The following is a 144,179-nucleotide window of genomic DNA, read 5'->3' as shown; positions in this document are numbered from 1 at the left end:
AAACGTGGTTACAGCTCTCTGCTATCCAGCCTGTTCTTACAGCTCTCCCAAGTGACTCGTTTTGATGGGTTCACTCATTTGTAAAACAGTCATTCTTTACATGGCTGTTTCTAAAGTCCTGACCTTCAAAAGCAAGGCCCAGGGTTTTGAATAATCACCCAGCAAATGTACTTCTGAAAAGACAGTGTGGAGGAGAAGTATCTGCAGTTCTTTGCTTGGGAAAAATAGGATGCTCCATATTTTTTTTTTCCTTTTGATAATAGTAACCACACACAACTTTTATGGGTACAATGCAAGACTATCAGCCCTTTCTGCTGCTCTTAGAAACCAAGACAAAGTTACCACCCAGTTCTGTTATTACTAGTCATTAAACAGTCTGAGGTAGGTCTACCAGAAGGAGAGCAGGTGCTACAGGGGCTATAGTTCCCACTAGCACTGCCCGCATGGCATTAGGTACTCCTCAGCCATGCTTGCAGCTGCTCAGATGTACAAACTTGCATCCTGAATCCAGCTCTCCTTGTAGAGGCATTGCCCAGATCTCACAAGGCCAGGTTCCATGGGACTGTGAACCAAACTCAAACAATAATCAGGAATAACCTTTTTCCCAGTGGAAGAACAAAAAGCATAATACATGTAAAGAGAACGTGCTGATTTCTTCACCACCCTGTCCTATGTCTGTGTTGCCTCTGGGACCACATTCTTACTCTTGGGAAATAACTAAACAAGAAATTACTCCACACAACTTGTTTGCATCTTTACTCTGCCTGACACTGTGGTTCCATCCAACCTATTTTTTGCAAAGGGAATTCAACAGAGTCCTAATTCTTTCAAGTGATATGCTCTCAGCTTTCTTCATGACTCCCATGAGAGATCAGTACCTGACTTGAGTATGTCAGAATATCAGACCAGGCTTTCTACCTTGTTTTGCCTTTCTCTGCCTTGGTTGCCATCAGTGAAAAATAGGATGATGACTACTTCCTTTACTTCTCTCTCCCTTCCCTGCATTCCAAAAAAGAGGGTAAATTTCATTTATTAATGCTGATAGAGTACACTGAGACTTGTAGATAAAAGACTCAGTTTGCAGCAGAATATAATGTTCTATCTTGCAGGAAGCTTATGCTTTACTATTTATTTTCAAAGCACCTACTGACATTGCTAGGCAACTGGGACATTGTCCAAAATAAAAACAGCTATAATAAGGAAAGAAACGAACAAATTCTGACTCTAACAGTCTATACAATGCAGCTGAGGTCTGTCAGGAAAATAGACAATGGATGGAATTAATTCCTAAAGTTGGAAGAAAGTGAAGGTCAAAATGATCAGTTGTGGGTTGCCCAAAGAGTAAAGTTATAGATGCATTCTAAGAGGGACACAACCACCATCCAGAAGGTCCTGCCACAGAGGACACCAGGTCCTTTTACCATGGTAAAATTTTGGAACTGCTGAGCAGCAGCAAGATCAACTTACTGGATTTTCAAAGAGATTTTATACTGTGGCAGTACAAGGAATGGTCACTGTTGCACAAAGAATAAGGTAGTGTTATGTCTACACAGAACTCTTCATTTCTTCATTTGCAAAGTACAGTGGGTAAAAAAACTGAGGCACAGACCACAGCCTTACCTACAGTTTATGCTCTGTTCTCCAGAACCCTGTTCTCCATATCTAAAGTTCATATTCTGTTCTCCAGAAAATGAATTTTGCTGGTGATACACAGCCAAGAAAGGCAACTTGCAGGCAAGGATAATATATCTTAATCTGCTTATTCCTGTTCATGTACCTGCTTTCAGGCAGATGTCCATGTAGGTATGCCTGGCTGTGCACTGTGCCACCCCCCTCCTTATCAAGCTATCACGTTTGCTCAGGCAAGCAGGGTCTGACATGTTTCATATAACGCCTTTGGCTAGCTGTGCTCACAGCAGACCTGGACCTGACAGCCTCAGGGGCTCTCAAAGGTTGATGTAGGGACAACCCCTCGAGACCAGCATTTTAGAAACATCTCATGCCCTTGAGAACTTAGACTTCCATGAATACGTTTCTGTAACTTACAGAAGCATATCTATTTGGAAAAATGAGAGAAAAAGCACACAGAGGATGAAACGAAGCGTGCTCCCATTTCAAGGCTTCATAGCATTTGATCAACCTTAGTTCAAAAAAACTTGCTAGAGCACAGTGTGTACCTGAGACATCTGTGCTTGTTCTACAAAATTAATAAGCATTGTCACTGAATTGCAACTATTTACTAATTTTAATACTATCATAAATAACAGGCATGAGAGCTCTAATGTCTAATGCAGAAGCCTGATACTAGCAGGCAACCCGAAACGAAAATGTAGAAACAAAACTTCAACCGGTGTTAACTGGTGACACCAGCTGTTCAGCAACATGAGATGTACACTTTCCTACATAGCATTTTAGCCTTTTGTTTTCCTGGCATCTTGAAAAAAGATTTCAGACAACCCTGAGTCAGATCCCAAAGTCACTGTTCAGAGCCACCACTAGATTGCTAAAACTGTGCACTCATATTTTCATCTCAAACTGTCCTGTTTAAGAGTGCAGAAGAGAAGGGGAAAGCCGACAAGGACACAGCTGCCAGTATAAGAATATGGTGCTCCCTATCAATAAAAGTCTGGTTTTCTCCTCTGTATGCTTAGTTTAACTTTTTAAATGAAGCATTCAGTGACTAGAAGGTAGAAGCAACACATAACTGCTAACATCTGTCACTATTCTGCATGGCTATTACAAACCCTTACCCAGCTGAGGCTGAGGTGCTGATCCAGATGCACTGCTGGGTGCTGAGCTGCTGAACTGCTGGGTGCTGAACTGCTGGGTGTTCAGCTGCTGTCCTGGCAGGCTGTCCAGCAGCTGAACAGCTTCTGCTGAACACCCAGCTTAGCATGAGCAGGAAGGAAAGAAGTGCCTTTGTTGCAGTCCACCCATGGCCTACATTTTCAGGGGAAGTAAGGACCTCTCTGGCACTAACCTCTGCCAAGAAGCTGAATTACAAGTAAATGCAGGTAATGAGCTTTAGTACTTCCAGCGAGAAGCTGGCATAATTTCCTCTATGAACCATGTTGCATAAAAACTGCTTTCCCCATGCAACCTTATCAGCAGAGGTGTTCTACCTTGCAGGCTTGACAGGGGTCTGGGGGGGATTTTAGGCCGCATTGTTCCACAAAATCTTTCTTGCAGCTATGTTCTTCTAGCATAACAGCTTAAAGAGAGTGCTAAATTCTTTTCAGAAAGCACAGAGAAATTGTGACAAGTCACAGAAAAATTAAGTATGTGAGCGTGTCTCTAACATGCACAAAACAATTCAGTGGGCAGCCAAGTCTCTCTCTCAGCCTACGAATTCATGACTACTTTTTTCCCCTCTCCCAAGCTCCCCTGCACTGCTCTGTAATGAACAGGGCAGGTAACACCTTCCCACAAATGAGGCCTCTGTTGCTGTGCGACTCTAATGACTTGAAGGAGTTAAATAACACAGGTCTCCGCCTTTCTGGATTTCCATGTGCACTGGCACAGCCAGCACTGCAGCTAGCTTTGTTCTTGAAGTTAAAGAGCCTATGCATTTATATTCTGTCGTTACAGTTAGCAAAGCAGGCCAAGGGCTTCAGCTACCTGCTGTCTAAGAATAAGGAAGGCTGAAGTGATTATGAACCTTTTCCTTTCATTAGTAGCAATGCCAGAAGCAGCTGGAAGGGACGATGGGTACAATCATTTTCAGCCGTTATACCATTCTTCCATTTCAGACACTTGCCCTCCTAGAGATTTACACTTTCTTCAAGCTTATCTGTGTGCTGGCATGCATGGCTATTTATTTAAGGAAGGGTGTCAGTGACACACACCCTGCTAAGAGAAACAAAAAGCCAGTTCTCATATTTCTCTCAGTGTATGATGGTGCTGGTTCACAGAAAAGAAAGTTTTAGGAATGAATCACAACAGTACATACATCAGAATGAACATTCAGTCTCTTGTTATTTCTATATGTGCTGCTACACTACTATCTAGAATATGCTCAGCATTTTACAGATAGAAAATGAGACGTAATTGGAAGGATGGAATCACCTCTCCAGGGACCCAGAATGAAACTGTAATGGATTTCAAATCCCTCCCCATGGTAAGCACAAAGTAAACCAGTACTGGGAGGCTGCCAGCCTAGTTACACTGAGGTTAATGAATAAACATCTGCCTGCAGTACTGACTTCCCCACCACACTTAAAATATGCATCTTTGATTACATCTTAGGGAGACTGCTTCTTCCATAAATAATCATTTCTGAAGATAAAGGCATTAAATCTGTGTGTTTTTCATTGACAAAACACATAGAGATTATCAATATTTATATAGAAAAACTGCTACTAGGTGAGCTGACTTTTCGCAGAATACTTGCTTTTAACAGAAAATTTTGACTTACTGTGAAAAACAGAATGCTAGAAAACAAACAAAAAATGACTTGCAAATATAGCAGGGGACATTCTGAGAACATTAGCTCAGTCACACCTTGTTTCCTATTTATTCTTTATAGGACAGTCTCCATGAGAATACATTTTGGATAAAACAATAAAGCAAGCTCAGAAAAGGGGAGATGGTTATGAATGAGGAGAGCTCTTGGCTACTGGCATACCAAGGTCACTTCTGAAAATGTGATTTAATTCCTTGGTTATGGACACATCTTTGGAAGTGCTATCCTAGGAAAATAAATCAGCTGAACACACATAATATCCTAAATTTCCAAGAGTGTCTTGGATAAGTTCGAAGGTCCAACATGAGAAACAATACAGAGGAATCATTTTGGAGTTTAAGTTCTCAGCACTTCATGGGGATTACTGCCATTTAGGGGATCTCATTTGTCACTTGTGAAAATCTAGGTCCTTTACTCCCCTCCTGCTCTGCCTTTTTCATGCCAAATATAGGAATAATTTTCTGGCCTCAGACTGAATAAAGTTGTTAATTACACTCTTTCCTAAAAACCTGCAATTGAAATTCATTCCATGAGCTTCTGAAAGCTAGGGAAAGCTATTCTTTTTTATAATACTCTTTTGACATGTCTTAGTGGAAGAAAGAAGAAAGCCCATTCACTTTTAATTTCTCAGTTTTGAGGATAATATTTAACAGAAGTAAAACCCTTGAAGGGCTCAACGTGCTCTTTGAAGCTAGTGGGGTAAAAAAAAAAACACACCATTGAATTTCATTGCAGAAGAATTAGCTTCTTTCTTCAAAAAAAAATGTGTTAAACAATCTGTAATATGTTATTTGAGGCAAGAAATTTAATTTGTGCCGTTATGAGCTGCCAATAAAGTGACCAGGACAGGATTCCTGCAGGTACTGGTATAGTATAATAATAACCAGATTTATTATTTCTGAGTATACCACATCAATTACTTAAAATGTAAAGTTATCTGCAGCAATTCCATCATCAGTGTTTCTGGTGCTATAATAGCCTGTATATGTTAGTATTACTAACAGCATACCTGCCTCACAGGAGTGTTAAGAGATAGATGGATTAAAATACTTGGGAGATGAAAAGTGCTGTTTAATTAAAATTAAATTAAAATTAAATTATCAATTTTATTATTAATGACTGAGCTATTGAAACAATGCAATGGCTAATAACCAAACTCAACTCCTTGTATCAGTGCTTTTTGTCTTCAGAACACTCTGGGGCAAATGCTCTGTCACTGAGTCACAAAGCTCCTGTTTTTTAATTGTTTGAACAACTCTGTGTCTGCCCGAGTGTTAAATAACTTTTTAATGTACAAATCCTATTTCCAGCCTCTTCTAAGCCTCTGAGAAACTGAGGAGGTCCTGCCTACAGGATGTCCTCCACCCACCTTTGGTGGGTAGCTGGAAGCACTGGGTTCCTATTGCTGTATAAACCAGGGAAGACCAACCTCCTATCTGAGGTTTTTAATGTTGAGGGTAGAACTCAATTATTTATGGCAGGCATGAAAAGATATAAACTGCTTTATCCACCTAAGTTCTCTCTCTATTGATGGAGAAGAATGTGCACCTCTAGAAGAAAAGACATTCTTAGACACCTGTATTAGATTGAGAAGAAATGCCTTTCTAACTTGAGGGAACCAGAAGAATTAACTTAGATATGCCATTTTTTATGTGCATATAGGTAAGTTGGATGATTCTGGGCTTAAATCACTTAATCCCTTAACAATAAGATATAAAGGCTCTACCAAAGGACTGAGAAATACTAGAGATACACATTTTTTCAAGCTCCTAGATCACAGCAATGCAGAGAGAGTAGCAGCATCTTTACTGCAAATAGTTAACTCCTGCAGTCCCTCTGCAAAGATTTCAGATGGACTCCTGGTTCCAGCTCAGATCTAGGAAGGAAACCCTAAACAAGGGTACATACATCTAATACAATTCAGACCAAATAAATCAAATTGCAAAGGGTTCTGCAGAATAAAGAAGGTATGAAAGACCTCCTCCAGTGTGGTTCCAAGACCACAAAGCCCATATAAAACAAAGGCATGATCCTCAAGTAGTCAAGGCACTTCTGTTGGCCTTATACTGCTGGGATGGGGCAAGAGACTGGGAGATGTTGCTGATAGTAACATCAGCTTCTTTGGGTAATATTACACTGCTTTCCCTAAATTCAGCAGCTTAACCCTTCTGCTGTATTTTTTGAATCCCCCTAGCAGCCACTCCTCTGCCTTTCACACAGAATACATAAACTGAGCCACAATGTTAATGAGCCATTGCATATAGATGAGCTGGCAACCAGTCTGAGCTGACACGGCCGCACATAAAAGCCAAGGAGGGCCTTGGGCTGGCTTCCGTTGGTACAGAAGCTGTTGGACCAAAGTCCTGTGGGAATTACATGGTCTAGGGGATACAGGAAGCTGGGCAGCTTTTTCTCCCACCTCCCTTCTGCAGTCACCTTTACTGCCTAACACCCAAGGTAAGAGGCTCAGTGCCACAGTATTTTCTTGGAGGCTGCCAGTGACACCAGGCTGGAAGGGCCTTGAAATATGGCTATGCAACAGAATACAGTGGGATAAGCTGATACGAGTTAGCAGCAAATTAGCTATTGTGGTTATTGCCAGTATTGTTGTTTTAACCCTGTATTAGTACCAGACAGTCTGTCTTGACCTCATAGTTACTGAAAGGCTAAGTATGTGCACCAGAACAGTTAACAAGAAATAGCTAACGATCTTTACAGCTAGACCGTAACTTCACTGTGTTTCAGTTTCAAGCAGTAACTTACGCATACCAGAAGTGCATTCAGATGCACTGTGAGATGCTCAGATGCTACAGTAATGAGTTTCTCAAAAGTACTGTTAAAAAAAAAGTAACCACCCTTAAATTCTCTCCCATTTGGTGCATGACAACATGTAGTGCATGGTTGACTTCCCCAGCCTCTTAGTCTATTACTTTTCTCAACTCATATAAACATCAACAGGGAAAAAGAAAAATCTGCATATGTGTTACTAATAAATTTAAAAATCAGGACATACCACTTAAGGGTTGACTTGTCAGAAAATGGTAATTAAAGTGTTCCAGCTGACAGTGCCCCTTTAATGAATTATTAGTTATGTTCTCTGAGAACATTTGATGAAAGACACCAAAGTTCTTACTTAGACAAACCAATTTTCTGCATGATGCAATTTTACTGCACAAGAGGGGAAAAATCTCCATTACAGAATCAAACTAGAAAATAACCCAGTAATGGTTTGAATGATCAGGAAGTAACAGGTGCCCCTTCTGTTCTGATCGCCACTATGTCCTCCACCACAAACTTTTTCGATAGGTGCTTATCTAATATTTACCACTGTTTCCTTAAATTCTGTTAAAAAACTTATTAAAGTGCAGCAGAAGTTTAGGTCATCAGCTGCTAACTGTTAATAAGCACTATACATAGGTACCATAGTGACTAACCAGCTCAGTTTTAACACAAATACAGCAATGCCCAGGGACTGGTCCTTTTCATCTAATACCCAGGCACAGCAGAGGCTTCCAAACAGCGATACGTGCATTACACAAATGTCAAAATAGCCCACTTGTGCTGGACAGTGGCAGCAAGTTCTCTCTCCTTGCATACAGAGTCTTATAGGTGATTTTGCATAAGAGCCTCAGCGCATGCCAATATGTCTGATTAACCATAATTTGCTGTTGTGCATACCAGCAGAGTTCAAGCTGCTGGATCCTGACCCTGCTTTGCAGTACTCCTGATTGAGGACAGGGGAGCTGAACAAGGCACAGAACATACGGGTGAGGAGGGGTGCGCTTGAAATGGACCAACAGCGGGCATCTCTTCCCCTCTTGGGTTGGTCTCAAGATGAAAAGCAAGTAGTTGGGAGTGAGTCTGTGAGAACTTGGAAGCACAGCCTTTGTTAGTGGAAGCAATCTGTGGAGTGGGGAAAGAGGAGGGCAAAAGGGCACTAAGTCTTTAATCATGGATTTTATTTGGGTGTGAAGGAGAAGGAGGGCTGGGGGTGGTACATAGGCTTGGGAATGTGGTAAAGAAAGGGGAAGGTATGGGTTATACTGCATATAAATGCCAAAGAAAAAGGAACTGGGTAACTAACATAGAAGAGTTTGTTTGGTTAGGTCAGAGATCTGCAAGACTCTCTGGCCTTAATTACTTTTGTTATCTTAAGCATTTCTTTTAATACTCTATTCACCTTCAAAATATGTATTCTCACCTTCCCTGTTTTTCCCAGGAATCTTTCAGAGTATCTGGGACAGAGAAGACAGGCTCCAGTACCTGACTTGTCATGTGAGATTAGGTTCTTCAAAGCTTTTCCTAAACACTTACCCACTAGGCTAGCTAAATATGAACAAAAGGGACAATTACTAAAAGTGAATACAGGTATAATTCATCTAATTTCAACAGAATCAGTCCAGTGTAAAATTGGCTCAAAGCTGTGAATCAGGACCAATGAAGCACTTAATTCTTTCCCTTCTCATTTTTTAGGCCTTTCTTTTTGTTCTGGTGATGTCGTGCCAGTGTTCTTTGTGCCACTAATCTTTTAGCCTGCTTCAAAACACCTACAATTCAGTTTCTTTTGGTTCAGATCACTAATGTGACTTTTAAAGTAGTGCTTACCTTAAACCAATTCAGCAGCCTAAAATTCCCACTGGTGTCAAATCCAGATCCCCTCAAGGGACACTAAAGCTTCCTGCTTATTACTTTCCTCTTCAAAGGGGAAGCAACCAGCCAGATTTTGTTTTTGATCTCCCCAAGCTCTCCAAGCTCTCTACCAGTATGGTAGAAGCAATGGGTGGGATTTCCTGTATTGACTCCTACTCTCTTGCCTCTCAGACCTGTCTACCCCAAGACCTTCTGTGTCAATATACTATTTTCAGAAACCAGAAGCTTCCACCCCATGCTCACCCTGCAGACAGTGCACCATAAATGCAGGAGGTGGCTTGCAATAAAAGTTCCTAAGAACCTTCTTTGACCTTTCCTGAAAAGCACTTGTTGATGCTACAGGTTTCTCTAGATTGCTTTCCATTATCACACTCACGCTTGATGTCTTACGCCCCAGTGACGTTTATGTTGGCATCCGTTCATCTGGCTTAACCACCAGCCCTAGTAACAACAGGCAAATTGCATTGCTACCAACCACAGGCTACTTTTGATTTCAGAACTTCCAAGGCATTTAAGTGAGTTTTAACATGTGCAGGAGCAGCAGGGACACCCCCCCCCTCAACCTTCAGCCACCCTTTGGCAGGGGGGAAGGAGACAGGTAGTAGAAAGAGGCTCACATGCCTCATTTCCTTTCACCAAGTTTCTTGCTGGTTTCCAGCTCCATCCAGATCTGTCTGCCCTTGACTGTTCCAGGAGAAATGTAACAGAGAACAGCTCTGGGAATTCACATTTCTTGGCAGAAGTTCTGTGGACACCTCCCCCTCCCCCCCTCGATGGCTGGTAAGCAGTGATATTCTGGGGTAAATGGGTGGTCCTTGAAGGAGCGTGATAGTGGGAAGCACTTTCCAGCCATGCAGTTTGAGCATCCTGTACCTGAAAGCTACTAATGTCCTCTTGTGCTTCAAATGTAATCAGCAGCTCACCGTAACACTAAGGTACATCCTTACATCTCTGGACTACAGTGGGAATGAGGGAGTTTGGCAGAAGGATGCAGCTTTACCCTCCTTTACATACAATCACAAGACAAAGCAAAGGTGCTACAGAAGTGCCAGGCATCTCTTCCTTCAGCAGCACAGCCCAACAAAAGATGCACTAACACTGTGTAGTCTGAGGCTCTATTTCTTGTCTGCAAAACAGACTTGTGGTTTGGTGGGCATATTGGAGAAGGAGCTTAGCAGCTGAGATTCACACTCTTTTGTTAGCTCACCCTGAATATCTTCACAAGCCTTTTCTACAGAACAGGTAACTTGGACCACATTCAGCCTGTGGGTGGCTGATAAGTTTGCACATGCCATACTGAGTGCTCACAGAGATAAGATTTTATTTGTTTCTTGATTTCACAACACAGAGTTTTGATATGCAAACGTGCCTTCTCTGCAGTATCCCACAATAAATACAAGATAACTTAAATTGGCTCATACTTTAATAAACTCTCTCAACTGCCTTCTGTGCTTCTGTGTAGGGAGAAGTGTTCACAGAGTAACCATGAAGCAGATAACAAACAGCAAAATATTTCCTGTTTGAAGCCCTAGAGCTTTCTGTCCCAAAGAGAAAAACAGGGAATTATAGAAGCAACGTTCACAACATAGATACAGCTACTACAATCTGAACAGCTACTGTGTGTGTAAGGTCAAGAGATAAGGGAGTTGATTTGACTTCATTCACCTGAAATTTGGATATTATATCTAAACTTGTCACTCAGGATGTCCACACAACCTGGTGGTGGGCAGGTGAGATGAGATGCTGTATAGAACAGCTCTTCCAGTCCTCTTACACTCTAGCTCTGGTATCCCAGATCAGCTGCCTGGGCTTTCCTAAAACTCTGAGGGGTAAAGTGAGGAGAAATGAATCCTTCATCAGATTTACACCACTTTGCTAGGACTATGGAAATCTCAAATCACATCCCAAAGTCTGCTTTGAATTCTGTATGAACTAGGACAACTGACACAAGATTTCTTAATGATTGTTAGTAACTGAAATAAGAGCCTTGCTTTTGGAAGTAACTTAGACTTGTGTTCAAATTAGGCACTTAACAGAAATACTTAAAATAGGAATCTTGGTACCTAAAGCTTGTGTAGCTGGAGAGTCAGCTATCTAAGTTTGACAGGAGTGATCAGATGAAAGAAATTTACCTTGAGGTGCCAGTTTTTGATGACTGGAGAGGAACTCTGAAGAACCTGAGCTACTAATGTAGGCTCTTCGATGAATTCCCTCAGGTTGGTGGAATGAATCCACACTGTAGAAAAGATTTTCAGTGAGATTTAAGCTCCTAAACGCAAGCAGGACTGATGCAAGATGTCTATGCAAATTAAGCTATGCTTTTCACTGGAAAAGAGGCAGTGGGTTATTTTTAAAGGGTATCTAAGAATGCAACAGTAATCTCATGTCTGTATGGCTTTGTCTGGAATACAGTGACCTTCTGCTGGAAATGCAATAGGTGTTGAACATTATGAGGCACAAAGAGCCACCGGGCACTTTGTTGATAGGATAATTTAAATACAAGACTTGCCCAGTGTGAGCACTCAAACTAAAGACTTTGATCTGCTTAGTACCTACTAATCAGCTTAATATTTGTCCATCTCAGAAAAACATTGTATATGCCCCTCTTTTCACTCCTTACTGAGAATATTAAGATATTAGGCACACAGAAGCTTTTCTTCTTCTTAGATGATAATAAATAAATTTCTACCAATATGGCAGTTGGGCATCTTCTATCTATGTATTCTCCTAAAACCAGAGCTCCATTAAAATACTGTCTACGGTAAACTGATGCTCTTTGCAGTCACTGAATTCATCCACATGACATCCTAGTTTTACTTCCATATTATGAGTAGATGGGGAAACAGACACTAAGAGGAGAGAGCACTTGTCCCATAGTACACAAAAAGAAGGGAAAAACTGGGAACTAGGTTCAAATATTTGGACTCTCTAGGGAATATTTTAACACTTGATTATGCTTCCTAGGTGCTGCAGCCAGAAGCCTTCTTATTAGGACAGATCAGCTTGCTTTATGGGTTGAGACACAATATATTCGCTAAGTTTACTCTTTACTGTGAAATAACAAAGAATAGAATGTGCTGAATACTAGTCTCTGACCTTGGTAATAAGTTGATTTAATTGGATTTGATTTTTCAAATGTAGCATCTTAAGTCAGCCATAAACTCTGGAATTAGCATATCACATCTCAACACAGGAGAGATTTTAAAGTAGCATAAGGAGATAAAGTCCATGCCCAATGAATTTCAAATTACATTGAGGATGAACTCAGCCATATGCATGTTAAACTAAAATTGTGCAGACTCTGAGTGCATCAAGCAAAGTTATTAATGGCTTACATTTGCTATAAAGAATGCGAAGTAGCTATTTTGTATCCAGTTTGTTCATATGTCTCTTCACATCAATGACCCATGTGATGGGTCAATAATTCACTCAGTGTGCACTGAAAGCCAGAAATGTCTTGCAAGTCAATTACACTTATATAAATAATTAGGAACACAAAAGTAACTGAAGGATTGGAACAGAAAAAGCTGTACTGGTGAAACACTGCATACCGCAGGGACAGAAGACTGTCTTTAGATTTGCAGCTGGTGTACCCAAATACCTACAAAAGGCACTGTGCATACCCCTGAAAGCAGAAATTACCTTGAAAGGGGCAGTTCGGGGTTTTAGTATTTCAGAGAATAATCAGGTTTCTTTCTGCAGGAGACGTGGGAAAGAAAAAAAAAAAAGAAAAAGGAGAATATTAGACAAATAGCTGACATCTGAGATTTGATTCTCAAAACTTGCTCCTGAAATGTTTAGCTTTAATGGCATTCAATTGTAGTAAGTCACAAGAACATTTTAACCAATCTGTTAGGCACAGGTGGGCTCTGTCTCTCTAATTCAGACAGACAAAAGTTGCTTCAGCAAACCTCATATTAAAGAGCACAAAATGTCTTTGATACCTTTGACTTCAGCTGAAAACCTCATAAGTCAGACTTTTTCACAGTCCAGAACTTGTGACCACAAACTCATTTTAAAAGCCGTGGCATTGGCTGCAGGACATGCTATACGTCCCTTCAAAAGGCACTGGAATAACTGCTGACACCCACCTCAAGATGCAGCAGCCAAGCAGAGATGAGGGAAAAACTATTGAGATGAGACTGTAAGGGGACAAGATGCATCTAGACAGCTTGGTTGAACATCATAGAAATCAGACATCAGGAACCAGAGGTAGGACATAATCTGTCATTCAAAGTTTGCAGTGCTGTCAGCGCTTGTGATCAGAGCACTGAATGACAGAAAGAAATCTTTCAAACTACTGATGTCTGATACTCTTACTGTTGAACCTCAACTGATTAAGCATGCAGCATCAGCCAGCAAATGCCAATCTACCTTGCAGCTGCTGTGTGACAGACTTGCGGGCGCAGTGAGCAGAAAAAGCAGAAAAAGGAGTATGGCAGATCAGCAGGTAGGTGATCATGTGTTTCAGTAAGCGCAGAATGTCAGATGGGCAGATTACTTTATGACTTTGCCATGAACTTCAGTACCCTATGCCTTTTTTTTTTTTTTTTTTTTTTTTTTACTGCTTAAGGGACACATTCTGGTAGATAAGGGAAAACAAAAAAACCAAAAAACCAACAACAACAAAAAAAACAACAGGTGTCCCACAGAATATTTGAGGGTTGTAGTCAAATGCATGACTGATTACCTCCTTTATGAGAGAGTCTAAACTATCCAAACAGGTACAACTGAATGTGCATCTCTTCAGAAATGCAATGAGCCATTTCAATTTTTAACAATTTTATGATCTCACTGTTTGCTTCTTTGCTTTTTAGACACACGGTAAGAAATGAGATGCTACATTGTCCCTCCTAGATGCTCCCATTCCCTTTTACCAGCTGTAGCCCACCTCACTGATTACAGGAATCAGGGTCTCTCTTTATCCTTCTGGAGTAAAACAGGAAGTTCAAGGAAATAAGGCCAGAATTCCTATTAATGGAGAGCAAATCTGGAATGATACTCCTTTGATAAATCTACTGGAAAACTTCTGAACATCACTTCTGAATGTCAGACAGGCCACAGTCCTTCAGAGGATCCTAACACATGCTCATGAAGGAAGTAGTCTGCTAATATTTCTTACAAAGAGAAACTATAATCTTTGGTACAGAGACTCAAGAAACCAGGAGAACTGGATTACAAAACAAAGCCAAATAAAAGCAATTAGCAGAGAAAAGCAACAAATAGATGGAAAAGTAGTAAAAGAACTAATAGTAGAAAAAAACTCTCATAAAATATACATGGGTTTCACTTATGAGAGTACTAGTTACCAAAGGAAGGGAAATGAGAGGTTCTAAGTATTAAGCCTTATAGAATTTGTGCTGCAATGTAGCAAGTCTTTAATGTCTGGCAACTGATTTGTGCAGACTGGAAACTACTATACACACGGTTCAGTGATATAAATTTTCCAAGGAGAAAGATACACATGAACACACACTTTCATCTTGAGAAAAGACCTTCCTCACTTTGTTCTTTATCTTAAGAAAGCAATAGAAATAAATATGAAAGAGCTGCCCTCTCTATGGAAAAAATAGCAATAATTTGTATTCATAGTGCACCATTGCTCCTGAAAGATCCAAAAAAACTTTATAAATGACAGCTGTGTTCAGGGATCATTTCAGTTACTACTAAAGCAACATGCTACTCAGTGCAAGAAATCCGAAAGTTGCTTTGTAATAACATAACATTCTACAGCATGAAAAAAAAAAAAAAAAAAAAAAAAAAAAAACCCACAACAGTATCGGTACTAAAATAGCCTTGCAGTTGCATATAAAGTAGTGGAATTACTGTTATTTCCTTTGCAGCCAAGGAAAATGAGTTAGAAAGCAATGGAAACAGTCTGAGACCACACATTCAGGACTACAGATTAAAAACTGCTTATTTCCAGACCAGTGAATCCAACTTTATTCTCTTCACATCCTTAACCGTTTAGGTGGAACTGCAGGCTACTGCTGCAGAATGCAGCTACCATATATCAGATCATCTGGTACATCTCCAATTTCTTTTTTTCCTCACAATCTCGCTATCTGAGAAATGCCTGAGGCTGAGGCTCCCAATGGCAACCTTGCAAAGCAGGGATTTGAATTTGGTTTATCAAGATCAAGGTTCCAGCTTTTCTGATGTGGTTGACTTGATGGTTTAGCAATGTTAAAGTCACCTTGCTAACCACAAACGATTGGGAAGCTAAGTTTACAGCCTAGCTAAGGTAAGGACTGCAGTAGGACAGCATTCTTAACGCTACATGAAACTATTCCCAGTTGCTGACTGGGACAGCCACCCACTGCACTGTTTACCCCGTTTCTATAAGCAGCTGAAAGATTGCAGCAGAGCAATAACACTGCAGCATGCAGTTCATACCATGAGTTGCAAACATTTGTTTGAAGTACTGCTAAGCTGTGTGCAGTCTTTGTCATCAAAATACAGTGGCAGAATTCAACTCTTCCTACTGCAGTATAATCCAGGTTAGGTGCTCATTTGCCTTTCTCTTATGTTCCTCAGTTTCACACAGAAGGAGTGTTACAGGTCTGTCAAATAGTAAATCCAATCCTGTCTTTAAGGCTGACTGAGCATGCCATGTGTGACCACACAGCAGGGCATGCAAGGCTGTTGCAGCCTGTTCTGAGTATTCTCTTACTGCAGCTCTACTCAAATTAGCTATACCCTGTGATGTGAACTACTGTGAGAAAACTTGGTATCATGGCAACATTTAATTTCTTCCTTTTCTTTAGTGCTGTGCAGAGTGCAAAGAGAGCAACTTCATGCTTTTCTTGTGCATTGAGCCTTCTTCCAACCATGCTGGGAGCTGTTGTAACCATGCCAAATATTTTCTGTTGGTTCTAGGTCCTTCTGTCATTATTTTCTGTCATACCCATTGCTAGGTATTTTTTTTGGGGTGGTACAGAGCCACTATCAATTTAAACTCACCAACAGGTTGGACAGAAAGAGCGTACGTGAATGGAAGCTCTGAAATGACAGGGTAAAGCTGAGACACCTTGAGATTAGATGCCAAATCGGTGTCAGAACTGTCACAGTGTTCAAAGGTGGTCTCGCCTTGGGTAGCGGCTGTCTTCTAGCTTTGTGGCTGATGCCTGAGTCAGCTGCCTCTCAGCCTTCAGGGCGTTTGCAGAAAGCCCTTTCAGTGCACCGAGCTGATGACTGAGACTTGACATTGCCAATCTGCAGAAACAAATTGTAAGTTAATGATTCATCCCCTTTAATAATTCAGCAAAGAATAACAAAATGAGAGTGTGTGCAGAATTGGCTCACATGACTGTGTCCATTTTCACCGTGACTTTTATAGGTGGTGTTTATGCTGTACAGCCTTCCCAGCACACACATTACTGCAATAAACTCTGTGGTTACAGATTGCTTCTGCTCAGTCACACAGGTGAGACTTATTACAGCCTCCATCCCCACAGTTTTGGAGTGTAATGCCTTTTTCTGGCAACCAAAAAGAAAAGTGACTTGACAAAACTTGCCTTTCTCCTTTGAAAAATTTAACAGAAAGCAGAATATTTTATTTTCAAGATTTCTCAGTAAATCAGTAAGTGGAATACTCAACTAGCATAACACTTTGGGTATATTAAAGCTCCAGTTTTTTCTTTTGCAACTGCAATGACACATCACACACAAAAACACTGCAAGGAGAATCTTTTTCTTTTGACCAAAGAGAAATCCCAAAAGATATAATTTGCTTGAGAAATAATTTCTCCCAGAGAGCCACTTCCTACTGAAAAATTAATGTTTTCAGTGAAAACCTAATTGTCTGAAAATAGAAATAGTTCTGCTGGGAAATCCCGCTACATGGTAAAGACAGCTTAGCTCCCAGTTCTCTCTTCTCCAGAGGCAAGATACCCAGCATGAGTGCATATCTCATGACATATCCTGAGGGTGAAGTGGATCATCTGCAACATGGGAATTCTCTATCATAGTAGAAGGTGCTATGGGAGATGCAGTCTAGCTGAGAAATTAGTCTGGCACTGCAAAAATATATAATCAAATAATGAAGTTTCCTTTAGTCCCTATGAAGTGATCATTGCTAGAGAGTGCTGGCAAATGTTTTTGTCTAGACAGCTGTTTTACAAGTGCCACGTTTCCAGTAAGTGGCAGAAAGGGAGTATCTGGGCTGGCCTCTTGCCTCCGTGGCTCCTAAGGCAGGAAGAAATGCTGCTTTTGTATGTTTACCAAAGCCTTGATCGTGTTTGCATATGAGACATATGCTCTCTACGCAGCTGACCTCTTCTCCCTCAGTAAATGCAGCCATGGATTAACTTTGTGTGCAGCACTAAGTGCCATAATATTAATTGCTAACAATGACAGCACTGGCTTTACTGCTGTAAACCTTTGTACACCTGAAGTGTTTTAACCTTTGAGGACCCCAAAGAGTCCCAGCCTCCAAGGAAATATGATTTCTCAAGTGCCCGTTGTTGTGGTGCACGTTCTTTCATTTACTCATTTGCCTGTGTTCTCATCTGTGAATTATTCTTTCAAGTCAGCTTTGTGAGAGGAAACTGCAGCCTATCTTTTCAAGCTATGTGCAGCAGGCATAGTGTGAGCAACATTTCTGGATGCAAGCAGCTACTGTGAGTTATCAGACACCTCTGTGAAAGGTATGGCTCCAAGGCACATTCAAGTGAGTGGCACTAGGGGTGCTCAGCAGAACAAAGCAGAGAGCAAACTCCATAAAGCACGCACAAAGTACAATGAGAAGGAAGATCCAATTAAGGTAGTGGGTTAGAAACCCCTACACTAACTGGATGACAAGGCATTACAGACATCTTCCTGAAGTCTTAGTCTCTTACATAATGATGGTTCCTGGAGAGTCCATACACCCCATACATCAGACCATACGGGTTTCCTTCCTTTAAAAACCAGGGCATGGGGCAAGCAAGGCAGGAGACGTTACATGTACTTGTGCTATCACTGCCAGGGGTGGCTGGAACACTCCTGATTCACACAGTTTGAATGACAGAAGGATGAAACCTTCTTCCCCTCTTACTACAGAGGATAAGTTGGGCACTCACGTAAATTGGACTCACATAAAGCTGGATAGATCATACCTATGTGTTTACAGCAATCTGAGACAAAAGGTCATGTTCTAAAGATATTTCATATTCACAATGATTACAGAAAATGCAAAGCCCACAGGTAGGAAGAGGAAGGTACCACCTTGCCTCTCTTGCTTGAAAACAGCCATCACTGGAATGGGAATGGGAATGTTGTAGTAATTCTACTTTGCAGGAGAGGGGACAAAGCAGTGGATAAAATCCTTTGGTGTACCCACTAGAAATTCCAGTTGGACTTTAGGTTAGCAAAATATAGTCACTTGGAATGAGGCTGTTCCAAGACTCCCAGCTAGCATGCCGCACCAGACTGAAGGATCACATCTCCCAGGTGTAACTGGGATTTCAGTCAATGCTTTGGAAGTACAGCCACAGTGTTCAGCGTTCAGATCTGATATCAGGAATAAATACCTAACAATGACATTGCCAAGTCCAAGAAGAAAGCTTGCCTGTGTCATTTTGACAGTACCAGCATTTCTGTTCCCTATGTTAACATGTCTGTCATAGATCAAGTGGGCATAGAGGATGGTGTAAATCAGATTCTTTTTAGAAAAATCCCTAGGGCTAACTGTAACTGGCTGCTGTAGGCAAGGTTATATTCTTGTTATACTTACAATCGATTTAATTCAAGGCCAGCTGTCTTTGGCAGTCCTTGATTCTGATATAATTTTGATAAAAGCAGTGAGACAGGGAGTTGGGATACTGCTACTGCCTTCCCATCCCAGCAGGCAAATTCCTGCTCTGGCCAGGGCATCTACTGAAAAGCAAATGAGCTGTAATCTCTAAAATTCTCAGTAGTAAAGCAGCCAGCAGAACATACACAATGAGACTAAGTGTTGTAGTTGGCTTTTCTAGTAAAAGAAAGGGATTTTATGATGTATTAGGAATTGGATATTTCACATACTTTGTTCAGAGAAAGTTCAACATAAAGAAACTATGGAAAGGACTGAAAGAAGACCTGATTTTTGAAAAGACTAAAATGGGACTGAAAAAACAACCCTTTAACTCTGTATCCCCCTTTCTTCTGCTGAAGCTCAATAGAACTTCATCTGAATCCCTAATAAAAATGTATTTCTGTCAAAAGTTGCAAGTTCTGTGGGCTGCTTTTCATTTATGCTGTCTCCCGCTAATGATTAGTCTCTGTCAACTTTGCTCATACATCCATTGCTGAGGGAAGAAATATGTTTGAAGCTATGGGTATCAAAACTTCAGTGAAATAATAAGTGACAAAGCATTGTTCTTGTCCGACCTCCATCAAGCCTCAAAAACCTTCCCTTTCCTTCACTCACTGATCTCCACCAGTGCTGCACGTGACTGAGATTAAAGCCATTTCCCCGGATTTCCAGCATTGCACTCAGGACTTACCCAAAGATCAGTTAAAGCTCCTGGTCATTATCCCCAGCATTCAAAATTTTTCAAAACAAAACAATTGAAAACAAGTAGGATTGAAGAGGACCATTCAGTTACATTTCTGGGTGAGCGGAGGAACTCCAGTTGGTATGTAACGATCAGGAACTCTATGGTTCTGGTTACCTACTTGCAGGAATATAGAGGGAGGAAAAATAGAAATGCATCTCTAAAGAACTACCTTTCTTAGCATTTATAAATTATTCTGGGTAGAGGGAATAGGTTAATTAGGAAAGATCAGGAATTTGAGCATGGAAATCTAAAAGTTTCTGCTTATACCAGTGATCGCTGTGAAATATGAGACTGGAACAGGAAAGTAGAGACTCCTTGTTTTTGTAGCTAACCTTGACCTGTAATCTGTAGTCAGAGTGGTTCTACTGGTAAAAGTCCTATCACTTAATAGAAGCGGTGCAGTGCACCTTCTATGAACATAATATGCCGGGGGACAGCAGCAATGTTGCTGACTCCTGCAGCAAGACATTTCACATGCAGACAGACTGCAATACCACATTTATTTGGGCCCAGCAGGAAACATATTCTGGTAAATATTAGCTAAGACATAGTTGGGTTACCTTTGCTGATTTTAACTGAAAGGACCAAGTGCTATATTATATAACGTGCTTTATATAATCTCCTCTAGACAGTCTGTGATACACTTGCAGCATGCTTATACAGGGGGGAATTTTTGTCTTGCTGAAGAGAATCAACACACTTCAGTTGTGTGGGGGAGCAAGAAAGATCTGATGAAGGGACAATCCCTTTGTCATCCTGCCTGAAGAAGTGTGTAATTCTTCAGACTTTGATCTTCTTGAGGATAGCTAAATCAGGGCTTGTAGAACAGTCTGAGGACAGTGTAAGATTTAAAGAGGCAGGAAAAGAATGGTATAGTTGGGGATCTGTTTTCAAGGTTGCAGTCTGGACCATGCTGATTAGCTTGCTGTCATCATCTCTTCTGTGATTATTATCTGTTGATTTGTATGTCCAGATCCTTGTCAAATTTTGAAAGATTTCTAGTGACGGATGAATCAGACCTACCAGAATTGTGGTAACGATTTGTCACAACCCTACATGGAAAGATGGCTAGATTAGAAACCCATTTTTTCCCTCAGATTTCTCTCCTCCACACTTGTTCAGTAGGATTAGGAGCTGACCTATGCCAAAAGCACACACATGCAGTGTAAGATGCACAGGGTGTGGCATCTGGGCATTTTGCACCGCCTCTGTTCAGATACTGACAGTGTCCACATTGCTGCCAAAAAGGATGAAATTAATAGCAATGACAGCTGAAGCTGCACATTTCCATACACAGGGGAGTTAAACACTGGAACGTTTCTGGGAATGGTGTGTTGCACATTAATGGTGTTTCCCCCCCCCCCCCTCCCCAAAGTATGCATTAACATGAACACATTAATAGTGCGTCAAGAAAATAAAACTTGAGGATTGTTTAGAAACTGACCTCATTCTCCCCCTTCCTCAGGTACCTGCTTAAAGTTTAACCTTTGTCAGCTACAGTCACAACCAATAAATTAACAGCAAAAGTTTTAAACAGTGAAAAGCTACATTACAAATGACCTTCATTTTTGTCATCCTAAGTTTAATAAGCAGAGAAAGGTGGTTTCACTGTAAGTGCAGAAAAAGGTAGCTATATAGGAGAGAAACAAATACAAGCAAGGACATCAAATCACAGAATTTACTTCTGGCTTTACAAAATGTAATTAATTTTTACTTACTGATATTTTCCCTTTGCTACTGATTACTGTATCAAAAGGTAATCTGTGGTCCCCATAAGCATAACGTCGAATGGAAAGACTTGTTTTAGCCAGCTAAAACAATAGGCAGCTTCTCCAAGTCAATCTAGATGCCTCCAGAGTAAATGAAAGAAAGATTTGCCAAAGAACAGCTTATTACTTCGTAAGTGTGGAGACAAGACAAGTGGCTCCTCAGAGGGTTCATACTCTTCCTTTACTGGCAATTAGGAGTCAGCTGTACAACTGGCATAGGCAATTACCTAACATTTAAATTGCTTAATCTAAATAAGACAAATTTCACAGTAAACAACTCATGTCAATATATGTAATCAACTGCATATTTCTATGGATTACTCCCATTCTGGATAGAGGATATCAAGGCTTGAGGCAGCTCAGCAGCTCTTCCCGCAGGTATTTAAGCACATATTTCCCACTGAAACCAAGTGAAAATTGGGCAATCGGTTTTACTACGGTTTGTGTTCAAGTATTTTGCACCTAGCAAAAATGGAAGCCAGGGTAGGACAGGGTTAGTAATGTAGCATCTTTAGCTTGCATCTCAAAAATTATTGGTAAGTGTTCAATGCCACCTTTTATTGGGAAGGGTAAAATGGCAGCAAAACAACAACAAAACAATAGCAAACAGTTACAAAGTCCCCAGCACCACCTTATCTGAGATGCACTACTAATTGCCACCTCATTCTGAAGCAAGCAGTAGCTGCAGGTCCCTGAAACGTTCAAGTCTCTGCATGGCTGGGGACTTTATGCCCTTAGAGATGCGGTAAACTCAAGGCATCCTTTGTGTGAGTCACCAAGAAGAATAGTTTCCCCTCACGTTTTTAATTTGATTTTTGTTTAAGCTGAAGCATTTTGCCCCCAAGAAATGTGATTACTGTACATAGTGAAATTCAGCTACACAAGAAGAATTTTGTTTAACAAAAGGCTAAATAAATAGGCATACAGGGCACATTTCCAGGGTGGCTTAGCTAATCTAACACATCTTCTCTGGCAAAGGAACACATTTTATGCTTGAAGGGTGATCAACTCTGAAATGAATTATTTCTTCTAAGAACATTCCTAAGATATGGGTCAAAATCTGACCCTAGATCAGCCTCTGAACACAGCAATCGCTAACTCTACAGTGGATCAACCTCACCCCACACCTGCATGTCTGAATAACTCCAAATCTGGGAACTTCCCAAATGTAGGCTGATCCAAATTCCAGTCTGAACACATCTGTATTATTTTCCCCATCAATGACTCATATTGTCTGGGTCTCTTGTTAACATGGTCAGTCAAAGGACAAAATTAAGAGGGACACAGAGCTACATTTTCCTTTAAGGGTGGATTTCAGAATCTGACCCTTTTAGTCTTAGCATTACCTTTGTGGTGAGGAAACATCCAACACTTCTGTTGCTGGAATATAATTATTTACTTTATTCTGACCTAATAGTCCCAGCTTTTGTGTTTCCAGAATTTGAAATTCATGCCCTCAAACCCAGTCTGTAAATATGCTAAAAATAACTGCATCTGCCTGTCTTGATTACACCTTCTGCACCCTCTATTATTTCTTCCTAAATTCACTGTCTGTGTCACATTCAGGGTCTCCTAATGCCGATGTATGCACACAAGTACTTCTTAGTCCCCACTTCATCTTCTAGAAGGCAGAAAAACCTCAAAACTCAGCCACTTCCCACCTGCTCTCCCAATTCATGTCCACAATGAAGTCAGCTGCTTCTCTATGCCTCCGCTTATTCAGCTGAGCAGTGGAGTATGTTAACAGTTGACTGATTCAAAGTTTTGCGAGTTTACTGAGCAAGCCAAAATGATTCTTATTTTTTTTTTTTTTTTCTGGAATGCTCCTTAGGCAAGAATCTGTTAGTTTCCTCATATACTTACTGGAACTTTTCCCCAGTAGCAAAGGGAAAATATGCAAATGATGTAACTTTTTCCTAAGCAAGTGTCTTGAGACTTCGGCAGGCTTTACTTCTTGCCCGCAGGTAAATGAGACCTGCATTACCCATAATGTTTATTACTTCTTATTCTCCAGAGCCCTATCAGCAGAGGGAATGTTCAACTACCTCCGGAAACGCTTTACCAGTCACATCACAGAGCGAAGCCGGCGAAGAGCAAGGCTTGTTTCTAAAGATGGAAGGTGCAACATAGAGTTTGGCAATGTAGAGCAGTCAAGGTTTGTCTTTTTGGTTGATATATGGACAACTATTCTGGATCTGAGGTGGAGATACAAAATGACTATCTTCATTTCAGCATTCTTAGGCAGCTGGTTTCTTTTTGGTCTCCTCTGGTATGTTGTGGCCTACATACACAAAGATCTTCCAGAATTCAACCCTTCCATAAATCACACCCCCTGTGTTGAGAATATCAATGGTCTGACTTCAGCCTTCCTGTTTTCCTTGGAGACCCAGGTAACCATTGGCTATGGCTTCAGATGTGTCACAGAACAATGTGTCACCGCCATTTTCCTGCTCATCTTCCAGTCTATCCTGGGGGTAATCATCAATTCCTTTATGTGTGGTGCCATCTTGGCCAAGATATCAAGGTCCAAAAACCGGGCTAAGACCATCACCTTCAGTAAGAATGCTGTAATCAGCAAACGTGGTGGGAAGCTCTGCCTGCTAATAAGGGTAGCAAACCTCAGGAAGAGTCTGCTAATTGGGAGCCACATCTATGGAAAACTCCTGAAGACCACCATCACCCCAGAAGGTGAGACAATCATTTTGGACCAGGTCAACATAGAATTTATAGTTGATGCCGGCAATGAGAATCTCTTCTTCATTTCCCCATTAACTATTTATCATATCATAGACAAGAACAGTCCATTCTTCCACACGGCAGCAGAAACCATTCTGCAGCAAGATTTTGAATTGGTGGTGTTTTTAGATGGCACTGTTGAAGCCACCAGTGCTACCTGTCAAGTAAGGACGTCTTACATCCCAGAAGAGGTGCTCTGGGGTTATCGCTTTGCTCCCATTGTGTCCAAGACCAAAGAAGGGAAATACAGAGTAGACTTCCAGAACTTCAGCAAGACTGTGGCTGTGGAGACTCCACACTGTGCCTTCTGTCTCTACAATGAGAAAGAAGCTAAAGCCAAAGAGAAGAAAGGTTATGACAATCCTGGTTTTGTCTTGTCAGAAAGCAGTGAAACCAGTGACACAAAAATGTAGCTCCAAATATTTACCAGATTGCACCTCTTTTCATAATGAATTCAATCTTGAGAAGATTAATAACTTAGTAAAACAAAAAAGAAACACAGATTTGTTTTAACTCTAAAACAGCATTTATCTTCTCATAAGCCTCAAATCAAAGAGGACCAGCACACAGTGATCTCCAGAACACTATTTAACTATGCTATATATTTAATAGAATTTTTAATTTTATTTTTATACCTATGGGACATTTTATGAAGCTGCTAAGTTGGAGTGTCTAACTCACCTAAGTTCTCAGAGGCATGCAAGTCTTAAAAAGCCTGAAAAGATGGAGAGAAACTTTAAATAATGCTAAAGATGCACAGAAGTCAGAATGAGAACATGAAAAGGAGAGACAGAAGGTAAATACGAAAAAAATACAAAGGGACTTAGGAGCCAAAATCTCCAAAAAAAAAGTATGTTTCTGGTTGCCAAAGTCCTCTGTAAAAGCAGACTCTTTGGCTCCAAACTACTTGAGCACTTTCAAATATTTTCAAACAATCCCTTCTTTCTTTGAGGCTGGTACATCTACAGAAATGGAGCACTAAGGGATGGGGCATGCTTGGGAAGGTAGTTGAAACAACAAAGCTTGGCTTGGACCATCCTGTTGCATCTACAACTTAGTTAAAAAAAAAAAAAGCTTCTCTTCTGTGAAAGCCTCTGATTCCTTTCAGGGAAATAACTAAATGTAGAAGAAGTAAAAGGTGAAAAACAAGCAGAAGCAGAGACAACCACAACGAGAGAAGAGGAATCTTGAAGCTTATTCATGCATCATCCTTCAGATACTCTTCTCTCCATTTCCCCCAGGAGGTGACTACTTGTGATATATTGGAAATGTCTGAAGACAACTGTCCAGAAAGAAGGTGAGCCACAGTGGGGAGATGAATACATTGATTACTTCATATCTGGCAGAAAAGCAATTCTCTGGGAAAAGACAGGAAACTCCCAGCAATAGATGTATCCTTCAAAACAAACAAACAAACAAAAAACACAAACAAACAACAACAAACAAACAAACAACAACAACAATAACAACAACATAAAACAAATACCAATGATCTCTTTCTTTGAAGAATGAGTCTTCTTAAAACAAGAACACAGGAAAGATTCACAGGTCCCATCCCATCCCCGTCCCCCACCTTCAGGTTCAGTTCCACATGGTTCATCTCACTGCAGAAAAATGTGCACCTCTGTAGCAAATGAGTCCTGCTCAGTGGTAGCTAAGTTGTGGTGAACATTTTCCTGGTACAATTTTTGACATTTAAGTTTCATATACAAGAAGATGCTTCAATAGCTTTTTGGTGAATTTCCACATCCTCACAGCTTTTGTTTTCCCAACTAATTCTTTTGCTGAGAGTCCAAGTGGCAGACCAAAGAGGGAGTTTTTATGGGAACTCTTCCAGTGATGTAATTCATCTCATCTGTTTTCACCACTGTGGTAAAATAGAAAGGCCTTTTTAAATGCTGTTGGACTGAGTGTTTTTTAAAGAAAGGGAGAATTAAGCAGTCAAATGATAAGACAATTCTGTAAATAAATGGACTGTGAGAGTAGAAATATAAACATCTGGAAACCAAGACTGTTCAGGTCTCAGCCCCCGTGTAGCATCAACCCCTTTGTTGGTTCAGAACAAATCACTGTGTTTCCTATTTGCCATCTGTAACGTGGGACAAAGTACTTTGGCTGTACAAAGAACAATGTTAAGAACAAGTATGTCACTAAAGCACTTTAAAAGCCAATTCTCAACTGTCTCAGTCTTTCCTCTCTTCAAAGCACGGCTGTTACACCCATATTCACTTCTAGGTGGAAAGGCCAGCACAAAGCTCTGTTACCAGCATGGGTCACAACCACTAAATACGGCTGCCTGACGGCTGGCTGCAGGGCATGCTGCGACTGCCAGCAGAAATCTTTGAGGTAATTCACAGACATTGCCCAATATCTCAAGTGTACTGATTTTGCAGTCTTTCAAGCACTGCCAACTGTAAAACTACTTTTACAGCCCCAATCACCACAGCATCTGAGCCCCCCGACCAGTAGTGCCTCGCAGACCGTCTGTTTGGAAGGCCAGTAATTATCCCCCACATGGAGTGGCACGACAAAGCACAAGCAGGGAGTGATTAGTGGCTATCCACAGAAATCTAGGAGGGAACAGGGAAGTGGAATGAAGTCTCAGGAGTGCCAGGCTTGTCTGAACCAAAAGGCTACTTCAGTGCTTCTCAGCCCTTCCATAACTGCTGCTACATTTCCTTTGCAGACTTCCTGCATAGTTGCCTGTGTGTAACTTCCCTGGAAAGCAGTACTGTCAGCACTCAAGGCTTACAAGTCACACCCCTCACCCCTGGGGGAAGAGACACACCAACATGCCCCTAACTGAAGGAGCTAGTCTTTACTGCACAGAAAAAGCAAGTCTATCATAAATCCATTTAAATGGTCCAATCCACTTTGACAGTGAGGTGACAGGGATGAATCCTGTTTTCTTTAATGAAAGACGGTCTGCAATGCTAGTGCTAGGGAAAAAAAAGTAATCATAGACTACTCTAGTGCCTGTCCAAGGGCAGTGCACATCCTCTAAATCTTAAAGGATCTCTAAGCAATGCACTTGGGCACCTCCCTTGGAAAGCTATCTCACAATCCTAAGTCTCTAAGTTCTTCTTGAGACAGCTTTCCTAGCCTTTTCCCCTAGGCCTCTATACGATGCGTGTGAGATGTTATTCTGTGCCTAGAAATATGTAGAGCTACCACAACTTAAACAGAAGACAGTTGATCTCACTGCAAGGATTGTTCAGTCTGAATCGCAGCTGATTGCTGTTAGCAATTGATTAGTCTTAATGCCATCTGATGTTCTGATGTTCACACCTTCTGACGGTTTGGTTGTGCCTTGCTCAACAACTGCCTTGCTGCCTACAGTATCCAAAAGGCGATTGTGTTCTTTCACTTTTTAGCACCACAAAGGTGGAACTGGCTGCTGCATGAACAGGGACAGCACCATGGGGACAGACTCCAGGTTGACAGGACCATGGCTGAGCTATCAAGCTTACTTGGAGAGGAATCATACTGGGACTGAACTGGGAATCTAGGAGTGAAACCCTCTTGCTGTCACCTCAGGAAACGCCTGCCACTGCCTCCTGCCCACAGTAGGAGATAGAGCCCTGCAGCCAGAGCCCAGCAGCAAGCGAACAATGAGTGGAATTTCCTCTTTCTGTCCAGAGAGGGCTGTTTGTCACCAGAGAGATAACGTCCCAGGGCAGGGAAAAAAGGTTATCGGGAGACATACCGCACACAGTGCCACTCAGGACAGACTCCATAGGAAATCTATTTTGGGGGCTGTCACCCGTACTGCCATTAAAAGAAAGTTCAGTTAAGAGGATGAAAATAAATTTAATCTTGCTAAGCAGAAGTGGCTGGAGGGAACCACAGATCCGATACTGGAAAACAAAGACTGGTTTCTTTACCCATGACAGCGTTTCATTTTGCCTCTCCACAGCACTCTTTTCTAAAGCCTTATGGTTCTCTTCTCCCTCCTTGCCTGTCCATCCAGTCTGCAATCTGTCCATACTGTAGCAGAAACAATTAGCCCTTTCCACAACTAGTCCTTTCCACACAGTGGAGTATGATGCAGGGGCTAACAGCTGGGTTGGTATAAAGCAAAGAAAGTCTCTTTCTCTTCAGGAGAGGAAACCAGACCATGTACTTACTGCTGGATTAAGGCCTAAAGGGTTTAGCTGTGAAAGTGCTAGCCAAGCAGCTAAGCTTGGGAATAATGTGTCTACACTAAACTTAATTTATCTTCTCATTTCACAAACAACATGTTTCTTCTACTGTATTTATTTTAAACATTCATTCAAGCTGTGCATAATATTTCAATCATTTTGAAATAGATTTACCCTCCTGCTGGCAAATGAATATGGCATCCCGCTGACTGCTGGAGAAAGGGCCATGAATTAAAATAACTGCTTTTAGTAAACTGACATGTGCTAGTTAGCTGTCTCCACACACCCTTTGGTAGTAATGGGTGAAGAGACCCCCTAAATAATAATAATAAAACAAACCCTGACAAACTGTTTAGATACTCATACTGACTTGCATCGTGGGAATGTGGCACACCAGTGCTAACCAGCTCACAGCAACTGCCTAGATGACTTCTGCATGTATGTGCTTCTTGTAAACTCAACTACTCACCCATAAACGAGTCAGCAGTGTGCAAAGCCCCAACACAAATGAGAGCAGCTGAGGTGTCACAGCCTCCTTCCTCTCCCCAGGCACCAAACTGATGTGGTTAGACACAAGTGAATTCAGCTGGGGAGAGCCTTTATTTCCCTCTCCCTTTTATTTTGCCCCCTTCAATTCACCCCTGCCTTGAACTGTCATGGTGTAGGCCCAATGCTTGTTCCCCACACAAGCAGAGGGAAACCACAGCACAATGGAAGGAATGTGAGCAGAGCCCCTGCTGTAGCAGGGATGTGGGAAACAGAGAAAGATCCTAAACCCTCCAGTGAATCTGTGCCCACAGCTTGCTGCTGCAGCCTGGGGAACCTCTCAGTGACAGCACTGTCACTGGTCCTAAATCAAGTATAACCCTGTGACGATTTCACTGCGACAAGAATGAGGAAGGCTAAAGCCCTCTCTCTGCAGCTGTGAGAATACACAACATGTTTCCCGAGGCCAAGCTGACATTCCTGTGGTGGAAACATCTGCCTGGTAAAGCTCATGACTTGAATAAACTCTCTGCTGCACGAGAAAGACAAATTCTCCCCATTCCAGGGAGCTGGACAGGCAAGGGAAGGCTACAAATGAGACAACCTTTTTCCACTTCCCATCTGCAAACTGCTAGCCAGCTTTAAGCACAGAAAGCATTAAAGCCCTCGCTCTCCCGGGTGGCCACATCCCACGTAAGGTCTGCAGCTCAGAGACGAAGTTACTGCAGAAAAGTTACTGGTAAGAAAACCCGCCCCCGGGCCAGGCTAGGATGCTAAAGCCCACGCAGGGGAGCTGTCAGACCGAGCTGAGCGATCCACGAGGATCTGTCTTCTGTCCTTCGGCCGCTGGATGGCACCCCTTCCCTCCGGATCAGCTCCGCAGCCGACCGGGAGACTGAGCAGGAGGCAGTCCTGAGCTTCACGTTGGCAGCGCAGCTAAGTTAACAGTGTTAACCGTGGCAATCTTGAAAGAGCAAAGCAAGAATTTATTGGAACTGTTCCTTATTTTATTACACAAAGTTTAATGCATTTAGTGACTTATTTTTGGCATGAGCTCTGCTCGCTGGATATATTTAGCCACTTCACAGAAGTGTTGGGAGACTTAATTCACTGCAATGAATTCAGAGGTGATGTGTAAGTGGAGGGCTGGGGGCTGTAAACATCACGTCCGCAGTGGCACCTAAAGCACCCTTAGCAGATCTTACGGTAGGTGAGGCAGGTTAGTAATGGCGAGGCTGGGTCTGGGGAGACTTATATTCCTTTTGTGACTGTTCTGCAACTCCAAGCAAGTTGCATTCCCTGCTTAGAGCCTCAGTTTCCCCAGCTGGAGAGAAAAAAGAGAAGAAGAAGAAGAAGAAAAAAAAAAGGCAGCAAAACAGGCCACCTTGGGAAAGCCTTGAGTTCTAGGTCTGTGTTAGTTTTGCAACAGTGCCCACAAGTGCCTGCTCAGCTGCAGCCACCCTCTGATTTGGGAGTGTTTCTGGTGCACTGCAGAGCCTACAGAAACTTGCACAGAGGACTTGCTGCCACCATAGCAATGTTCATAAACCATTACGTTACTGGATGGTGTCTCCAGAAGTCCGAATTATGAACTTTCGTGCTCCTGTGCTGGGAGCTTTACCAACACAACCAAAAACTCCTCACCAGCACCCAGAGGGGAGGTCACTGCCCAGTGCCCCCTGCTGACCACCACATGCCCCTTGCCCAGAGGGGAGCAGGCACAAGCAGCTGGGGCTGTGGGACAGGCAAGGAGAGGCTCATTGGAATGGGGTAGCTACCAACCACCACACTGGGTAGTTTGGGGCTCATCTCCCCTTCACTTGGAAGATGAGCATCCATTGACTGGTCCCTCAGTGCCCCCTACACTCCGCCAGGGTTTGGGGTGGCTTAAGGCAGGTCCCAGCACCCCAGATTATCCTCACCAGGGTCATGGTGCTGATACCCCAGTGTTTGGGGTACCCCCAGCCTGTGGGTTTTGTGGTGGCCCCAGACTTGAGGCACAAGAGCTTTAAGGTTCAACCCCTCCACGAGGAACAGCTGCCTGAAACAGAAACACCCTCCAGTCTGTTTTAGCTCATGGCTGTGGTATTTTGGCCCCCAGAACCCAAGCAGGGGCTGGGTTATTTCCAGCACCAGCTGCTACCTCTGTGTGGGGGCACCAGGACCCCAGAGCTGGCACTCCAGGGCTGGGCAGCACCGCCCTCCCCGTGGGGCTCAGCACCCAGGGCTGCTGGGTGGGCTCCTTGGCTCTGGCGCACAGGGCTTTGCAGCAGCAGGGAGGGTGGTAAAGTAGGTCCAGCTCCAGGAGACAGAAAGCTAACAAAAAGCCAAAGCAAATAACAAGTTTGCAGCAGTTCCTGGAAAGGAAGAAGAAACCTCTTGTGTTGAAGTAGCTGTGCATCGAACTGCCAGAGTCCCTGTGCTCCTTCTCCTTTAGCAGTTACAACCGAATGTAAGAAACACAGCTCCTTTTTGGCCTGCTCCCTAGCTATGGGGATAAGGAGCAGGTAAGTCCCCTCACCAAGAACACTTGCCCTGCCCAGCAGACCTTTCGGTGTGTTTGCTGTGGCCATTCATACTGGTTGAAGTGGCTGCTCAGCTGCAAGCACACCTGGCCCTCACTGACACACCTGCTCACCCGAGGCCTTGGTGGGGGCAGCTCCTTCCCTGCTGCTGATGAATGTGAGGTGAAGAGCTGATGAGGGATGTTACGGTGGCCTCAGAAAGTTGCCTTTCCTTCTTACCTGAGATTCTTTATAGTAGGTTTAATATTGGGGTCTGTTTGCTAATCTAGGAGCCTGAAGAGTAGAATTTTGTCAAAGATCTCTGAGATGTTCCTTATCTGACAGAAAAGTGTGAATTTTATGTGCATGGATTTCTACTTCTACAGATGAAAATATTAATATGTAGGTTAAATTAGTTCTTTGTGTGACCTTAGTCTCATTTCTTTTCTAATATGTTAGAAAAGCGTGAGCTTTATTTGCAAGTTCTGCTTTTACAGATGAAAATCATAATATATGTTATGCTAGGTATTGTGCAAAAGTATACAAATAAGGTCTTTGAAGTGAATTTATAAACCACAGTCTCAGATGTGCCTCTAGACTACAGCTCTAATTAGCACCAAATGCAGCAACACTCAGTTTGATGTGGGAGAACCTACATTGTTAGGAAGCGGGCTGAAGTCTAACAAACTAATTTCACAGATGTCATTAAAAATACTATATCAGCATAACAAGGCAGCTTGTAAAAATCTGTTATTGTAATAGTATAATAAAGTGAAGCTGGCTCATTTAACCCAGAATCTGCAGACCAATGGCCCTTTGCTTGGGATAGTAGGGGTGGAAAACAGCAGCTGGGTTCATCAGTGCTTTTAATACAAAGCTTCAGGCATAGTCATTTACTGTCACTGTGAACATTAAGAACGTGTATGAAATATTATCAGATAAATCCAGCTTCCTATTAAATATTTGCACCAACAGAAGTTATAGCAGATTTCCCATGTAGTTAATGTCTCATTAAGACTGGAAATCAGAGACGCTTGCTGGGCAGAAGAATGACAAATCCTTCCTTTCCTAATGACAACAATTTTCATACTGTAATATATATATGAATAATACATACATATAAATAATTTATATAAACACTTCCTCTTTACTAAAGGGAACGTCTTAGAATGGGGAAATCCCTCTCCATTGCAAAGATGCCTGTTAGAAACCATGGTTGTTTAGAAATTGACCTTCAGGGTTCAAATATAATTCTTAGGTGTAGGAAATCAGTAAGCAGTTTCAGATAATGCCAGGTGCTTTCAAGGAAAGTCTGCCACGTATGTGTATAGACGATGGCTTCTGTGGGCCTTTATTCTCATTCACAGCTGGCCTATGAGCATTGTAGATAGCATCTCAGATGCTTGACACAGGAAGAATTTGGCGTCTCCTAACTTAAAGCATCTAACAAGTGCTTAAGGAAGGGCCTTCATCCTCTGGACTAAGGAGTGATTGAGTGGGAATAAAAAGGCTTCTCCAAAATATAACTGAAAGCAGGTTCTAAACCTGATATCTGTAATTAAGCAGTAAGAATAACTTTTTGTTCTCCCATTCCAGGTTCCTCTGATATGCAGACACTGAGGCAGGTACATCTCAAATATAAAAATCTGTGGGATAGAACCCAGCCAAAGGAGCTCTGAGACTGTGAGGCCATCACAGCTTCTACTTACTCTATAAGCTGCAACACTTAGAGACGGTGACATATAAAGCTGATTCTAGTTTTGCATATTTAAGCTAGATCCCATTAAATGTTTGAACTTGGGGAGCAGAACAGAAGTACTGGGTGAACACTACACCGCTAGAAAATAATAGCTAAATTACCACTCATTTCAATGGGAGCAGGGCTTCCTGGTGAGGTCTGAGTTCTGAACTTCAATGCAGAGATGATTTTCTGCTATTCCAGTTGCCTCATGGCTCACAATCACATGATTCCAACCATCTGTTTTGTAAACTTTCTGATTTAAGCTTGAAATACTTGAATTCCATCTGCCTTGTCCTCCTGGGAAAAGCAAAAAGTAGCTTTAGTACCATCACATTCCTTGTTTATTTTCTCTCGGTTTGTCCCAGAAACTTGTGTTGGGAGGGGACATCCCCCATTATCATCCCTAGGGCTTCCAGCATTGCAAAGTTAGCCTGCTTCTGGGGATACCGATGGGCTGCTCCACTTTATGCGTTATCTATCACTTGTTCTTCACCTGAGGAATGCAAACTATTAAGATCTTATGAAAATGCTAAAACGTGCCTGGGAAGTGCCCCACCAGTCTGAGGTTGTCTAGCACTCTGGTGTGAGATCTCTCTATGATCTCTTTATCTTTCTCTCTCTCTTTTTTTTTTTTTTTTTTTTTTTTTTTTTAATGAGAATGCAGCCTGAAGTGGGCTGCAAACTCTGTCTAATGCTAAATATTAGCAAATACTAGAAAAGATTAGTATCAGCATGTACCCTGAAAAGAGACTCAAGGGACCTGAGCTGTGGTGGATGCTGTTGATCACCTTCCATCTTAAGCCAAGCTCCTCTGAGATGCTGCCAGATGGACAGCCAGAAACAGATGCTTCTCAAATTGTTGGTTGTTTTCAAAAGAGGTGTTTTGTTGTTGTTTTTATTTTGCTTTGTTTTGTTCTGTTTTGTTTTTCCACCAAGGATGCTCCTGGCCAGATTTTGCTGTCAAAGACATCTTCTTGCTCTGATAACCTTCAGATTCTGCCTCTAGGCATTTTTGAGCAATCTCAGTCTTCAAATTTTCCTATAGCAGACAATAAGGCAGGTGTATTGTGTGAGAAGAAAATAACTTGATACTTCTATTGATGATGCATAGCCAGAATGAATCCAGATCACACTGAAGCGAAAAACAATAGAGACATGCAAAAAAACACTCACTTTTATGGCTAAATTGAGCAACTGTGGCTGAATACACAAAAGGAACAGCTCTGTGGTGGCTGAACACAGTATTTAACATAACTCTTTTTCATAGCCCAGGCTTGCTAATTAAGCCGGTGAAAGCTATTGTACTAGAAACTTAGCAACAAAAGGTTGTGTGTGGAGGAAGGAAATGGTGTACTTGTGCAGTTATGTATTTCTAAGGGTTTATCAAATCTGCAGAAAGATCAAGCTATCTCTCAGGACCACCGTGTGTCTGAAAAAATACAGGAAGTGCCTTTGCCTGACCTTTATACACAATCAGAAGATTCCTTGGCGGTGCTTGTTTTTGCAGACTCTTACTCCACCTCAGGAATGCTTTGGAGCACTGTGTTTCCCTGGGGTTTGGGGATAGGTGAGAAACATGAGCAGACAGACAGGCTGGTAATACACACAGCATTGGACATATACATTCTGCCAACTGCTGGTTGAATACCCTAAAAGAGTGAACAGTTGGAGATGTCTATTAGGTCAGTTGTGGCGCTTGCAGGGAGGCTGCATGTTCCAGCACTCGGCACAGGGCTGTGACCCAGTTGCTGGGGCATGGGGCAAGGGCTTGCTCACAGCTCTGCCACTGTCCTCACGCAGGACACTTGGCCTCCTTGAGCTCCAGCTACTCTATCATGCTCTCATTCTCTCTCTCTCTCTCTCTCCCCACATGGACAAAAGATGGAGCCTAGGTTTCTGATTGAGACCCTTCAATACCTAAATTAGGTCTAATAAACGCTGGCTCCAGAGGCACAAATTTTCTGGAATAAGAATTTGATATTATTTTACAGTGATAAGGATGACGATTGCTACTACTATGGAGATTTGTTGTTTTCCTTTTAGTTGAATTTAATTTAGATGCAAGTTCATGCTCTTTCAGCAGGCATGAGAGGGGAGGGAGAGAGTGGGACAATATGATGTCTTAGAGAAGAAAAACCACCATTTATTTTGTCACATTTTTTTACATCATCTTCTTCATACAACAGTTTCATTGTAACACTTAATACAGTTTTAAAAAACACCAAGATTACTTGCAAAATTATATATATTTTAATATCCAAAAAGTACATTGCATATATATAGTAGCAAAAGCCCCATTTTCATGGGTAATTTCTTCATACTTAAATTTTGTGATTATTGCAGTAATGTTACTTATAAACAACCCAAAAGCACTAAGACCTAAACTGATTAGCTTGATCTTATTTTTCTTTTTTTGTTAAATAATGGCATCAGTGCTTCTGTTTAAAGTTATGAGCAGACTATAATGTTCTGGTTTCAGGCTCTCATCCTGCAATCGGATGCACATGGACCAAATCTTGCACCCACACAGAGTCCCAGAGGTTATGTCTAGATTAGATATTTGTGATCCTGTTAATTGGCTCCCAGTTAATACAAGTTAGCTAATAGGTTGTAGATGTAAGTCTAACCCATGATAGACATCTGTTCTAAAACACGAATGATTGTGGTTTACCCTTCTGTTTATGGCACCAAACCACCATTTGTGGATCATCAAATTAGCACGTGCAAACTTAGAGATGGCTGAGAATTTTCAAATGTTTAGCATTTAAACGAAAACCCATAGCAAAAGTCTTCAAAAGATGTTGTGAGAAGTATTTGATAATTTTCCCTGTGAAGTGGTTAAAATGTTTCCAAAGTTCCAGATTTTGGTGAAAAATAATCACAATATTGAAATAGGTCACTTTAAAATGTCAATGTATGTTTTCAATCAGCTTCAATAGAAACATGTTAGCTAAATTGAGTTAATTTGCAAACAACTATGACGGGCTAATACAAGAAAAAAAATCTACTCTAGACAAACCCAGGAAATCTGGAAGGTTCTGGCTAATTTGGGAGTCAATTATGGATCCAATTGCAGGACCAAGACTATCTCCAACAGATACATTACTCATGTCTTATTTTTTTATTTTTTTAGCAAAAAAGTACAAAGCTACAGCCCAAATGTACAGATTGAAAAGATGTACAAATTACATTAAAAACACAAACAAAAACAACCCACAAACAACTGAGCTGATAGTAAAAAACAAACCTGCATTTGTGACCGAGGTCAACTCGTTTTATTTAATCTCTCTTTTAAAACTGTGAGATATAGGGAAAAATAACTCTGCATAATTTATACAGTAATTTGCCTTCTGATTTGTTGACCCTTTGAATGACGGTCTGACAAACGCACAGCGTTCGCGAATCGGTAGCATTTAGCGATCCCTAAGACTCTGGCAGAGCTCAAGGGCCTGCTGTCATTTATTTTACTTCACTTTTGCTTTCAAAGAATGTCTGTGCTTGATATTAGGTTACTTTTTGTTCTGGTTTCTGATGTTTCTGGAGTTAATACACAGTCTACTGAAGTTGTACAGCCTAGAAAAGTTCCTTCAATGCCCTTTACTTCTTAAAATATACATGTACATATATATATATGAATATATATATTTTCTAAATTTCCAGTTGGGTGAAAATCCTCATCTGCCTTAAAGCTAAGATTCCAGTTGTGGTCCCCTGCAGCCCAAGGTCCTCGTGACTTTATGGTCAAATTGCCTACCTTCTTCAAAGTGAGAAAAAAAAAATGTAGTCATCTTTTCCTAAGACCCACAGTTGGGTCTATGTCTTGTCAACCTCCTTTGAATTCTTAAAAATTTCTCTCACCGAAAAGCTAATAATCATTCCAGGTAAGGTGAACAATCTTCATAGTCAATTCCTACAGAGGACATAAGCATTAAAAAATAAAAATAAAAAAGAAAATGCAGAGTACTGGCCCAAAGAAGCATCCATCTCTCAGTTCAAGACACAAGAGGCAAAGTTACAAAAGTAAAAGGGTTGATCCAGGAATAACCAATATCCAGTTTTAATTCTTGCCCAAGAAACGCCACAATTATCCATTAAGGGTCCCCCCAAAAAACATAAAAATACCAGAAGTAAAGAAAAAGTCCAATGAGACTGATTAAGGCCACTCGAAGATAAAAGCATCTAGTAATAGCTGCCCAAATGTGGTGATACATGGGCGTTGGGATGGCGAGGGACATTGGGGTTTGGATAAATGCTTCCAGTAGGGGAGGTCCAATAAGGTGAGGCAGCTCCAAAGAAACTGGATGATGTGACAGGCATAGAAGAAGGGTGTGGGGGTACAAAGTTCACCTTCTGCTGATGGGCATGGTAAGAAGGCATGTAGGAGATATCTGATGGATACTTGTACATTGACGATTCAGTGGGGTGAGGCTGGAGAGCCTGGGCAATGCCATGAAAGTCAAATTTGTAGGCATACCTTTTGCCATGCACTTTGGTCATAATGTTCTTATCATAGTAGTATCGGAGGGCTCGGCTCAGCTTGTCATAATTCATATTGGGCTTGCTTTTGCGTTCTCCCCAGCGCCGTGCCACTTCATCAGGGTCCGTCATCTTGAATTCCCCATTGGTCCCTTCCCATGTGATACAGCTGGCGTTGGAACTGTCCGACAGCAACTCGAGGAGGAACTGCCACAGTTGGATCTGCCCGCTCCCTGCAAAAAGCAAGCCAAATGAAAGGAAATGACATTGTGCTTCCTGCTTAAAAGCAAAGACAAAGGCAGGAAACAGAAGGACTATCTCGATCTTTACTGGGAACTGCTCCTTCAAGCCTTAGAAAATCTTATGCAGGAATGGATAAACTATTCCCAGCAAACAAGTTAGTCAACCCTTTGTTCTGTTTATGAGTTTGAGGTCAGATTAGATTTCATAATGGTCGCCTTTGGCCTTAAAATCTTTGAGCTATTCATAAACAGGCCTTTTCCCGAGCATAGCGTTCTGCAAAATTTTTCTCTGAATGGTTGACAGTGTATTTCAAGTCTGAATTGCTTACTCTTTACCATGAATATTAGTTTGGATACTTACAGTTTATTTGCCAGTTGGTAATCTGAGATACATAAGATTATTTCTTCCCCAGATGAGATGACTTCTAGTTTTATTTGGTGTAGTTATACTAACAGTGAAGGTAAAGAACCTTATGAGGGTGTTTCTTTCACTATTGCCTTCAGACTACATCGGTAAGCAATAGTGTCAATGCAAAGTGCCTATAGTTGGCCCTCTCTTATGATTAAACCCATTTTTTTGAATTTCCATTACTACTCCTAGCAGTATAGGAGTTTGTTTAGTTCAAGCAAGATTTAGGCAACATCTTAGTCCCCAAAGGCAGGAATTGTTTCCTTCATATGACCTGCTGGGGTCAGTCACTATGTTGTGACTTTCAGAGATGTTTTGTGCCTTCCTTGCTCTTAATCCGCAGCAGACACTGGAGAACAAACCTGTGCTGCAAATCTGAGAGAGTGTGAATTAAGTCCCCTAAAAGGCTCTTCTTTGGGAATACTAGTGTGGGGTAAGCACATTCAGGATGGTGATTTTATCCTGATAAAGGTGATATTGCACCAGTTTCCTTACATTACTGTGGTGATTTTTGCAAAAGCAGTTTTGAGGCCACAACTACTAAGACCCATGGCCCTCACAGCCTACCCCAAAAGCAGACAGCTACTCATTCAGTACAGACTGGAACAATAGATCACATGTAAGTGACAATGGTGGTCTGGAATTTAAGAGGAATTTACCTGGATTGGCAAGACGGCTACTGGTAGGCCCCAGGATTTGATACGGATCTAAAAAAAAAAAAAAACAAAAACACAAAAGCTATTTAAAAACATGTCTCATCAAAAAGAAACAACAATTCATTATTATTTATTCTAGAAATGAGATCAAATGTTCACTTTCTTGCTTCACTTGTACTGCCTTTTCTCCTAGGCTATGGAACAGACCTGATGTGTCTATTTTTTTTAGCAATAAACCACTAATTATTTATGGAATCCAAAATGGCACTGTTGTTCTGACAGTGGTTTCAGACTTGCCTGCTTTCAAAGATCGTAATCTCTTTGGACATAGCCTACACTTACGTGTCAATTAGAAAATTTAGCTGCATGGAAAAAAACAAGTGTGGGAGAGCAAAGAAGTAACAAATCAGAAGCAAATATATTTCTTATAAAAATAGCTGGTCAACAGATGAAATTTTCAAATTCACTTGTTAACTGTCCAGCTTGCTTCTCTCTGTGGTCAATGAAAAGTTCACCCAACTCTCCCTTGCTGAAGCAAACAGAACATTAGACAAATGAGAGTAACAGGAGTTTTATCACTGGCTCCAATGAGGCTGAGTGTTTCTTGAAAACTCCACGATGCATTTATTAGGAATGAATTCCTTCCCTTTTTGTGGGGCCTCCTCAGCTCTAATGTCTACACTTCTCCTTTGCTTCCCTCTGTTTTTGGTGATTTGGATCTACAGCATTTGCTCGTGGATTGAATTGATGCCAAACGAACCAACCCCCTAAAAAAAAGAAAGATAGAAAGCAGCTGTGCAAAGCAAAGAAGGTGGTGTTTAGCTTTTCAAAGGCCCCTCGGGAAACTAGAAGGAAACACCACTGCTCACTGTCCAGCAGGGTTTGCTTTTCTTATTTGGTTTTCTTTGACGCTGGGGAACCCCCATGATTCTGTTTGGAGATGCTTCCATTGAACATCACTGCAACAGAGCTGAGGGGTTAGTGAGCAGGCACTGCACTGCTGCAGCACTAACAGTTCCGTGCCTTTAACTGCTTCAGGACCCATTGCACTGCATATCATGATGCTTCAAAGGAGATGCAACTGATGCTAGGCACTGCATGTGACTCAGCTGAAACAAGGATGTTTCTTTTGAATGGGGAAGGACAATGCAGTAAAATAGAAACAGTTTGGAACAATTGCTGTCACTGCAGGGTCACAATTGACTCATAATTCTAAGACTTCCCTGTAAGGCTCTGCATGTTTGTTCTGTGTCCATGGCTGTTGCTGGTTGACACATTTATTCTCCCAATCTAGTACAGTTACTTAGCAAACGCAGTGGTGACACAATCAACAGTTACCTGGTTGGGGCCGTTGCTGTTCTGTTGTCTTATTCACATTTTGTGTCCCTGCAACAGGAGGGCCTGTAAAAATAGGAAAGATCTTATATGTACTAGAACAGACAGGGAGGAATGGTCAGACAAGGTATATTGAACAGGAATTATAGTGACTGGGAAGTTTTCTAATCCTAAGAGCTGGTATTTTTGAGGTTGCACTAGAAAAATAAAAGGTTTCACTGGAAACTTAAAATTTAACTGTAAAATGAAAGTATGTAGACTAGGCAAGGAAAAATATTATGTAGATACCTCATTCATTTGCTGTCTTTTATTATAAATTAACTCCCATTCTAGTTTAGATACTTGTTTTGAACAGAAATTGGAATTCTTTAATGTATAAATTCTGACCTACTTCTATGTTGGAACTTCTTTCAACATTTCTTTGGAAATGGGAATACTTTTTTAAACCAACCTTTTTAGGCAAACAAGTTTTGTTTTTATTAAATCAAACATTTAGTTGAAAATATCATGGCCATTTCTATAAATCACTTCAACATTAACATCTGTTTCTCTTCTTCATATCATTTCTTGTAACAGAAGACTGTAACTCAAAGACTAGTCTTCACATTTAGAGCACATGTAGTTCACAAAGCTGCAAAGCAAAGGAAGCGTAATCTGACAGTCAGGTTCTGCCACATTTATTTGCACCTCATAGGTTCTTGTTGAGGGTCAAGTGAGTCCATCTTGCACTACTGTACAGAGATATGCCATAGCAGTGGGAGCAGGGGACAGTATGGCTTGATATCAGCTAGTTAGGTTAACTAGAATACAGTCTTTAGGGACAAGGAACTGATATTTCCATTGAGAAGTCAGCCCATGACCCAGAGTGTATTGTGAATTCAGGGACACAATAAAAACAGTAAGAAACAAGAACAGTTGTGTGAGTAGCAGTTCATGTAGTAGGGGCCCTAGCCGCCTGCTTGGCTTTGTACAGAATCTTACTTTCTGAAAAGTAGAAGGAAAGTCTGAGAATCTGCCCAAGCTGTCTATATCTGTCTCTAAAAATACTACACCAAAATACAAAGAATGTGGTTACCAAGAGTTTCTGTTTATAGGGAGGACCTGATGCTGGCTCCTTAATGAAATCTGGGGTGTAGCACAGGTTTGTTCTACTGTAACAGCTGCAGTTGTCTTTAATACACGATTCAATGATAAAAGTATTTGTGTCAATTTTCTTTTCATAACATAATTCTAGCTCTTGTTTTAGTATCCCTAAGTCCTCCACAATTCTGATGCTCATAACACAAGCCAACCATGCCCATCTTTCCCACAGTCTCATTTTGATCTTCCATTGCAATTTGTGATTCCCATTGGGACGACTTACTTTTGGTGAGGCCAGAATTCATATTACTGCCCCATCCTGTTCTCCTGACTGCATCATAGGAGGGATCTAATGACAAAAGACAACAGGCACAGAGGGGTTGAAATCAACTCTTCCCAGAAAAAAACTTGCAAGAATCTAGCTTTGTATCTTGGTCCCAACTGCCTTGGTATTATGCATATACTATTGGTTTTCCTCTCCCGCATCTCCTGTGCTCCTGCTCCCTCACAGCCAGGCAACAGGCTGCCAATGTGACAGGACAATGATCAGATGTGACACCTTCTGATCATGAAGAAGTCATTGCACTCAGTGGAGTTCAGAGTGCAGCTCATCCCATCCAGAAGGAGACCTTCTTTCTCATAGCCCAAGATGACAGAAACGGGCAGGAAAAGAGGACGAAATTTTGTGTTATTCCACACAACTGACATGAAACACACAATAAAAAAAAAAAAAAAAAAAAGCTATTTTAAGATGGAAAGATAGGAAAAATGGCATCCTCTCAGGTGGAATTCAAAATACCCCTCTGGCCATGCTGGTGGGCAGGAGTGGGCACTGCCCTGTGCCCCATCATGCCATACAGTGTGGCAGAGCTGTGCAGCTCCCTGCGGAAACATCCCAGGCACTTGCACATTCCTCCTGGTGCTGGGAAAGCCGCTGCAGCTTTGAAATTACAGCCTTCTAGTTATTGGCATGAAAAGGAAAACAGAGAGGGGACGGGAGAGGGGAAGGGAGGGGAAGAGAGGGAGAGAAAGAGGAGGAGGGAAGAGAGGAAAACGGGGAAAAAGAACTCATTTAATGTGCCTGGTGTTCTTTTCATTTTATTTATTTGCTTTTTTTTTTTTTTTTTTTTTTTTTATAAATAGAAACCGCAAACCCCAGTGCAAACAGATCAGACTGAAAAACAAACTGCTACGGTTTCAGGCTGGTACAAAGAGCACTGCAGGACATCTCTGGAGGAGGGAGGCGCAGCCCCAGCCGTGCTGTCCCCGCTCTGTGGCCGGGCATGGAGCAGCAGGGCTGGAAACTGGCTGGCAGATGGGTGCTGCCAGGGAACTTTATCCACAGCTCAGTCCTTGGCAGCTGTCATTGCTGTAAATAAGCCGCTGTTTGCATGGGTGGCATTTTCCTTGCTGGAAAACCATCGTGCAAATCCTACCACGGCTGAGCGCGCCTGGAGCTCGGGCTGCTGCTTTGTCAGTGACTGAGATCAGGAGAGCAGAGATGAGGTCTGGAGTAACCACTGGCTTTTCCCATGTCCTCTTTGCAGCCAGACTCTGACTTTCATTTCTCCCCTGGGATATCCTTTATAAGTATTACCAGTAGAGCTATTAGAGAAATGTTTTGGGAAATATTTTGAAGACAACATAGCAGTTCTGAGTTGAGAGAGAAAGGAAAAACCTCATAAATTTCCACAGATTGTGATACTAATGTACATTTTGGTTACCTCAAAAATAGTTTTGCTATTATGTGATTTTAACGGAAGCATCACTTACATGGTGATCCTGTTAAAAAGAAAGAGCAATTTTCCAACAAAAACGATATTTTCAAATTGGGAAAAAATCCTTCCCAAAAAGTAGCAGGACTCCTTTTTAAAATTTTCATTTTTCTCAGATTTGTGTCAGAAATTTGACTGAGGCGAATCAGCTGCCACAGATGGGTTGGTTGATTCACATGCATCAGCATGCTTTGGGTAAGCAAATAGGCCATCATCTGGATAGATTATCATCCCCCTCCTCCTCCAGATGGAGAAACTTGTCACTGAGGAGGAGTCTGCTTTGCTCACAGTGTCACGGAAAGAATGTGGCATGCATCTCCTGCAGTTTTTTTAACATTACGTGACACTACCACAATCAGATGTGCTGACCAGGTGTGTGTACTATGGCTGTTTGGGCTTTAAAGGATCAAGGCTCGGTTCTCCAGAGAAGTATGGCTAAGCCCAGGTTTAATCCAGGTTTAGCATGCCTCAGACGAGTCCCTTTGCCTCGGTTTCCACGTACAGAATGTATTGTGATGTGTGGGCATTTATAGGGACAGTCACACTCAGGATGTTAGGATGAAGCTGTTTTGACTGTGACTTCGCACCAGTGAGAAGGGTTAAACATAAGAGCAATACAGGCATTGCTATTGAAACAACGTGTTCACTCAGCTGGCACAAGTTTCCAACTCTTTCTTTCTTTCTCTCAAAAAAAAAAAAAAAATCAAATCCACTAAGCTATTTTTGTTTTGTTTTCACAAAAATCCATGCAACGTGAAAGAACCACATCAGCCCTCCCAGCTTCCAGGCCCAGACTCTAAAGCTGAACGTGTTTAAAACAAAATGGAATAGGCAGAGCCAGGGAACCTATCCAGAGACTCGAGTTTCTGCAAAAACAATATCGTTCCCAGGACCTGACGCCCAGTGGCTTGAAGAGATCCTACAGAACTCCAGCCAGACGGTTAGTTACAGGGAGAGTCTTATCTGTCATTAAAACCACTTGGATTTTACACCAAAACTTGCCGAGCTATGGAAATTCAATTAAAAGATTTGGAATGAGGTTATTTTCTGGTGTAAATCAGCAAATACCTACAGTGAAGTAAGGGGTCAATTTATACCAGCAAAGGATCAGGTCCCTCAGTCTGTTTTAGACTCAAAAGACCCGGTGGAACAACAGTCCTGTGACAAATGTGTATTCAATACAAAATGGAATTAAAGAGCACAGAATAAATCATAGATGCTTTCAAGAAATGTCATTCTGCAGCTGTCTGGTTTATGTCCAGAAATTCCCCAGAATGAATGCATACTCTATTATGAGTAAGGTAAAGGATATTAATAATGCTTTTCACTTTCACAGCACCTTTCAACTAAGGATCTCACAGCTTTGCAAACATTCATACTCACAACGTGCCTGGGAAGAAGGTTAAATATCGTTTTATTTATTTACATGCATAAACGCTCTTTCCTCAGCCTTAGCTGCCTTTTACCAGATGAAGTGCCTATCCGAGAAATCTGACTGTCGAACACACCATGTGGCATTGGTCTCTGGACCTTTCCTAACCATTCCTTATACTTTTTCACCCTAGATTTTTCCTCAGCTCCTACCTTGCCAGCCTCTGTACCATTTGGAAGTCCTCGTGCTCTTCTGTGCAACACACTTTTTGAAGTTTATTGATTCCTCTGGAATTAGATGTAAATGACAAATAGCACAGTGGTGGAACAGTCTGCTAGGCTACACAGAAGGCTGGGAAAAGGCTTAGGACATGTCAAAATCAGTGAGATCAAGCCTGACCATCAGGCAGGCTGTCATGTAAACATCAAGAGATGAGCTAAAGTATCCAGATCTCTGCAGCTTCTTCTTGTCAGACTGCCTGGCACAACAAAGGAGGGACTTGATGTAGGGAAGAAGATGAGGAGTATGTCCCGGGCATCTCCTGGATGAGTTTCGGCGACAGGGAGGAGGAGAATGGCTGCACTTTGTACTGTACGGCACTGCAGGAGAGAAGATAAGGCAGGCTCCACCGAATCACTAGCCCACCTTCACAGACCCCCCCCCCCCCAATCTCTCTGCTTGAATGCTACTTTGTTCCTGTTCCCCATACCTCTGGATCACATTTAGTCTAAAATAGACTAATAGGCTTAAATATTACTGTGGGCTAGGGACAGACGGACAGATACCCACAAGCTCATTTCCCTAGGAAACCAGGCTTAAAATCCCCAAGCAGACTTCCACACCACAAGAAGACCATCCCAGATGCCTAGCAGTTGTTTAAGCTTGAATGCAGTCCAATGAACAAGCCATTAGGGAACCTGTGTTTAAGATATGATGTATTAGGGAGCAAACCCTCTCTGATAAGCTTTAAAAAGTTTTTTTTACAAATTAAAAGAAATGGTGCTTTATAAATCTGAAAGCTTGGGACAGAAGGGAGAAGTGGAGGGGGGGGTGCTCAACTGAACAATAGGCTCACAGTCCCAGTACTTCCTGAGCTGCTCAGTGAGTGCTGACAGCCCCTTCATCCTGCTTTCTCCGTAGGAGCTTTTTCAGTCAAGCCAGATTCAGGCACTATTTTGTGCTACTAGTCTGTCCAGGAGAATGACAGGCACTGGGCCCATCATTATCCATCTTTTTGATTATTTATTTTTTTTTCTTCCAGGATGGATACAGTGGGTCTGGGTCATTTATGGACCAACCACTTTATAGGCACTATAGTATAATCTTCTCTGAAACACCATCTCTAGCTGGCATAGGATCCCAGTTTTCAAGTACGGTTGGGAAGAAGCAGCACGGCTTATTTATTGTGTTCATGGCATTACTGGCAGCAGCAGCAGTGGTTTCCCAGACAGGCACTGTCTGCTTTGTGAACTGCTGGGGCTCACCGTCAAGGTGTGGGGTGACTGGTCTGAAGATTAGCTTCCGCAGTCAGACCCGTGGGCAGTATCATGCCTGGGTTAGCACAACAGCCACAGGACTGCATGTCCAGATTCAATAGTGTCCTCAAATGCAACGCAAATGTAACACGGCAGTGTCTAAATACTGAGGTCTGCCTGAGCAAATCCTGTCCCCGTTGCATCTCTCATGTGAGGGGCCCCAGGAGGTATTGGAGAGGCACCACTGGAACTCACACTGTGGCAGAGCTGAGCAGGGTCTCAAAGCCTTCCAGGAAGCTTTCATCCCCTGAGGTGGGATTTATTCCTGGAACCAACTTTTGTAGAAGGTGTTGGGGGAAACACACATGCAGCAAACTCATGGGAGCATCTGTATTCCCCAGCATGGTAGGAGCTAAGCAGTAAAAAGAACTCCCCAGTCTCTACCTAATGGAGCTGACACCTCCAAGGAGATTAGGCAGCCAAAAGATGGAAGGTGGCTTGTCCTATGTCAAGGGGACAGAGCCAGGAAGAAAATAAAGGTAACCAAGTCTCCCAGGTGCCAGCAAATTGTCTGACTGCTTACCATCACTGCCTCCATTTCCCTTTGAAACACACTGGCAGCCCCTGCCCCAGTCTGTCCTGCTGGCTGGGCTGAGTAATAACAACAGCAATATCTGCAGCCATTGAGCAATTCTGAACCAGGGAATCTTGAGGTGCTTTACAAAGAAAGGTAGGGTGACTCCAGCTCACATGACACAAAAAGACCCCCCAGAATGAAATACAGAATGAACTGCTCCTGAATACCTTCTTAGTTCGTTAGGGAGCACAGGCATTGCATTAGCAGGCAGGACTTGGCCTTACAAACTTCAGTGTAGCAAATCAGGGGAAGGAGGCTGCAAATTTGAAGTGGGTTATGGAATCCATGGGATTCTCCATACAGAATACATTCTGGTTTTTGCAATGAGTCCTCCCACTTCAGTAGGAAGAAAGATCCTGGCTTAGTGGCTGGAATTTAAATTAGAGTCTCTAAATGGAGAAAGCAGAACCAGGTGTCCTCAGGGATCCAGACTTGTGATTAATCTAAGTGGTCACTTGGGGTCTATTTTGTGGCAACTGGTTTAGAGAGGGAGAGAGAGAAAGGAGGGCATGGGACCATACTGCTTTTCCTCCCGAAGTGAGGTAGTATGTGGTGTCTAGGACTGGCACTATTCTGGTATCCTGGAAAAATCCCAACGTAGGCGCATGGGAACAAAAAACACTACTGCTGCAAACCAAACATGTAAGCAAGACCTGCCAAACTGCTGAGCGTCCAGCCCTCACACTCCTGTCATTTAACCTGCTGGAGATCGCATTGAAGAGGTGGAGTTGTGTTTAAAGCCAGTTGGAGAGAAGAAACCTAGACTGTGGGTTTCTGGAGGGGCAAAGAAGCCAAAAACACCTCCAGCTCCTCCTAGAAACATTAGATGGATTGTTTTAAATCATGGCAGCAAACAGAAAGGTTGTAGAGTCAGCAAGGGCCTTCCCAGGCCCACTCTGGCTCAAAGTGTAAGTGCTAAATGCTCAATACACACAGTGCAAAACTTTACAACATCAGCAGCACCCTAGATGCATTTTTTTCTTAGCACAAAGCAGTAAGACTGTGGGTGCTGTCATCTGTTTGCAGGAGGTTGTACACTGTGGCAGAGATGGTAGAACAGAAGGGGAAAGCAGAACGGAGTGCAAGGAATCCTCTGGCCTACACAAACCATATGTACAAATTAGTACTTGGCATCCCTTAACAATTAGCCCTATGGCATCCAGGTATGAGCCGCATGGAGTTCTGTGTACAGAGACCTCAAAATCTCACCCACAGTATCCATTCTCTTGCAATGAATTACTTTTCAATTTACTATTTCTGCTAATTAAAATAATTAGTATGTATGCCATATGTCAGGCTCTGTGTCATTTACAGCCAACGTTACTATGGCTGTTCTCATGATTATGTAAGACTTTCCAGTGCCTTCCAGCACAAAACTCATTCGTTTCTGCTTCAAGACCACAATGTCCTTCTCCTGCTACAGAATTACCAGTGTGTGGATCATATGTGGAATTAGGTAATTCTAAGTCTATCCAGTAAGAGGAAGCAACTAGCTGAGTACAAAATAATTTCAAAATAACTTCTATGGTACGGCCCCATTCTCAGACTATCTGGTTATTTCACAATTAAAACAAAACAAAACAAAACAAAACAAAACTAAACTAAAAAACACAACACATTTATTATCAAATAACTCTGCATTGCTATTAACCTGTTTTACAGATGAGGAACTGACATGGTGATCACAGAACCAGGCTTGGAACAATATTGGGTTTTGACTCAAAGTCAACTCCAACCAAGGGAGAAGGGACTATGTGAGACCTGGATTTACACAAGGAATCTGAGGCAGAGCATGCATGTGAAGAGGAGGTTTAACTTGGCCAGTCACTGTTCAGTTATGCATTGGTATCTGTAAGGAAACACACACCAAAGCATTCAAACTTTTCCATTTTAACTCCTGTCCTAGATCCAGTTTTGGATCTGAGCACCGTGTTGAAGCCCACTTTGTCCCAATGTCAGCCAGGATCTGGAGCCTAAAAGAGTGCACGCACAAAACTAGGGTGCAGGATTTCCAAAGGGTGATCCGAAGGAGCTGCTACACACAGTGGCTCTACAGCCTGCAGCTCTGCTACCCCACTTGCAGGAGGGTTCTGGCCTTCCAAACTTGGAGTCACTCCCAGTTTGCTTTGAGCTATAGGCGACAGCCCCCAGTTGTGTGAGCGGGGCTAGAAAAACATCCCCAAGCCATGCAGCGGTGGAACTTCCTGATTCAAGTCTGAGTTACCCTGTGCAATGCTTACAAAGACACATTATAAAGAAAAGGAGGAAGTAGTGAGAATTTTTCAGTTGTTGTTGATTTTTTTAATAACAGCAGCAGAAATCCCAGTGCGCAGCCTGTGATGAAGACTGTGTCCTAAGAATCCCTCCCTGAGGCAGCTTTGTAAAGCACTCACTTTCCAGTCAACACACACAGTCACACACATGTTGCTGAGCCATGCGGGGCTGCAGACATGAACAGCCACATGCAGACAGGCGTACTACAGAGCAAAAGTGCAGACACACAATTGCATGTTGTTATAGGCATGCTTCTGAGCACCCTTCACACATCTAAATGCACGTTCATCTAAAGCACACATACCAATGTGCACAAATATGCTCACAGCGCTGCGCAGGCACAGAAGCAAATGGGGCAGGAGGGAAGTGAAGGGTTAATGCGTTTGCTGCATACATATATTGAAAATGCACAGAGACAAATGGAGAAGTAAAGAAAAAGAAACGCATATTTGCAGAGAAAAAAGCTAGACGCAGCAATACACACATAAGAGAAAAGGGAAGGGAAGACACACATGCGCACACTTTGCAGCAAACATTTTTACAGCATTTGCCCATTTAACTCATTATCAGGAAACACATTTACTCTTGTCTTAGGAAACAGCAAAAGTACTTCCAAGAGCTTTTCACAGGAGGGATTGCACCCCAGCAAACATGTAACCCCCCCCCCACATGTGCAAAAACATTGCTTGCCGTGCACCCCAGGCAAAAAAATAATAGCTCTTTTGCTGGGAGAAAAGGAAGGATAATGGTTACTTAGAAAGTGCTCCAGACAAGCTGTCAGGTTGAATTCAGAGAACTGGAGTCTACTCTGGGACAGCGCTGGCTCAGGGTGATCCCTTGTGAGTTGGGTTTCCTGCCTGCTACAGCTTAAAGACAACGATTCTTTGTTTCCAGTTTTTCTGGTGAAAAAACACACGCCTGCCTCCGAAGAGGGTCAGGGAGAAAGCAGACAAAACACTAACTCTGGAATTTCAAAGGAAAACAATTAAAAAAAAAAGAAAGAAAAAAGAAAAATCCAAGAGTGCTAGCTACTGTCTCTCCTGAAATCATAAATCCCTGCTTTGGCCACACAGTCACAACAGAAGAAGCACCAAAAAGCCTCCCCTTTTTCTGCTACCAAGCTAAAAACGGATAAGGGATATTTCATCACCAGGCACACAAATATCATCAGCAAACCCTTTAGTGCGTGCAGTTAAGAGGGCACAAAGCTGCAACTGCTCTTTCTCTGACACAAATAAGACCGGAGGGCTTATAACCTTTGCTGCGAACAAGGGGCCTTGCTGACATACCCAAAAGAAGAGTTTACTGAAACTGCTTAGTAGTTTTCACATGATGACCTTTTAGACCTGAAAAAATGGGCTTTTCAAGAGAAGAATTTTATGCAGGAGTTTGAGACTACTTCCCTGTGGGAACCTTGCTGGTGCAATTGTGCCACCTGGGGTCTGTTTGCCCCTCTCCCTCCTGTCCCTAAAACTTTTGAACTTATCACCTGAAATTGTCATCAAATTTGACAAGCAGTCGTGCTGAAGAGTTTTAAAGAGTTCCTATCAATTTAAAAGAAAGAGAAGATTACAGCCCAGACTGGGAGATAAGCTGCAGCTTGGGCTCATTTTGTTAGGTACCAAGAAATCTGCATGAGAAAGGTGTCATTAATGCTCTGACATCAGGAAACTCTTCCCTGGGAACTCATAATGAACATTGGTACAAACCTGTGGGAAACCATGCTGTGTGAGTTTCAGAGCTCACTGGTTTATCTTTTTTAATTTGCCAACAACTGAATAAAACATACAAGCAAATACAACTTATATCCAAACAAAAATACTTATTGTTCACGAGCGCTTTTATAATGCAAACATAAACACGTAACAGCAACGGACAAAATCCTTAAGACTTGTATCTTACATTCATGTATTCACAAACGAATCTCGTATATCTTTGAAATTCCAGGTAGTGCATCAGCTTTTTCTATATCCTTCTGCAGAGGCAGATATTTACTAGAATTTAGGTTGGATTTAGGAGACTTCAGGCAGTCCTCATTTACCACTGTTGTAAGCTAATTATATTGCCTTAGGCTGATCCTGATGTATGCAGGGATAAAGACCTGTGCTGAACCCAGCATTATAAACAAGATGGTATGTAACCTGCAGCCTGGAAGCAAACAGCCACACATAATCGCTCCCCTAAATTCTCACATGTGGTGTGCTGGTGTTGCCCTTATCAGCCGAGCCTTCCTTCATTCTGCTTTGCTGCTTCACTGCACAAATACCTGCTGCAACGCGTCCCAGTGTATGCTGCTAAGCACCACATCTACAACACCACACATGTCGGGTTAGACACATGTAATTTTATATATCAACACCTAACAGTTCTACCTCTTTAGAAATTGTCAGCATTCTCCTGCTAAGAGATCAGCACCTGGGTTCAAACCCTGCACAGCATTTACGCTTGTATATTAACCATGTGAGTTATGCAGACCCTAGCACACATGAAAGTAAGCATGGACTTTAAAAATGGGTTGGACTGAGGCCTGAGCTCTCACAAGCATACATGGCACAGCCCTCTGGCCTTCTAAATGTCATTGTATGTGAATATACTTTCCATTTCCCTATGGAAACCTACTTAAATGACACCACTCTGAAGGAAAGCAATTTAAAATCTCCAGGGACTTAGGTAGATAATGCAGCCTCAGATTCTTCTCCCATGTCTCCAGTACCTACAGTAGGTCGGTCATTACTCCAAACAGTCACGGAAAATGAAACAGACCATCTCTCTAGTGGAGTGCTGGGAGAGGGACACAAATCTTTCCATTCAGCAATGAGAGCAACCTCGTTTCATTTTCCAGAAAATTGTTCTCTCGCCAAAAAATACTGGTGATTTTCATTACAGCAATTTATTTCTCAAAGGCAGCTGAAGACAATTTGTACCAATGACGCTAAATACCATACTTTTGAGTGTTTATGAGGCTGAGGAGCAAAGAAACTTGGGCAACAACAAGAGTCCTTTGAACACGACCAACATTCTACCTACACGAATCTACGAACAAAAGAAATATGCTTTATGCACCTATGCACCAGCTAGATAAATTTACAGTATCTGTTTCTGTCCTGTTCAGTTCAGCTCCCCTAAAGAAGTACTACAGGTTCTTCTGGCACATGTGTAGAATTGGCATCACAGAAGAGAAGTGAGGGGGCAGAAAATTGAAAGAAAAAAAGGAGAAAAGCCTGCAGCTGCAACCAGACAAGGCAGTTCTGTCTCCAGAGCCATGGCATTAAAGTCAGGCCTGCGACAGCAGTGCTGCCCTCGCTGACTGTCCTTGCTGCTAAGCCTACAACAAGGTGGGGAGGGTAGAGCCTTATGCAGCTTCCCTCCCAGGCTCTGGAACATCTGTACCTGCCTGTGCTGCAGCCATACCTTTTATTGCCACGTAGACTGGCTTTCACAGTCTGTGCATGGAATATGTTGCATGCAGTGGAAGCATATGCAAAGCATGCAATTGCCCCTGGAATTTGCACAAGTAGCATATCTGCATTAGCTATGTGTTCTTGGAGAGTGTGCAAGCAAAATTATGGGAGAGTGAAGAAAACATCATTTTTTCCTGTCTCTGACATGCATTGTGCTATTCCATCACCTCCTCCTGCTCTGCTTTTGTATTCTCGAGGGAAAGTGGCTAGAAAGATTTGATTGTCTGTTTTCATTCACAGACATAGAGAGGAGAAAAATTTACAGGGTTACTGTAAACTTGAATCTACAGGGCTAGATTCATAATGCATTAACATTAAAAAAAAAAAAAAAGTTTAATCTTTTGTGAAGCAAAGTTGACAGGAAAATACTTAAGAAAATAATCATTTTTTTTTAACCTTAAATTCCTTTTCACCATCATTGTGAAGCCAGCCCATTAAAAAGCCTTAGAAGAAAGCAAAGAAAATGTTATTTTCTAATGGACTGGACCAAGGCTGAGAAATTCCAAGTCCAGTTTTATGTCCATTACAAGTTATATTGGACAAGACACTCAACTCTGCTCCCCCAATTCCTTATCTGTCAGCCTGTCATGTTCACATGTCTCTTATCCTGTCATCTTATCTCACTAATAATATTTGCAGCATGAATCATTTACAGTAAATTGAAATCGGTCAGTTTATCCTAGAACAGTATTCAAACGTTAAATGAAGGTGAAGGAAACGTATGCACTGTAGGATGAAATGGAAGAGTAAAAGATGGGATTTCAACATTTCTATGCTAGTTCTTAATTTTTATTTGAATATCCCTTGGGTGTATTTAGTCCTTTATTGACACATGATGAAAGTACCACGTAAAGTAAAAATGCCTGGCTGACAGAAATCAAATGCAAAGTTCTTTCAGCTGCACTAAAGAAACACACTGGAGGGTAGTTAAAAGTGGAAGGAGGGGGAGGAACATTTTTCCCCTCAAATTTCTTTCTGCCTGAGTGACTGTAGGCCCAACTTGGAAAGATAAAGTGTATAAAAAATTCAGAGGAGTGCAATTTTACATGGAGCATTTCTCTTTAATAAAAAAATCACAGCTTTCTTCCCTTTATGTTTATCAACCACCTGGCCTGAGAAAGAAAGAGCATGGTCTTGGATGCATGTGTTTATGGGGGAAATTGTGGGGGAGCACGTGCATGTGTGCCTGCTTTATTCAAAGAGGAGCTAGCTAAGCTTTTATTAATTTTAAATAGATGACTGTTAGCATCAAAACAGTCAGTCACAGAAAAACCTGAATGGCTTTGTCTTTGTAATGTACCATATTTTATCAACTAATGCCTGCCTCATAAAGAAAGAACAGCATGCCAGGGAACAGAGCGCTCAAGTGGATGGTTATGTATTGGACAAAAGAAGCAAAAAGCATAGAATCATAGAATATCCCGAGTTGGAAGGGACCCATAAGGATCATCAAGTCCAACTCCTGGCACTGCACAGGTCTGCCCAAAAATTTAGACCATGTGAGTAAGTGCACAGTTGCACAGCCCAATCACTTCTTAAAAAAGCAGCACTGATATTGTGTCCAGGGTCCAAGACAGATGTTGGAGATGAAATGCAGTGGCAGTGTGGTACAACACGAGAGAAGTGCTGGCTCTGAGAGCAGTGCTACTCAATGAAGCAGCCAGATACACCATGTAGAAGCTTGTTAAATGTGTGATCTTGGTTTGCTGTAGCCTTTCAGTGAAATCAGGTTTTGTCTTTCTCCAGCTGCTTACATAAAAGACTTTCTGCCTTTCCCCCCTGCTCTTTGAAATACAAACTTGTGGTTCATCAATGAAGCCATGTTCTCCTGAAAAGCACGGAAATGTTCATTTACTAGGTGAGGAAATTCTCTCAGAATGAGGGTACACATTAAATTTCACACCTTCACCTCAATTTTTTTTCAAATGGAAGCACTGAACACTGTTTAGTGAATGAAAACAACATCCCTGCACTTGCACTAAGTGAAAGCAAGACTAAAGTCAAGTCTCCTAGTCCCACATGGCAAGTTAGTGAGCACAGGAACAGATTTTTGCACTGTAACACCCTGCTTGTCCCTTAACAAGTCAACTATCTGATTGTGACTTACTGTCTTAGCTAGGTAAGGGATGTGTGTCATACTCATTACAACAACTGTCATTATTTTATCATCACTAAGAATCCATTCATTAAAAATAAGAAAAAGGAATAGGACTGTAGCTGTAGAGGAAAACCTGAAAAACCTGACTGAAGGATATAAAAATAAAAATATATATTTTATTGATATAAAAATATCAAAACCCTTACAGAGCCCAAAATGTTTCATTAACCTCTAAACTTCAAGGTTTCTAAATTCCATCTATATGATCCATGAATCTTCAGAATTTCCAATAAAGTAAAGATTTGGGAATCATCTGTTTTTTGAAAAAGAAAATTCAAATGTTTCAAAATGAAAGTGGCAAAAGAATACACTAGTTCTTCTTTGCTGGTTGAAACTAATGGACAGATTCATGAATGGTTTTGGAAGACCTGAGTGGCTTTTATTCGATAATGGAATCTGTTTTGAGAAAATTGTATCCATTCAACTACAAATTTATGCAGAGAGGAATACTGTCTCAGTCCTTGCTGTGTATCTGAGATTTCAAACTGTTTCACATAAAGAAGAGAAAAAATGCCATCAGCTCATCAATTCAGTAACACGCAAGTGTGAAAATGACAGATATCAATTTTATGCCACATCATTGGCCAGAGAAGCAGAGATGTGACTTTCAGCATGGACGGGGCTTGCAAACTATTCCATTTTAAGCAGGTCATGCATGCACTGATCACAATGTTTTCATGCCAAGGCCATTACAAAAAAGGCCTACTTTTAACCCAACCAAAAATTATTCCACAAGCACAGGAATCCAGGACATTTATACGCAAAAGACTGACCTTCTTTGGTGGCAAGACGTGAGGAAGCTTCTGTGTGGGATGGAGTATTGTAGACCAGCAGTGAGCTACCTGTAATGAAAAGAAAAGGAGTTATTGTACTTTGAGTGTACTCTGCCAGCGGGGAACCATTCAGCCAGGTAGAAAACACTATTTCTGGGATCTAAAGACCAAATTTTTCTGGCAATTAGGCACAGTTTCTATGATAGATAAGAAGTTTGCCAGGAGTTGGACTTGATGATCCTTTGGTCCCTTCCAACTCGGGATTTTCTATGATTCTATGAATCTTTTAAAAGTGTTGTAGCTGTATGTCACGTATGTGCTACTGTTTCTATACTTGTAATCAAAACCAAGACATTTGCCTCCTTCACAAAGCACTTTAAGGTCCTCTTTTGAAAAATGATATAAAAGTGGGAGGTTGCATAGTACATTTATACAGGTACAATATGTACCACAGCAGAGCCTCCATTACAGTGGCACAGACTATAGTACAGGATAAGGAAGAAGCTTTCCTCACCCTCTCTCGCTATGATAGAGAAATTTCCTGTTTGAGGAACACACAGTAGAAGTGACATGAATTGCACTGTCAGGACCTGAACATTTTTAGAGTGTCACATGCTTGGTTTTGGGCTGACAGCTGCACAAATCTGATCAGTATTCCTGCATCTGCCATGCTTTGTGCAAGGTGGCTTTCTTGGTTCGGAGTGGTCTTTCCATCAAGTCCAACTTGAAACAAAAACACTCAAGAGGAGCACAAAAAAGAACTCATTATAAGGGTTTTTGTTTTGCACTGTCTGTGTTGGAAATGTTCCTTCCTAAGCATTTTACTTTGCCTCTCCCACAAACTCCTTTGGAAGTGGAGGAAGAGGCCCTGCAAGCTCTTGGAAGCCAGCATGTAATACACATTTCATGGTTGTCTAGTTATATGTGTTTACACTACATAATTTCTAGGCTCACTTTTCCTACAGCTCTTTGAAAAAGTTTCCACTGCATCAGGCAGTGACATTCTTAACAAGGGCCAGGGCCCTTCTCAGTAAGGACTGATGCTGTGACCTGGAGCAGGGCAGCAATCCTGCTGCGGGCGGGTAGGGGTGAGAAGTGCTCTCACAGACACTTTCTGCTCTTCATATCTACATGTCCCTCTATTCAGTGAGACTCTGTCCCAGTTAAGATCCTTCATAAGCTTTGTCCTAGGCAACACGTAGCAAACTACAGATTTCTTTTTATGATTTGCTGCCCATGAACATCCCCAGATTCTTTGGCAGGACCAGGAATACCTCTTTTGCAGGTACCATAATACTAGGTGATTAGGATCTTGTGATTAAGCCATGCAGTCCCCACATTTCTCTAATCCACATGGTCCCAAATAGCACTGACCTCACTTGCCCCTCAATAGCACTCACAGTATGTCTTACTTTCCTGCGAGAACTGAGGATTAGGCATTTCCCTGCCAGAAGTAATAGCCGTTGCAGGTGTTGGATCTTATTAGTCCTGTGTTCCTGTGTTCCTATAGTTTTCTTTTCTTCCCCAAAAGCAAACAAAGCCAAGACGTGCAAGCATGTATGCAGAGGTAGAAGGTATAGAAAGCCAGGGCTGCACTAACTGGGAAAACGAAACCTGCTCATAAAGACCAGAGGATGTATGCTACCGGAGGCTGCAAGTCAGTGAATGTTTTGAAAGACCAGGATGGATAACATGGTAAACTAAGAGGGAGAGTTCAAAAGATCCCTGAGATACCTTGAACATGAGGGTTACAGATAGCTATAGTGATTGTTACAAATACTTAGCCTGGCAGGCATTTTGCTGCTGCTGGAGGAGCTGCAATAGCTTTGTCCACCTAACTCATGTTTTCATCACATGGTTTCTGGCTTTGGTGCTTCTTTCTTGAATATCTGTGGGGAAACTCCTGTCCACCACTTTCCCCTTTTAAGGTTATTTGAAGTAGATCCTGCATGCAAGACCCAGCCTAGCTTGCCCTGGCCAGACAGGGAAGTGCTGGGGAATTCAGAAATGCGGCTTTCAATGACTACATAGGCTGCAAATGCCTGGGGTGGGGGTGGGGTGATGAATAGCACTGAACAAGCTTGTACGATCAACCTATGGCTACTTTATGCTAAAAAATGCAACCCAAACCAGTGGAAAGGGACAGCACCTCCCCCAGTTTAATTGCTAAAAGTTCTCACCTTTGCCCAACAGTCTGAGGTTTCTGGTGGGAACACCACAGAAAAGGAAATGTGTTTCCTATTAAGGGTTTTCAATGAAGGAGGAAAAGAGAGAAAACCAGAGACACAGATCAGGACAGAGAGAAGCAGACAGACAGACAGAGGCCAGGCTGCTCCCTGCCTGCCTCATGTTAGGGCAAAACTTAGGCTGTGATGAATTTTCATTTGGTTCTTATTCCCCCTACCCCTTGCTGGGCCAGTGACAGCTTAGATAAAATCAGCCCTTTCTGGAAACACTGGTAAAAAGTGCAGGGCTATTATTTTATAATTAATATCAGACATATTATCTTATGGCTCTTCTCCTTTCTTGTTTAATTTCTCCTGCATTAATTAAAAAGGAAGATGGAAAAGGAATGGAAAGCAGAAAAGGAGAGTTCCTTCTCCACAAAGCCTTCCTTTTCGCAAGGCAGCTCGCAGCATATCTTGCTTTCATAATCCTGAGGTCTATTTAACCTGTGTTTTTTAACCTGACCTTCTGAAGGCCGTGTTTGCTTCCCTCCACATCTCCTGGTAGAATCAGGGTTCTGCTGCATTTAGCTGTATAGTTGAGTTTAGCATTAATATATGGATCAAAACCACAAAGCAGCTTTCTGCTTCCAGTCCCAGCCACAGTCGCACTCTTTCCCCTTCAGGCGTTTTTCATTTGTACACACCCACACAACTCACCCCCATAACTGGAGAAGAAAAGGACAGGAGGCGACAGTTCAGGTTTCTTTTGATGTTCATCCTAAACATAGCATGAAAACATTCAAATCTCCCTTCCCACCCCCCAACAGGCTGACTGGGGAAGATTCACCAGGCAGACAGAAAAAGACACCAACACGGCAGCCTGGAGCCTGACAGCGTAGAGGGAAGAGCAACAAAAAGAAAAAAAAAAAAACAAGGCATGGCTTTACAATTCCAGAGAGGAAACTTGAAAAAACACTTCAAGAAATATGATTGCTTTGGGGGCAAAACCAGTATGTTGCCTGGAAAAAATAGTCAGGGGTCTCATGAATAACTGCAGAGGATAGAGTGAGTTCTGTGGGTCTGAAATTTCCTAAGGATCAGAGATGTGTTAATTCCTGGGTGCTTCAATTAGTTATAGAAACAAGAAACAACTGTCTAGTTCTGATCCAGACCTAGATTTTGTCTGAAGGCTAAAGGTGCTGTGATCTTAGTACTTAGGTGCTTAGTCTCATCTATATTAAACAGCTTACCCAAACCAAGATTGAGCTTTTGTTGAGGTCTTGCAGATGTTACCCATTTATTTTTTTCAGTCTGGACTCAGATGTGCCAAAATAACTTACTTTATAATGGTTTTACCCTGATCTGGAGTTCAAAATGCTGAAAACAAACTCAGAAAGTTCAGCTCAGCTTTGTTGCATGGAAAACAAAAATCAAAGTTTAGGATTCAGTAGTCATCACAAGTATCACTTAACATCCTGAGAGGACAAATACCTTTTAAGAAAGAGACTGGGCAGATGTAGTCTAGCCCATAGACCTCTGACTCCCCCAAATTCTCCTGTGTTTTGTTGCCATCACGCATTCTCTGCCCTCCACAGTTACGGAGCTGGATGTCTCTGAAACAAACAGTCTCACAAAGGGGAAAATTCAAGAAAAAAGACCATCTCCCCATGGCACTGAGCTCAGAGGCTCAGCACTAAACATCCGCTGGAAATCAGTCTGGAAAAACAATAAGCTCCTTTCGAAGGCGTTACTCCGTGAGGGAGTTAACCAGCAATCCAGAAACCAGACTGTCATTAGGCAGCACTAGGAACAGCTGCATGGAAAGGAATGCTCTTCAGAGGCTGCCCGACCTCCACTCAGACAGGAGCTTGCTTTAATAAGGACAGCTCTTGTATGACGTCTTAGAACAGCCCAAGGGGCTGAACAGAGAGAAATCTGTAATCATAAAAGCTAGGGATGGAGTGGGATTGAATTCTCCTTTCGTATGCATCCCAGTAAAAGTGAAGTAACTAATTTGTCTGAATCCAGCAAAGTTCCTTGGGTTTTGCACTAGCTTAATAGCATGGAAATCATTGTAGGCATTCCCCTAGCAGTACATTATATTTTTATGATTATTATTCAGCATGTACTGCAGCAGCAGTTACATGTTCCAACTGTGTTAGGACTCCATTGTGCTGGCTCTTGAGAGATATGAGGCACAATCCCCGTTCCATAGTTTTGCCATCTCAACAGCCAAGACAATAAGAAGACCGAGAAAGCAGTACTACTGGCTCCATTTTAGAGAAAGTAAAAAGGAAGCACAGAAAAAAATCAGGCAAAGGTTTAATTTCAGGCATTAAATGTGGCAGGTGAATTAAGGGTCTGCCATCCTGAATTTCAGTGTGTGCTCTTGCTTCAGAGATCAGTGTGACCAGACTTTTAATTTGGGTACATCAGATATCTAAAGTTAGGTAAGATCAATCAGAAATTTGCTCCAAAATAGATGGAAGGCAGCCAATAGTAAAGGCAGAGGTTCAATCCAGGTCTTCAGGCTTATGCCATGAAAACGATTCATGAGAACAATTGGATGCAATTCCTCTGATACTGTCTTTGAACATCCCAAATGGTGGGCTATCTAGCATATTGAAGATGCTGTCTGGAGCTAAATCAACAAAAGAATCCCACTCCTCTGTCAACTTTTTCAAATTCCACATCTTTCTTTAATTCAAAAAACACACAACTCCTTCTTCATCTCTTTCTGTGAATTCTCAAGCCTTATCAATGAGACAATTCAAAAGAAAGTGTCTCACTTGAATATTTATCTTGTGGGAATTTAAAAACATTTCCGGTTACAAAGTGTCTGAGTTGCCCAGCTAAAGTCAGCAGGTTTGTTCAGAGCAACATTGGCTTCACAAAGTGCCTTAACATTTCCCATAAAAATGTATAATTCTGTATGCAAACCTTAGTTAGAAAACTATTTGTGCCTGCAATAATCTTGAAGTGTTCTGTGAACCAGAAGCTCTTTGCTGCTGAAACAGGATGAAATTTGTGAATTGTTTTGGATGGGATTTTTTTTTTTTTAATTTTATTTTTTTGTGAAGTCACAAGGGACAAAAACTGTTCAAATCCAACAATTCGGTTATTTGTTGTGAATCATTTCCTTGGCTCAGTTTCTCAAACAAAATAAAGGTGGGGCTTGCAGAGGCACCCATCTGTGATCTAACTCTTGTCCCACTGTAATCTGTAAAACTCCCACTGATTTTAACAGGGGTAGGGAGAGACCAGTGCTGAACAGCTTTGAAGAAAACACCCTAAATAAATGCTGTCTCGCCGCTTTATTGCAGTGGCCAGATGAAGACATCTTCAGCTGCCTTTACATCACGATTTGATTTCCCAGTAGAGAAAATATGCTTTTTTCTTTCTTTCTCTGCCTTCCCACCGTTCTTTATGATACCTTCCCCTGATTTTTCAGTCCTCAAATAATTATACTCCTGTAAAAACTGCCACTTAAAAAAATTTTGAAGCATATGGGATTTAGATCCTGTTCTCTGGTCTCATCATAATGCAATTACCCTTAGCATACCTTTGTGAAGAAAGAAAATGCTTTCACCTCCATTCTATAGATGAAGAGGGGACATTCAGAAGCTATGGACATGCTCATGGTTGTACAGGAAGTCTCAAACTTCCCAGCCTCAAGAGCATATGCTAACCATGATGATTCCTGTTTGGGTTGCTGCAGTAGGCTTTTATACAAGTTACTCAGAAGACTGCTCATGGCTTCTGTTTTAGGGGCTTAATACAGCAAAAAGGAATATCGGACCCATCACATAGTCTTTTTTGGGTTGGAGAGTGGCAATAATGAGGTGCACAAAACTCGGGTGGTTTTGAATACTAGGTCATTAGCATGATGCCTTCTTCAATGCACTTACATCTGGGGAATCACTCTTGTATTTTTTCCTATTTCCAACCGATGTGGGTCTCCAGAAATATAGAAAATCTCCAACTCTGGCGTGTTGTGTGTCCTATTGTGGAGCAATAATTACCAGAAGCCTTGGGGGAAAGTGTACAGCCCTCTAACTGCAAAGTTATGGAATAATTTGCCTGTGACCCATCAGTTAATGGTTGGCTTAATCTCCACAGCAACTGTACATATTTTTATCATATAGTCACAGATGTTTTTATTATCTGTAAGACTATCTAATCTTCTTAAGAGTTCTGCTTAGTTCTTCACCTCCCTGATATCTTGTAGCTCTGCTAACTCAATCTAAGCTATAATAAGCTTTCCGACCCGATTTTTATTCCTCTCTTCCTTGTTTGCACTCTCTGTTTGCCTTTCTCTGTTCTTTTCCCCTTATCCTTGCTACTATTTGTCTTCAAGAAGAGCCCTAGAAATTCAATACTCGTATGTAGCTTATCGGCATGTCACAATAGGGCTGGGATGAGTCAGGGCAATACTTACTTTCCCTGAGGTAACTGAGGTGAGACAACAGAACTTCTGTGTTGTAGAGGGAGGTGGTTCGGAGGAAGTCATCCTTGTTCATTTTGCAGAGCTCCTTGCCATCCATATTCTGGAAGAGGGTGGTGTCAATCTCCATTAATCCATACTCCTTTATGGCCCATTCCAGCCACTGGCGCACATGTTCCTGGGTCCATAGGGTGGGATCTGGCAGAAAAGCACAAAGGGTGGTAATATTATATGTGAACCTCAAGTCTGTAGCGCTCAGTGTAGCCCAACCAAAGCACTAACCATTGTTTCTACAACCAAATGGATTTAATTTACTGATTCTAAAGCATTTTGCCAAGATGAGCAAGAATTGTGCTAGAAGAGGGCACAAGGCCCATAAACTGATCATACTGACTCCCTGGCAGGATAAGTTCACTCAACTGTTTCCTTCCTGCCTTAAACTTATACCTACTGCTTGGGACCAATCTTAATGGCATTTGACTGTGGCTGTTCTCTCTTTGATAAAAAGCTTCCAAACTCATCCCTTTTAAAGCGTATGTTTGTCACAGCTTCAGTTCTGCACTGCTATGTAATTACATCAGTGCTGTATAAGTCACACCATCCTTCGCAAGTGCATTACGAAGTCCCAACAGATGGCATTTTAAAGTCTGAGGATGGTGGTATTTATGGTCAGCAAAGGGACTCTGAAAAAAAAATATTGTTTAAACAGAACAGCTTGCCATGTATCTCTGAGTCACATTTGTTCACCCTGCTGACAAGAACACAATTCTACCTCCTCTAGCCCTGTAAAACCATCACAGCTATTGGATGGCAATGTGGATTTTATACTGTCTCATGCATCATTATCAACTGTCAGCAAAGCTCCAGCTGTGGAATCTTTATTACTGGCGATGACGTAAGAGAAAGATTGAACCCGACTGGAATTTCAGACCCCATGGTGATGGTTTGCTGCATCAGTAGTTAAAAAAAGAAATCATCCTTCGAGTTTTGAAAAGAGCAGTAGATCAGAAAGTCATGGCAAGAACTTGTGCCATGATACCATTTTCACAGAGTCATTTTCAGAGCATATCTACATTGTCAGATACTTCCTGTGCTGCTTCTTCCCATGTATGCCATTAGAAAAATTTCAGCCTCAAATTCATTTTGCATTGCGGCTGGGGAGGATTGTGAAGTCAAGCCTAAACTTTGGAGAAGTTTGATCTGGCTGTCAGAGCTGGTACTTTCCTCTACAACAAAGCTCAAATGCCTCCAGCCACAAGGTAGGAGAGAAAATGGATCAAAAACAAGTAGCTGTCATGCAGAGAGGGGCAAGAAATGCCTCTGCCACACTTTAAGTGTAAAATAATGCCTCAGAACAGGACTGTAAGCTATGTGTGCTTGGGCTGCAGTGACCCTGTGACACAAGAGGTCAGGTAGTCGTTGTACCTGGTGCAATCCTGGGCAGCTAAGTTCTAGAGTAACAGCATGAAATGGAGAAGTAAGCACAAGGAATATTGAAACTATAACTGTGACATTTCCTCACTGAATTTCTGAATTTCTAGTTAACCCAAATGATTTAAAGTTGAATTACAGACATTGAACCGACAACCCAATACATCTGCAAGTCTGCTTTGGGAAAGAAAGATAGACCTCCTTCAACTTTCAGCATCAACCAATTTAAATCCTCCTTTCTAAGCCCTGAAAAGAACTGTAAATTTTACAGTGCATTTATTCAAGGCAGATTTTTATTTTTTTTTTTAACTGGAAGACTCATTTGTCTTGAGTTTTGTAAAAACCCAACATTTAGAGGGCATCATGAATTTGTGGTCTCTTTTTAAACAAACACTTTTGACTTTCAGATTCAAGCCCATTTATCACTGCAAAAGACATTGAATGGTCTCTGAAAAACTGCCTTCTTGAAACATTGCTTAGAGTTCATTATTATTACTATTGCAAGTCTAATGTGACATTATTCTTGCCTATCTTCACCCTAATGTACTATAAATCTTTACTCTGGATTGCATTAAAATTTCCAAATGCCTTTCTTGGATGATTTGGGCTTCATATCCTGCAGCCAGAGATCTGGGATGATGCTCATTATTGTCTTCCAAAGTCTGGTAAATCACTGCTATTTCACAAGTATCTCAAGGTTTTGATTTGTAGACGGTCACAAGGGGAAAAATAAGTCCTTTTTTTCACTTTCCTTCAATGAGGAGATTTTTTTTTTCTCCTCCACTGAGGGCACTAAGAGTCATTTCCCCTGTTTCAATAACGCTAAACTTAGGGCCACCCTGGGTCTTTCTAAATACGCAGAAATAGCATGGCAAAGAGTGGGATAAATGTTCCATCTTTAATATCGTTAGCATCCCTTATAATGACTAGCAGGTATCAGCTAAAACCCTTCTAGGCAACATATCTTATCCTGCCACTGGTTAAGTTAGCCAGTCTCTCTAAGCAGATCCTAACAAGGGCTTAAATGGTACTTTGAGATTTGCTGTCAATCTTTTATTGGCTTCCCTTCACTACATTCAGTTCAAGCTTTTCCTTTTCATCCTAAATGGCAAACAAATGCTTGGGAATTGTCATCTGTTCGTGGTCAAGCCACGATCAGAAAACAGCTGAATTCCACGAGTACATTTCTTTCTGCCAACAGTTCAATTGCTTGAATCTGCCACAACCCTTGACACATTGTGTGAAAAGCCGGACCCCCCCCCATGAAATCAGTGGAAGTTTTGGTATGTAAATCAGGCCAGGGCTTGACTTACAATATTTCCCTTGCTGGAAAGCTCCCAGGCTAACTTGTTTGCATGTATGGTGTTTAAAAACTTTACAGGGGAAGGACTCCCTCTCATTTCAGATTCAAACTTCACAGGTTGCCTACCACAGCAGCTCTCATCCTTGACTATCCAAATGCATTTAATGCATCCTGCCAATTTCAGACAACTGATGTGGATATCAAATACAAACAGAGAACAGGACAGGAATGTTCTCTTTTAAGATTTTTTTGGAAGGTTAATGCAGTTTCTGCAAATACAATTTTCTAGTTTTCTACTTCCAACCAAAAAATGAAAACATAATAGTTCATTTTGAATCAACATGACATGAAAGTGCATCTGGATCCTGCAGAGAACCATGGGAGTTGTAATTTGGGTGCACTTCATGTCTGTCCTTGCCTATGAACTCACTGTTTGATCATACCATGCATGTCCCAGGAAGCACTGCAGGTTCTACTCTGATACATTGCCAAAAAAAAAGAAAGAATTGAAAAAAAAGCAGTAATAATCCAGTTCTTCTTCTGATTTGAGGTAGATCATATACTCAGACATAGGAAATTCTCACTAGCCAGAAACTCTGATTTTTTCCTTACTTTTTACATGATTTGTAAGCAAGAGAACACCTCAGAGGGTAGATAAATAAGCCTTATCTGTTCAGCTGGATAGTTAAGAGTCCAAAGAAATATGACACAAAGAGTTTGATGGTCATGGTACCTGCTGGGACAATGACTCTCCTCTCATTGGTGGTCATGTTGGGGGGAGGCCCATTCTTCTCATCCATGTAGGTGCTGTAACTCATTGGGTTGGACTCTGTCCCTGCTCCGACGAGCTTGCTGCATTTGTTCACACTACAGTCTACAGGGGACTCCCTGAAATGTGAAAGGAAACAGATGACTAATCATTATTATGCACCTTTCATCCTTACTGTAGCACAAAGAAATTTGGGTTACAGAAGTGGCAAGTATCCTGGAAGGGAAACGTTAAGGGAACTTCCTGTAGATGTGAGCCAGGCCATTCCTGGCCTGGCACACGAGTGTCATAAGGTGTTCTATGAATCACACATCTCATAGAAGTGATCTCTGATAGTGAAATCAGCTTGAGGAAAGAGTTGGAAGTGCAAGGAAGAGCGGGTTTCAGTCAAAGGCAATAGCAGCTGTAGAATCACATGCAAAACCTCTGAAATATCAAAATTAATGAATCAAATAAAAAACGAGTATATGTAAGTCCTTACCACCCAGGTCTTAGGTCTATCCATCACTTGCCCCCTCCCTTCACCCTGTAGCACTCAGCTACATCTTAGCAGTCTTTCAGACACTGCTTTATGCTTCTAGGAGCCCTTCTTGGACTGTTCCACTCTTGTACTGTGTTAAAAATAACTCAGCATTCTGTCTTTCTGTGGCAGGTGAGTCTAGGAATTGACAAGAAGGCCATACTTTTCACCTCCCGATCTAAGGCATTTCTGTAGCATGAATCAGAAACACAGTGACACAATTTCAGTAAGACAGGACACAAAGCATCCATGCCAAAGTGACCAGATAGTTGCAGGAGAGCACTACGATATTAGCACAGTATCTAAAGGGTCTTGTTTGACGCAGCTGAATGTAACTGATCTTGCCTGTTCTTATGAGCTAAACAGTCCCAGGCTTGTCTATTACTTGGATAGGAAATCTAGAAATCTTAGGTGCCTTAGGCATGAGTCAAGGACTTCAGACCACAGAAACAGTGTGTGAAAAAGTAAAACTCTGGCCCCAGTTTTACTTCTGAGGTGATGGAGTGATGAGGAGGGAACATTTAGCAACTCAGGTGGCACTGTGCGAAGACCTGGACCACGTTCAGACCTTTGGCAAGCAGGAGGCTTTCTCTGTCCTGCTCTGGGAGAATTATGAGCCTACAAACCACAGATAGGGAGTGCAGATTTTGTTTTTCTCCAGCTGCAGTAGTAACTCCCGCTTTTAGCTCTAGAGGTCACTTAAAATACCAGTCTACAGCCTGCCACATGCACAGAGAGCATCCCAACCCTGAGGAATGTACTAGGGAAGGGCAGGATTATTGCTCTCATCTTTACAAGGGAGTATTAGTGTGCAGTCTCTATGCAAAGCAAGCACAGAGCCCATATCCAGTGCAATTCAGCCCACTGCTTTAATCGCACAGCCATCCTTCTTCCCTGCCAGAAGAAAAGTGGCTTGGGAGGAAACCATTTGCTGAAGGGTAAGAACTATGACAGTGCACCAAATCCCACCCTCTGAGTTCAGCTGGCAAGACTTCCAAGTTTGGACACTAAACAAATTTGTTTCTTAATCTGAATGGCAGTGAGGGGGTGGGGGGAGAAATTACTGAAATTCAGTTATCATGGCTGGGAGATAAATGCTCCACCGAGATATTCTAAGGCAGATGGTAATTTTTTCCTCATGTCTTGCTGAGGGAATGTTGCTTGAAAATGGAAATAAGATGTATAACTTACACATGTTCAAATTTAAGGTTTTACTATTTCGCCTACTGTTTTTCCAGGCAGGGAACCAAAATCCGCCTTCAGAGAGGCAAACTGCTGAAGGTTTAATGTCCCCGTGGCAGTCAGAGGAGAGTCTGAGCAACTGCAGGGACACCAGGGTTTTCATAGGGAATGTGATCATTTCTAACTCTCTGTTGAAATTCTCTGTGTCAGGTGTTAAATGCTGCCTGTACTGGCAGAGAAAAAGCACCGGAGCAGCACAAAGGATCTTATTCTTTCCTGAGGTACAGGCTGTCCTGACAAGACTCAGTAAAGCAGTGAGAGCATCCATGTTTCGAGGTGTTGGGCTCTGTTTGGCTCAGCATGGACCAGGGCCAGGAGGTGACCAGGAAAACAACCCCCTCATCTGAGATGTGTGATATTTATGCTAGAATCGTTGTTTATATAATATTCATACAGAAAAACGGATATATCCAGGCTCTCAGATAAGCACATCTTTCAAAAAACCTATCCGTGTAGGAGTGTACACACTTTCCAATGGAATGAAGTGGCACACATGGACACAACACAGGGCTGTTGGCTGCCTTTACTCTCTGCTAAGAATCATGTACATCCACATGACCAATATAGCAAAGCAACAAAAATAACACCGACACTGCAAGATATCTCCTCAGCAGTTTTGTGATCATTTTTCACTTTGCAGATGCAGTCATCTCTCTTGGCTTGGCAGCTATGGCCCTGCTGATCCTCTGACTTGCTCTGTAGGTCTCAGAAGCCAAAACCAGATCAACAAATATCCAAGGCTGTGATCTCAAAAGAAGCTATAGGGACCGAGGTGGCCTCACCAAGCACTGATTTACCCCCGGCGTCCCCCAGGGGAAGAGAGGCCGCTCCACTAACCCTGTGGGATATGTTACATGTGCTCCACACACCTGACAGGGCTGGTCCATGTGAACATACGGATGCCTCCCTTCCTTCTGAGGAAGTTTTCAGGATGGCTGGATCCAGATCTAACCCCAGTGGAAATCTGATAATAAAGGACAGACATAACTGGGAACAGCATTACCAAAACATAACTGGGCAGGAGACTGAACTGTCCTTCTCAAGAAAAGTTCTGTGAAATCGTTAACGACAGCAAGCAGGAAGATCCTTACTTTTGTGTCCTTGGTAACCCAGCATTCCCTACCAAGGCCAAATTGGGCCTTTTATTGGGAAATGAGACAGCACTGAATCATCTCTGCAGCTCATGGAGGTCCATCACTGTACTGCCCCAGCCTGTTCTAAGACGAGGGATTTAGAGTGTCCCAGCAGAAGGTAGTTGTAGCTCTGGGCCATACAAAGAAGAATTCAGTATGGAAACAACTACAGTATCAAATGAGAACAGGGAGCTGTGAGCCATGAATGGCGTATTCATTGGATGTAGCTCCTTTCTTACTTCATGCATTACCCACAAGCAGACTTTGAGCTATATAAAAATTTCCTCATTATTTCAAATGGTTTGTGCGAAGGGATTTCAGATGCCAGGTTAATCCTTGACTATTCACAGAGACCCCTGCTTCAGACTTTTAAGTGGCTATACATGCTGGAGTTGCTCAGGTTCGGGGAAGAAAATGCTGTAGATCTACTAAGGTAAAGGGATATAGGCTTCTTTCACAAAATCTCTTAAGTGTATTCACTGTGGAAGTGACAGAGGCCAAGGAATATGAAGCAGTACTCATTCCCACTGTCCGTCCAAAGACTCTTCGTTCCAGCAGCTCCAGTAGCAGTCTCTGGGGATGCCAAGAGCTTGGTGTTTTCTGAAAGTTTATGCTAGACTGGCCAAAATGGACAAGCAGCTAGCCTGGCATTGACTAATAAATCCTCTGTACAGCTTCAGTTTGTGTTCCAGATACCTGGAAATAAAGCAATTACTGTCCCAGGGCCTCTGTCTAGGAATCACCTTTGGCAATCATTCGAAAAAGCAAAATAAGGGATTTCAGTGATTTCTGAACCTGACTCAGCTGTGACCACTGGGATATTTCCCTCTTCTTTCTATCCTTCTCTTCCTCCACTCCTCTCTTCCCATCTTTTATTTTTTTATTTTTATTTTTTCTCTTTAAACATGCCGCTTTTTGTCTAATCCCCATTTGGTCATCTCAACTTTAACATTTAAACTTGAGTTTTTGTGGTTGTTATTGTTGTTCAGGGAAGGAAGTAAGAACAGACACACTGTGATTCTGCTTCTGACTCCTCTTACAGACAAGGAATGGAGCTATCAGGGCAGAATCAAAGTTCCTTGAACCTTAGCTTTAACTCTGCCTTACATTTACTCACCCAGTGTAAAGAATGTCTGAGGAGGAGTTTGAGACTAGAAAAGTAGCCTACACTATAGGTCTGCAGAAAGAAGAGACCACTGTAAAGAGGATGGAAGAAGATATATGGTAGAATGCTAAGGCTCATTGGGGTCTAAAATGACTGTGCTTATCAATGACAGGTAAAACAGCTTGCTGCTCTGGCTGGGGACTAGAACAGCACAGTGAATCCCACTAGAGGGCTCACACGCTATTTAAAGGGCATTTTTATTTACAGACACCATAGATGGTCCCTTTGTTTTGCTCTGAGAAAATCATAATGGCATAAATATTTTCTGAGGTCCCTGAACCTTAACATTATTTAAATATTCTGAAGCAAGAAATACTTCCAAGACATTTTCAAAGCACCAACTACAGCATAATAGCTAGACAAAATTCATAACTTGTTTTGGAATTGCACAGGGGTGTTCATCTGCATCCGTGCAGGCAACCAGAGCATTAGATTATTATTTTGCATTTGAAGATCACACAAATTTTGTAATGTCCTTTTAAAAATCATTCTCTGATCAAATGCAGATCTGCAGTGGCTTAGTACATACAGTCAAAATTTGGAATGTCTGTTGTTTGGCTCCCTCGTTGCATTTGGGATCAGTGTAAAATCTATTATTAAAATTGACTGTAAGATGGGTTAAATTTTACACAGCATTTTCCTAAATAATTCTCTTTTATTCATTGGAATTTAAAATGCGATTTTTTTTTTTTAAAGAAACATGTATAAATGTTTGTATTTATATTATGAAAGCAACTAAAGGCCCCAACAGCAACCCAGGCCTAGTCTGTTGGGAAATGCACAAGCACATTATAGAATATAGACCTTTCCCCTAAGGGGCTATAAACTAAATAGAAGATACAAACCCAGCAGAGCACAGAGATTTCAAGCCACACTTCCATTCCCTCAAATGATGCAAAGAGAGATCCATAGCTTTCAGTAAAGCCACAGAAACCTGTTTGTGCAACAGGTCAGTGCTACACATAAAATACACCCCTTTCCCAGTGCCTAAGGGGGAGTAAGAAGCATGAGGATTTTACGTTTTCTGTGTAGGATTTTATCTGCCCCACGTTTGGACACTCACCACTGCAAAACACAAATGTAGTGCTGGGTTTTTTGTCTGAGCAAGCAGCTACCTAGGAAGGCAAGAACAGATTTTGAGGCTGTATACTGCAACCAGGTATGACAGTACTTAAAACTTGTACCTCTGAATCTTGCAAAAATACAGAAGTCCCAGCATCTCACCTGAAGCAGATTCCTGCCACTGCCTGAATACCCCATATATACAATAAGTACGCATCTATCTGGGAAATCCTTTCCAGTTTGGGAGCAAACCAGGAACCCCTGCCATTGGGTCGAAAGCTGCTCGGGGTTGCCATGTGGTTTTGCACTTGGAGGGATGGCTCTGCACAACAGGCTTGGAGATGTTTGCCAATGACCCCTTCTCCCACCCTGCTGCGGACCAAACCAGCTCATCCCATGGTGCCTCACAGCTCTCAGACCTGCTTCTGGTCACTAAGAAAAAGAAGAAAAGCTGGACACTGTCCCTTACCGTCATCCAGCTCCCTCCACTGTCAGGTTTCCTATAGCTTTATCACTCCCTAGAGTACATAAACCATTCTCTTGACAAGCAGAAAATGCTAGTGCTTCAAGTACAGGTGAAACAGAATAAAGGCTGCTCTCTCTAATGAGGCAGCTGGAACCTGGTAAGAGAGTGTGCTTGAAAAACAAGAGAGAGAAAGACAAGAAGAGGGAGAGGGAGGGCAAATAGGTTTTATTATTCAGTCCGCAGTTCAAGTTAATCTGTATTGAGATTGGTATTTGCTGCTCAGATGGTGTGTCAGTTTTGCCAGGCAGCTGATGGACAGAGGAACAAGCAACTGGCATGGTCCTACGTGAAACAATGAACTGTGATGGACATGAGGGGAAAGGGCACATTTTTAGCCATGAGTAGGGGGAGAGGACGGATACATCAGATGAATGTTCACATTTCTTGGATAGATTGGAGCTCTTATACTAACAAGTTATCAAAAGGCAAGGCTGGAAGCTATTTCGGTGCTTAGTTCTGACATCCAAAGCAGTCTTTTCTTTTTTCTTTTTCTTTCTTTTTTTTTTTTTTTTTCTTTTTTTTTTTTTTTCTAACAGGTTGGGAAGTTGTTACTCCCTTTTTAGAGAGACTGAGGACACTTAGTTTCTGCCTAAGAATCCTGTAGGCTCAAGCAAATCTATAAAAAATAATTTCCTTTTTGCCCCAAATAAACACACTTCTAGAGGGCCTTTTCTAGGGATATCAGAGCACTTACAGTTGCTAATGAATCAGTCTGTCAAAGCACTATTATTTTGCTTTTTTTTCAGAACAGATGACAAAATTGTAGCACAAAGACCACAATGGAAGGACAATCCAAGACATTTGACACCTAAGTACACGTAATACACACACAATAAAAATGTTGCACAGACTTCTGGCCATACAAGCACACCCACATGCAGAATCCATACAGACCATGCACTTAAAAGATCTGAAAAGCACCAGTCTGTACTGCCTACAGTAGCTCAGCAGGTGGGACAGGACTACTTGTTTGCTAGGCCCTCCAACGTTTGCTAGTGAGAGAGACGAGTAGAGTACTGTGAGGAAACACCCTCTGAGTGTTGGTCTGACACCATTGGTGTGAGCAACCGATGTGATGCTATAAAGGGCTTCCTCACATGATCAGGGGAGTGTGCTGCCTGTGCCATATGTGAGACTGATTCTGCCACCTCAGTTCTCATGACTAGTTCAACTCCCTCTAGGACGGAGAGGTCAGACCTGTGTAGCACCATGCACAAACCATGGTTAAAATCCCACTCTGCACTGCCCTCCTGAAGATTTTAGAGAGAGATTAAGGAGGCTAGCCTTGGTAGCCCAAGGTAGTCCTCATGACTGTCAAAAAAACCCAGCCTGCTGGTACTTTCTAGATCCATCCCATTGCCTGTGCTATCCAGGGATGGTGTTTTTCAGGAAAATAATAATAATAAAAAATCATTATCCTGTTTCAGCTTGGATTCTGAGCAAAAATCCCTACAGTTCTTTCAAAATCCAGATGCAACTCCAAGGTACAACTGGGGCAAGATCAAATTCAATCTAAAAATGATCATCATCAAAGACCAACTGACGCAAAGACCTTTATCTTATAGTAAAATCAGCATCTACTGTATACTTCTGAGGAAAAAAAGAGCATGCTGCTGTTTGAAGTTTTTAACACCATCATCTCACTATAGAAGTCTGAAAGTGTGAGGCTGCTTTCTGTTTCAAACTCTACACTTTGCTAGGTTCTCAGAAACCAGGAAAATAGGCTGTTAAAGAAGTCCTAAACTAACAAGAAGAAAAACCCTTAATTGTTTAACTGTAATTAACACAGTATAAATCTTACAAATGTTTGTGACTTTGCAAATTAAACTAAAACAATGTGGTCTAAAATATAATGCTAAAAACTGAAAATGTTTTTTATTGTATGTATTTAAAACTGTCATAATTTGAAATTCTTACACCTGATGGTTCTGTCCAAGAGGATGCAATTTTTTTCCCATGCTTTTGACAGGTAGAAATGAGCTGTGATAAGAAAATGTTTTCAAGTTTTTGAAAACCTTATTGAATTGGGGAAATCATAGAATCAGAAAGGTTGGAAAAGACCTTCAAGATCATCTGGTCCAACTATCACCTTCAATGATCCATCTCACCCAGCTGTAACTACAAATGGTGTGGGGCAGGCATGAGGCAGACAATGCTTTGGCTAAAATCCATAGAGGATATATCATAACCTGTGTGGTTTTGATGGTTAACATCACTGCTCAAACCTACTCCTAAACTCTCTTGCCCACTAGCGTGACATATACCCAAGCTGAAGGTACACATCTGACTTTTGTTCAGCTACACCTTATAGGCTGCCATATTGTACCTCTGTCTCCTCTTTTTCTCTTCTCTATCAAATACCTCTCCAGTTTCCTATTGTTGCTTCTGCCCTGGCAGAGCATGAATCTAGCTACAGGTGCAAAAAGAACTGTCCTCCAATGAAGCTCACAAAGTAAGTGCAGCTTTCATTAGCTTCACTCTGAAGCACTGGGATAAATACCAGCCATTGACCAACTCCATCTTTAGGAGCCACTTGAACCATGGCACATTTGTGGGATACTGAACTAGGTGATGAAATGCGTAATTCACAACAGTGCTTGCAGCATGAACTCTGTCCTGGCTGTCTCACGTCCCAATCTGTACAATGTTCATGGAGACTGGTAGAGATGCATGCTAAAGAACTGCAAGTGCAAGGTCCTGAGGCCATTAAAATAGGGGTGACAAGAAACCCTGGTTCCAGGGACAGTGGGATATGATCCTACATGAATAGCAGTGTTTGTTGGTATGCAGGACGAGCACGAATGGATGATACGCACTTGGCTTTTATTTAAAATTCAGCGGAGGAGGAAAAGTTTCCTTACCTTGATCCATTCATGTGGTCATATTCTCTTTTAACATTGACCCGGACTGGCTGATTAATCCACTCCTGCTGAGGAGGCAAAGGGTTGATTTTGTGTGGCTGGCCATAGTCAGGGTTCCCTGAGGCTGTCATATCTGCCTTGGGGAGGTGAGTGGCAGCGCCGTATGTGGAGTCAAAGAGGGACTGGTCGTCGCTCACCACCGACAGGGCCTCCTGAGGAGAGAAAAAACAAGTGCTCAGAGTCATGACTAAACCAGTAACTCCACTCGCGTTCTCTCTTTGAGCTGGTGAGCACCTGCAAGGGCCCCACAGCTGCCCAGCTCTGTCTGAAATTGCCATCTGTCAGGATCGCAGATTGAATCAGATTCTTTGGGGTCCATCAACCCGTATGCAAAACCAGTGGGTTCTTTTGCTAGCTGCTATGTTGCTCTGGGTGGGGCAAGAGTTAAGGTTAGTCTGACTTCTGCAAACAGCAAAGGTGGCTGATGGGAACCACACCATTCTCACTGCATGCTGTAAACAGTCTCTGAGAAGCAGCTTCATCTGTGATCTTATATAGTTACCTGCACACCTGTCTGCACTTGCTGGTCCAAAAACAACCAAAGAGATATGTGCTGTATAACATTTCTGGAGTGTCACTTGACAGTGCATATTATTTCTATACATCTTCTTTCAAAGGGTGTTGTGTGGTATTTATATTTGAGGTTACTCATGAAGGAGAAGCAGTCAGTACAGGTCAGAGTTATGGGTGTTAGTGGTGGGATAAAAAATGCATTACTTTACACTTTTTGTTTATTTTGTGGGAGATGAAGGACCAGTGAGTTACCAAACTGGATTTCTAGAAATGCTTAAAAACAGGAAATTGTAATCTTTTTTTTTTTTTTTTTTTTTTTTTCTGCTGAAACTCAAAATGTTGACAAAAAGTTTTGACTCTCAACTCCCTTGCATTGATGCACTTGGCTTTTCTAAATCAAGCACGCCAGGCTCATAAAGGCTTTGGCACAGCCCTGCCGTATTCAAAGTGCATCTGACAGGGTCTGCAAGTTCTTTATGGAGCTAAGCTAACCGCACATAACACAGCTGCCATTATGGCTGGCAGGCCAGAAACTGAACGAGGAACCTCCCAGACTAAAAGTACACAGTACTTTAATGTGAGTTAATGGAGCAGACCTCCGAAACAAAGACAGCAACAGACTCACCTACTCTGTGGATTGTGCATTTAGAAGACCTGTAACATGGCTGTGTGTGCAGCCGTGGGTTACCAGTGCACACACAGACACTGCTTTTGCTTTCAAAGCCGATCTATTGCTAAACCCTTGGTGCCCAAAACTCACAGAATACAGTCCAAATTGTGAGCTTTTAAAAATAATGAATTGTTGCCCTCTCTCTTCCTCCCTCCAGCAGTCATTTCTGAGGTTAGTTTTGCACACTTTTGCCACAGCCAGGGAGGGAAACAGAAATTGTGAAAAATTAGAACCGTGCAGCTGCTGGAATCCTCCAATTACATGAGAATCTAAGTGAAAATCATATTACAAGGCACATGATATCATCACCAAAAATGTCAAAAGCTAGTGTCTAGTGGCTAAATATGAGAATCCCTCTCAGCCTGAAATAAACGCACTTAGAAAGAGTCAAGTCGGTGCTCTGCATCTACAGCTATCAGCACTTTTCTATCTCAGACCTCAGATCAGATCACATAACAAAACCAAACAAGCCTGAGCAGCCTAGAGTTTAAGTGGGCCTGACTAATCTTGAATTCAGGGCAACCCTCAAATGTGTGTAAGTCCTGCTGAAGTCACAGTATGTGCTATGAATACTTGTAAGCAACCTCTCACACTGCTGAGCGGTGATTCCTTCAGCCTTCAAATAACAAAAATGACAAGTTTTACCACAGGCTGCCTACTGCTGCTCATTGCAAGGAGCTCACGCTGCATTCATCCTCTGCAGTAGTTCTTTCCTGGTGGATATAGAAGGCCACCTTCCCTAACTGCCCATTCTCATTTTCTTTTTTAATTAGAGTAAATCAGGGAGTGAAATATGCCCTTTGGAAGAATTTCCTTATGGTGCAATCTCTGTGATCACAGCCTTCTGTCAGAAACTCCTTCAAGAGACCGAGAATATCCCCAGGATAGCAACTTTGCTGCACAGAAAGGTGTAAGAACACAATACCCCCTGGTGACAGCTCTTAAAACTGAGCAGGCCTTCTCTTCAGAGGTAAGGATACAGCACCGATGCTTCTCTGATTTACTGAAGTCAGGATGTCAGACAGGGGTTCCTAAATGACACATCTTCCGTAAGCCTCTGCTTCCTCTCAGTACAGAGAATGCAAGGTTTCCTGTATAATGGCATGAGGTGGTAGGCAAACCCCAAACACCCAGGGTGCTGGGCTGCCGTACAGCTCCCTAGACCCAGTCTCAGCTGCATGCTACAGGTCAGGGCTGATCAGATCAGTGAGAGGCAGGGAAACCGTGAGTAGCGCTGTGAATTCACCAAACATGCTTAGAAAACGTTTGCTTTTGCTTTTGGAGATTTACAGTTTAAAAACATACACAAAGCTCTTTTTAAGGGAAATAATATCTGGGAAAATACTCTTTCTGCCTACAGGCATTTTTCTTCTGAAGATAGGTTCTGACAGAAATAATAGGAAAGCTGAGATCTTTATGGCTACCTGCTGCCCCCCAAAACAAACAAACAAAACAACAACAACAAAACACCACCAAAGAGCAGCCCCAGACTAGGATCAATTACCAAGTCAGCATCCAAGTACAACTATCTCTGCAATACACTAAGCTAACAACAGGCAAGTACACACTATGCTTGGCCATCAGAAGGAGTCTGCCTCCTCAGATAAGGATCTCCCTTCAAAGACCACTGGCTGCTGGGCCCTGCCTGCAGCAGCAACTGGAGTTAACCAGAAGAATGAGAGCCTTATGGGCAGGCAGCAGCTGCATGGAGAAACTCTGCACTTTGCTGCTCAAATGCCCAAAGACTGCAAAATGTACAGTCTTTAAAACTCTGTTGCACACAGGAAAATAAATAAAAATGTGATGACTGCCACCATGGCAGGCCCAAGCAGTTACTGAACCAGGAATTGTTCGAGCTAAAACCCTGAGTTAGTTCCAGCCACAGAAGCTACAGACTCAAGTCTCCGAGGGAACTGAAGACACACAGAGCTTCTGCAGATCAGGCAGCGATAGCAGCTTGTAACACCTGCCCACGATCGGGTTGTGCGTGCAAACAGCAAACCAGCATTGCTGACTGCATGGGAGGGAAGTCGAGTGGCACGGTGCCAACCCCCGCTGCAACCAGCTTCGCCGCGATGTGCACACCTACAGCGTGACAGCAACCCCAAAGGGCAGCAAGCAACACGGAGTCTGCAGCTTGCAGGGTCAGAGGGCAGGGCCCACTGAGATCCCATCCCATCCTAGCAGTGAGGACTGCCTAGGACTCCCTTTGCTCTTCTGGAAGAGGACAGGGCTTGGCTGGCCCTGCAGGATTTCAGGCTACTGACCCAGATGGAGAATATGTATAGCCATCCTGATACTCACTACCATAGGCCCTGCTTGACAAGACTGTGTTTTGGAGGACCTAACCTGGTCAGGAAGTGTTTGGCTTCAGTTCTAGCTGAGGAAGAGATCAACAATTCACTGCATACCAGAGGGCAAATGTCTGTCCCACCAGAATCTAGAGTTACTTAGCGTTTGGCGACGGGCAACTGGGAAAACAGGGCAAGGCGTTAAAGCTGCTAACATAACCTAAGCAGGCAGGCCACAGCTCACCAGAGTTCCCCCCATGCTGTCGCCTCCTGGGCTGTGTCCTTGAGCTGGCCAGACTGAGTCTGAGACAGGGGTCTTGTGTGTATTGCTCTGGCATATATGTTACATTATATTGCCTCTGGGAATAGGCTGGCTTCAGTTTTTCCAGTTTTTAATCACATTCCTGGCATAAATGTGGCAAGTCCCGTCTACGGCAGCTCACAGCACAGGGATAGGCAAGTCCAAGTCCCCGCAAAGAACGGCCCCAGCCTTCTCGAGGCAGCCCACTGGTGGATCGCCATGAGTTCGATTGCCATGAGCCCTGAAACAACTTTCTGTACAGCTGGCACACACTTACGGATCCCCTAGGCATGAAAATGTGATACAACTATCACATTTAATAACATGTTTTTAATAACAGTTTATAGTTGTACAAAGACAAATTTGCTGTTTTTCTTTTTTTAGGCAAGCCACATAGAGCCAAGTGCCAGGTCTGAGTGCTTCAGCAAGGTGAGGTACCCCTTGATTTTGTCCCGGTTCTGCAGGAAATGCAGTCTGCTCTGTGGGGAGGGCTGACAGCTTCAGCGAAAGGTTTCACTTGAGTAAACGAATGGAGAAGGCCATTTGGGCAGTGTACTCTGCATAAACAGAAGGGGCCAGAGAAATACTCCCAGACAGGAGCCAGGCAGAAGGGTGCCAGGAAGACAAGCAAGGTGAATCACCACCATTTACGGAGGTTCCTCACTGTCACTGACACAGCCTTTGTTGCACTCATGGCTGCACTAACAACAACCTAGCCCCAGGATATCCTGACACCCTCCCTAACCTCCAGAGGTTTGCTTTGGATAAGACCCTTAAAAGTTCAGGTTTTTAACCTTATCCAGAGTTCACTGGCAAGGAAAGCTCTCTTGATGTTCCTGGCTCCCTGGTTTTGGCTCTGTGAGAAAGGTCATGAAAACAAGAGCTGGTGAGGTGACAGCAGGCAGAGTTTTCATCCCAGATATGACCCAGTGTCTACAATCACAGCTCTTTCCAGGTGTGTGTAATGCATTTACACTGAATATTGACTTTGAGCCCTTTACATTCACTTTTCTGGCCATAACCACATTTAAAAGGCATTGCTAAAGATCAAAGATTCATCCTCCTCCACAATGTCTGGCTTATAAGAGAAGAAAATGCTGAGTACCTGAACCATCATGCTATGCATGGAAAGATTATTTCTACCTCTAGAGGAATTAGAGGGCTTACTTATTTTTTTATTTTTATTTTTAGCAATAATGAACATTCACTGGTCATAGTCCTGTGGGAAAATCACTCCTGAAATATCTTTGTAAAGAGAATGTCACCAGCTCGGAGCCACCATCTGTGAGGGCCCAGATGTGCGACGCAAAGCACCAAAGTAAGAGGTACTAAGAGTAACAAGCCTTACACACGGCTTAAGGTTAACAGAGGATCTACTCCTTGAATAGAAATGATTTTGGCACTGCAGTTTTACAAGTCAGCACTTCTGCTGCCAATGTCTCAACAAGCAGAGAAGAGATAACATCAGACTTACAAGAAAATGAGTCAAATATAAAATCTACAAAGGAGCAGAGTCTGGGTTGATCTTGGGACAGCAAATTCAAATGGATTGGGCATTGAATTAGGAGGAAGGAAGGCAGAGTGTTATTCTCATCTCTGCCCTCGATCTCTGGCAGAACCTTTAGTGAGGTATTCCCCCGTCTGTGCCTGTTTCTCCTTCAGTCCTCTGTTGCCCTGCTCTGCTTGTGCTGGAAGCCCTGCGGAGCGCTGAGCCTCACCCAGTGCCGTTACTGAGACACCAACAGGAATCTTTGGGGTAATTTAAAGCAAGGCCTGGACAGCAACCCTTCACCCTAATATATCCAGTCTTTACAGCACACCTAACCAAACCAAAAAGATACGTTTTTGCAGCTTTTTGTATTCCACATCCTTCCAGTGTACTTTTCTTGAGATTTGCTCATGCTATTCCACCTTCCTTACAGGATATTATGGGATTGGTGCAGGGACTCCCGTAACTCCCCCTGGAAAATTATAATCATAAGCATTTTATTGCTAACAACCACAATCCAATCTTGTGCCCTTCACAATCAGTTTAAGGGCTGCCTCTGCAACAGAGGATTTGTGGGCTGCAGCCAGCACCAGAGACCCATCATCATGCTGGAGTGCAAACAGCAGGCTGAGAGCCATTGCTGCCCCAGCTTGTCGCCCTAGACCTCCTGTATCTACTTACAGCATCGCACGGTGACTGACAAACCCTTCTGTTCACACTGTTTTCCAGTTGAGCTGCTGGCATTTGGGTTGTGGTAACCCAAATGCTGTAATCCCTGCCTGGAGGAGGAGACAGGGGAGGAGAAGCAGTCTGGCTTTCTTTGCTGCAGCAGCAGGACTGAGGATTAGGGAGACGGCACCATCCCCTTAAGACTGTGTCAAAGTTTGTGTAGATTTGAGGCTTTCTTTTTGCATAAAGGAGGGCCACAACATTGTTGGCTTTCATTTAATTATTTTGATGATATCTCACACTCCAATAATTTTGCGCTTACTCTGCACTGGAGGCTTGCTCAAAACTACAAAGCAGGCCAGCTACCCAGACAAAGTACAGTGCAAGCTCTCTTCTGCAGCTCTGACAGTCCTTTCACTTTCCATCAGGAGTACTACATCTGAGCTTAACCTGGCAATCTTAGAGTGCAGCACCATTTCTTCACAATTCAAATAAATGGGAAACCACAACTTAGTAACTCATGCTAGGAGGAAACGAAGCAGGAATAAGATAGGCGTAACTAGCAAAACCAGACCAAAAGCAGGGATCACATAAAACCAGCTAAAAATTGAGGTTAAATGATTTTGCAATACTTCTTGTAGGGAAGACGTCTTTTTTTTTTTTTCTTTTTTTCCTAATTTTTACATTCATTATTTCCGTGAAATTTCACACTGGGTAGATAGCAGAAGGTTGCTAAAATTAATGCTTTATTATTTTATCTCAAGATCCCCAAAACCTGAGAAAAGGAAAAAATAAATAAGTCATGCTTTGTACTTCACTTTTCAGAAGATCACTAGAGCACTTGACTCCACGCACACATTTATCGGATCTGGACCAAAGCACTTTTATCTCAGTCTAAGCTTTGCAATCAATCAGTCGAGGGCCCATATTGATCTGTTTCCAACAGGCTAAATACCAAGTGGGAATATCTGGGCCCCAAGTGCTCGTCCCAGTGGGTGCCTGCACCAGGGCTGGTGCTGAGGAGGCTGAGGAGAGTCAGCCTCAGCCACATGGGCAGCTTCCAGGAGATGGTTTTGTGTGGCCTGAGCACAGGGCCAGGAGAGGAAGCGAAAAAAAGAACCTGCTCAAATTACTGCTGTGGCCTCTTGACCTCTTAAGGGTAATATGGTGAAATATGAGGCCAGAAGAATGGACATGTCTGAGAGATTATCGCGTCTCCATCATATAAGCTCCTAAATCTCGGAGGCATACTGCAGCTTTTCTGCAGTATGCTTTGCAGCATGCCACATCTCGGCCAGCCTCCGGCCAGCCTGACTGTGTCCCTGGGCCTCTCAGGAAGGATCCCCCTACGGATTCCTACCTTTCCCTAGTGCTTCGTACCCTGCTTACGCCAATGCATGCTGGCAGTAGCAGAGGAGCTGGATGAGGTGCCTGCCCATTAGCAGACAAGGGACAAATCACAGCTTCTGGCTTCTGGTCCCAGAAAGTCTGGGAGAATTCCTGCTCAGGTCTGCCAACCCAAACACATGAGATGGTTTAGGGTGAGTACTGAGCCTTGGGGGAAAAACTTTAAGCCTGCTAAAAGTGCTGGAAGCTTTGCTGTTGGCATTGCTTGAGCCAGGTTTCATTTCTGACAGTTAATTTCACTACAAAAGGATTTGCCTCCATGAACAAATCGACATTACTGTGGAGTTAGCGCTGTCTGCCGAGGTGGGAGGACTCTCTCATCTCTCTGGGTCTTTTCCGAGCCATGTCATGTTTCCAGAACACCAGTCTGCCTTTGCCATGTATTAACACTGTCCTTGGCCAGTTTACTGGGCTTGTATCACCACTGATTTCTGTCCAAATCTTTTCCACTCCAGAGCTGCCCACTAGGCTTGGCACTGCATGGCTGACTGCTTCCCAGAGCTCAGCACTCAAATCCACCTAGCGCTAGTTCACCTTCCTTTTAATTTTTTTCCTTACCCTTGTAAAATAATTGACTTGCACTGAGCAGATGCATTTGTAAACAGAGACACATGGATATAACTGTGAACATACACACTTCAGTAAATATTATTGTAGCATTTTTATGGTCTTCTCTGCTGAAGACACATGGAGGGAAAACTGCAAGATGGTTTTGGAGTCTGGCTGCCTGACAAACCAAAACTATCCTGAGGAATAAATGCAGTCTACTGCTCTGCAGAAATTCTGTGCTGACCTCAGCTTTGTCCCAGAGCACCCACTGCCTGACTCCTCTCCTTGATGTAGTGCCAGAGGCTGGTTTTTAGTGGCAAAATTTTGATCAGGAGCTTGCAGGCTGACCAAGCACTTCGTTTCAGAAAACTCGGGCTTGCTTTAAACTGCATTTGCCTGCTGCAGTTGTGCCAGCATTTCTGCAAAGGCAGTTTTTTGGTGGTATTTTTACTCATACCAGAAACTGAGCCTATATAACAATCCTGCTGGTTTTGTTTTCCACATGGAAAGAGCAATTGAATCTTTTCAATGTAAATGATTCTTCCTAGAAAGGAAAATGACAACATGAGAAGAATTATTTGGGACTTTGTCATGAGGGAGGGTATCTCACATGTCTCTCCTTCGACAGGCTGCCTTGGAAAACAACATTGAGTGGACTCTAAAGCATGAAGGAATAGGTGCAAACCCCAAAATGAAATCCTTTCAGCTTGGTTTCTACTGCCAAAACATTGGAAACTGTAAAAAGAGTGTTCTCCCAGGAATGCGAGGTCTGGGAAGTGGCACCTTAGAAAGGCACAAATATTCCAGGTTCCTCTGAGCTCTGACTCACTGCTACACCAATGTCCATTCATTATTTTTTATTTCACTTTGATACCATTGTCCCAGTTACATTCACAAACACCGCAATCGTATCCTGTTTTGTTCTCTGACACCATTCCCTTCACAATCGCAGGAAGCCCATCAGGAAACATTCATCGGGTGCTGTTATGTTTCCATCCGCAGAGAACAAAACATGCACTTTCAGCCCAAGATGACTTATTCCAGACTAAGGAAAAACAACAGCATGAAAGAATCAAAGCAGAATCTCCAGGAGAGAGCGCAATATATGCTTTTCTCCTGAAATACAGGTAGGAATCCTAAGCAAAGTTGATTGCCTCTTACTCAGGGAATACTTGATGATGGAAAGGCTCAGCCAAAGGGAAATAAAAGGCATAATCCGTCAGTGACATCTCACTATATATTACAAGGTCTGGACACTATATCATAGCGAGCAAATATAAGACCAATGCAGTCCTGCAGCTGAATCCTGAACCAGATGTGGCTTGAGATTTCAAGCGCTCAGGCTTGAGCCTACTTGCAGTCAGGGCTTGGCCTCAGTCCCTGAGCTACGTTTGGATTAAATCTGTACTCCAGGTCTCAGTGCTTATGATACTCAAAGCATAAACTCAGTGTTTCAGCCGAGAGCTGGTTACTTAGGCGTGTTGTCAAGTGTGCATCACATGAAGCATGGAGATAAGAGGAAATGGGGAGGTGGTTCAGGACTCACAGGAACCTGCTTCTTCCCCAAGTCCAGCTCACGCTCTGCACAGCTTGTTGTTGAGACTCAGCATATGCACACACTCGATAGAGTGATGCGAAACTCTTACCTGCTTCCCTCCCCAAAATGCCATTTACTGGGATGAAAATGTTCCAGGGTTGAGATTTTCAAAAGATCCTGAAGCTACACAAATTGTGCTCATATTTAACAGGAGTTGGATGCCACAATGCCCAGCAACAATGCCCAGACCAAGTTTTCCATTTCCTTCGCCCACTGACCCTGGCTGCAAATACAGGTGCCACCACTGCCCAGCTGAGAGCTGAATAAAGCCATGCATTGATGCCTTGTGCAGAATACCCAGACTCTGCTGGCTCCTTATCCAGTTCCCAACTGGTCTCCACTTGGCAGTGGAACTGACAGCTGCCACCCTGCTGAGATGGCATGTATCTGTGTTTTTCTTGTGCACTGAGCCCAGCCCCTGCGGCTCCAGTGACGAGATTGTTTCTGCATACGCCTATAGGAAAAGCAGAGATTTTGTGAACAAGCCTGCTTGTGGCATTCCAAGGAAAACAGCTCGGCAGGATTACACTGAGATATTTTCTTTGTCAATCTCAATCAAGATATTTGAACAGGAAAACCCAGTTTACACCGCTGGAAGTTCCCAGGGGCTTTTCATTTTGTTACAAAGAAATATTGATGTTCTAATCTTAGTGCAAGAGAAAGGTCCTGGGAGGACTCAAGGATAGCCAGCACTCTCACCTCTTGGACAAGAAGTTGTGGGTCCAAATCCCATTCTGGTACCTGGGCTGAAACCCAGAGCTAAAACTACAGTACAAAAAGGACTTGACAAGGTGATATTCTTCCTAGCAATACCAAACATCACAGAGAAAAGAGTGTCCTACCCCCACTCATGTTTCAGGAAACTGCAATAGTGAAATACCTTCTGATGCCAGGTGCAATAGGAAGCTATGCTAAGGACAAATGTGCTACTTCATGATTGCACCGACTAAATACAGACACCAAATTCCACCTCTGATATCTAACTCCTAGAATCAGCCAGTGTGTGCTGCCTCCTGGCTAACTGAACAGCAGAAGATGCGAGTCTATTTACAGATGCATTGATGTCTCCATCTCTCAGCTTCCATATCTGTACAACGCATGCCCCCAGAAGTTCTCAGATTTTGCAGAGCGCTCCAATGTCCTTGGAAGACAGAGGTTAGAGAAGTGGCAAGTGTTATCCTAAGGCTACAACTGCTAGACAAAAGCAAAACCTATTCTCCTAGTAGGCTGAGCAAAAAAAGTTACAAAAATCTCTTATCAGTAACCATTAACAGAAAGTCTGTTGATTTTATCAGCATGGTACCGAGAAGGGCTCTGAGCCTTGCTTAGATAAATGAGGTCTTTTGCTACTGACACCTCGAGAAGTCTGCTCTCATGGCTGGTTTTCCACACCTGTGAGAACTAATGGCTTCTTCCCGGCTCCCCTCAGCCCTGCTGAAGCAGGCCAGGGAGGCAGAGGCCATGAACGAGCTCATGGCAGGGAGATTCAAATGTTTTGCTGCAGTGAAAGCAGGCGAGAAGCGGAGCACAAGCTCACAGTATGTCTGGGAGGGAGGGGGCTGGAAGCCAAGACTGTCAGCAGCCAAATCCCAGCACTGAGACCGATTCAGTGCTCTGGCTTTGGGTAGGGTCACTCAACTCTGCATCCTAGCATCTCCTCTGCTGGAGGTGATACCAAGGCACATACACACATGCCCAAGGGCAACTTTGAGGCTGGTTCAAATCAGCTTTCTGTCGTCTCTAGCACCCTTGCTCAGACCTCCACAGGATCCATGTAGAATCAGCCCAGCTCTTCATCAGTTCATCTGCAAATCCCCACCTGCAGCAAATATTTGTTTTTTAATGAAAATCATCAGCTCTGGCTTGATAACTGTGAAATACTGAGCTGCCAGAATCCTACTCGCACAGCAATGTGACTAAGAGACAAAGCCAGTATCTCAACAGTGCCATGCAGAGCTGAGATTGTTCCTTCAATTTTACATTACCAACACAAAGCAACCAAGTATTCTGCTCAAAATCATTTGGTAGAGTGTAACTAAACTTTTCGTTCTTATGACACCCAGGCTGCCAAAAAAATAAAAGCTAGCTTTCCTATAGAAAAGAGGACTGCCTTTACATGCAACACTGATGCTTTCTGAGATGACTGCAGTTTGTTCTCCTTTTGCTGAAGTGTTTCTTACACTCAAATCATGCTAACATAAATAAGAAGCAGGCCTCTCGGCACATCTCCATGTTCTTAGCAGAGCTGATACGGCTGGTCTTATCTCTAACAGGGCAAGTCCCCTGAGCTGTGTTGAAAAGCCTTTTATCAGATGCAATTTAAAAAGAGTTCTTTCTGAGATGTAGTTCTGCAGCTCTGGCAGGAAAGTGGGGCTTCTGACTAAATCTCCTCTGGTTTTGTTTAGCATTGGGGTGAGGGAGTAGGACAAGGTCCTATTTGTGGGGCCGGCAAGACAGGGCTGCTCCCTGCGCCTTCCCTAAAACAACGCTCTGCTCCCTCCGTAAGAGGAAAACCCTGTCAAAATTGGCTTAACGATCTTCTAATATTTCCATGCAATTAAAGGCCACATCTGTCTCACAGACCCCGTCCTCCTTTGCTAATGTACAGACATGAACTAAACAGTCTGTCTTGTCGATTCGCAGGGTAACAAAGGGGCCTATTCATAACACAGGCACTTTGGCTATTTTGTGTGTGTGAAATGAAATAGAGTTTGCATTTGGAGAATAACCTGTGCTGGAGCTAGCAAGAGATTTCTGCTCTAATAAATCAATCAGCTTTACCGGCTAATAAAATAACCCCCCTCCTAATTCTGACTGTGCTAACCAGACAGCCACCCTACAGAGAGGCAACGAGGGTTTCTGTGCCTTTGCAAAAGTGAGAACCTATGTTAGCCTGCTAGTAAAACTCATACATGGAGTAAAAAAAAAAAAAAAAAAAAAAAAAAAGGATCAGCTTGATTGGTATTTTTAAAGCAGCTTAAGAGAGGAGTTATCCTTGGCCAAGAAATTTGGGTGTCTTCTCAGTGGTCTCAGCTGCATTAGCCAGTGGGTACTCACTTTACTGCTGTCACTAGCTGACTTTCTTACTGAAGAAAATGGAAGCATTGCAGAAAGAGAAAAAAAAAAAAAAAAAAGAAAAAAAGAAACCTTCAAAGACCCATTTCTGATTTGTTAGTGAAATTGAGGGCTTAAAAAAGAAAACAAATTGAGGCACACATTGGCACAGTCCCAAACCAACCCCAGCAACATGTTTTGCCCTCACTAAGAGTTTCAGGTAATACCTGTGTGTAAATCCAGTGTACAACCAGATGTAGAGGACAGTGCAAGGAATATCTTGCTGCTTGTTTAATGCTTTGTTTGTATATGCCCTGGGGGAATGGGTGGTGAGTTTTTTTCTCTTCTGAGCACAGCACATCAGCACACGGGTCCGTATTTGGTCACAGTCTGTATGGCTGTTGTCTTAGTGCTTTCACAATACAAACAAATACACTAATAATGTTCTCACCTCAACATGCCTTACTTCCTCAGCTTTCAAGTGAGCAGGAAGTGTACAGGAAGTACAGAAAAGATGGTCCCGTGGTTTCGGTACTAGAATGGTATTTAGGAGATGTGGGCTCCTTTACCATCCAGGCAGCATGCTTCCTCTTTGACCTTGGGATTGCTGGGTGTTTGGAGCTAACCTGTACCATGACGATCATGGTTTGGCCCCCTCACTGGGATTTTGTGAGGGTGAGCTCTACTCTCTGAGATATGAAAATAAAAATAGAGAGAAGCATATGTCCAGTGTTCAGGCTGCAAGCAGTTTCACAACTTCAGTGTGAACAGCAGAGCAACCAGAATAATACTGGCCTTATTGTTTTTCATCATAATAAATCCTCATGAAGCTCTCTGAAGCTAAGGGAAGTAGAAAGTTCTCAGTGCCTTGGACAAAATCAGACCGAAGTTCCCTATCTAACCAAAATAATAATAATAATAATAATAATAATAATAATAATAATAATAATAATAATAATAATAATAATAATAATAATAATAATAATCAGAAATTAAAAGCAAATTCTGAACAAATTCATGCAAACACATTGATGCAGTCAATACACAGATATACACATATGTAGCCCTAGGGCTACATCTCTCAGATAAACCACTTGCAGCAATGTATTTATTTAACTGAAGCAAAAGTTCCTTGTGCAAAATGAAGGCAAAGTGGTTGATGAGGCCACAAGGTAAGAGAGAGATGTACCTGGGATGTGATTAGAGAATGTTTCATATCCTGAGAAACTTATGGAGGCTGTCAGAAGTTTTCCAATCTTGATTATGGATAAAAAGTCAAAATGATTATCCAGAGAAGTCCACCTTAAGTTAACTGAAATATTTTATTGCAGATATTCTCTCTCGTTGCTGTTTGAGCCCTTTCAGTTTTCTTAAACATTGCAGTTGGCTTATGTTTAAAAATGAAGAGTAGTTTCAAAACAAAACTCAGAAAACTTGAGAAAACATCAAGGAGATTTTTGGCAGCTTCAGTTCTTTTATTTTTTCAAAATTAGAAAACTGTCAAAAATCAGCCTTTCCAGTGAAGAGGTAGGACTTTGATAAATCTGATGAAAAAGACATTATTAAGTTTAAAAAGATTAGACCATATCTTCTTATATACCTCCCTGACACAAACACAGAGAGAGTTCTGTTACAGTTTTTGGAGACAGAGCCAACGTCTTTTTAGGCTTGCTACTTTGTCAGCAAGACAGTGGAAGTTTTGCCCTTGTCTTTAGGGTGATGTATGATCAAATCTTCCGTGTAGATGTTTGCATATTCATCCACTTAAATGTGAATGCATGAATGACTCCTACACAAATGCACAAAGTAGTCACCATCTCTCCTGGCAAAATTTCAATATCTAAGCAGTTATAGCATATAGACAATATTTTTTTCACAGACTCTATACAGACACCTAAAGAAGCAATTAGATTCTTAGAAGTACTTAAAGAACATCTAAGTTGAAACCTCAACAGCTTTAAAATTTGGCATTTTGATATCATGATAACTAAAACTACTCCAGATTCTTGCCCTAGAGGGAAGTGGAGTTGTCCAAGAGATGCACATAAGAACGAAATAAAAACTGCAGCCCCCTTCTGGGGTACTTATCACAGGCTGGGCTGCCTTCTGTGGGAGTCTCGTTCTCCTCCCATTCCTCAGCTTCTCGGGGGATTCGAGGAGTAAAAGTGCTCCATGCAAGGGGCAGGTTCCTACTGATTCAGAAGGTACCACATGCACATGCAAGGGAAGAAGTATGTCTTCCTTTTGGTAAGTCTAGCAGTCACTTTCCTCATCAGCATCCTCCTAAAAGCAAGTAGTTTTGGTGGTCAGTAGGCAGCAATTCAGCAGTGCCACAGTTAGCTGTTCCCTCTGTTCCTGCTAATTTGTGAGGATGGTTAAGCCAATTTTTCACTGTGGGGAGAACCAAGAGATTTGAAGCACTGTTTCATGTGATTTTTACAGGCTGAACAGTAAGGAAAAAACAAACAAACAAACAAACAAAACAAAACAAAACAAAACAGCTCCTTACAAACTGAACAACAGACAGTCAACAGCAAGCAAGGGACTCTGACTGTTATTACTGAGACAAGATAGCTTTGAGGGGACCTGGGCTGTACTGGGTGGCATGGTGGCAAAACACCTTACAGAGGTGCTGGAAAGTAGGGGTAACAGTGAAAGTGACCTTTCAGGTAAAGCTCTTCAAAATTAATGGATGCAAAACACTGCGTGAGAGCTAGGTATGAACAATCCAGAGAACACAGGAAGAAAGAGCTCGTATTAGTGTGCCACGCACTCCCACAGCAACTGCAGTTCTCAGAAGAAAGCTACAAAGTGGAGATGGTGGTGTCACGGTCACACTTCAAGAGATTTTGAGAGATATTAGGGCCTATCCTGTGCCTTGGAGTGGTATGCACCCAATTCATCCCCAAAATTAATTTCTTTTGTCTGGGAATCAGCAGGCACCACAGACAGAGAAGGCAGGGGCTAGCTTGCAGCATTTGCTGCCCGGAGAGGTGGGCACCGCCTACTCGGGGGCACCATTCAGGCTGACAGAAGAACCTTTGCTTCACAGGTGCCACTTCATAAACCACAAAAGGCAGCATGAGTGGAAGTGTGGCATGTGCCTATTAGTACAGCTTATTAGGGATCAAAACTAAGTGTTGACTGGACCAAGTCAGCAGGCATGAGAATAGATTGGCCTACCTGGAAATACAAGTCATGACCCAACAAGAGGTAGAAGGGTAAAAGTTTATGCATGGTAATGCACTCATGATATGAGTGTTGGGAAGCAGAGCACCCTCTGTTCTGCTTTCACAGGAGAGCTGGGCAGTAGCAGTTAGCTCCCAAGGGCTACACATCAGCTGAGAGCATGTCTCTGACTTCAGGAAAATAATGAATCGTAGGGGAAGCAGCTGAAGAAAATGAAATGGCACCGGTTTCTTCCTTCTTCTTCACTGGTGTGCTGTCCCCATTACTGGGTGCCCAAAGCTCTGCCTCATTTTCCTGTAAGTCTGGAGTGTGTCCCTTAGCTCCCCTCCACAGGTACCTAGGCTGGCAAGGTTGCCTGGAGATCACAGCAAGATATATTTTACATATCTTACAGTAATATAATTACATCTGCTCTGCTCTCCCCTGCCACTTCTTCATGTCACAGTAGATGTACCATGTTCAGGAATGCCAGAGGACATCAGGATTAATCATCAGGGAAGAATATTCTTCAGTGTCAGGAAAGAAAAAATGTTAGGTGGATGCTGCTAAACATGCGAAAATATTGCCTTGCTTTCTCTCATATCTCTCACAAAGGTCATGTTTAGGGGTTGATTTCACACCATTTTTCTTGTCTGTGAAAAACTTTCACATGCAATCAAACAAGGACACAAAGACGATCATTCATTGAAGGTCAAATGGCACAATGGTTGTAAAGCCAGGCCGAGCGCCCAAGTATTTGGGTCCTCATAGCATCCCTTTAGATGCTGAGCCACACTGTGACTTGTAAGGAGGTGGTTTCCTCAAAGGCATAAATATGAATTAGGCAAGCAAAATATTTCTCGCCTTAATTTAAAGCTCTTGAAAATACCACTCTGACTTAACTCAGTTAATACAAAAATTGCAAGGAGATAAAATCTCAATATGCAGGAGCAGAAACAGAGCATTCTGTCTCTGTTTCATTCATCAGCCTTTTCTTTCTTTTTTTTTTTTTTTTTTCCCTGTATTTGCCTGCTATTTCCATTTCCTTCTTTGCCTTTCATATGAAATGTATCCATTGCACACACCCCTCTCTACTTCATTTGTTCAAATTCACAAGCAAGTTGTTTTACAATGATCTGTTTAAAAAAAAAATAGTCTTCTTCTAAGCACTTTTTTTTTCTTTTCTCAAAGACAGCAATGACTGGATTAGCTGTTGGAGCCTGGTTCATTTCAGAAATGGGGCAGTTTCTCTTCACTTTGTCCATGTTATGCCATCTTAGCAAAATTCTCTTCCTTAGTCATTTTATCACATAAACTTAATTTAACTGCTTTGTTGAATGAAGATGGGATCAACTGCCTGATTAAAACTGGCCACATGCGTCTGAGTCAGATCCAAGAAATAGAAAAGAAAAAACAAAAACAAAAACAACAAAAAGGTATAAAACTGTAATCCAAAATAATTATGGCCGGCAAATGTTTAAATAAGGTGACAGACTTTCTGAAAGCCTGAAAAATCCCCAAGTGCCTGCAGCTCTGCCCTGTGCAGGAATTCAGAGATCCCCAGGGCTGGGAAGCTGCACTCCTCTGCCCCAGACCTCTTTGCAATCCAGCAACTGACAGTGCAGTGCCTGAAGGGCCTTGGACCCTGGCGTGCTCAGAGCATATCAGGTTAGAGATGAGGCCCTGCCAACACACCTATTTCCCACCTCAGAAGTGCTGTGCATGGCAGTAGCAGCTACATGAACTCTCTGGAGAAGAGCTTCTCGTGGAGAAGTCTAAGGATGCTCACCCAAAAAGCAGGAGAAGTCGGTTCTGGACCTTCTGTGCTGCCTAGGCTCAAACCACATCTCCTTTCCCTGCGAATGCCTCCAGGACAGTGAAGTATATTTTATTAAGCAAGCTTCTATACTTGAAATGTACTTACCGGATCAAGCATTTGTTAGAATGGCTACCTCTGTCCCCTCCAGATATGCTCTGGATCTCTCTGCAAGTCTGGGTAATATAAGTCTGGGTTTGTGTTCACCTTAGGAGCAACATTTTCAAAAATTCAGCAGTACTGGGTCTCCTCTGGAGGTGCCCAAGTCGTTTTTTATATCTGGACCTGAGCTTTTGGCTTAATTTAGATGGAAAAGCTAAGCCATTCAGCATTCAGCAAGTAGTCATAATCCTGGCTTTTAGTTTGTTCTGTGTAGCAAAAACACCATTGCCAACACTATTTCAGAAAATCACCAGTTTATATTGAGTTCAAACTCAGTTGAGTTTCAACTGAGTTGAAAATGATTTACTTGGAGGAACTTTTGGTCTAGGCCTCTAAAGACTTAACTCATACATCAGAATTCAGCAGCCTCCCTCCTTCCTTTATTCCTGCTCCTTTACTTTCTTCTCGTTGTACTTATGCAATTAACAAGCAGATGTAAGCACGCATTTTACTTCTGATTTTCACTAAAATAACTAATCCACTTAAAAAAAAAAAAAAAAAAAAAAAAAAAAAAAAAAAAAAAGTAAACCAGTAAATATCAAGCATAAAACATTCAGGAAACACTTCGCATTTCTGTTCATCTCAATTCATGTTTTAAGGTATGTTTAATTTCCCGTAAGTATGACAGTCAAACTTAAGACTAGGCATGAAATGAAATAATTTAGGATGAGGAATGTGTATTACCATGCCTCATTATGTTCCAGTTAACTCATCTGTTCACTAGCACAAGAGTTTATCATTTTGCTGCCCTAAATTCTTTACATAAAGAAAAGAATATTGCTCAATTCATTAGTGATGAATGTTATTCTCAGAGGAGCAAGCCACAGGTTAACTGACAAATCCTGCATTTGTCTAGAAAGAAAAGCACATTTTTATTCAAGCCCTTAAGACAATCGGTAGGAGAAGCAGAGAAGAAGGTTAATGTATGTGTTACTATGTGGATTATAGTCACACCCTCACCCAGACGCAAACCCTGTGCAAGCTGCAGTAAGAACAACAGGAAATGGCCTGGTATTTATAGCATTATTGTGTTTATCCTGAAGTGATGTTCTGCACAGATTATTATGAAGTTTTGTTTTTTTTTTTGTGGGAGAGGATACAGCTTGTGTCAGCTGGAGATTTGCATGCACTTCACCCAGTGTGCTCTCTGCTAAACTTGCACAGTCCCCCCGTCCCTCTCCTTGCTTGTTAAAGGTTTGCTGTATGCTGGGGCTTCTCTGCAGCTGATTCCATGGGCCACCCCCCGGCAGTGCAAACAGGAACCCTGGTAACCAGTATGTTTGGTGTTTGCTTCACCAGATTTACAAATCCACAGTGAGATGTCATGAAATAAACAACTCATGGCAGTGGTATTGAATTTCTGAAAAACACAGTCCACACTACGCCCAGTCAAAAATTCTTCTATGTGCTTTGGGTTCAATTAAGAAAGAAACTGATGGCACCAAAAACCTTGTATCAGAACCCAGAGTTCTTTCTTCAGGACAGATCATTTTGCTCCTGGGATTCTCTTTGTTTAGAGAATTATTTCCATGTCCCTTATTTTCAGGTGGGGTGATGAAATACTGTCCCATTTATCCTTTTCTCCTGGGGAAGCATTCAACAAAAAGTACCGTATTTCATGCAAAGACCCTCTACATATACCTAGCCTCACCCTTGCCATATTTCTGCTGATTTGAACATAAGGAGACTTTTTCTAATTCATTCTCATCTAAATTTGGCTTGAAGTTCAATACAAAAAAAAAAACAAAAAAACAAAACAAAAAAAAAAAAAAAAACATGGGAGATGAAGTAGATAATATAACAACTTAGTATCTCCACATGGTAAAAAGCCTTCCACCCACTCACAAACCTATGCAAGCACATATCCATCTATGCAGACCAGTTTATCTCAGTGAGAGATATAGAATAAGAAAAAATAAAATAATGATGATAAAAAATAGTGTAACTCAGGAAGCAAAGAACCTGTTATTACTTCATTGTCAGAACAGTATTTCTTATCTTAGGCAAATCTTCTGAGGTTTATTCAGAGCCGTTCAACAGTTGCTCATTTCTTTGTTTACACCCCATGATTTCTAAAAACCTCGATTAAAAGCAATCAGAAAAATCCATCATATGACACTTAGGCCTTTTACAGCCAGTGACAGTTATTAACAAATGTTAACCTTTCCTTTGAGAAAACAGAAGGAAATTCTGCTTTAATTTAAACTTTCTGCCATCATCCCCTCTCTATCTCTGGAGTAAATCAGAGCATCTCCATGATTCCATTGTTTGCAAATATAATAAGTCCTGGTTTTGTCTGTTTAAAAAACAAGCAGCAACAGAAAAGCACCAGGAAGTCCCTATGAATGGGAGCAATGCTGCATTTCTGTATGTACCGCATTAATTAATGCAATTGAGCCAATATCCGAGCAAAGCTTGTTCCTATGAATACTATTCAAATCATTATCAGTTCTATTAGAGCTTCATTATGGTTGTGCTGATGAAGACTAGATTTGCCAGGCTAATTTGCATCATATTCTGACAGGTGCTAGTCCAGGTGTCCTATTGTCGTTCTGAAGCATGAATTAATAAACACAGCTCAGCCCCCACCTCCTTTTATCATTTGTGTGATAGAAGGAATAATAGAAATGAAACAGGCCTGGGGGGCAAAACAACTTATCTGACTTCATCTCCCAACAAGGCCTTTCCTGGGGTTTTGTCAGTTTTAATTTTTAAACGACAAGCTGCTGCACCACTTCCTCAGCATCATCTACCTGTCAAATGCCTTCCAAACCCCTTGCCGGCTTGTGTCTTAACCTTGAGGCAGGGCTACCCACAGCACAAGCCTGCACAGTGTGCCTTATTATGGTTTATTTTTCCAGCAAGCAAATTGATAAAGTACTCTTCTACCAACTAAAAGCCAAGATTCCTATGTAATTAGAATGCGATTCAGGCTTTGCAGATGAAAACCAAACACCACCAGAGCTGGCCATGTCATCCAGTATTTCCCTTTCAGTCCTCCTACAGCAGTCAATTAGTCCCACACTGTCCTGTGTCTTGCTTCTCTTTTGTACATTGTTATTTCTCAAAGCCTCTCTGGCCATGTGGTATCCAGAACTAAATTGTCTCCTGACATATGCACTTGTATCACACCGAGTGTTTATTATGAGCCCAGCTTGGTGACACAAGAGTATTAATGCAGAGGCAGCTCACAACTGCACTGGTCTTGTTTGCTGCTTTCACCTGCCTCATCTCTCTCCTCAGATGAGTTGCACCTCAGATTCGTCTGTCTTTTTTGACAGAGGAAAAGTGTTTAAGCCTAAACCCAGGGCTGATCTTTTAGCCTTTGGGTTGGTACAAAAGCTTCCCCTGCTCACTTTCTGCAGGGATAACTCACTTGTTTCTCTGGGTTACTCAAGTCATATGCCTCTTCCCACATGCAGTGTTTACCTTGGAGCTCTGCTCTCTGTTGCTCACCTAATCTGTAATATAATTGTTCATCTAAAAATACAGGAGCCCAAAACTAGGCTTTCTTCATTGTCTTTACTAAGATGGGTTTAAAACAACTGAAGCTCCAGCTGTTCATGTTCAGCTATATACCTGAATTTCCCAGTGCTTCTACAAATTCATTCCATCCTGCTTAACTTTCATCCTGCCTCATTTCCCTATGGTATGCCTGGACAGAGAAGACCTGCACGTCAAGGTATGGTTCATAGCTCCTGCACGAAGTAAGCTGCTGTGTGCCCTTGACCAAGTAAGTTACAGGCACTTGTCTAACACAGGTTAATGCTTACGCCCAGAAGAACATGTGAATGATCCTGTCAGACCTCCTGTGCCTTGGGTTGCCTGTCTGGCCTATGTTGTGCATTCTGTTATTTATCTTATGCATCTTTTTATAAGGATGAGGAAAGAACCAGCCTCTTTAAGTAAAATGTTAACATCTGCACTCAGGGTTTCCACTACTGCAACACCCCCACACCCAACCTTATTCTGGAGTTCCATGAAACCGGGGAAGGCTCTGAGCCTGCTCCAAAGACAGAACTCATTTTAACTGCATTTTCTCTCCCCTTTGTTTTTTAAGAATCAGCTTGCAACGAATGGCACTTGCTAAATGACTGTCTAACAAGACAAAATGGTGCAAACCTCCCCCTCTTCCCCCGCCGATTGGAAAGCACTTGTCCTTAGCAACCCCGGCGCTGTGGCCTGCTTGCGGACACCGTCAGGTGCATGCAGAAGAGGTTCCCGCTTCTATAGAGCATTGAGAGACAAGAGCTGTTTCTTGTTGTTGCAGCCTCTAATGAAAATTTGCCTGCCACGTATCCAAGTGTGATCTGGAAGCAGATTTGCACCTGTCTCAGCAGGCCAAAATCAAACAATAACAGCGCTGAGAGCGACTTGGTGAGCAAGCAGCAAGGGCAGGGCGAGCGGGTGAGAGCCCCCTCGGTACGCTTCTGCCCTGCTCATCAGAGGCTTATGCTGCTCATCAGAAGCTTTTAATCAGATCATCAGAGCAGGGATTTTTTGTGCTTTACGTGCACACGTTACATACCTTTCTGCTCAGGAAAAGCAACCCACAGCTAACATGACCTTTTCATCTTTCGTTATCAGGGCTGGAACGAGAAGTGTCCCTGAGTGTGTGTAGCACTGAACACACAATGGCTTTTGCTCTCCCCCAGACTTCTGGAAACACAGAGGTACAGTGCAGCTGCCAGCCCTCTTCTCGTGCTGAGGGCATGCAACTGTACCAGCTCACTGCCATGCATGCCACAAGAGATTTCTGCTAATGCAGTTGTAAGTTATATGGGCTTCAGAGCAGAGACGTTTTGTTTGTTTCTTTGTTTTTTGTTTACTGTTTCATAAATGACTAGAGTAGTTTAGGTCCTATAAATAGTGTTTTTCCTTTCCTAGTTGCAAACAACCCATCTTGTGCATCTGAATGCTTTGAGCTTTATTTCAGAGAGGTTTTTCTGTTGACATTCTAGGCACCTTTATAATTTTTTATCCAGGGCGTACAAAGCTCTTTGTGATTATTTGTCAGTTTTCAGTCTTACCTCTGAAGAGCGTTAGATACTATAGTTTTGCAGTTAGGAAAATTAAGGAACAGAAAACTTTGATGGTTTGCTCAGAGTCTCTGTGTAAGAAAGAGGAATAAATCCCAGGAAACTCTGCTTGCAGGCTTCTGCTCTAATTACTGAAGAGCATTCTTCAAAAAGTGTAGCTTTTTTGAAAGAAGGGACATGTGAGTGTGATTGTTATCTGCTGAGCAGAGCAGATACCAGATGAGAGATCTTTCCTCTTTATCTTTTTACGAAATAATAGATGTCTGATTATGATCTGAGACACTAAGAAAACTTTGTTACAGATAATTTCAGGTTTCCGAACATGTTTCTCTTTAGTAGTACTCTTATTTACATAACCCATTAAGTTAGTCATAACAAAGAGCAAATAACCAAATGCACATCTTGGACATGACTCCTGCCGAAATACTCCACAGCCTGACTCAGAAGGAGTAAACCTCAAGTTGCCACTGTGCTAGCACTAGGCAAATACACTCCAGAGGATGGCTCCTGCTCCAAGGAGCTCAAGGTCTAGGGAGGCAAGATAGCAGCAGGGAATGGCCCCCTCCTGCCTGACAGTTTGATGGCGTCCCATGGTCATACAGAAAGTCCCTGGCAGAGCCAGGAATGGAAGTCAGGTGACCTGGAGCATAATGTCATGGTTTTTTTTTTTTGTTTTTTTTTTTTTTTGTCTAACACAGTTGTGATAGCAGCAAACCTATCTTTCAGAGGTCCTCTGTAGGGTTCCCTCAGAGGATGAGAGCTAGCCGTCCTGCCCCCTTCAATGCCCTGTCAGCTCTGGATAAAATAACCTGTACATACGCAGGTACGTAGCTTCATGAATCCATATTGCTACAGTAATGGGTTTAGTAACAGAGGGATTCAGATTAAAAATTAGGATCAAGGACTTGTTCTGTAAAATGACTTTTGAGGCATTTTATGTGGGCAGTGCTACAGAAATCTGCAGTGAGAGTCACCTAGACCTGCTTGCCCCACTGATCCCATTTTGAATCCAGGTCAGTTCCGATGGAGTCAATGGAATAGCAAGTGTGTAAAAGATGTGTGTAAAAGTACATGTGTATGTGTACGTGTACGTGTATGTGTATGTATAAAATCAGCACTGCCTGATCCATCTTTCAGCTGTTTGCTTAGCTCCATCAGTTTAATTTGCAACTTAAACTGTGGGAGAGACGTGTAATCCTTTTATTCACTGCATCTGATGATACCCCAAAGCACTTTGTTTACTTAACATGTTACACATTCATTGAGCCTTCTGTCACTAAACACTGCATGTGCTGACACAATCTGCATCAAATGCTGCTCCACGAACAAAACTCATTTGCAGACACAACCTAACACCTTGGTACAGTTCATTCTAAACAGTTACATTCCTAGAAGGTTTTTGGGTTGCTACCTGAATTAAAACTATGGCAGGCCTGTTAATTGTGTTAAAAACAACCACACACATGCACTTCTGCTTGCGATTATAGACAGAAGTTTACAGAGGTAGAGAGGCACTCTAGGACATCTGTGAGCACTTGTGTGTTTGTGAACGCGTGCATGTGCAAGGCAGAGGAGATGCGAAGGAGGAGATGCATCTTTTCCATGGAACTGAGATGTAAATGTTTGCAAGGGGTGTTCTTGTGCAGCAGAAGAGGCAGGACAAGAGCATGTACCTTCCTACCATGGGGGCTGATCTCAACAAAGCTGAGCCCTCACGACCTGAAAACGGCGGGTGTCACTCATGCTGTGACTGGGTAAAGAAAGCCCTGGGCAGCATTTGGGGGAATTGTCTGTCGGAATGGGAGGGATTTATTTTCTCTGCACAAAAGAAAGAGAGCCTGCTCTCTTTCTTCAACTTTGGCCTTGCTGCACAGACCTCAGTCACACACATGCTTCATCTCTCTGCTGGTGTACACAAACCTTCCACATCACACGTTTCCAAACACGTTGCATGCCATGTCAGCCAGCCTCCGGCCCCTCCTCCTTTTTTGGGCTGGCACAGAACAGTGCTTGGTGAGAAAAGTGCTGCTTGCAAAGTAGGGTTTCTGTGGTTTAGGGTTATTTTAATTAATTTATTTTTTTATTTTTTTTTCTAAGTCTGCAGCTGCTAGTTTTGAAACGACCAATCCTAAAGCTGCAGAAGTATGAAAGGGTAAGAAATCAATGGAAGAAATAGACAATCAGAGCGGGGTCCTGACCGTGGAGTGGCTGCTATATTTTAAAACCCATAAAAGTTTGGCTTATGTAAGAAACCATCTGGTATTTAGGCCTAGTTGAAATTTTAGCTGTGTGCGTGCACTCTGTGTATGAATCAATGGAGCAGCTTCACAGGCGCATGCACGTACTCTGCTGGACTCCTTCACCAGGCAGTGCAGGGCACTTGCTGAAAATATCTGGAAAACCTATTGGACTTCACACCCCTCTAACTCCTTCTGGACTGCTCATAATGGTCTTTGATCTAAGGGAAAACATGCGTGCCCGCCACAGCTGCAATGCTGCAAACCCACATTACGAATAGGTGCATGACCTAAAAACCAGTTAGCAATGCACATCTCAGGAACATTGTAGAAAGCTGCTGAATATTTATAAAGAGCCCAATGGCAAGAACCACTGGGTTTCTTTCTGTTCATAACACGGCAAGCAGGACATTCCTGCACCGAGATCGTTGTTGCTGCTGCACATGAGTAGAACTAAGTCTGTCCCAGCTCGTAAGAGCATCTACCCCAAATCAACCTGACAAGGTAGAGAAGAAAGGAAGCATTTGCTTACCTCCACAGATGAGAAACTGAGATACGGAGAGATGAAGTGAAATGCCCAAACTCATACAGGAAGCCTGTGGCAGAGCAACTAACTGAACCAGGTTGGGCACTGCTGAGGACAAAGACTGGAGTGAATTAACTGCTCAGACTTTTCTGACTCACCAGGAGGAAAAAAAGGAAAAAAAAAAATGTCATCACAAAAACCCAGAATTGCATCAGGGAGGGTTCTTCCACTGTGTGTTAAGGCCAGGCACTAGGAACACCGTGTGCTGCCCCTGTGACTAATGCTGAGAAAAGGCAAATTCAGATGGGAACAGGTGCAGCTGAGGGCTAAGGAATAACCAGAAAAAGGGTGTTGATGAAAAAGATCAGAAGATTTTTGCTTATCACAGCTAAACAAAGACTGAGAGCAGTATGGCAGTGGTCTGTAACTACAGGGTGAGCAAAATGTCAGGGAAGGGAAAGCCACAGTGCTGGCGTGAGAGACAAGAGGTATAAATCAGTCATGAGCAAATAGGTCAAAATCAGAAGAATGTGGAAGTTATGGATGTCCTTTCCGGTGGGGAGCAGTAGTGGTGGAAAGAAAATACATCCATCCTTTACAGACACCTTGAGGGTTTTGTGAAAGGAATTACAGAGCATGGTCATGTCTGACAGCAGAGTGGACTCAGCTCAAGAATTGCTTCCACTCTGGAGTTGAAATTAAGTGCCTTACCTTTTCTTCACTCCTAAGGAATTTAGAAGAAGAATCTCTTGTTACATAGAGTGCATAGCACAACAGAGACTCATCTGGTCTCTAGGCACTACCGTAGCACAAATAATTCATAACACTAATGATCAACCATAACTACATCCTTCCTGAGGTAAAGATGACATATGAGAATACCAAAAGTGAAAAGCAGGGAACTGACTACAAGCTTGTTTCATTCTTTCATGACCACCCCATATTCTGTGAGAATGAGAAAACGTCTGCTCTCAGATACAGTGGTGTAAATCCAGAGGAATTCGAAAAGCATCACTGCAAGCAAGCTTGAACTCCACTGGCATTCTTTCTTTTTCTAAAAGGGACGAACTCTATCCATCTCTTAAAATCTTTGCCTACTGCTCTGGAGGTGCTGCAAAGGCAAAGGATTCCTATAAGTGCAAGTCTGGGTTTGGGAAGCCCTGCAGAAATCAGTGAAGTGGACAGAAACCATTATCATCTTTAATACTAGCATGCAGAAAGAGTGCATACCAGGCATGAGTTTGTTGGGGCTCCAAGGCAAAGTGGATATAGCCTTTTCCTACCCAGTGTCATCTGGTACATTTTTTACACAGCCTTCCCTATAACATTACTCAAAATCCAGAGGACTCGGTATCATTGTCAAAGAGAAGACAGGAGGGTAGAGCTGCTGTTCAGGAAAAGACTAGAATTAGAAGGGAGCCTGTCAAAGCTCCCTATCTTTCTTTGTGAAATTTCTGTGTAGGTAAGAAGCAACACTTCAGCCTGGATCCGGCCATGCCCCTTCTACTACTTCATGCAATGAGAAGGAAGTTTTCAGCACAAAAACAGTGTAGTGTGAGATTCTGCACAGATGCTCAGTCTGCAGCAGGACTGCGAGGAGCTGGAGTTTGGGCCATGTGCCATCGGAATGGTAGCAGTTTCATTTCAGCTTACTAGAGACGTCTCAGATTTCAAGTACAATCTTAGTGTCACAAGGGAATTCATGATCACTCGGATAAAATGTAGCACACACAATTTGCACGCACACTTGTCTGGTAGAAAATGGGATTCAGAAGAAATAGGTTCAATTAAAAACACGCCAGATCCTGATAAAACACACTGCTTTTTTTTTTCTGGGCATCAGTTCCTCTCTTTATGTAAGATCATTCTTTCTCTTGTCAGAGTGGAGTCTTAACAGACAAGTTTGGAAATATTTGCAAGATGATACTGAGAATTTTTGCCTTGAGATAACAAATCACTTGACTGCATGCTTATTCTAAATCTGGTTGGTTCTGATGAAGTCAAATGTATTCATCTATGCTCTCAGAAATATCGCTAAAATGCAATATTTGTTCTGTTGGAAGATATACATGCACACGTTAGATCTAATGGAAGAAGAACATCACAATGCATGTCATATGAATTTTACCAGCAACTTCGTATTCGGAATGTCATTACTAGAAAAATTATTCTTGCTGCAGCACACCATCTCTGAAGGACCAGGAGTCACACACACTGTAGTGTAGATTCTCAGTATGCATCAAAACCACCCACAGCAACTACAGTAACTGCTCCAAATGACTTTCACTCTTTTGGGATCAATTTATAAATGGTGATCTATCTGGTTTTTGAGCCTGTACATATATCAGCAGTTTCTGACTCCAGTGATTTTTCTGTGTATCAGCAGTAAAACTTCCCTTTCAAAGCTCATGAAAGTATGCATAAGGTCCACCGTCTTCTACAAATGCCATGGCAATTCTATAGCCAGGGATTTGTGGATGGCCACAAGGACCCTCTGTGTCCTCAATGCTGACTGGTTGAGTAACCAGGACCAGTTTCTTCCTATATTTCATCTCCTGACTTTATTTATTTATTTATTTATTTATTTATTTATTTATTTATTTATTTATTTATTTTCCTTTGCCTGTTTAGATTATGGGCTCCTACTCCATCTTCGTGCCATGCCTCATCTTGGTGGGAACCTCTAGGGACATCTACCATAATACACGGAATTAAGCATACGAGTCATGACTTCTGGTTCTAATCAGGAGTCCGTCCCAGAGGCTGATCTGCAACACGACCCTGATGGACAAATCCTCAGAATTTAATAGGGATTAAATCAGTGGAGTTTTCATAGAAATTAAATTAGACTGTATAGAAATTGTTCCATAAACAGAACACAGGAGAAAAGGCTAAACTTCCTTGATTTTTCCCTGTATTTTACAAAAGGGATATGATTTTCTGTTACTTTTTCCTGTGCAATCCAAAATTATGTGATAAAAAATTACACTTTCCACTTTTCAATGTAAATGCATAGGATTTTGTTATTACATGAGAAAACCTCAAATCTGTACTCTGAAACCTGCAGAAAGGCAGTTCTGTAGGAAGGCAATTATGTTTGTTCTTTTCCTTGCTTTAAGTAACATAGGTCCCGCTCCTCTTTTAGGCTGGGGTGAGCAGAGCCCCCTGGCAACTCTGCTTTCTTGTTAGCTGGTGTGGTGCACTAACCCTTGACTGTTTCAGTCTATTTTAACCACTGCCTGTCTCTTTAGGTATACACACCATGTAGATTAGGACATATACAGAAAACAGGCCAAGTCCACTACTTTTATCTTAATCCATATTCTGCCATTCCTGAACGTTGATGATCTGAATAAATGAACCTTGGACACAAGCTACTTATCTGCAGAGGATGAACTGGCAAATTCACTCTGTGCCACATGCAGATGGACAACAGGTCGTGCAGGTTGCGGTTTTGCCCCTCCTCTCTATGAGCCTGTTGAACTCTGGTGGCTTGGATAAATGGATAAACTGTGAGCATGAAAAAATTGCACCAATTTCAGTGGGAATTTGAAGATAGTATATATTGCTAAGAATCGGACCCATATTTGCGCTTTGGTCTGCTCCACACTTTTTTAGCTCCTTTTAGTTGCATTCAGAAGCATTTTTATTGGCATCTATTCAGTCATGATCTGAGATCACATTACTCTTTCTGAACAAGAAGACAAGTTACTGTAGAGCATGCACGAGATATAGCAAGCATCTCGAATAACGCCTAAGATTTAAATCACCGTGAACTTGTGATTCTTATAAAGAGTAAGCATCAGTTCTGACATACGAAGATTATGAAGGCATGGTGCATCTCAGCAAAACAGTAGACTTGTCATCTGGGTGGGGTGCTCTAGCTGTGGAAAAGTGGTGCTTTCCCAAGGGACTGGCTCCTTACTGCATGGAATAATTTGGATTTTGTGTTGAATCCTTCATATCAATAATATGTTCCTAATCCAATTGACAGGAATGAAATAAAACTGCAGCCTTGTACCAGTGAAGGGGAAAGAGTTGGAAGGAAAGGGTGTCAATCAGTGTAGATGTTTAAGAGAATCATTCATGATAAAATGTTTAGGGCTGCGAGTTCCAGTAAATGCTAGGGAAAGCCATTTGTACTGTATATGTGTAATCATTTTGGGAAGCATTTCTGACAGTGGTCTACACATTTCAGGACATAAAATTCCAGTTCCAAGTTCAAATAGCAAATATGCTCACACATACAAGCCTGTGCAGATCAATGAGATCTCAACACCTGATTATCTGCTATACCACAACATTAAAAACCCTCTCTCTCCTAAAATACAGGGGGGGTTGCTACATTTTTTTTTTATTTTTTTTTTTTAGACTAGAGCATGGCAGCTGCTACCCTGGAAGTGGCTTCGTTTCAGCAACAAAGTTCTTGCCCCTCTGCAGTTGGCAATGCAAAGCTCAAATAGATATGAAGAGGGCACTATCACTCTAGGCAGCCTGACTCGGAGTCAGGACAGAAAAAATAAAAGGCAAATGTTCGATGCTAACATTATACGAAGTCCCAAGGAGATTTGGAACAGGAGCAGTGGAGGAGTTACAGCTTCCTTTGTTCTGCTAAAAGGAAAAAGGAAACACATCAGGAAACCAGACTGTGGAGCACAGGAAGTCTCACTTTGGCTGATAAAAAGGCTGATGTGAGGTTGGTTCAGATGCAGTTAAAAGTCAATCAAGCTTGGAACAACAAGAAGAGCTATTCAGATGAAACCAGAGAACCAGAGCCTGTGTTTAGCTGTAGAAATGGTGTTTTAACATCTCTTAATCTCTTCCTTATCTTCTTGTTTGAAATAAAGCTGCTATAAAAATGTTCAAATAAGACTTTTCTCATCATACAGAAATTGGTTTCCCCAACTCACCACACCCTCCACTGACCCCACCATACCTTACTCCAGTTTCTTTTTTTCACTCATCGACCAACTTAAAAAACTGTATTCTTGCTGATTTATCTCCTCCCCTCAGATCAAAACCAGCATTAGTTAAGAACGGCAGGTTTTTGCTGAGTGAGAAATCAGCAAATGACTAATTAAAGGTTCTCCTGCCCGTTATGTTATTTTCACCCACTCTGCATGATTGACAAGCGTGGGCCAATACCCTAACGTTCCGTTCCTGGTGTGCAGCTTTGTTGGCTTGGAGATGGGGGTGTTACACTTTTTTTCTTTTAATTGTTGCTTGCTCCTTTACAGCCCTATTGCAGGTTGATCGCTGGGTTAATCTATGCTGGAAGAACAGGAAAAAGACACGTGCAAATAAAGCAGTAAGCTTAGCTATATCCATGGCATTTACTGCAGGAGCTTCTTCTGAACTGTGTTTCTGAACTGCTTTTTAGAAAATAATCAGGAAAAGAAAGAATGCTTGATACACATGAAGGGTCAGGGTCATTTTTTACAGCATCATGCCAATGCTGAGGAGAACCAAAGGCAAGATGTCTGGGGGATTTAGCCTTACTTCTCCCACCTGTTTCCAGTAAGAGTTGCATATTCAATGCACCTTAACCGGTTGTGTAAATCTTAATATGTTTCCATATAGAATCAAAATTCTTCATTAAGCACCTAGAAAGCAGTGTGGTTTTCAGAGGGAACAGTTACCTTCAAAAGCTAATGAGAGCTTTACAAATCAAACTGGCTGCCTAGTCAAGTAAATGTGCGCTTACATGCCCATTTTTAGGGCTCTGACTTCAAAATATGAAAGCAAACCAGAGATGCACACATTAAAATGTCTCTTTTATCAAATTCTGATGGTCCCTGTCAGGTCATTATTTCTGAGTTTTACCTTTGGTGCTGGTTGTCACTTGAGAAACCTTCTGTTTCTCAAGTGACATTTAAGTGTGTCCCAATAAAGGGACATACTTAAATGTATTCAGCAGTAATATACAGTAACATATATCCCTTTTGTTTAGGTCTCTGACTTACAGCTAAAGGAAAATCTTTTGGTAGCGGAGGTGGGGGAGGGAGGAGGTAACGTTTGTGGCTTTACTACAAGAGACCTGTTTCTAGATCAGTGTTACTAGCTGTGTAGTTACGCATCAGTAAGTATGTGGCCTTGGTGATGAGAGAAAGAAAAGAAGCTGTAGATGCATTTACATTTTGAAGATTTAATAGTTGGAGCTCAGTGGAGTAAATTACGCAGTGTCCTGTCCTGTTGCTGTATATACCAGCTTGACTTAGGTTGGCACTTAGGTTGATCTGCAACCTGGTTGCCCAGGGTCTGTGATGACACAGCATGCAGGTTACCAATGACTTGGGTCTGCCATCAGGCAAATTATTTCCAAAAGAAGGCAGAAAACCACATTTGCGTTGTGATATTTTAGTCCTTACTTTCAAAAACAGCTATAAATATGCACTCACAGTCTTGTAAGAAAACATTTGTTCACTCAGAAAGTGTACTTAGGCATCACCCATGGAAGTATGACAAGACTGTACAACCTGAGAAGTGCACTCCAAGCAGCTCTGTTTACCCACCGGTGCTATGTATGCATTGTGTGCTCATGTTCACATGTGCATGAGAGCAGGAGAGGTACAGACACTGGAAATGGATCTGTTGTTCAATTCAGAACAAAAGATCTAAAGAGAATTTTACATTTGGGGGAAAAGCTGGCTTCAAACCAAGTTGTACGACTTAAGCTTAAAATATTAGACCTGTCTCTTCTAGGCAAGCCCTGCACACATTCATGCTTGCTCCAGCACTAACACCATGTTTGTGCAATGTGAGGTGTCTAGCAAACCCACAAATGTCTACAAATCTGAAGTTAAGGCTCCCTCGGCTCCTTTAATTTTCCTGCTTGTGCATGTTTGCACTGAGGTGGGACACAGAGTCTTTCATTAAGTAGTTGAGTAAACTCAAACAGAATAAGAAACTTTCATTTTTCTAAGGCAATCTACGGGGCGCTGTGGAAGAGCTTCATGCACTGATGTTTTACAGGGAGAAAAAGCCTGGATGATGCTCCATGTCATGCAGTTACATGTTCATAAGTTCTAGGGCTGATGCTTCTGAGACGTGAACTGAAATCAAGAGGAAAGCCTTCTTTAAAGGCAGAAGGAGACGCCTGAAGAGAATAAACTCTTGTTTCTGCAAAAATTGCTATAAATGCCCTACCCCCAGCATACCTCACTTTATCGGCATGTCATCTAAGGCCTTACTTTAGTGAGGTGTGAAGTGCAACCTTACTCATTGCTCTTCTTGATTTCTGCCCTTTTCTTACAGCAGTCTAATGAAGAGTTGTACTATTTCACACTAAGACTCCAGCAACATTCTCCATGGAAGAAATGCTGCAAGGAGTCATGGAAGCTGGACCTCCCCCCAGCCTACAGCAGGAGTATCATGAAATTAAAATAAATAACTAAAATAAAAGCATGAAATCCTCAGGACATGCATGCTACTACTCAAAGTGACCACATCCTGTTAGGTTAAAATCCACAGTCGTGCAGAGACAACGCTCTAAGACGCTCTCAGCACCTCTTTAAAGCTTCTGAGTGAAACCCCAAGTGCCTAAAATCTAAGCAGTTGTGCTGTTTTGTTGTGTATTAGGTTTGTTTCAGACTAATCTTCCTTCCCATAGCAGGAACAATTCTAGTACAGAGCAACAGAGCTACTTGGCTTACAGACTCTGGAAAGACTTCCCCAGTGCTTTACCCGCATAGCAAACAGGAGTTAGTACCAATCACCTTGAGTCGGCAGCACCCAGCACAATGGCATGATCACGAGCTCATACCGAGGCAGAAAGTATGCATTTGCACACACATTGCTGAGGGAAAATGAAGCAGTAAGAGAAGTAGCATTATGAAAATATGCCAATTACCAAACATTTCTAACAGTTTTTTGCTGTTGTGTCTTAAGAAGCCATCATGCGCTATATATGTCACCTAAGCAGTGACCTTGCTATCGGGGAACACAGATTTTATGCCTTGGAAATTTCAGATGGTTTTATTCAAAACTGCTTTTGAGGGAAAGCAACGTGGAAAGCCTGCAGTGAACAAACATCTGTGTGGAGTTTTCTCCTTCTGGAGACTAAGATTCTTGCCCTGCGAGTCAATGCCTTCTTGCCAGGAAAGGCCATCTCTAAAAGGCCAAAGCCAGGGCAATTTAAAAATGGCAAAACAGACATTTAAACTGGCCCAAAAAGGAAACATGTCCTTAGTTCAAGATCTTGATGGCCAAGTTTCAGGACAAGAGCGAACGCCTACAGTTCACGAATGACAAGAAACAGTGATTGCAATAGAAACCCTACCCCACCCTTTGCTATAGCAACACCAGCACATCAGTTGTCTTCTCATGGAAAGAAAAAGAGACAAGTATAGTTGTCGTCTACTTTGGTAATGCAAAATGTTCACTGAATGTCCTTCAGATGGTCTCTTATGTCCAGAGCATAAGGATAAACATATTTTCACAGAATGAAGGCAGCAGCTATAAACTGTGCTTATTTATTATTATTATTTATTAACATTTAGGCTTGGGCATGTTTATTTTTTTTAAATTAATTATAGTCCACATGTAAAGTGGAACTGAAACGATTAAACCAGTTTGAAACCACACTATTTGTTATTGTGAGGAAGTCCACGCATGGGCATCTTGTTGACATTAGATGTACCCTCTTTTGATTTAATTTGAGTCAATAAAAACCCAAACCCCCAAAACACAATGTAAGTTAAGTCAAAGCAGAATGTTAACCCAAAGAAGATGTGATTTGAAGTGTCTGGAGGCATACAAGAAAAATAAAATAATTATTTAAAATTAATCCAAACATAAACCATCATCAGTTTCTTTGGCTCCTAATCATCTTCTGCAAGTGTTGTTCACAGAATGTGGAATTAATATGGAAATTAATTAATAAAAATAAAGATTTGCTGCACTTCTTTCTGCAAAAAAGACCTTAATGTATCAATGTAGAGGTCACTTTTCAAACCAGCCACTCCAACTCCAATGTCAGGTATTAAGCAGATTATTTGAAGAATGCAGCAAAAATTGCCTCCTACCACCTCAGCAAGTGATCTAAAATAACTCCCCTTGCAATACATAACTATTTGTGAAGAAACAAAGATGCATTCTGGAGCTGGTGTGCTGGCTTAGCAATGCCAGACGTGATGTAAGCCAGGGCATGATGGGGGAAGAAGACTTACAGTCCGGAGCTGATCCCCCCTAATATCTCTGTATGTGCATGACATTCCCTGAGCTGTGGGGTAAAGAACCCTGACAACTTCAACTCACATTTCCACATGGTGTCTGCAGAGGATGCAAGCATAGACCAGGATCATCCTGACCACATCTATCCTCCAGCCACGCTCTGCTTCCCCAGGAGCATGCAGCAAGCCCTTAAGACAGCTCAAGGCTACAGCAGAACTACCCATTTAGTACAAAGTCACCCTGAAACTGGGCAGTTTTATAGTTAAATTATTCCACTTATGCAACACCAGCCATCAGAAAGTCTACTGTCCAAGCTCTTTCTGAATGGCATAAAAAGATTAAGAGGCAAGTACAGGCCCAGCACCGTGGGTTACAGGGTGAAGGGAGGCATTTTTATAGTAGACTGGACTCAGACTCCTTCTACATCGGTAGTGTGCAGTTAAAAGTCCTTGGCTCAATTAAAGCAATTAGTCCGTGGAAGAGTTTTGCAAAGACTTAACAAAACACTGTCACTTGTCATGTTCACGCTGCTCAGGAAGGCAATCAGCTGCAAGGTGTACCCCTTGAACATTTCTGATCAGAGCTGCACAGCACTGCCTTCTACACAGCCAGGTATACTTCGGTTCATGGGTGAAGTACTTCTGAACCACATCTGCACACAATTTCATCTGCCCCCTCAGCCCGCTCTTGATCTAAATAACAAAAGAACCTTTTCCTCTGTTTTTCTTGCCATCTTTGTCATCTATGTGCATCTTTTCTGCCATATTATTTACCAACTGGAGTGCACAGCTTTGAGAGAAAGCAGTGCTTACAGCCTTCAGAAGAGGTACCTGAAGGGTACGATTGCTTCTAAATTGCTGTCTCCTGAATACAGTACAGGTTTGTTTACTATGTCCTAGAATTTAGCAAGTCTACCCCAAGGCACAGATTATATAGAGAGCTCAGCACATTAAAAACATTGAAGCATCTCAAGCCACATCCTCTCTCATTGCCCTTCACCTGAGAGAACTCAGGCAAGGTGGCCTAACCCCTTCCTTTCAGTGGTAAATTGCAGCAAATCTGCCCGTGCATGGGTCTGACACTCCCTGGAAACCACTCATTCCTCCCCAGCAAGAAAATTTGCAAGAAATCTCCTATAATCCTGAGGACACTACCGGAGCTTTCAACCACTTGTGCAAAGTGCAGAGAAGTGGTAAGTTACAGGAGGAGCTCAACAGGAGACAGGGATCTGCAGCAAGTTGCCAATGATCCTGGGGTTGCTCAGTGGACCCAAGATGAGATTCCAGTGCACCAGGATTCCACCTCTCTTAGCTCAAACAGCCAAATGCTTTCTGGACTACAAGTGGAGCAGCAATACATAACAAAAGGCTGCTCAGCTGCCAGTGGGCAGATCCAGGAGCTGGGGCAGTGACCCAGGATGCGGCTGAGTTCCTCCTTTCACCACAGCCTCCCCAGCATGACTGCGGTCCTAGCTGCAAAGCATCGCAGTTCCTCATCTCCAGAGCAGGGGGCTGGGGGTGACAGCGACACCACTTTGCCACGCAGGGTGACAGGGGAGAGGAGGAGCTCCCAGTAGGCACCATGGGCTACCTGGGCCATGGCAACACATCAGCACCTTTCAGAGGATGCTGCAGGGGGGCTTGTGGCATGCGAAGAAAAGCGGGTCCATGTGTGCACCACAGCAAACATGCAGATGGGAAATTTCTGCACTTTCACTGTGCAATATTTAGGACGCCACAAATCAAAGAAGGTTGCGGTGCACTAAGCATGTCCTGAATGAGGACTGGGTTACTTTTGTTACAAAGCTGAAGAGGTGGTAAGGGAGATGTGCCTTATTCCTGCCATACCTCAAATTTTGTGCTTTCAATGTTCCTGCTTTCTTTCCTCCTTTCTGACGTTTCCCCTTTCATTCCCTCTTTCTTTCCTCTTTCCATATTCTCTTCCTACCCATCTCCTTCCCTCCCCCTTTCTCTTGAGACCCTTCCAAACAGTGCACTTGTCACAAGCTGAAATGTAAAGGAGAAAGTTTCAGTTCCTGCCAGTTTGCAGCTTCTTTCTCCCCAGGTCAGCAAAAAAAAAAAAAAAAAAAAAAAAAAAAAAAAAAAAAAAAAAGACTTTTAAGAAGAGATCAACACCCCACCCAGGCGATAGGCATCTTTCGAAATCCTCCAACCCAAACACACCCACAGAGTCTCTCGCTCCAAGGCTGCTCTGTTTGAGCTGCCCTGCACTACAGCGCTCCCTCAAGAAGAGCCCGTACGAATTGCACAAGGGCCCCCCAAAGCAAGAAAGTGAACCCGCTGCTGCCTGGGCTTTGGGAAACAGCACCTCGAGGGACTTGGTGAAGGCTGGGTTCATCTTTGCAAAGGCTGGAGGACCAGCCGGTTTGGTGGGGGTAAAGGGAGGGGGAACCATTCTCAGCAGCGTGCCAGCAGAGTCCTCGCTTGCTCAAGGCCACCAGAGGTTGGTTATGTTCGTGGTTTTTTTGCCACACTCTTTGCTTCCCCTTCCCGCTGCCTCGCCCCAAGCTAGGGTGATGTTTCCCCTCCAAACCGCCCGGTCCCTCGCTCTCCCCCCAAAACTGCTGAAGGCAACACACCAGCAGACCCAGCAGCGCGCTTCGGGCAGGGCCAGGCGAGGAAATCAGAGCCGGCTGACATGGAACCGCCAGGGGCAGGCAGCTCCGAGCCCCGCCGGCCCCAGCCGCCCCCCTTGGCGGCGCCCGGCGGCCGCGGGGGCTGGCAGCCCGGAGCCAGGAGCTGTCACTGCGGGTTCGCCGAGCCGGGCAGCTCCCGGGGGCCCTCCGAGCCCCGCCGCGGAGCCCCCGAGCCCCGGGGAGGGGACGGAGGGAAGAAGGGGAGGGAGTGGAGGGAGGGGAGGGTGGGAGAGCCCCGGGAGGGTGGGAGAGTCCCGGTCGGCAGGGCGGGAGGAGGGGGCCCGGCCGGAGCTGGCCCCCGGCCCCTGCAGCCCTTACCTTAATAGTGCCGTCCATCTAGAATAACTTCCAGCCGGTACCAGCAATATTCCACACATTGACCCGGTTTAGCCTGCAACCGAAGCCTCCTGAAGTCGTTATTCTTCTCCCTCTTTCACTTTTCTCTGTCCTCCCAGTGATTTTACTTTCCTCCGCTTATCCCCTCTCCGGCTCTCTCCCTCTCCCTCCCTCGCTCTCTCTGCCTCTCTTTTTTTTGACTTTGGTTGTTGCAGCAGAGCGAAAAAGAGACAGTTAACCGGATGAAACGTTTTTTCTGCTAATTTTGGGAAGTGAAGTCACTCGAGGAGGAAACTTTCGTCTCTCCGCTGGTCCTGCCTTCTTGATCAAAATATATATATTTTACATACAGGATATTTGCTCCATTTAGATAAGAAGGGGCAGAACAATAGCTACCTCTGTCAGCTCTTGTTTGTCGCTAGCGCAGCCAGCACGACGGAGACCTTGCCTTGCACCCCAGCCCGTATTAGTGAGCACTGTGTCATCCCACAGTTTAGTTTAACATGTTTTTTGCCATTTTTTTTTCTTTTGGCTGGAACAGCTTTAGCCTGACTCACTGAATTTCCGTCTCTTCCCACAGATTTTTTTATTAATGCGTTTTCCAGTCACAGGCAAAAATGAAGGGAAGAAAACAGTAAATACAATTCAGTCGGAGCACGCAGGGTGAGAGAGAAAAAAAAAAAAAAAAAAAAAAAAAAAAAAAAGAGAGAGAAAGAAAGAAAGAAAGAAAAAGAAGAGCCTGACGATTAAAAGGTATTTAAAACATAACGTGGCCCCTCTTCACGCCCGCCCAAGGCAGGGCTCGCAGAAAGGAGCGTGAGCCGGGGTCCGCTCCTGCCAGAAAGGAACGGTGAGTGCAGTAATGCAGGACAGACAAATGACTCCAGCAATTAAAGCCACGCTGGAAATGGGGCTGCAGGAAAGTGGAAGCTCTTGTCCACTTTCACCCCTGTCCCCTTCACTCTCAGTCATCTCACGGCTGGGATACAGGGGTTCCTAATCACACAGACCTCAGATCAACGGGTCCCCATCCATTTATTTCGGGGGCTGGGAGCACCTTTTCCAGCCTCCTCTCTTAACACCAGTTCCTTGCTAAGCTGTTAAAACCCCACTCAGAGAAGAAAAACAAAAGAAGAAGAAGAAGAAGAAATAATTAAAAAAAAAAAAAAAGTAAAAAAAATAATTGTCAGAACACCTGAAATTTCGTGTAAGAATGGGCACTGCAGTAAAACCGACCCAACACACCAGCCTTTAAATCTTTTTCGACCTGGCGAGCCCTGACGTGCGATTCTGCCTTTCATTCAAACGGGAGCGATCGCCAGAAAAGAAACGCGCTTTCCTTTTTCCGGACAAGGCTAAAACCCTCCCAAGGACCCGAGGAAAGGAGACAATACGCGCCTGTCCAGCTCCACTTCCCCCCCTGCAAAAATAACAAGCAGCGAGCAGCGGAACACATAATGCAACGCTCTGGGCGTCCTTTATTCCCCACTTCTGCAAACCGCTGCAGCCCGAGGAGAAGCACAGAGGGTGTAAAATAGGGAGGGTGAAGCCAAGAAAGAAAGTGTCAAGGCAGGAGGGCACTCCTGAACGTCAGATCTCTCGGTGGAGAGCATTACCTTGTCCAGTGCCAGTTGTGTCCAGGCTTTTTGTTTCCCCCCGTCTTTAGTCCAACCACGGGGCGGGGTGGGGGGGGAATCAAAATTATATCCAAAGTTATTCTGCACCCGCCCCTTCCAAAAGGGAAATTCAATAATGCCACTAGTGTTTCTACTCGGCTGCGGCAGGGATGCCTTATTAATACTTTATTTCTCCAAGCCCGAAGCTGGCAGGAGAGAGCCGTAGATTCCCCTTGCCCCTCCCTCCCCGCCCTCCCCCCTCCTCCGAAATTAGCCTCATCAATTCAGCTACAATTTGGGAGTTCAGATGCAGACACGGGGCTGAACGTGACCAGACCTGGAGCTTTCTGCTTGCTGCTTGCCAGCGACTGAGGCCGCCTGCAGCCGGGAGGTGAAGGCAGAGGGGGGCAGAGGGGACAGCCCGGGCCCCCCCGCTCCTCCCCCGCCGGTTCACAAGGCAGGGGGCTGCGCGGGGTCCCCGGGGAGCAGCACATCTGGATGCTGCTAGCGGGGTCAGGTCCCCCCTTGCCTAGGGCCACAAGAACTGGAGTTCAATTAAAGAAATCACGCTTAACCCTTTGCTGTCCCCGTTACTCTTTCTCTCTTTCCCTCCCCGCTCTCTCCCTCCCTCAGCCACTCTCTTCTCCACTCCCCCTTCAGCCTCACCACATGGCTGCAGCAACCAGAAAAGCAAGAGGTTAAAGGGAAGAGTGAAACGCATCCTTTCAAAACCCAAATGATTTCCTCTCTAGACAGCGCTCTCCACCAGCCCCGAAAAAAAGTGGGCTGGGGGGTGAGGGAAAGGACAGGCTGAGCATCCTGACCGCGAAGGGAAACACCGTGGAAAGGAGCCTCCGTCCTCCGCGGACCTCGCGGGGCGTTTTGTTCGTGGGCTGCGTGCCCGGCAGGTCTCTCTCGGGCTGGGAGAGGCGGGGAGCTGAGAGCCGCAGCCAGAAACCACCTGGAGGTGCGGGGTCGGCGGGGAGCCCGGCATCCTGCCTCCCACCGCCCGCTGCGGGACCCAGCGCAGCGCCCGCCGTCGCTCCCGGTGCTCCCAGAGAGCGGCGGATGTCGGGCAGACCCCTCCGTCCCACCTAGGGGTATTTTAGGAGCCCGACTTCGCATTTTATTGCCAGACGGGCACCAGGACCCCCAGGGACTTATTTTGCATGTCTGAGGATGCCTCAGAATGAAGCCCGTTGGGTCACCTAGACTGGACCCATCGGGGTGTTCCCTGCTTTACCTCTTGCGTTTGGTCTCACAAAAGATTTGTGAAAAGTCCAAGAGATCAGGTGGCGAGCGAAGCTGTTGAACGCTGTAACAGACAAGCTGAACAATCTGCTATTCGCCTCCCAAATAATATAACAATAGAGCTTTTGCTTCATCTCCCACCCCCTTTAAAAACAAAACAAAAAACCTTGAAGTTATCTCAAACTTTTGGGGAAAGGCTGCAATATTCCTAAAATAAAACTCCGTGCGCCAGGCTCTGAACCACGCTAGGTGATCACCCGGCGACTGCTGAGTGGCAGAGCCGGGCAAGTGAGACCTGGCAGGGAAACGCAGCTGATGCTCCGCTTTTGGATGCATATGTATGTACAGCAAAGGAATTGTGAGCCGTTTAATGTGGTTACCACCAGACATCTGGAAAACCATTTGATCTTGGCAACCACGGAAGATTTCAAATGCTTACATTGGGACAGGCTGGTAGAAATCAGTTGCTCCTCGATTATTATTTTTTAACTGTGCTTATGAATGAAACGAAATTCTCGTCCGGAGTTTTTAATTGTTTCAATACTGATCTCAAGCGCTTGGCATGCCCCCAGCCTCCTCTCTTCGTCCTTATAATTGAGTTATGCCGACTGCAGCCTCACACAGAGAAGGTGAAAAAGCCGGGTTTGGTGAGATCCCACTGAAATTAATAAGGCCATACCGGAGGGAGCCAAGGCTATCTCACATCCAGCATCAAATGGGTTAACCCCTCCGTGTAGTTCACTGCCAGTCTTTTGCGGGAGTACATAACCCCAGAGATGCGCATTTTCTGCCAATAATTCACGCGGGATTAGTGCTCATCATTTTCTAGTTAAAACCATCTAATTATTCCATAGGAATAGGCATAAAGAAAACCTTATCGGGCCTCAGCTGCAGGTTAGAAATATTCTTTTCGGAGGAGGGGGTGGCTTGTTTCGCCCTCCTTCCCCAGCAGCATCAGCTGGGCCCGCTCCCCCAGCCTCCCATGCCCGGCCTTGGTCACTGCAAAGTCCGGTCAGGATCCTCTTTTTTTTTTTTTTTTTTTTTTTTTTTTTTTCCCAACTTCTCTCTACGTGTACTGACATTCCTTACGCTAGGTATATCGGATATATAATATATAAACCTTTTTATATATACTGTCCTCTATAAATGTAGTCACGGTGGTTGCCCTCCTCCTTCGCCCGGAGCTGTACTTGCAGAGGCCAGGATCTGTCCCGCTGCAGTCTGTACCAGAGGGAAAGTCTCCACCGGCTTCAGCGAATGTTTAAAGTTTCCTGGTCTGAGTTTCCTCTGGCACCGACTGCATTGCAGAATGAAAAACGCAACGTGTTTTGTTTATTTTCTAAACCCACATTCTTACAAGCAAAAAGCCCAAACTACAGCCCTGGGATTTGATCCCCAGAAACGAATCCCACTTTAAACTAAACTAATTGGGCAAACCTCTGCTTCTCAGCTACAGCAATAAAGAGGAATCAGTAGTTTTCCAGCCCTACAAATGAAGGATCGGGTCCCTGCTGCCTCTTGGTCCACAGCAACAGCCCATGGGATTTGGGAACTTGACGCCGGAAAGTTATTCACTGCTAATCAGCGTTAAGTAAAACATAATGTCTTAAAAGTAGCGGGGAGAAGATGCAGTAGCTTTGAAGCTGCATCGCAATTACACGTAGAGTGGGTAAGCAGTGTCCTGGCTAGTTTTATTTGAGCTCCATGTCCCAGTAAAACAGCCCCCGCCCTCCCTTCCTCCCCCATCCCGCAATTATTGAAAAGCTAAGCACAAAAAAACAAAAATACTGAAGGCCAAAAAAACAGACGGCAGTGCACTAGCTCCAAACGTCTGGCCCCTCGCTTGAGGCCATAATTAATTTGAGATTTATTTTTATTGGAGAACCCAGTCTCGTCTGACCTTAGCCAAACAAGACTTCAGCTAGACCCTTGATGCGCTTGAATGGAACAGAATATTTCTCTCTAACTTCTCTTCAGGCGTCCGTGCCTGCTTTGAATTTGTTCCTCAGACTTCATATATTTGGAGATTTGCAGGAAAGATTTAAAGCATTTTTCCCCCTTAGCATTCACTTTCTTTTTCTTCCCGTTTTGCTCCCCTTTCCCCTCCACACCTCCCCATTATTTCTAAACACAAGGTTGGGAAAGCACGCGAAAGGCTAGAATACAAAATCCACCGGACCCAGCATATTGGTGGGGAGCGTTTTGCTGTAAATTGTGAAAGAATGGAGCCATTAGGAGGTCACAGAGCTGGAGGGGGGGCGGCTGCTTGAATGCTGGTGTCTGGCGGGGCGGGAGTCACCGAGTGTAAAATCTTGTCCCCTGAGCCCGACAGCCTGGTTTGTTTTAGAAAGGAGCAACGTGCTACATTTCCAGGAGAAACGACGTTTCGACTTCAATCCAATCGTGTCTTGAGGGCAAAGAGGGGAAGAAACAATGCCAGTCCTGCCCACGCAGGGCTTGCCTTCACCACGGGTAAAAGTCGGGCAGGATTTGCCAGGCACCGGGAAATGGAAGGGTTTTTTTTTCCCTTTAAAGCAGAGAGGTGGGTGCAAACTACAGCTAAATCCTTAAGTAGCGAGTTGTCAGGACGCATTAATCAAAGACTTGCTAAAGTCTAACAACTTAACGGCGTTTCTGCCTCAAAAAAGGAGAACGATTCGGTGTATGTGCGGATTAATCATCACTCGGGGTGAGCAAGACTTAAGAGCTGACCGCAGCCTCAGGCTGGACGTCAAGCTGGAACTGCAAAGAAAAGAAGCAGGGTAAGGATCCCCTCGGCAGGGACAAATCTACCTGAACTGGAAGAAAAAACAGTCCGTCAAGTCTCTGCTTTCCCCTATTCCGCGAGGCTCAGCTCTCCAGATGTTCTTAAAGGTGTGCTGCGGATTTCTGCCAGCAGCCGCCTCTCCAGCATCCACGCGTGCCTGTGGGACGCAGCTAATTCCCTGCACGAGTCCCTCTGCAGAGCCTTTCCCTCCGTTAGGCATTAGGCATCCTCCCTGCCGCAAGATTTCTGCTGGGGGGGAAAAAAAAAAAAAAAAGAAAAAAAAAAAGAAATCCACCCACGAAATACTGGGGGATTCTTTCCTTGCAACCTGTGCCCGGAGCAGCCCTCTGGCTGCTACTGTTTCAGTAGGAGGGAAAGCACGGCCGTGTCAGGGTTTGTCAGTGGCCTTCGCATTGCCCTCTCCAAAGAAAATCATGCTGTTTTATCCTTCAAGAAAAAAAAAAAAAATAATAATAAAAATCGTTGGGGCTTCTGTAAACTTCCAGGCAGAGGGAAAGCAAGAACAAACCAAATATTGTTTCCAGCCACCCAGACCATTTTGCCTTCGTGAATATGCTTCTTTGTATGGTACCACAAACATTATGTCTGCATGAAATCCATTTTTAAAGCGAGAAGTCCTGCGCTTGCATGATGGTTCCTTCTTCCCATCTCTGAGAGGCTGGACAAAAGACCGTCTTCGTTCCCGTTCAGAGGTCTGCCCGAAGACCATTTTCTGCACAGGTTAGCCAAAGGGAATCCAGTGTTTTAATGCGGGACACCCCAGGGAAAATCACCCCTAGCAAGGTTCACCTTGGAAGGGGAAGGCTGGAAAGGAGAGCACAAAAGCAGGAGGCGCTGATGCGATAGCTCAGGGGAAGGGGGAGTCTTTCAGGTGAAGAGGGCGAGAAGGGGGATTCCTGCACCCCAGCAACAATTTGCAGACATTCAAGAAGAGGAGGGACCCCTAATGCCCTCTTCTATGACTTCTTTGCCTTTCCCTGTCCCCACGGGTGGCACCTGGCAGGAACCTGTGCACTGAGCGCTGGGGCACCAGGAGCAGAGGCAGTGACTTATCCATGCCAGGAGGGGAGAAGGGTTTGGATGTCGCCCAAGAGCAAAAGAAAAGCGAAAGAATAAGACTCCCCAGATTATTCTTGCACTGTCTTTACTCACGTATTAAAGCACAGGCAGCAGCACAGGAGGAGAGTCAAGACTGCTGTGGCCCAGAGTAGCTTGTGGCAGTGGTAATTAAAAATGCAGCATGCAGAGGTCATGTTGCTTTGCTTATAGTCCTAACTCTTTCCATACCCTTGCAGTCAGGATTCCAGTGCTGTCTTTCAAAATTTAATTTCTCAATTATATTACATGTTTCTTTCTCTAAAGTCAAATACTCATGTTTAGATGAGATTAGGAGCCTCTGATATACTGTAGATTATTAACTATTTGCAGATCAGTAAGTCCCAGAACGGCTTTTAGGAACAGAAACAATTTATCCATGATGTAGAACAAATAAGTAATCATAAATGATCATAAATAATTTTATACTTATGATTTTCTACTCCCTTATTGTGTTAAGGCCCATACAAGAAGGGATACAAGAGAGAATGAGTAGTGCTGTCATGAAGTTATATAGGATCTTTTGGCAGTGCTGTAGATGCAGACCCACATGTCCTATGACGTAAATCAAGGTTACAACACTGGCAAGCTGAACATTGCCAGTATGACTCAACACAAACCATCCGTGTTAAACCATTTTAAAATCCAGAACCTCCTCCTCCTCCAGCATCTTTGTCCTACCTCACACTTCTGCATTTTAAAAACCATGGTGAGAAAAATTGTGACCTGATGGTAGTCATAGGCTGTTTTGTACCTCAGGGGTACGACAGTAGATCTGTTCTTCCTAGGCCTTCTGGAGAACACCCTGCTAGCAACCCCCTCCCATCTGCAACACACAGAGAGGAGGCTTTCTTCTGCACAAGGCATGGAATAAACATAACACTTATATGTATGTGTTATACACTTGTTAAAGACATTTTATACAAGACACTGCTCCCAGTTGTGATTTTCTTCTGCAGGATGGAGGTACCATGTCATGAGCTGGGATTCCATGGAAGTCATAAATAAATACTGAGTCCCTACCTCCCATGAGACAAGCAAAATTTTTTTCCCCCTCAGTAGATGGAATAACATGAAAAAAAAAAATGGAAAAAGAGAAGGATTTGGAACTTAATCTCTCACTTTTTAAACTTTTTGCTCACCATGACTTGTCAAGTTGTCAAAGATGAGTGAGGGGAAGCAGGAAAGAGAAGGCAGATGCTGTCTAAAAACTGAACAGTGCCTCCTTCTTGCACAGCACTTTCATCCACACTTTAAAGATGGAGGAATTGAGGAACAAAGAGTTGGAGTGCCTTGCCCAGGAACACCAAGCCCACCCCAGCAGGGTTGTATCTGTACCCGTGTTTCCTGACTGTCTGCCTCAATCATTAGGCAGTCCTGTCTCTTCTGCAAGTAAGTAAGCCAGTCACAGAATTGTTCTGTGTGCCCTGGCATCTGTGGAAACTGTCACCAAATTCAGAGGAGCCAAAGATCGACCTGACCTGTGTTTTTTAAGGCTCCAATTCTCCTGTATTTAAGCATCTCCTAACCTTTAAGAACAACTTTGCTGACCTTAAAGTATCTTTTTGCACCACTGGTATTGAACTGCCCGACTTGAAACTCTAAGTCTGTGGGAGGTATCTCCTTTGTCTTCAGAGAACTTTGGATCAGTCCTAAGAGACTTCTGTCAAAATCCTGCTGAGTTTTTTAAGCAGAGGAACAAGTAATTTCCCCATTGACATTGGTGTGAATGAAGCTTTACAGGCAAAATGCCAAAGACAAGGCCCCTGCCCAAAATAATGGCAGCTGATGACGAAGGGTTGTAATAAAAGGCAGAGAGCTCAGCATCACACTGTTCACTTATCCCTCCACTTGCTGAAATGCTGCATGTATGTCCAGCCGTACAAGTTCTTCCTGGTAGATAAAACACATACTTACATGAAGAGAACTTTGTCCAAGCACTTTGCCTGGAGGATTATACTTAATGAGAAGGCTATCCTGACACAGTTACGGACTGACTCACTCAATCCCATTGGAATGTTAAATTATTTAGGCCTGCATCTTGGTTCCACTTAATTCAAAAGGAATCTTGCTACTAACTGTAACAGCAGCTGGATCTAGCCTCACAACAAAAGGCAATGATACCATAATATAGGATGTCAAAGAGCCTTCATGTCTTCATTGTAAACAGAGCACATCTAAGATCATTTCCCACACATAGGAACTCCAAAGAGAAATTATTGCTAAAGCCAGGCACAGACTACTTAACTTATTTCTTTACATGAACTTTTAGTGAATTTGCTTTCATGAGACTTTAATTTCATTTCTTTTCCACAGAGTTTATGTTCTTCTGGAATCTTGTCCAAAGCTACATGAATTTAATAAACAAAATTAAATCATCAACATTCCTTGAAACACTGAGCTATGAGTGTGATTTGGGGGAATATTAACTGAATCTGGAATCTTGACCATTCCCAGTAAAATTCCCTATAGAAACCTGGTCCAGAGAGCTCCACAAGTTCACCCAATTGGGGAATACAAGTAATTCCACTTGACCTGGGAGCCCTCCCACCAAGCTGCATTTCCAATACTAATACCTCTAACAAACTGCCCACAAAATGATCTGTGGCCTAGGGAATATATACAGAAATCATTCAGGGAATCACTTCCAATAATGTGTAGGTACATGAAAATCACAATTGGCGCATGGATCATTGACTAAGGGAAAGGGAGAGAGAGAGAGAGAGGGAGAGAGAATTCCTGTAATAAATTATTCATTACAAATTATCCACCCAGCTCTAGTTAACACCCTTCTGTGTTTCTTCAGCCTGTGAGAGAAGAGGCTTGTGTTTTAGATTTTCTCTAAGTGCTGTTGCATGCAGGGTTTGCCTTAAACGTGTAACCCAGATGTCCCAGGCTTGGTTTATTTACATTCTTGGGAACTGTTGTGGAAAAAAAACTATATGATGTCAAATATAATATAGTACTCGATTGAGTTATAAAGGGACAAGGCTGTGCCAATTCTTCTTTGGAATTTGTTTTAATCTTATGAAAGAGGCAGAAGCGGCACACTGAAATACATTCTAAGATTCACTTTTTAATTAAGAAAATGTACATAGATGATCAGCTATTCAGAGTGCAACATCTAGTAGTATCTGACATTAGCCATCACCAGTAAAACCAATTGAAGTCAATTTGCCTACTGAATGGTATGGAAGAATTGCTCAAGGAAAAACATAAGTAATATTGTGGAAGAAATGCCAGAATTACAAAGTGTTGTGACAATTCATTTCTTCAGTAACTGAAAGAGATGTTTTGCTTCAGATCATTAAATATTTCCCCCCTCTAAATCCATTTAGAAATGTACCTTTCAAAACCAGAACATTTCATATCATCTTGCATATTGAATTCAGTGGCTGGCGCAGCAGAGGAATAGACAGATATTAAATTAAATTTAGCTTTGGTTCAAAACTAAATGGTATCTAGGAAATCAGAAAATTGGAAACCAAATTAAGAAACCACTATGATACGATATTGGTAGCACGCTGCTGCTATCATATTGGCTTCAGAGTAAGAAACCACTACTATAATGAAATTCAGGACACTCTCACTATAATAGTAGTTATAGTATAATCCACCAAACCAAGCATCAATAATTTATAAAAGGCAAGACCACTTTAACATATTCTTACTTCCTGATGATTCAACTTTTGACTCAGCCCTGCATATTTCCAGAACTATAACTGTGATACTTCAGACACTAACACCTCTCCCACAGAAGGTAAAAGATTTTTTTTTTTTTTCCTGCTAAGTTCAGTGAGAATGGGAATGAGACTTTCAACTAATACAAACTACTACAAATTTTTAAGGATTGTAATTTTTGACATTACCTGTTTAAAGATGCTGTCATGTCTTACCTTGACGTAAGACGAAGTGTCTGGCACAGTCTGAAACATCCTTACTTGTTTAACAGATATCTTTAAAGGTCTTAAACTTGACCTGAAATTAAAAGAAAAATAAAATCACATACATATATATAAATATTAAGTATAGCAAAAACAAAACGTTTTAAAAATAATAAACAATTAAATAATAATAAATAATAAAATTTAAAGAAAAGTCATCAGGTATTTATGCGTACCCTTTAAAGAAAGGGCACAGAAAAAACGTCCACCACAGTAACTAAACGTTAAGTAATATACAAGTCTTCATAAAGAAGGGTTTTATTTCTGCGTTTTAACAACAGTTTGTTTGTTTTTGCATTTGGGTTTTTCACCCCCTCAGGAAAAGAGCCTTCTTCACTTTTGACGAGAACAGAGGGAAACGTTTGACATTTGATTAACTGAATTTCTTAGCCAACAATTAAAAGCCAGCTGAAATACTCATGTTTTCATGTCGAGACTAGTTAACCCTATTGACTTGTATCCAAGGGTTTCACTTGGCTAAATGAAGGGCAGTTGCCTTTCGTGACTCATTGAAACCATTCCGAGCCATTAGCCTGCCGGCCTCTATTGATTTAAAGAACCTTTCTCACCAATAATAATTAAACAATAAATTTAAAAAATAGCAAACGGAAGTATCATTCCAAATAGCAATAAAAAGCCCAGGGTTGTCAATCTCAGCCTTTCTGTTTTGGATAGTGCCGTTCCTCAAACACAGCGGAGCTTTATCTCAGGCTTGCATCAACGAGGTGCATCTGTTTTTCTGTATTTATAAGACTTGATGATCTCCCGATGAACAGGTTTTTTGCCTCTCCCCCGGCCCCCCAAGTCACCACGACAGAGATGCAGAGATTAACAACAATTGTGAGAAACTTAATGGTGTGTGGGAAAATAAATCTGTAGTCACTAACAGGTCTGACAACTGTTTTTTTCTACCCGCTTCTCTCAGGATCTGTAGTCCCCTTGGAAAGCGCCCGAAAACGATTAGCTTACTGCAATTAGTGCATCGTTTAAAAGCACGCCCTCCCCCTTAGTATGCAGCTCGTTAGTGCTGCTGCTCTGACGCTCCCGTTTTCCCGGGGAGTGTGTGGGAGAAGACACGAGTTTATCCCCAGTTTACTACCGGCGTTATGCTACAGGATCAGAACCACGCGTGAAGCTGCGCAGGAGCGGTCAGCACGCCTCGCAGTGCTCGGGACACGCTGCGGGGGCCTGGCTCTGCTCTGCCCGTGCCGCGGCCCCGCTGCTCCGCCGGCTGTGCCCGGCAGCCGGGGAAGCGTCCCCGTGCCCGCCGGTGCCTTGCTATGAAACATCTGTGAGTTACAAGCACAGAGAAAGGAAGGGGGAAGAAAAAAAAAACACGCGCACACACAAAAACAGCCCAACAACTCTGGAAAATAAAAGTTCTCTATCTGCACGTATGCCCCTTTTATTGTTTTTTAAAGCATTTATTAGGCGGCCAGCTGGCACAGAAGGGCAACTGATTATAAAATCGACAATGTGTTTCTGATAAGTAGTTGTTTTTTTTTTTTGTTGTTTTTTTTTTTTTTTTTTTTTTTTTTTTTTTTTTGTCGTCCTCCTTCCTAACACATTCCAGTTTCTTTTGCTTCTGAACTTGCAATGGGGGGTGGGGGTAGATAGAGTTGAGGGACAAGGTAATTTTCCTTAGTCAGTAAATTTTCTAGGGTCAAGGATTCACATATCGAGTTCCCCTGCTCCCCTCTTTGCCCCTGATTAGCGTTCCCCCACCCCCGCTTACCTCCCTCTTATAATTACACATGTTCATATAAATAAATACATCTGCATATTTGGAACCAGCCTTAAGAAGTCTGCTGTGGATTATTTATCAATCACATTGCCCAGCCAGCATCAGCCGAAATATAAAAGGGCCTCAAAGCACTTTTAGATTCACCTCTCGCTTATTCTTATTACTAGGATTTAAATGACTCACCTTTTTTACCCTTTCCCCTCAACCAGTGGCAGACCAGTTTGTAAAGATCCAGGTTGAGACCAAAAATAAAACTCCCCACCAGCTGTGGATTACTACCCTGCCGCTGCAGTTTTGCAAAGGAGAGATTAAACTTGTTAGATCCAAAGCAGCGCTGAAGTTAAAATTCCCAGCCCATCCAGACAGGCTGCATCAACCAGGCATTTCCTCAGGGGGCTTCTGCAGTGCTCGCAGCTCCAGGACGTGCTTTCCTTTCCCTCTCTTCTGTGCCCTCTACTTTTCATTTGATTTCCGTTTTCCCCTTATCAATATTTCAGCTGCTCCCTCAGATTAATCACGGCTATGTGACATCTTCGCCCAGTGAGCCTGTCTGGCGCTACTCGCAACTTTAAAGAAGGAAAAAAAAAAAAAAAAGAGAAAGAAAAAAAATTCACAACTTTCTTAAAAAAATATTGCTGAGGAGTCAAGCCGAAAAGAGACGCTGAGTGGAGCTCAAGTGCTACTTTAAATCCCCTTTTAAAATAAGGAAGTTTCAAATATCCGTTTTAAAATCATCGTTCCTTACTTTGGGATTTTTTTCTGACTCTTACCTTGAAAATAGTTAACCCGTTTCCCTCTGAAGCAAAACTGAAAATACTACAGACCACATCCACCGAGCTCGCAGATGCACATGGCTGGATACGTGAAATGAAATTGTCTCAAGCCTATTCTCTCAAGATCAAGAATTCAGCCTTTCTCTCTTCAAGCCGAAAGCTGCAGACCCTTTTAGCTACTTAACAATAGTTATCAAATACTAACACATTTAGGGAGGAGAAGGAAAACCATCTTCAAGTCAGGGATACTTTTTCCCAGCGGTGTCACGCTTCTGGTGCACATTGCCATCTCGGAAGGGTTAGCAGATAATATTTTGCACTAACGTGGGGGAGAAACTTCCAGGGATTTTCGTACGACATCAATTTTAAATGTAACCCTCAGAAGGGTTACCAAAACTATTTGGAAAATGTCCTTCCACTCTCTATTCTCTTTCTCTCCTTCCCGGCTTTGCCCCAAATTCCAACATATTGAAACATTTTTCTCCTTAATAAGAGGAACATATAAAGTGAAGGGGTGAAAGGGCAACTTGGGAGCCGTGCCTAGAGCTCCGCACACAATTTACTCGCTGGTAGACGAGGCGTTTAGCATTCCTCCCAATTTCCAAGGAAAACAGACTCAGACCTGTACCTAGTGACCAGGGACCTAGCCAGAGCCACTTTTTTTAATATAGAAATTCTTTGGATTCTTTGTTATTATTGTTGTTGTTGTTTTTATTACGCGAGGGAGTTTCCTAGGCAAGGTAAGATCCCGGGATTTTAAGAGGAAGATCTCGGGAAGATAAATTCCGAGGGAAGGGAAGACCAAAACGGTGGGGGACACACGAGGTGTGCAGCAGGCATGGCTCTTTCGGAGACCGAAACAATAAGCGTTGTCATTTTTTAATGGTTTTAAAAAGTCGCATCCATCAGGGTTAAAAATGCCGTTTGCAAGCTTTAATCTCATTATTCGTCGGGGATGCGAACATCTCTCTACACGCTCACAACCGAGCTAGCTAGCGACCGAATCAGATCTCATTTCAAAGTCATTTTTCATTCTTTTCTCACGTTTCCACGTGTGAATTACAAAAAACACGTCTCTGAAGAGGAACCCCAAGGGCTTACCATTGTGCTAACAAACCCCTCTTCTTATTCTTTCTGTTTGGGGGGGAGGTGGGCAGCTAACGGGCGTTTGCACCTTTCCCGGGCACTTCCCCCGCGAATTTCCTTTATTTTTAAGCAGATGTGCTCGAAATCGCAGCCTAGTTCCCACAGAGAGACACGCACAGGGCCACTGAGCACGGCACTGACTAAACTGCAATGAAATAAACTTTAAAGGCTGGTGTTAACAAAAAGTTAGGACGTAAAGAACTTAAAAGTGCAGGGGAAATGCTTCCCCCGAATCCCGAGCTGGGTTTGCTACCCCTTGTAATCAAACCCCACTGTTGAGTCGAGAAACCCATGTGGCTAGTTGCAGTCATCTTGGGAGCTTTACTAGCCCAAAAGAAAATTGCTGGCAAATTGGAAACAGCTGCAGCATTGGAGACCAAAAAAAAAAAAAAAAAAAAAGTCCTCCCTCCCTCCTGAGCAGAGAAAGTTACAGAAGTTTTGTTTACACAAATAGCTTCAACGCAGACATGACATCTCAAGTTTTCATCAACAAACCGTAGGTGACTTGTGTGTAAGCAACATTTCAACATTCATCACTGGCAGTGATTTTTAAAAGATGCCAATGAAAGCTCTCCCTCTCGCACATCCGCACTTCCACCTCACTTCTGTGGCAGCTGCTCTTGCCTGTGCCTATGCCCCCTTTAACAGGGTGCTAGCAACACAAACAGTGACTTAAAACCCACAAAGAATTTTATCCAAGTGGGGGAAAGCTGACAAGTGCTCGATTCTCATAAGCCTGTTGGACAATTGCTAGAACAAATGAAACGGTGGAAAAGCTCAGAGTCCTGCAAAATGTGCTCTTTTCATGTTTTCTATTTATTAGATACGTTAAGAGAAAACAGACTCATATGAGTCCCAAATGTAGGCAGAGTATTAAAAGAGGCATGTGTATGCTCCAGCAATTACAGCTGAATTTGATTAAAAACGTCATGAGGACTGCAAAAGCAGGAGTTACCTGATACACTAACCCTGAGGTTGCTTTAGGATGAATTATAACACAATTCATTTTATTTTAATAGGTCACTATAAGATTAACTGTTTAAGGATGGAGCTGTGCTATAAATGTTTACATCAAACCAGAAATAAGCAAGCTTTACTTTCTGGTTGTTTAGAAATAATGTTTATTACATTTTAAAATTCCTCAACATGTTAATTAGAAATAAGGGGAAAGTATGTGAAGTCAAAAGGAGTTCCAGTGCTTGACATATAACCACACACACTTCTGTGCTTCAGTTTCTCTTTCCTAAGAGGAAAATGTGGTGATTTTTAACTGGCCATCATCATTTCCACATGCTATGGGAAAATAGTGGCAACAACTTTTTTCCCCTTGTTCCTCTCACAGTCTTGGTCCTAAAATTGAAGACTATTAGCAGCCTGGGCCCAAGTTATCAACAAGATCAGCCAAAGCTTGGGGTGATGATTCTGTCCAAGTAGTCCAGTGAGATCAGTCACCACAAAAATTTGTGTGGTTGGGAGGGAGAGAGCTTGAAGACCCATCTGAGACCAAGAGGCAAAATCACACATGCATGAAGAACTTCAAGACACCTTCCCACTTTCTGTTCCCAAAGCAGTGAGTGTGTCTTTGAACTTGCTTTTGCTGGTACAAGCACATCTCACAGAGAAGTCCAACAGACTGAATAAAAATAGACTCATAAATTTTCCCCTCAAGAAAGAAAGGGTGAAACACAGAACTACCAGGGAGAGATGTTCATCTGATTTTTCATCTGGTGTACTGCTGGGAAGTTTTTGAATGAGATAAGAACCCCTCTGTGACTGCAAATTGTGTGTATGTGTTTGCTATCTTTAAGCAATGTCTAATACAATAGGTACTCATGCATGGATGGAACTCTAAGAAACAGCTGAATCTAATAATCATTAGTCATAATAGTACTGTGTTGCTGAAATTAAAATATTAATTCTATAGGAAATTCCTACCTGATAACATTTATTTTCATCTAGAATCAACAAGAAGGTCAAATTTAGAATTTTAGCATGAAAATACATTTATCTAATGTTTACTTTAAGGAAAATTAAAGCAATCATCTAAGAAAGTTTCATTCAGAAAAATCAGAAAGACCCATTTCAGTGAAGGCAGGCTGTTTGATTTTAACTAGTCAATGTAACTAAAAGCACTTTGAAAAATTCCAGTGAATATCAGCAAAGTTGTTATCAATGTTTTTGGGAAGGACATTTTAGGTTTTCTAAATCAATTTCTACCACAAAAAACACTTTTGAAATAAAATGTGTTTCACTCAAGTCTAACATTAATGCCGAATGTGATTAGTTTATTAAAATAAATAGTCATAAATGATTGATAAAATCATTATCACAACAAAAGAAAAGTTTGAGTTACAGAGTTAAAATGAGGGGTTAGGAAAAAAGGAATTGTCATAATTGTTAGGTTATGTATTACTCTTGAAAAAGGAATGTTAGGTGAAAGTTCATGTGTCTCCCAGGAATTAAAAATTTTGCTTAGTGGGAACAAGAATCTTTTACTGTCTTGGTTTGAGGAGGTGTTACTGATTGGGCTGTTTGACTAATGTTTATTATGAAGTTAGAAGAAGTGTGGTTTTGCCTTTTTTTTTTTTTAACAAAACTGTTCAAGTTCTCCTCCATTATTTATGAACATTTTTGGAAAATTATTTACAGTCCGTAGGATGCTATGTAACTCTTCTGTTAAAGCAGGCTGGTTTGTGACTGAACTTATGTGTTTCTCAGTTCATGTGTTTTATTTTTCTTTATTTTTTTTTATTAGACCTTAGAGATATCCTCCTGCAGGTAGGTTTAGGCAGTATATACATGTTATAATGAAAGACATTTCCTGACCTGAATACATTTCAACAGTCAAAAGGACAGGAAGGAAAGTTTAAGGACAGGGTGGTAAGACCTAAGGCCACAGAAAAGCATCCTGGTGGCAGAAGTGGAACAGAAATTATTGCAAACCTTTTATGCCATGGAAACTGATGCTCCTGAGTGGTCCCCAGCAGTCTCTGCACGGAGCCTTAGCTCTCCTGAGACCTCATGACTGTATATGTGAGATTTGTGATGCTTTTTTTACTGGGATTTTTAAGTTCATCTGGGCACAAAACCCCAATTGACCAATGCTGCACCCTTCGCAGCAGCACCTGCAGAAGGCCTACCTGAACAGCCATGGCTGCCAGCAACACAGCTGCCACACACTCTGGACCTGAGAGTCCAAGGCCCTCAGAAGAAGACTGGTCATGCTGATGTCGCTTTCGAGGCAAGGACATCTGAGGGGAGTGCCTATTTCCATACCTCTGACTTGCTCCTTTTTTTGCCCCATAAGTCTCCTATGCCCCTTTAGGCAAATAATTCCAATATTTGTTGTCACACATACACCTCTACCCCTGTCTTTCACTTCCAAGTGCTGCTGTGGACACCAGCCTCGCTGACACTAACTAAAAAAGTTGAAGAAAAAAGTGGAAGAAATTAAAAGCAAGCCTCTTCCTCCAACAGTTTTGCCTCTGAAGAAAAGAGAAGTAGCAATGACCCCACATTCACTGCAAGCTTCACTGCTACTCTGTTTTTTCATCACCAATGTCGTGTGAGGCACCTCTCCTAGGAGAGAAGGTTGAAACCTTTTTGAAACACAAAACTCAATGAGGCATAGCTCTGGTGTCCTACAAAGTCCATTTCTACAGCTTGATCCCTTTGTGTCTGCTCAACCTGAGGTTTCTGCAAGGCCGACAGATCAAGCCCTAAAGGCTTGAACAGAGGTAATGGGAACCTGCAGCTCCCTGGTAGCCTCCACAGTCATTTTTGGCTTGAGCTCCTGGAGTAGCTGCTGCTCAAGAGACCAGGCAGCTGTGAAGACACATCTGGAGCTCTAAAGGGCCTCCATCTGCTCTGGTGTCTGCAGAAAAACAAACAAACAAAACGACAAAAAAAATGTCAATTCTTTCTTTCCAGAGCTTAGTTTCCTAAAACGACTCACCTTGTATTTGAGCCAATGGGGATGGTAAAAGAGGGGAGCAGGAGGGAAGAGAGGAAGGAGGAAGTCAGCTCCACCAAAACAATGTAAACAGCTGAACACATGAAAAACAAACAAACAAACAAACAAAAGAATAAAAATAGGTGAATGAAAGTAAAATAAATGGCTAAAACAGGAGCTTGATGTGATTCCAAATGTTTTGACATGGAGGCATGTTTCCCATTCCACTTCTCTGCAAAGAAGGTTTCTCTTTGAATTAGATGAACCATAAAATAAAAAGGAAATTTAGAACAACACTGTAAAATGTTGTTTTACAGTGCTTTCCACAAAAAGCTCTCCCTTGAAGAGTTCTTATACCTCGGGCCTTGTCTACGCACTATCATCAGACAGCTTGGAGTACACCACTCAAATTAAAGCATTTCAGTGCCCACTCCTCCTAAGCAAGGCTGCAGCTCTTTCGGTATGAAGGTGCTTTATGCAAGAATAACTATTCCCATATGGAAAGGAGCGATGACTTGGGAAATCTCTTTGGTTAATATTATGAAGTGCTTGCTGTGAGCGTTTGCTGTATCGTGAAATAGCTCAGTGTCAGTGCGTGTCCCTCTTTTCTGACAGGGCATCCAGGACATCCCTAACAGAACAGAGACAATGGGAAGTGCTGAGATCAACAGGCTTTATTGTGATCAGAGGTTTCTGGGACAAAGAGATTGTCTGGGACAAGAAGAAAGTAATGTTGCTCCCTATTCAAGAAAAGGAGATGGGAGGAAAGCAAATTTGCCCCAGGTGACAAAAGCATGGAAAGGATGAAGCAGGGATTTAAAGGAGATTCACAGGGGAAGGTGTGTAGGTGAAGAAGGACACCGTGTGAAGGAAAAAGAAAGGCTGTCTCCTTTTTTGTGAATGACTGAGAGCAGTTGAACAGTATGCTTAGGAGTGCCTGGACCAGGGGCACTGCCTTGAGCAGTGGTTAATGTCTCACCAGACTCAAGCACACGAACCTTGGGATGCTGTGGCTCACTACTGAAGTCAGATGTGTGATAGGACTGCGACAACAAGGGGAGGAAAACTGAAGGTGCTGACTGAGTAGGTTAACTACAGAATAATGCACCCAAATGGGAGGCTTAACTGGTACCTGATAAAAAAAATAAAAAAAAACTAAAAACTCAGTTAGCTAAATCATTACGAAATCTGTGGTGGTCCAGGCTTCTGCAGCTGATAGCTGTCAGAAATCAATGTCACTGTGGCCTCCGAAAAGGCAAAGGAGATAAATTCTTGCAAAAGAGCTTGCAGCTCTTACACAGATGAGATTTATCTCATCTACAGTCTTGAGAATCCAAAGCCAGTTCACTGGAATGGCTTTGAGAGCATGCGGGTGTCCCCTAGTCAGAATTGGGCCTATTTTATAGGAAACACAGAGTAAATAATTATAGAAATGGACCTCTGCACTACCCTGACAAGGTTTTTCTTTGTGCCACATCCTGTGCTGGTGACCTGGCACAAACCTCTTGTTTATGCAACTCATCAAAGAGTAGAAACTGTGACACTCAGACCTGGCCACGACAATTTCAGAGGGCAGTGATGGTTTCCTGTGTCAGGCAGTTGGTGTGAGTTAGTTAGATGTGCACTGTGACAACAGGGAGAAACATTTCCTGAGAGCCTTCTTCTGCTTTATAGAAACAGCAGCTTGTGTTTCCCATTCAGTAGCTTAGATATGAAAGGTATGTCATAAATTACAGATTTTAAGGTAAAACCAGGCATCTATCCTGAAGGACATGGTTTGCAATTCTTTTTTCTAGGTTAGAAATAACCCTCAAAGCATGAAGACATGTTCAAGTTGGGCTTTCAGGGGATGAGTATACAACTTCATTTTTTAATTTTTTTTTTTTTCTTTTAACAGCCATGCTTAGAGACAGTTTTTTGAGCTGTCTAGAACAATGTGAATTACTGTTCTCTGATAAAACCAAATCAGATATTTTTGTCTTTGAAATATATTACAGATGAAGTCTACACACTTTTCCAGTTACTATCACAAACCTTGTCCACATGGGGATAAAAGGTGATTATAAAAATATCCTAGTGACCATGTGAGCAGCTACTACCTCGTCCTGTTGGTACTAAGCCACATTGCTCTAGGTGGCATATGAACAAAGACCAGATGATGCTTCAGGCCCCAGAGAGCTTCTAGATTTACCCAACACATTATAAAACCCTGTAGTGTGATAGAGTGACCCGTGAGCTGCTGTTGAAACCAGCATGTGCTTTGCAATCCTTGAAAATGAAGCAGTTTATTTTAGGAGCCTGCCTATGGATAGAGGAGCTTAAATTTGGGCTCCTAATTGGAAAATATTCAGAGTCTGTAAAGAGATCAAGATGTTTCCCTTCTCCATTCCGGGCATGAATCCCCCTCAACAATTACAAGTGAATCCCCTTTAAGCACTCCTGTTTGCTGCGGGAACTGAAGTCGTGACACTGAGTCACACATCCTTGGGTCTTTAGAGGTGTCCGGTTGCTCACTCAACTTGTTGACTCTGCTCCAGTCTCTAGCCCTATTTCCTGGACTTATCTCACCGACCAGATTTCCCCTCCTCTCTCTCCCTCCTGTGGCTCATAAACACTTGAAATCTACTGTAAACCCAATCTAGGCTCACAGCTTGTTGTGAGTACAAGCAGCAGCAGATAGCAGGAGATAAGGAGCAAGGCCACATTGTCTTTTTCCAGCCTGCAGTAAGAATTCACTTTTAAATCTGAAAATTGTTTGCTTAAGGAAAAGGAAATGTGCATGTGTGTGTTGGGGGGCAGCGAGAGAGGGGAGGGAAAAGGAGGAAGGGAGCTGTTTCAGAGACCAAATTGGGTTGTACCAAAGGGAGGATTGATGGAGATTGATGAAGGAAGTTCAGTAGAGGTCCCAGTGCAACAGGCACTTGTAAACCGTGTGCTCCTGTTATCCTGCCTGTTCCTAAACATCGGAGCATTCCCAAAGGGAAGGTGGTGTTTCCGCAGCAGAGCCCTTGGATGACCATCTCTATCCAGGCACTCCGAGGCCAAGTTTTGCTGGAGTGACACCCAGTGGGAAGTTGCTGAAGCCATGGGGAAGGGCTGCAGGCTTTCTCCACATGACAGAAGCTCTGCTGAGCTACCCTGCTAATGGTGTGACTTAATCATCAAACTGGTAAAAAATCCCACTCATACCCAGTGCTCAAAATGGAATGGTAGAAAGGTAGAAAATCTCTATTTCACCTCTTCGTAGCAAGAAAAGTGTCGTATATTTAATGTCCCAGCAGTGCTGTCATATTGTCACTTGTCCATGCCAGCCACTGCTCACATCAGCAGAACTGACTTATTTCACTTCCCAGATCAAGAGGAGGTCAGGTCTAGCTGCAGGCTTTGGTAAGCACGGCTCTGGCCATGATTCCTGCCTGACAGAGCTCAGCTGGCAGCATGATGCTGCTGTGGTGGTTATAAGGACAAACGCTTTTACAGGTGCAGCTGACTTTGCTCATGTCGTGGTTTCATTTCACAGCTATGCTGCAGAGCTGAAGCAGCTCTGTCTGTGCTAGGGGTGTTGTGGGGTATGCAAGGACTCTTGTGCTGGTGTAATGCTCAGTTTAACAGAATATTCTGGAACTATGTGGCTATAAACACTTTTGTAGAACTGTTTCAGCAGAAGGTAGGGATGGTCCCTTTAGCTGGATCACTAGAGTTAATGCAGCAAAGCTTTCTAGCATAGATTTTGATCCCAGCAACAAAGGTTCCATTGGCTTCTACAGGAAGAAAAATCTGCTCCAAGTCAGCACATCCAGCAGCCCCAGAACGTTTCTCTCTGAACCGTGCAAAATTTCCTTTTGATCTTTGAGGTACCAAGATATCCTGACTTCCATGGATCAGATAATGGCTCTGGGCCTGAGGCAGCCAAAGCCTGAAGGGAATGATAAAAAGAGTTGTGATCTCTGCATGAAAAACACTATGTAAATTTATGATGGTGCTGAAGTCAATAAAACTCACTGCTGACTCCACTGGGTGCAAAATTCACAGCCTTTTTTGTGATAAAGTTGGAGCCTTTGGCACACATTCCCCAAGAAGCTGGGATACAGCAGGAATACAGCCAATGCAGGAAAATGCAAGGGGCTGATCCTCCTTTCTGTGCATGCCTAAGATCCAGCTTTAAGGTGCATGTGCAGGAAGCACCCACATTTTTACAGCACCTTGCAGACCAGCTGCCTCTCAAAAATTGTCTTTGGAAGCAAATGTATTGGGAACAACCAGAAACTGAGAGAAATTAGGAGGCACGTAGGGGAAAGAAATTGGGCTGCCCATTGGAACCTACTTTATCAGTGGACCAGGCATGCCTCGTTTGGAAAACTCAATTCATTTCCTGGGACCAGAGGTTCTGACAAAGCACCAAAGAGGATGAGCTGCTGCTTCGGCTGGTGACCAAGTGCTCCATGGAGGCAGCTCCTTGACTTGCAGCAAGTCAAAAGCAAAAAAAAATCTGTACCTATGGAGGTAAATGGGTCTAGTGGGATTTACAAAACTTTCTGGCCCCAGGAAAGGCAGCAGGAATTAAGTACCAAAGTGCTTTGTCACGTGCAGCATGAGTCTCAGTACTATGCAGACCTGTCCTTCATTTTTTCTGTGTTTTGGTTCCCCATCTGCAAAATAGAGATAATAGCAGGGCTCCATTACACAAAGTCATTGCAGAGATAACTATGCTCAGATGCTATGGCAACAAGGACTGTGTAATATTGAAGATAGCAAGGGATGCTAAGGGCAGAGAGCTGGCTTGTGTCAAGAATGGCCTTTTGCTGGAAAAGGCTGGAGCAAACCAGCAGAGCCAACCTCCATCGGTCCTTTCCCAGAGAAAAATGGATTCTGACTTAAATGAAGCAATCTTAGACGGAGCATGCACAGGTCTGACACACAGGGAGTGGCTGAAGTATCAGATGAGTTTATTTTAGGAAGGAAGAAAGTGGACATTTATCTCCTATTTGTTGAGTAGTTTCAATCCACGCAGATTCTCCTCTCCATCACTCCTTTCACCTCTCCATGCTGCTGTCCCTGACCTCCCCCAGCCGTGTCCTTAACCTCATTCATGTTTACACATTGTCACTGGAGTAGAAGGGCAGATGGCAGCTGCAAAACTCCAGTTTTTATGATTAAGCCCTCCAAAAACTGGCCTAAAAAAAAAAAAAAAGATGAAAAAGATGGAAAGCTTGGGGAGCTGCCGAAACACCACCTTGAGTCCTTAGCTGAAGTCAGGTAAGACCTTTTTGGTCTTTCCCTTGCCTGTACCCTTTGTGGTAGAGTGGTTTCAGCTCCTGTTCTCCATCCTTGCCCATTTCCTGGCTTCTGCTGCGACACTTTGATTCATAGGGCCCAACCACCCGTAACCACCCAGGGAAATAGAAGCTAAACCAGGCAGCCACAGTCATTCATTTTCCCCTCAGGGGGAGGAAAAGAGGCCAAAGATAAGATCGCTTCATTTAAGCCAGAATCCATTTTTCACTGGTCGATTCTTGCAAGTGTGATCCTACCAGGATGGATGGCACGGCTGCCACTGTCTTAGTAGAGCTGAGACCCAGACTTCAGGGGAAAAATATCTGGAAAAAGATTCTTTATACTCAGAGCCACCTTTCCTTGGCTGGTTCCCCTCTGCACAATGCAGACACTTCTTGACAATCATGACATTTAGCTCTTCCACAGGCACACCAATTGTGCCTCAGTCTCCCCATCTCTATCCATCAGGAATTTTGAGATACAAAATCTTCGGGCATCTCCACTTGTCCAAAGAGCTCTGGTGACAGTTCCTCATCAGCCTGGGAGGAGGCAGGGACTCAGACACATTTCTCTCTCCCCTTTCCCATCTCATTGTCCTCTTAAAAAAAAAAAAAAAAAAAAAAAAAGAACTTTCATCAGGCCTATTTTAAAATGTTTGGGTTTTGTTTGCTACTGTAATCATTAGCTAGCCGCCAGATGGCAAGGCAACACAAGCCAGCAGGCTTTCCAAGTTTCTGGTTAAGACAATGACACAATCGAGGACAAATAAACAGAAACAGAAGAGCAGAACACGAGCGAGCACGGAGCACCCGGACGTGGGAGCAGGAGGGGGCCAGCCCCGGAGAGGCGATCAAAGGGGCACCTGCCCCAGCGGGATGGCTGGGCTGGTGGCTGCTGCCTTGTCCTGGTTGTCGTCTGTAGTGTCAAACCCTTCAGCAGAGGGTGTAAGGAGCCTCCCAGAGAAGGATGCAACAACATTGCTTGGTGATTGCTTGTTGTTTTATTTTTTTCCTTTCTCCATTACAAGATGTTCTGCGGACAGCAAAATTAATAAGGCCTGGTTTCCTGTGGGCTCGTATTCCTTGTCCCCAAACTCATCACATTCCTCCCACTGTGTCCTCTCCGACAGGCCAGAGCTGGGCTGGTGCTGATTAGTGCTAGCCACTGAGCAGGAGGCGTAACGTCTGAGCTCTGCCTGCTTCCTCCTTGGTGGTGGACTAATCTGGGTCTCTCCCCTCTACCCAGCTCCTGATCTTCACAAAATCTATAGAAAATTAGTAATGACTGGACCATCTGTCCTTGTAGAGGCTGTTGAGTTGGAGTTGGTCAAGGAGGTAGCAAGGAGAGGAGAGTTAAAACAGAAGGGCGGGTGGGGAGATTGCTCAAGCTTCCTTTCGTTAGAGGCTAACACAGCTAACCCTCCCTGCTGCGCGGGTTCAGAAGTGCCGAAATGCTTCACAAATGTGTCTCAAATGCAGACTTTCTTCCAAGTGTTTTCAAGTTTGAAGTGCCTTATTTGGTAGTTGTCAAATAAACGCACTTTTTTTTTTTTTTTTTTTTTTTTTTTCACGATCCTGAGAAACATTTGATTAGAAAGAACCCTCTGATTTTATTTCAAATAGCACGAAAACTCAATATTTAGGCATTTCAGTTCTTTCTAAAACAAATATTTCTGTTTTCATGGTTCCCTTCCCCTCTTCTTTTTCTTAAATATTTTTGAGCTGGAATAGTCAAAGCTTAAAATCATGGATGAATCAGAAAGTGCATTTTGCCCTGCACGGAGGAGTTGCCTGTCTTGGGGGACCAGGCTCATCACTGGCTGTTCCCCATCCTGCTCTTGCTGTTGGCTTCAACAGGACCAAGATGCAACCAGCTGACACCAGCAATAGGAAACTTGCTCTATTCTTATATCTGAAAGCTAAAAGGTTCTTACATTGTTACCATAAATAAAATGATTTGCCAAATGTGTGCTTGTTCCTAATGCATTTTTGGTATCTGCGCACTTGGCATTGGGGTGAGGGATGGGGTTTGCTGTCACCCCAAGGCTGAGATGCACGGGCTGTGGCTGAGCACCCAGAGGGGCAGAGTGGAGCATATAGGCTTGCTGCCTGGGCTATATCTGCCCAGGAATTACAGAGACAGCTGTGATGTCACCCAGGGTGGAGATTTACGTTCACCAGCATGAAATTTTGCAAAAGCAGGCTGCAAAGCAATGCTGTGATCGTCCCTCTCCAGCACACACACAGATTAATGGGTCTGCGAAGGAAACCATTGCCCTCATGCCTTCCGCCCCGCACCTCTTCAGCAAGTGGAAAGCTGCTGTTTCTCCTCAGGAAAGGGTGACACCGCGAAACGCTGCGGTTTTGCCTCTGAGGGGGGAATTCTTTCCATTCCTCTCCAAAGCCTCTCCAAAGCCATGTCCCAGATTTTGTCCTGGAATAAAATCAAATCCTCTGAGGATTTACTGCAGTGCTTATTAAAGTTTCCAGTGTGCTCTGTGTGTCTCCTAAACACCTGAGAAAGACGAGCCTTGCCCTAGAAAGCTCGCCATCCAAAACACCTCCTCACCCAGCAGGAACGTTGTCTCTGGGCAGACAGCCACGTCACAAGCTGAGTAGCTAGAGCAGGGTGAATTATTCCTATTACTTAACATACTACTAAAGTAACAGACAGACCACTTATTTTGGGGCTCCTGGGAGAGCCCAGGCACAAGTTAAGTTGTGAGTTGGTGCCACAACCCTGCATGGGTAGACCTCTGCGAGGTGATTGCATACCACGAGTGGTGTGTGTGCCTGTGAAGCAGCTCCTGGCTCGACACAGTCCCATGTGCTGGGTGTTGTGACTGCTGGCTGATTTGGAAAGTGATAATTTCATCTGCCCCACAAGCCTGTGGAGGCTGGATGTTCTCGTTCCTCTTCCGCGTCAGAAAAATGGCCGTAGCTTCCAGCTGAGCTGGATCGAATGTTTGCAACATTTGAAACGGCAGAACTTAGGCAAAAAAGCATTCCCCTGCTCCAAATGTGGAGCTGCCAGAAATACTTAAAAGTCCCAGATTTCCCAATGTGCAAGTGTAACTGTGATTACAGTACTTTTGTTTTTAAATCTCCCTACCCCGTGCATACAGTTTTTCTCTCTTAAGTTCAGATTACCTGCTGAGGTCATGATGGTTGTCCCAGCTCCAGAGACGGTCCTGCCTGCATGGGCATAGCCAGCTCCTCTGTAATTAGCTGTATTTTTCTTTGTACTGAAGAAGTTACAATGTCACCCAGAGGCAGCTGCTTCACTCAGTGGCATGTAGAAATACCAGCAAATATGTTGACCAAAGCAGGACCTTGCTGTTCTCTGCTTTAGTCAGAATCCTTCTTTCCCTCATGGTGTTTTCACAAAACACAGAAAGATTTCCACTTTTCAAGGCTCTAGATTATGCGCTGCCCCAATGCATCTCAAAATTGCCAAGGAAAGATATACATCATGGTATTTTCCACTTGACTGGGCAACATGGGATGGACCCAGTTGGAGGCGAGCAACCTTGGCAGACAAGGAAAAGGATGCTGAAGTTTACTGTTCTGGCCAGAGACAGGACAGCACCACCCAGAGAAAGAAATGTTATTTGTGCAGAGAAGCCAGTTTTTGCTCCCAAGCTTTCGAGCTCTCACTTTCATTATGTGTTTTACTCAACCCCTTGCTCCAGGGCAGTGGAGTAATGCTCAAACCTGGGTTGATTGGTGAGTAAAGCAGGTTTGCTGCTGTAGAGAAATCTCCTTGCATTTCTGGGCCTTTTTTTAAATGGCTGCAGAGGAACGAGCATGAACAGGCTCCAGAGAGGGTGGTTGAAGGCACTGAGTGGAATATCTGTCTTTATTTAACTTGGAAGCAGTGCTGCTATTGCCTTTCTATAGCCTACTGAGGTCACTGCTGCAGCAAGTCGTGCTTGCTGGCTCCCGGCGGCTGCTCTGTGCCGCCCCAGGCTCCCTGGGTCCTCCATCCGACAGCCGGCCACCGTCAGAGGTGTTTTTCTTTGCACCACCAGTTCCCGGTCTCACCAGGAGACCTGCTCACAAGCCAGCGCCTGTCACCAAACCAGAGCTCCCCCTTCGCCGAGTGATTCATTCTTCCTGGCTTCAGACTTTATATATATATATATATATATATATATATATACACACACACACACACTTATATATTTATATATGTGGAACCTACCGCAGCGGTGTCTGGGAGATGAAAGTGCCCTCTTGTGGCTTGCTGTCCCCTGGCTCTGCACCTGGGGATCCCTATCCCCGAGCGGGGGTGGGATGGCTGGAGTTGTGCTCTTGGTGGGACGCAGCAGGGGCAGCTGTTCTGAGCAAGGTTGTGGGACTGGGTTCAAATCCCAGCTGCGGCAAAGCTCGCACCAAGGGAGACAAACTATCCCCTATCTGCCTCCAGCATTGCAGCACAGTGTGCAGACAAGCAGATCCAAAAGCTTGGCCAAGGTATGAATGTCATGCAAGGCAATCCAGACCTAGTCGTGACCTTTGAGCTGTGATTACAGGGCTTTATTTAAGCAGCCACATCCCCTGGCATGAGAACTGTATGCACAGCCAGGCCCATTAGGTGGCCAGTGCTGCTCTGAGCACTTGTGGCATGGGCCAGGTTGGTGTCTGGTGGCCTTGTATTGACTTGCCAAGTCAGGCTGGGGAAAGGCTGGATGTGTTTGCATGGGCTTGGACCTGGAGGACTCCATGCCTGAGTTTAAATCAGTGACATGAGAGCAGTGCCGAAGGTGGGCAGGGGCACTGCCACTGGGTGTGGGCTGAGGACTGGCCCCACTTTGGTAGAGCTGAGGTTAATGAGAGCAGAAACCAAGCAGCATGAACTGCTCAGAGCTGAGCTCAGGATGTCCCCATGTGGGATTGCACCAGCCAGGGGCACTGGTGTAACCCAAAGAGCTTCCGCTTCTACGGGGCTGCGGCCGCCAGCCCTCCGCAATGGGCACACTGCCGCACTTGGCCTTTTTGGGTAAGCTTCAGCCGGCAGCGGGAGGGAATGCTCCTGGTCTTTCTCTGAACCCTGCAAAGTGTCTGAGCAGCTTGGCGAGGAGATGCATCTGTCTGCAGATGCAAGGACATCCCATGACATTGGCTGTGCTCAGACTGCCACGTGAAGATACCTGAGCAAGGACCCCAGTTTTGGCTTGAGACTTGGGTTTCTGTCCCTGGGTGATCTTCATGGGTGATCCCGGGCAAGGTGCTGCACCAGCAGCCATGAACGTGCTGTGGCACTTTGCTCCTGTTGACTTCCCAAATTTCCTCCCCCTGGATCCTGACCACAGCTCGCCGCAGTGCCTGTTTGCACTTCGGGATGAGTTTGCAGAACGGGGATGAGAACACTTCCTTACCACCCAGGGATGCCATAAATACAATGAAGATTATGTCATGTGCAGATGAAACAGGCCATAAATGTCCATCAGAGACACCCATACAGCAGGAGGGCTACAGATCTGCGCAGGGCTGTCCCTGGGAGGTGGCTATCCAGATCCCCCAGGCTTCCATGGCTTGGTGACTGGGAATGTGAGTGCTCTTCCTGGGGATGCTGCTCACACCTGTGTTCCCAATGTGCTGTGGGGCTTTCGTGGAAAGTTCCATCGTGTCATGTCACAAAGAAAGCTGCAACCTGCAGGCTTTATGAATACGCCTCCTTTCCTTTTTTTTTTTTTTTTTTTTTTTTTTCACAGTTATTTTTTGTTGTTGTTTTTGCTTTATTGGTCTGACCAGATGTTCTAAACATCTGGTGGCAGCATGCTTATTTTTTAGGCTCTTCTGCAATATGTTAGTGACACAGCAGCGGCGGAGGGAGCAGGAATGTCTCTGTCACATCTTTTGCCCTGTGTCTCAGATGTTTCAACATCTTCAGTCTGGTCCGCTGGTGCCCAGTGGCACCCTGCGGCTGGCAGGCAGCTGGCAGCATGCCATCCCCTGGCTCTCTTCCTGTGGTCCCGGTTAAACTGGGCAACCTCCAGTACTTTCCAGTGCCAGGAAGCCTGATTTCAAGGTGTGGTCCAGAAGGGGATGAATATTCAGTGTGGCTGGGTCTGAGATTTGGGTTTGGAAGTGCTCCGCTTCAATACCTAGGGAAAGTGCCTCTCTAACATGCTTCCAGTGCCAGGTAATAAGTCATGGGCAATGCTCTGGCCACAGGTTTTCCCTGAAGAAAGGTAATGATAAAATACTGTTTTATTCTCTAAGTGGAAAGATTTCACAAGTCTCGCCTCAACTGTAGAACAGAAATATTAGTAGGAAACTAAAAATCAATACTTTTTAGTCATTTCAAGAAAGGAGATAACCAGTTCTTTTACAATAATGAAATAAACAAACAAAACATTGCAGGCATAAGGTGGAACATTTGTTTTTCCACTTTTTAACTGAGAAGTCCATTTGATATGTGTGTGGGGAAAAAAAGCTGTGCACACGTTCTGGACAAGCTGCATTTATGAGCATCCCCTGTCTGTCGCAAGAGAGCACACACTGTCAGCTCTCCAGCTGTGGTTTTGAACTGCCGGCCTGCGGTGAGCAGGAAAGTAATTACTCTACAGCGCCGTTTTCACAGCTCTCTTTTTATGGAGACAGCATTGTCTGGGAGCAGGGGCTGTCTTGCTGAGCACTCACTGATAAAGCTGCGGCTCACTGCTCCAGAAGTGAGACAGGAAATTTGTCCAACACCTCTGCGGAGCCACAGAAAGCAGAGTGCTGGAAGACCCGAAAGTGTAAAAAAATATTTCAAGGTACAGAAGTCCTTGGCCTGGGCTTTGGTTTGTGAAAATTGAGGTTGCTGTGCTGACATCAATACAGATTTGCTGCAGCGAGGTGAGGAATTTCATGATTGCAAAGGCATATTCCCAAACAAAATCATCCTCCCGTGTTGTGGTCTTAATAATAAGGCTCCAAACCAGCTGGCTGCCTTGTCTTACCTGAAACCAGAAGGGGTTTTGTGTTTTTACCATATTACCCATCAACATCAATTATTTTTTTCCTTCCTTCTGGGAAAGGAGATCCATGAAAAGAGCCAGGAAGGAAAGAAATACATTTTAGTAGGAACAAATGCGTTAATTTTCCCATCTCCCCATCTCCGGGGGGAGTGGTTAGAGTAGGGGGGGGAAGAGATCCAGGACTGTGGGATCTTATTTTGGAGCTCATCAGGGTGGTGCTGAGGGGATGCCTTGCAGCTTGTGGGCTGCAGTGGCAGGTTGTTGCCTCCTGTGCCCCAGGTGTCTCAGCTCCGTGTGGTGGGGATGGCCTCTGCGAGTGCCTCTCTGGGGCCCGGGATGTGTCGGGGATTAGAGGAATTACCAAAGGCTTGCTGGGGACTGCTGGCAAGCTAGCAGGGGGTCAAAAGGTTATCGGTGTGATGGAGAAGCTGTATTTCTTGTGTGTCTTTCCAGGAGAAGAAAAAACTCAGCTGAGTTGGAAAAGCTCCAGCAACTGCTCCTTCTTTGTCACCTGGGGTTTAGGGGACCTCCTTACCACTGGGCAGAAAGCCCTGAGGGAGGGTTTGGCCCCCAAAGCCATTTTCCTGATGCAGGAAACTGATGGAGGGCACTTGGTCAGCCGAGGCACAGACAGAACTGAAAGAGCTGCGAGCTACCCAGGGCTGCTCTGGGGAACGTCCCCTGGCAGCAGTGGTAACTGATACACGAAAATGGAGAACTGCCTCGTCTTTCTCTCTCTCTTTTTGGGGAAGTGAGAGGGAACTCTCCTCACTGCAACGTGCCTGCAGATGCTGATGAAGAGCTCCAGCAGCGGGGTCTGCACGGCCCCAGGAACGGGCGATGTTTCCCTCTGGGGGCAAAAAGAGGCAGCCCTGAGCCCAGCCGGAGGAGCTATGTTGGAGGAAGCCAGCACGGTGCCCCTTCTTGCACCGGTGAACACCAGCATGCTCCTCGGATGTGCAGCAATGGGTTGGTCATCACCACGCACACCAAAACTGGCGAACCAGCCACCATCAGCAGCCCACGGAGATGCTTTCTCCACCTTCCCCATCTTTACCCACTACAGACTATGACCCATGGGGAGGGAGAGGGGCTCCGTGACAGCTCGGCAGGGCTGGAGAGGGGCTGGTGGGGCACGGGGGGTGCGGTGCGCTCCTGCCCCACGTCCTGCCCGGCTGGGCTCGGCCACCGCCCGGCTCCCCGCTCGGTAACCCTCTGAAATGCTGGCACCTTGTGGCAGCTTGGAAAAATAGCATCCAGAGTACCGAGGCTGAGGCTGCACTTCGCAATCCCCTGCTCTTTCAGATCCGGCTGGATGGGCAGAAATCTGATGAGCAGAGAGAGAAATTGGGCAGATTTGTGTGGGGAGAAGGCATGAGGTTGCCATGAAGGGATGTGGAAGTCCTGCTCCACCTGCCACACTCTTTCTGCAGCAGCCCTGTCCGCACAAGCCTTTTGTAGGATGTGGTCTTTCAAACAAGCTCCCCAAATGCATTTTGATCCTGATTCTTCCCTCATGCCATACTTTTATCCTCTTGGGTGGGGGTTCTGTGTCAATCAGGTAAGGAATTGAGACCATAAGAGGCATTTCCCTCAGCCCCAAGATCTCTCTCATTTGATTTTGGAAGATCTAAGACCTGGAATTTCGTGGCAGCTCTGTTCTCACTGTCCAGCAGTGCTAGATATATTGTGGGGCTAAAAAATGTCCGTGGGTTTGGCTCAGATCTGGCTGAACACTTTTTTGCCAGATGGAGTGCCAGCTGAGCTCAGCTTCAATGCTGGGAATCCTTTTCCAGCAAAGGAAGGGTTATTTCAACCATGTGAGCAAGTGAGTTCCCACCGAGGCAGTTTAAGGCTGATTCATATAGGTGCTCTGGGGGTGCCAAATCTCTCCTCTAAGAGGCTGGACAGCCCTCCTATGGAAGCACGAGTGTTTATCTCTGTGCATTAAAGTGTCAAGATACCGCAGGACAACTCCCGTCCCTCCCTGCCGCTCCTACGCTGCTCTCCCAGTGCCGCTCTTCGTGGCATGGCAATGCTGCCTGAGATGCTCCAGGAGCTCCTATGGCCCTCATAACTGTGCTGCTTCAAAAAGGTCTTGGGGACCAGGAGCCCCTTAATAGAACAGGAAACGTCAAATATTATATGGATATAAATAACT

General features: G+C 43.1%; 2 protein-coding genes across 5 annotated transcripts; one reads left to right on the top strand and one right to left on the bottom strand.

Moving 5' to 3' along the window:
* The first annotated feature begins 23,428 nt into the window (after nucleotides 1–23,428).
* KCNJ1 (potassium inwardly rectifying channel subfamily J member 1) lies at nucleotides 23,429–24,550 on the top strand. The gene has a single exon (XM_032201981.1). It carries the CDS (start codon nucleotides 23,435–23,437, stop codon nucleotides 24,548–24,550), a length of 1,116 nt encoding a protein of 371 aa, XP_032057872.1. The 5' UTR covers nucleotides 23,429–23,434.
* A 10,687-nt stretch (nucleotides 24,551–35,237) lies between these two features.
* FLI1 (Fli-1 proto-oncogene, ETS transcription factor) lies at nucleotides 35,238–124,460 on the bottom strand. 4 transcript variants are annotated; one of them, XM_032201968.1, is made up of 10 exons: nucleotides 124,090–124,460; nucleotides 122,088–122,196; nucleotides 73,758–73,969; nucleotides 65,213–65,367; nucleotides 61,740–61,943; nucleotides 55,134–55,202; nucleotides 41,492–41,557; nucleotides 40,132–40,194; nucleotides 38,797–38,844; nucleotides 35,238–37,719 (listed from the first exon to the last, which is right to left on the bottom strand). In XM_032201968.1, the coding sequence occupies exons 2-10, from the start codon at nucleotides 122,151–122,153 to the stop codon at nucleotides 37,190–37,192; spliced, it is 1,413 nt and encodes a 470-aa protein (XP_032057859.1). In that variant the 5' UTR covers nucleotides 122,154–122,196; nucleotides 124,090–124,460; the 3' UTR covers nucleotides 35,238–37,189. The 4 variants fall into 4 exon arrangements, with proteins under 4 accessions (XP_032057859.1, XP_032057860.1, XP_032057862.1 ...); XM_032201969.1 differs by having other exon boundaries at nucleotides 122,115–122,196; XM_032201971.1 differs by lacking the exon at nucleotides 41,492–41,557.
* Nucleotides 124,461–144,179: the final 19,719 nt, after the last annotated feature.

Source organism: Aythya fuligula, chromosome 22, assembly GCF_009819795.1.
Source record: "Aythya fuligula isolate bAytFul2 chromosome 22, bAytFul2.pri, whole genome shotgun sequence".
In the NCBI taxonomy this organism is placed as follows: Eukaryota; Metazoa; Chordata; class Aves; order Anseriformes; family Anatidae; genus Aythya; species Aythya fuligula.
The sequence above is the reverse complement of the archived record's forward strand: the minus strand, read 5'-3'. Positions and strand labels throughout refer to the sequence as shown.

Coding starts and splice junctions, on each gene's coding strand:
- KCNJ1 (XM_032201981.1), top strand. CDS start 23,435: ATGTTCAACTACCTCCGGAAACGCTTTACCAGTCACATCACAGAGCGA.
- FLI1 (XM_032201968.1), bottom strand. CDS start 122,153: ATGTTTCAGACTGTGCCAGACACTTCGTCTTACGTCAAGGTAAGACAT. Junction 65,368..73,757: donor GACCACATGAATGGATCAAG/GTAAGGAAACTT, acceptor TTCACATTTCAG/GGAGTCCCCTGTAGACTGTA. Junction 55,203..61,739: donor CCTCAGTTACCTCAGGGAAA/GTAAGTATTGCC, acceptor TTTTCATTACAG/GTAGCTCACTGCTGGTCTAC.